The following is a 137554-nucleotide window of genomic DNA, read 5'->3' on the forward strand; positions in this document are numbered from 1 at the left end:
ACAGTCGGTCGGTAGGTATTTTAAGAAATAAACATAACGTAAAATAATTTTAAAAAATTAATTTTACTAATGTTATATTTAATTGAAAATTACTTTAGAAAATATGAAAAAAATAATAATAAAATTAAAAGAGATATTTTGATATTATGAAATATATCGATTTGCTAATACGAAATTTATTTATAAAATTTAATTTAATTATAACTAATTCTATATAAATTTAGATATATATTATTTTAAAGTAATTTCACTTTATTTAAATTTATAAATTAATTCTATGAACTTTAACCAAACATAATATAATTAGTAATAAAGAAGTCTACTTCTCTCATTTTTTTTTAATTCTTCATTCAATTTTTAATTTTTAGCCTTGGTGATCTTAATTGTAATTAAAATAATATCAATATAATTTTTGAGGAATTTTATAGTCCTTTATTATAGGATGATAAGTTCTCTTTCTATAAAAACAATGAAGGATAAGAAGTGGTTAAATTCAATATTTAACCAATCAAACTTATTAAAAAGACATCTAAAAAAATCGATATGTGATTTAGTTCCATCGAATGAAATATTTTTTCCACATAATTGTAATTTACTGTTTCATTAACATAATTTATAATTATTAAAAATAAATTTTTTATATATATTTTTAAATATTTATATTTAATATTTTATATTAAAATATAACTATTTAATTTTTATTAATTAAGTATTTATATTTTAAAATATATATATATATATATATTCTTAAAACCCACTTATTAATATCAAACAACGCACTCAACGCCAAATTCAAATGACAAGAGTATTTACTTTTAAAAGTATAAAGTCTTATGTCGGAATTCTCTTCTCCTCCAAATGAGATTTCACTTTTATAAATAAAGAAAAAAAACAATCTCAACCAATTCTATTTTTATCTGAATGTTATTTAAGAAAATAATTTATTTTAAGAAGGTGAACATTTCATTTCAGTTAAAAGAGTCCAAAGGAATTAATCCAATCCGGTCCAAATATTCCCTATGAGTAACGATTTATATATACAAATATATAATATATTAAACCACATTTAAAATATAATATTTATATTTTCACGTGATAGAAAAAGTAGAGTTGAAAATTAAGAAATTGTTTTTTATGTTGTCAAAAGAATGCAGCACCACAATATAAAATCAAAATAAAAATACTTAGAGAAAAAGTGTGATATCGTAAATCATAGTAATAAAGCAAATTAAAAGTGGGATTAAGGACACTAATATTTCTATTAATGAAAGTTACAAAAGAAGAACAAATCAAAGTCTGACTTAAGAACCAAGTTCAACTACATCTCTATTAAACAATTAATCTTTTCTTCCAATCTTCATCATAAGAAAGATACATTTGCATAATTATTCTTTTTTTTTTTTTAAATTTCTCATAGGCCATGACCCATTTTCTTTCTGTAAGAAATATACACATTTGTATTGGGATAAGAATTAAGAAATAACACTCTATATTAAAAAGAAATTAGCCCTTCAAAGCTTATTTCACACTATATTTTAATTAAAAACATATATGAACACATCATGTGGTTGAGACTTTTCAGGCATTATGATTTATTCAATTGAAAACTTAAAAAGATATTATTCATCAAATGGATTGATTATGCAATAGTTTAATTATTTGACTTGGCTAAGAAAAAAATAAAAAATAAAATGTGGAGCCAAGGTGGATAGGGTTGTGGGGTGTTGAGTATGGTGAGGTTGGTAGGAAGTGTTTTGACCTGGTAGGTTGGTGCTTGGAGTTGGAAGGAAGGCAAGGAGTTTAGGCAGCTATCTAATTTGTGACGTGGGAATCTCTTTTAGTTGTTTAAGTTGGAAGGTTTTTATTATTAATTATATTATGTTATATAAAAAATATTGCAATATTGCTTCCATAAGGTAAAGGGTCAATATAATTGGTGACCTTCTAACTGGAAAAAAAAGAAAAAAGAAAATCATATCATTTTGAATTGAAATTAGAGATGCAAGAATCCGGTGGCTATAAACCAGAGAGCTCAGATCCACTTAGAATTTATTATAAAAATATCCGTAGTTAAATAACGTGAATACGAACACGTAATTAATTCTTATATTTTATATTTTAAAAGTGCGGCTTTTATATAGGAGTATTTTATAAAAGAAATTACAAAATTAGCAATATTAGTTAAAAAGAAATACATTTCTTAATTTAATATATAAAATAAAAATGAATTATCTATTTCGGATGGAGTAGCTAGTCTATTATATGATATAATTAGTTTCCTCTAAAGTCTAAATAATAAACTTAAGTACTAATGTTGTTAAATTAATTAAAAAAAAAAAAGGGGGCAAAAGAAGATGCTTTTATTGATTACATCAGTTGGCAGTTGAAGCTTATTTATCACTTCATTAACTCACTTCCCCTATAATCATTTCACATCTGAATTAACTATGAAAAATAATACTCGTGGCTTTAAAATAATTCTGCTCAAACCATATTCATATACATCTATAAGCAATCATTTTAGACAAGACAGTCGAGTGATTCAGATTTATTTTATTTTTTCTCAAATTCCAAATCCTAATTTACATAAATACTTAAATCTTAGCAAGAAAATTGACTTCCCTTTTTCCTTTCTTGATCTTAATTGAGAAGATAAATCACTTCTCTATCCTAAACCACCATCCTTGCACTTTTGAACTAAAAATTGCTTAACATGCACATATTTTTTCTTTTTGTGGGTTGCTTCCTTTTCTTTTCTAATGCACTAAAGATAGCTACTTGAAAGAAGTTTGCCACCAAAAAAAGCATTAGAATCTTACATGAATGTAGGGCCAAAAAAAGCATTAGAATCTTACGTGAATGTAGGGTCTGTTTAATTCGATGGATCAATGCAGCTGGTAACTAGTAGCTGAAAGTTGATAAATTAAACCGTTTGTTAAAATTCTATTAGCGGTTATTATTAGTATGCGAAATTACCACTGAAAATATAATTTATCGTTAAATATATTTTATTTTATTATATTATATTTAATGATACAAATTAATAAAAATAAATCTTTCCCTCGATATTAATGATCAACTACTCTCTTCAACTAGATATAATTCATTCTTGAATGTTCCCATTCAGGCCTAGTTTGTTTCTCAAGCTCATCTCTTTGTTTGAATTTCTTGTGAAGTTCTTTCACCAAGTGATCAAAAATTGCTTTCTAAGCTTCGAGCCTTGGCATGAGTGCATCCCTTGCAACCTGATTCAGTCTTACTCGTTCCTTATTACAATATTCGTACAGAAAAATATGGTCTGAACATTTTAATCTTTTGAAATGTAATATAATAAGTCAGAGAAATCGATCTTTTTGATGGGCTTAAAATCTTAAAAGGCTTACTGGTAGACGCCTTCATTTCTCTGCCCTTCTCCTGCGCTTTATGAGTGCCAACTCCAAGTCTTGATGAATAGCAAGCTTTTCTCTTCGTCATTTCTCTTCATATTGTTAACTGTTTGGCATTCTCATACTAACCAATTGCAAGAGGATGTGGCCTTATCTGCCTATTGTAATCCAGCTATCTTGGGCTTGCCTGTTGGCTTTGCTTTTGGATTAATAATCGGAAACATTTGTGTACTTCTAGTTTCCTTGCTATCATAATCTGCAAATAAAAAAATATTAGAAGAACCAACTTATGTCATGGCTAAGAAACACATCTTAGAAGAAAGAGTACAAGTTTCATGCAACACCGATAATTTAACTTTAATCTGAAGGCAATAATTAGTATATTTCTTTAAACTCACTTGAGCTAATTTCGCATGACCCGGAATATTAATGTTGCAAATGAAAGTAGCACCTAAATAAATGGATATTATCAGTGTTCTCCAGCATCTATTTACTGTGAGAGGGTTCTGAATGCATTTTGCCCATGTTTACTTCAATATTCTTTATTTCTATGCCATTGTGATCATTCATGGCACAGAATCTTTGATTATTCATTGCTTAAGTAGAAACCATACAGCTCCTTGAACTAATGTTACTAGCTTATAATGGACAAGACTTCTTGGAAAACAAATACTTTTGAAGTATAAAAGTATTATAGTTACACCATCTGTAATGTTTAATATCACATATCAACACAAATCAAGTGATAACTGAATGAACCTAAGGTTAGTCCCCAATGAGTGCTTACGTTCCTCGCATAATCAAATGAAATAATCTGGACCACCTTTCCGTTTGATGTTCATCACTTTAGAACAGTTATTCTGATCAAGAAAATCAGTTGCTTTGTAGTTGATTTCTGCTCCTTATTATCACCTTATAGGACTAAATTCAGATATTTCTGCACCTTCGTAAATATACAATGGTTTTGAAATGATAATAACTAAAGCTACGTTTTTAACCTTTTCTTCACATGACAAGAGCTGCATATAAGAGTTGGTTCTGAGTATCAGGTAATCCGGGAAGACACCAATGGCTGCAGATGTGCCAGAGTCATCACCATAAGTAGAGGGATGAGCATCTTTTCTTAGTTGTGAGAGTGTAATTATGTCTAGTAGATAGACTGGTTTCTTTATTATACTTAAACACGCCGCAGCAGTCGGAGGTGTGCTGCCGGGATATGCTAAATTCTTTTAAGCCAACAATTTAACTCATTTGAGCTAATTTTTCACATGACCCGCATTTTCAAACAACAAAAAATTGAATTTTTCCTTGCTTGTTTTTAATATATCATGTTGTTGCATTGCAGATGGAGTAAAAGTGAAGGGAAGGCCATGGCAGTAAGGACCAGCAACTCCATGATCTCTACCTAAACATTATTAAACGGGAGAAGATGTCATCTCTCCCCATTTGAAAAGAGGCTTAGATAACTGAAAAACATAAATTTGCAAGTTAAATGTCCTAAAATTAATATGAAGGGTTTATTTGTATCCGGATAAAACATTAAGGGCCACTGGCCAATCTTTTATTTTAGTATTCACTTTATCAACTTTTGCGGTTATTGTTTAACACGTGAAACTGAGAATTCATTTGCAAATAGTGATAGTGATAGTTCATAATTTAGCCTTGGCGCGGCAAACCATTACAAGAGAGCAGAGCTGAAAGTTTTAAACTTGCAAGGACTGCAATGGCGACGTTTTAGTAAACCTTTTAAGTTTTAGCTATCAATACAGTTAACATTATTAGCATATAATGGTAACCCTCTCTCGCAATATTTTCTCCTATTTAGCAAAACAACTGTCTCAACACGCTCAATCGTCACACCCGATCCCAAACTTCATTACTTTCTCTCAGATTCAACAACACCTCGAAACCCACATAGTCACCACCCTCGGTTCCTGCACCGATATCTCCCAAATCAAACAAGTACATGCCCACATTCTCTCTAATGGACTTGCCCAATGTTGTTATGTCATCACCAAGCTTGTTCGCACCCTCACTAATCTCAATATCCCCATGGATCCATATCCTCGCTCCATTTTTAACCAGGTTAAGTTTCCTAATCCGTTTCTTTATTCTGCTGTTATTAGGGGTTATTCAATTGAAGGGATTTTGAGCGAGTCTGTTAAAGTTTATAGCTTTATGAGAATGGAACATGTTGGGCCTGTTTCTTTTACGTTTTCTGCTATTTTTAAGGCGTGCGGGGCTGTTGGTGATTTGCATTTAGGGAGGCAGATGCATGCACAGTCGATTTTGATTGGTGGGTTTTGTTCTGATTTGTTTGTTAGTAATACTTTGATTGATATGTATATAAAGTGTGGGGTTCTGGAATGTGGGCGTAAGGTGTTTAATGCAATGCCTGAGAAGGATGTAATTTCTTGGACGGAGATGATTGTTGCTTATGCTAAAAGCGGGGACATGGATTCTGCACATGTTTTGTTTGATGGTTTGCCTGTGAAGGATATGGTGGCTTGGACAGCTATGGTTACTGGTTTTTCACAGAATGCTAAGCCAAGAGAGGCAATTCAATTTTTTGAGAGAATGCAGGATGCTGGTATTGGAACTGATGAAGTTACTTTGGTTGGTGTTATTTCAGCTTGTTCTCAATTGGGTGCGGCTGAGTATGCTGATTGGATTCGTGATATTGCTGAGAAGCAATATGGGTATGATTGGGGTTATAGTGTTGTTTTAGGATCAGCATTAATTGATATGTATTCAAAGTGTGGGAGTGTTGATTGTGCTTATAAAGTTTTTAAGGGACTGAAGGATAGGAATGTGTTTTCTTATAGCTCGATGATTATGGGGTTTGCTATGCATGGTCGTGCTGATGCTGCAATTAAATTGTTTCATGAAATGATTAAAACTGGGACAGCACCAAATAAGGTTACATTTATTGGCGTGCTTACTGCATGTGTTCATGCAGGTATGGTGGAAGAAGGTATGGAGATATTTGAATCAATGGAGAAATGTTATGGCATTAAACCATCAGCTGATCTTTATACTTGCATTGTTGATTTGCTTGGAAGAGCTGGACGTTTGAGTGAAGCACTAGAACTTGTTAAAACAATGCCAGTTGAACCTCATGCAGGAGTATGGGGGGCACTGCTTGGAGCTTGCCGTATCCATGGGAATCCCGAGATTGCTACTATTGCAGCTACCCATTTGTTTAAGCTTGAACCTCATGGTATAGGAAACTATGTCATGCTTTCTAACATATATGCATTGTCTGGAAGGTGGCTTGACGTTTCATGGGTAAGGAAACTGATGAGAAGTAAAGGTCTCAAGAAGAATCCTGGATGTAGCTGGATTGAGGCAAAGAAAGGAGTGATTCATGAGTTCTTTTCAGGGGATATGACCCATCCCTTGTCTAATGAGATTAAGCAAGTGCTGATGGATCTTCTGGCTAGATTGGAAGCTGATGGTTACCAGCCAAAGCTCACTTCTGTGCCATATGATTTAAATGATGAAGAAAAGAGACGTATATTAATGACACACAGTGAGAAGTTAGCTTTGGCCTTTGGATTGATCAGTATGGATCCTGGTTGTGCCATAAGAATTATGAAAAACTTGAGAATATGCGAAGACTGCCACTTAGTTATGTGCGGTGCATCCAAAATTATGGGGAGAGAGATTGTTGTGAGGGATAACATGAGATTCCATCATTTCCATGACGGAACATGCTCTTGTGGTAATTTCTGGTGACTGAAGCTGGGTTTGGTTTGTTGTTGAGATCACAGAGTGGCCATTAGGATCTTTTCTTCACAGAGTGATGACAGATTGGTCATTAGGATCATTTCTCCACATGGATGGTTGGTTACAGTGCGATCACTTGTGCATATTGCACATGTTTCCTGCACCGAGATTCATTGTATGCATGCGCATAACCAGGATTTGATTGCCATATTAGTTTTTTATTTGCACAGGAAAAGCATATCCTTGATACATAATGTGTAAGAGCGTCGATGGTGTATCAGATACACTGTATCCTAGGTGTTTCTTGCAGATTTGGAGGCATCTATTCCTGAGCTTCAGTTCCTGACAGAAAAACACATGGCATGATGCAAGTTTGTGTTTTTCTCTTTAAAGAAGGCATTTGCTTGTTTTGGCATATTTGACCTTGGAATGAGCATATAAATTCTGTTCAGTCTGAATATTGTACATCTTTATAGTAGTCCCTGGAAATGGCAAGTGGTTAGTTGATGCAACCAGATATCAAACATCTTCAAGCAAACTTTCTCATTTATGATGTCTTCACCTGGAAATGGCAATGTGCACATAAACACTTTCTCATTTGTGAGGCATGACGAGCATGTGATGTCTTCACCTTCATGCCAAACTGGTAAAATTTCAGACTGCTTTTTTTTCTCCTTATATATAAAGAAAAAACTGATCTCAGTTGTTATAGAATTTGCTTTATTCCCAGTTCTCCTGCAGGTGTAACGCGATTAAATGAAATTTCTTGAACCATTGCCATCTATATACTGTGGGGTATAGCTACATCAGCTAGGCCAAGTTATATGCATGGAGATATAGCATCGCCACTTCAATGAGATGGAATAACTTGCAGCTCCCAGTGCATGTAACTCATTAAAAAGGTTCTCTTTCCCACTCTTGGCATGTCACAATTGGATGCCTGATTTTTGAATATGTCTTCTACGTTCTAACTACTTAATTTGCTGATAAAAAGTTAGTCTTCTGCCTGTTTATTGTGATTTTTTTTTGTTTTGTTTTTTTCCTTGGGGGTTAGAATTTAGGGTATAGTCATAAGTTGGTAGCTATGGCCTATGGGGGCCATACAGACAAACAGGCATGTGAAGTTGTCTTCATTTTGGAAGCACCAAATTTTATTGGCAGATCTCTCATGCAGCAATAGCCATTTCTGGCTTATCTCATGTATGGACGTTTACATACATCTTTTGATGCTTCCTCCACATAAGTGCAAGGCAAAATGGTTTAAGACAAAAAGATGCGGCGGTCGTTTTGATATTCTAAACAAAACGTGTGTGCATCCTTTAATAGTTATACTAATTCGACACTCTTCCATAACAAACAAACAACATAGAATTAATAGATTCTCGTTTCTTCGTTGCCTATTGGGCCGGAAGAGATGAAGACGACAACTACATGTGGCCATTTTTGATGTTATTCGAAGCCACTCAGTACCAAGAATTAGGACTGATGACGAATATTTATCGCAATATATCAGTAAGTCAATGTTCAAGCATTTGTTTTCTAATGTAGGCTGCTGGATTTCATCTTAGTTTAAAGGAAAAGTTTCTTTATGTGCAGAATATTATTGATTATATATTAACTATTTTTCTGGGATTGTCATGACTATCTATGATTTGGAATGTGGATCATATATAACATAATTTTTAGAACTACAAGAATAATAATTATTATTATTATTATTTTTTTAATTTTCGTATTAAGGTGACTGATATTAGAAAATAAAGACGAGAAAATTTGTTCTGAAAATATCCATCCGAATTCGTTCTGATGGACTATTTTAGATTTAATTTAGAGTTGAATTAAAAGGTACAATTAAAGTAGATAATTACATCCACTAGATGATAAATCCATTTATTTATCAAAAGAATGGGTGGCTGTTGTTTTGACCATTCTATAAAACCATTGCAAAACTGAATCAATAAGTCAATCTCATGAATTCTTATAGTAATTAAGCTTTAATTTGCAGATACAATAAGCCGTATAGATTCCATCATTCAACCATGTCAAACAAACCTTATATGCTTTTGGTAATAATTAAGGCCGCCCAAATTATTGGTCAGGGATGAAGAAAATGATGATGATGAGGAGAAGAGGACATCCATTATGAATTTTCAACATTAAAGAAAAAGAAAAAAAAGAGAATGAAGCTGGACTGACTTAGAATCTGACTTCAATAATAAGACTCATTTAATAAATTTTCAACATTAGTAAGGAACCCCTAATTAAGTTGATGCTCCTGTCCCAAAAATGCAACTCAATATGATTTAGCAGGCAGAAGAATCCTGAGCCACTAAATATTTACATAAAGATTGCCTTGACCCACAGCATGAAGCATTGAAACTGCCAAGTTTCAAGTAATCAGAGCACCTTTTCAAATCAAATCAAGATTTTAATAAAGTTTTTACAAGCTAATCCTACTTTAATCTTATTGATTAAATATGAAAATGTATATAAAATTTATTAATTTACATCTAAAACGACTGCGAGTAAATTAATTTCATTCATTTAATCACTAAATATAAATGGGATTCTTAAAGGTTTAAATGTTGATATGATATGGAGTGGGGAGAATTTATATCAGTTGAGTGTCCAAAGTTTGCAGGGTGGTCCTCCTTCCTAACTCTAATAAATTCTTCTAAAACTGGTTCTTTTATGGTCGGAAATCAGTTTAGAAGTGGTTCTTTCTCTAACTGGAACTCAAACTATAATGAATAAAAAGAAAAGCTAATTAACTTTACACAATCATTTGGAGCTATGATAAAAGAAAAATTACAATCCTAGCCTTTTCTTTTTCTCTTATTATTTTTTATTTATATCTCTTTTTATCATTGTTGATATTTTTTAGATCAGCAGTGATAATTTTTTTTAATAAAATTATTATATATATATATATCTATTTATTTATTCTTTATTATTATTTCTTAATTTTTTTATAAAATTTTTTATTGTAGAAATTTTAATTATAATTTTCATGAAATTTAAATCTTCAATTATGGATGCATTTATATATTTTCATAGAACTTCAACAATAATAGTAAGAATTTATTTGTTGATGTTCTCTCAATCAAACTCATTTAAAGACTAAAGAGTCGAATTATGGTTTAAAATAACTATTATGTAAAGCACACAAATTACCGGATTACAGATTAAAAGAGCTATAAATTATATCAACACAATTAAAGAATATGAACATAAAATTTTATTATTGATTAAATTGTACTTTTTATTTTCAATAAACAGAATTCATAATTTAAATATATATATATATATATATAATGGGTTGGAGCTATAAATTGGAATTTGCAGTTATTGAATCGAAACATGCCTTAATAAACTGTGAACACTCCTATTTCAACTTTTAAAGTGCAAACTTTTTATACAGCGAAGAGAAACCAAAAAAAAGCACCAATACTTGACCCATTTTTATTTGTTTTTATCTCTTAAATTACCATCTTGAATTTTATACATCAATACGAAAAAGCTACTGCTAAGTTTTAACATTTTCACCACTAATTTACATAATAAAATTATTTTATGCAAGTTTGTGCTTTTTATATTAAGGATGTGATTACTTTTATACGACTATAAATAAATGATTATTATTTTTGAATAATTTAAATCGATTTTGTATATATACCTTCAAAAATTCATTCTTTTCTAATGAATTTTAACTATATGTATTTAATAAAAGCAAAAGTATTAGTCACATTAGATAATGCCCTGTTTGGAGTGAATAAATATATAAAAATGAAATTAGGAAAAGAAAACTTAGGTCAAAGTCAACAGTAAAAAGAAAATTAGTTTCAAACCAAAAGGATAAACGAACGGCATAGGATCTCCTCAGTCCCTACTCTAAATATTAAATGATCACAAATGCTATTGAGAAACTCTTGACTTTTATTCTAAAATTACGATTAAATACCTCATACTTATTTTGTTACAATCGAGTCTCATCTTGAATTTTCAAAAGCTATAAGTATTTTAGGACAATATTAAGCTTATAACTATTATTGTTAATGATTTAAGCACTATCTCTAAGTCTAGTCTAACTTATTAGTGCAAAAGCAGAAAATAGATTTAATTTTTATAGTTGAGCGAAGAAGTTCCGATAAAGATAAAAGTCATCCATGGAATCATACTACATCGATCTTTTTGAGGCCTTAAAAGTCTATTAGATTAGGACAGGTTCGTATAGAAAATAAGTTCAAAAATTCGCCTCTTCAATAAAAACCTCTTTCTTAATTTTTAATTCTAATGATTAAAAATAATTAAAAAAAATAAAATCATCGTTAATTGACCAACGACGAGATAAATTGAAGATTACATACCATTTGAGATAAATTTTTATATTTGAATTTGTATTAAATTAATTATAATTTTTTATTTTTTATTTCATCCTGAATTGAGTAACAATTAAACGAAAGGCTAAAATTAGTTTCGATTATAATGTAATTAAATTATTTACAAAAAATATATAAAGCTTAAATAAGATGATATATTAAGTAGTAATTTATGATGTTTTCGTGTCTTAATTTTATTAATATTGGATAATAGAAAAATGAAAAAGAAAAAGAGAAGAAATTGACAGTTTTAGAGGGGGAGAGAAAACACGTAGAGGAATATGGTCCGTGTGTAAAACGAAAGGATACAGAGAAGACACACAGAATGAAGGATGATATGATGATGCTATTGCTCTTCTCTTTATCACTTCCATTCACTTACTTCTTCTTTCTCTTTCTCTTCTTCTACTTCTCTTCTTAATTCTTTTCTCAACCTCTCTCCCTCTCTCTCGTTGATGCAATGTCTGGCGGTGAAACGTCGTCGTCGTCGTCGGTTGTCCCTCTAGAAGGTCTTCACGATGTCGAAGACTACATTTGGGTATGTCTTTTTACTCTTTATTTTCTTTGGAATCGCAATTTCCTTCCTCTGCTAATGCGGCCTTTCAACAAATGCTGTTTTTTTATTGTTTTTATTTTTTATTTTTTTAATTTTTACAATTGAGTGATTCATCGCTGAGGAAATGCAAAGGGCGAAAATACTAGCGTAAAGTTCAGATTTTTTTTCCTAAAGAATTTCAGATAAGAACTTAAAATTAATTAGAGCTGAGGAAACAAGAATTCTTCTACTGGAATTTTAGTTATTACTTTGTGATGAAACTAGCATTTCTTTTGTTTATTTATTTATATTGTGCTTCAGAGTTGCAATCTGAGTCCTTTTTTCTTTTTCCTTTTAAAAAGAAAAGTATTTTCTTGCATTTTCTTGGAAACCAAACAAGGCAAAGTTAAAGTTTGTTTCTTTTGTTTGTTTCTTTGTTTAATGTGTTTTGTAGCCGAGACGAGTTTTTGGTAAGACAGTCATTTACTTTGTTTCTTTTAACTTGTCTTTCTGCTTACTAGTTGTTTACTTGCCGAGAAATCCGAGGTTGTGATTGGAAAACTTTTTTGCATTTTTTATTTTCTTTTTCTGAAAAACAAATTGATAAATTACTAGGATAAATTATTCCGCAACTGCTTCTCTTAATGCTACTAATTATGCTTCGCAAAGGCCATTTTTGGTTTTAGTAGAGTCAAGTTTCTAGTTTTTGCTGGATTCACCAATTTGATAGATAGGATTGGTTATTTTTTCTTCTTGCTCTTTCTAGGAGACTAATCTTTGTGCTTTAGAATTTTTATTGCTCTCTTGGAAAAATGATAATTTGTGTTTGCAAGTCTCAAATTTGTTCTATCAATTGCAGGCAAATGACGGTGAGCAGTCATTGTCATGGGATCGGTTTGGTCATGTTATTGATCTGGTTCAAAATGGAAACCTGGCATTCCGGGAGAATCGTTTCGGGGAGGTAAATTGCTCTGGGCATGTTGCCATGTTTTAATACCTGGATATAAGTTTCTTCTCTTGGGAATTAGAAAAAGAAAGGGAAGATGAACGTTTATGGAATGAGCATAAAAGGTGGCGCGGGCAATTTGATTATTTTGTAATGTGGTTTATAGTGTGAAAAGCATGGTTTATTACTGAAAGTTCCAGTCAGGAAGTGGTTATGTTAATTTAAAGCTTTATTTACGGTGGTTCTTAAATTAGGTGATTTCTTCTTGGGGTAAAAATTTGTTTGGTAATAGTTTATGTATTGTAAAAATTATTTTACTCTTGCCATTAAACTAAAGGATAATCAGTTAGTTTCGTTGATTTAGGCAATCAATTGTTACTCAAGGGCCAACAATGTCAAACCTGGGGATCCTGTTATTCTTGGCAACAGGAGTGCTGCTTATAGCAGGTCAATATTGACTTCATAATACTATTGTCTCCATTGTTTATTCTATCATATTAACTGTTCCTTGTGCTATAACATCATTGAAGGATTTTGATTTTAATTTTTTAAAATTGTGATGGGTTTATCTGCACATTTTCTTTAACCAGGATTAGCCAATTCCTGAAACAGAGACCTGCTTCAGCTTCTGAATATAAACCACTTAGTGGACTTGATCCTACAATACATGCTGAAGTATGTGCCGTTTCTTAATTTATTTAGGGAATTAAATAACTTCATTCTAAGCCTTTTCTGAATATGAAAAGTAATATTTGTTTTGTAAAATTTTAGCTTGCGCTAAAGGATGCTGAGAAGGTGATGACCCTCAGAAGCAATTTCGTGAATCCATACATCTTAAAAGCTAGTGCTCTTATCCTGGTAAGATCAGTTTGAACTTTCTGTTTTTTCTTCTCTCTCTCTCTCTCTCTCTCTCTCTCTATCTCTCATGTGTTTTGATTTAACAACCAACTTGCATTGTGGATTGGCAGTTGGAAAAATATGAGTTAGCACGGGATGTTATTCTTTCAGGCCTTCAGGTCGATCCATTCAGGTAAATGCAGTATCATTCACCTGCTCCCATTGTCTTTTATAAACTCTTAAGAGATAGAGAGTTTAGTTATATGGTCCATGAAGACTCACATGCTGTAGAATGGTTCTAATTACACCTTGTCACTTGTGCTTTTCATGTAATATATGCCCTGTTCCCCCTTCAGCTGAGTATTGTTTGTAATTTGTAGCAATCCTCTTCGGGCTTCTCTTCAGAATTTGGAGACAATGGCAGCCAATACATTGAAGAGAACTCTTGGTAAACCAGAGCGGAGTGATGAATTTGATTGTACACTCTGCCTGAAGTTATTATACGAGCCTGTTACAACTCCTTGCGGGCATTCTTTTTGTCGCTCATGTCTTTTTCAATCCATGGATCGCGGTCAGTCTTTTGCTATTTTTTATCCTACTCTCAGCATTGCCAGTATATCTGTCTATGTTTCTGACCCTATTATTATATGTCAGGTAATAAATGTCCATTGTGTCGAACAGTCCTATTTATCAGTCCTCGAACGTGCTCAGTCAGGTGAGTTCTTATCTAGTAACAATAAGTTAGATCTCTGTGCCTAGAGTACGTTATGAAATAAGTGCATTGCTCACTGTAAATTCTGTCTCGATTTGTAATTTAACTCCCGTATTTGGTCTAGAAGCAGCCATCAATGGCTTTTGTCAAGGAGATATAATGGATATTATGAAGTATGCATTATTAGGAACATTTTTTGTTTGTTTATTAACTGCATAAAAACTAGAATGTTGATGGTATGAAAAATTAGTATATAATCATAAAGCATCTGGCAGTTGAATAATTATGGATGTGGGAAATATTTTGGTCCTGGCATTTAAATTATAGCTCTATTACCATGCATGCTAAACAGAAAGAAGTAGGAGAAAATGCATATTTTGATAAGATTGCTGTTTTTTTGTCATTTTTACATTTTCTAAAATCTCATAGCATTCGTCATAGATATTAGCTAGTGCTTGATCAGAAAATGTATCATGCTCTCATTGTCTTTTGTCTTTTTTGGAATTGCAACATCTTATTCTTGTTCTCATGTCTTGATCCTCTTAATTTTCCTGAGACTTACTCTGTTTTTAACATGAAGTGGAAACAACAGGCTATTAAATATTCAATAACCAAAGAGATGAATATTATGTAGCTTCATGTTCTAAACATATTATGATGTTTATTTGGATTCGTACCAGTGTGACTTTGAACAACATTATACAAAAGAACTTTCCAGAGGAGTATGCTGAGAGAAAGTCAGAGCATAGCAGTTTGACGAACTTTGGTGTTGATTTGATCCCCCTTTTTGTCATGGATGTTGTCATCCCATGTCAGAAGTTTCCATTGCACATATTTGAACCCCGATACAGACTAATGGTAAGTTGATTATTCATTGATATGGTTTAAGACGAATTGTACCTTGCACTCCTGTGAGGCAAATGCTGCTTTAACTGAAACAGGCATTTAACATTGTTAGAAGTTGTATTTATCCCGCATCGCCTAGTTACTGGACTGTTATGGTGTATATATATGGATTAGACACTCTTTGTTTGAGCTAGCTTTTGGGAATGAGTTCTACTCAAACCCATTTTTCATGGTACCAGAACCAGCCTTTCGTCCGCAATGATGGGTTTGGACCCGGCCCGTGTGCATGTCACGTCAAGCGTGAGGGAGGGTGTTAGAAGTTGTATTTATCCCATATCGCCTAGTTACTGGGCTATTATTTTTTATATTTATGGATTGAGCACCCTCTTTCTTTGAGCTATCTTTTAGGAATGACTTCTACCCAAGCCTATTTGTCAAACATGATATTGACTTTTTCTAAGATGCAATCAGTCTGAGTTCTTTTCAAGCAATACAATCACACATTTGTTTTATGTTAGCAATTATGTTAAATGCAAGATATCTGATCTCATAGAGAAATTCCTGGTAAAATGTAATCACTTTTCTTTGAAGATTTTGATAATCATTTCTTTTTATTTACTGGTGATTAAAGTTGTTACAATTTAGATATACTAGTATTAAGCTTATTCCCTAACCCATATAATCCCCATAAAAGTAATCTTTATGTAATGGATGTGCAAAACATACATATTCCAAGAATACAAGAGATATGCTGCTCTGCAAGTTTGAGTTTTCATTCAAGTGTTACTTCTGAAATGAAGGGTCAGCAAGAAATATTAGAATTGCTTTGAGGTTGCTAGCTGGTGCATGTGATATGAGCTGGTGAGTTCTTTTACCTAGCTGTTACTTGACAAGTGACACTACTTTTCCCCGGTGAATTGCCCGATTTCCTGGAGGTCGTGAAACTAGTGGGCCATATGTGCATTTGAATTAAACTATTTGTTAGCCGTGAGAAGTACGCCCTTTTGTTTTTAATATATATTTGTGGAAAAGCTGATTTGGGTTCCTATCTATAGGAGTTTGAGGAACGATAGATATCTTGCTGCATGGAAAATCTGGCCATTAACCGAAAGCATAACTCTATTTTCACCTATAACAGTTCATTGCATGTGTCCATGTGAGAGTTACAGTGAGTGTGCAATGAACTTTGACAGCTAGATGAGCAAGATTGATTGTTTTAAGAATCCTGCATCCTGGATCTTATTGTGTTTGAGTTTTGTCTTCATCTTAGGATCCCCTATGGCTCGGTGTGTGTATATGTGTCACTAACAAGCATATTTAGGAATTGCAGTCTGTCTGGTTCTGTTTTTGGTTGAGGAGCTCCAAATTTTGTATGTAGGTCGAAATATTTATCAACTCTGTGGCCTTTGCTTTTAAATGTGGTTATAGTTAGCCGAAGACTTGGACACAAGATGAATTTAGGAAATCTAAGAAGTCCCAACACTCACGGTTAGTTTTATGTCAAAATTACAAAATTCGCCAGCAGTGTATTAGTAAATGGATCATGATACTTTTATGTTTTTGTACTTTTCTCTTTTCTCTTTTTAAATGATCAATTTCCGTTTTATACCTTTGGTACATTGTTGATGTCAGTCCTTTTACCCCTTTTTATGTTAGGTGAGGAGGATCATGGAGGGAAATCATCGGATGGGAATGGTAGATTATTGACACTGGTCCTTATCTTCGCCTATTTTCTTCTTAAGGACCGTTGCATGGATGAAAAATATCTTACCATTGCTCTGCTTTTTCTGTGATTATTTAGGTTATCCTTGATTCTCATACAGGATTAATAGTTGATTTTGCCTGTGAAGTGGAGATTACAGAGTAGGTTTTTGGTTCATCTGGTTGTAGTTATTTGACCTTTTCCTTTGTTTCTTCACTCCTTTTCTTTTTAAACATGTCTATGTTCTGAATCAACTAGTTCTTGCAGGTGTGAGCCACTTCCAGATGGACGATTCTATTTAGAGGTAGAGTTATCATCTTTCATTTTGAAAGAAATAAATTTTTTGTTGTGCTCTTTCTGTCTTTGCAAACAAAGGAAATTACTTCTGAAATTTAACTTGAAAATTTGAACATCATGCATTTCTATGGTTTCTTAGAAGTCACAGGATTTCATAGTTTGATGAACCACTAACATAAGATGGGTAATATTTCTTATTAGTGACAACTAGACTAGAAGATGATACTTAAATGATAAAAAAATCTTAGTGTGCAGGATCCAAACCTTAGCAGCAGAGTGAAGGGAAGGGGCTACCCAAGTGTCCTGTTTGATCTGAGTGTGTTAGTTAATGCGTATATTCACTTATTGATAAATCTCATTTGCTTGCAGGTCGAAAGTCGTCGTAGATTCCGCATCCTTCGATCTTGGGATCAAGATGGGTGAGCTTGGTCATCTCTTTCAGACTATCATTTTTCTGCCATTTCAGTTGCTATGGATATTGGTACAGGCTATTTGTGATGAGTTAGAAATCGTATCTTTCTTTTTATTCCATTTCTTCTTTTATGCAGGTATCGTGTTGCAGAGGTTGAATGGGTACATGATGATTCTCCAAAAAAGAGAACAGAAGTATGCTTGCTGCTTTTATCTACATTTTCCATTTTTTCTTTTTTCTTTTTTATTCTTTTGGTGCCAAGAGATTTTCAGATATTAAATGGCAGAAAAAGGTAATTGAACTTTTTCTTACTGGGTTTTAGATCTAGTCGGTGGTCTATTTGTTTAGTAATTTATGGTCTTTTGAAATGGAGAAACATATTTTCAGATTGAAAATGGATACCTACATTCTATTAGTTCTTCTATTTCACAGCATTAAACTGGTTTGTAGCTCTATAGGAAGGTATAGGATATTAATTGTGTCTTAAGCTCATTCTCTCAACTAGTTTGAGATTGAGGCTTTATTTGAGTTTAGCTGTTGGTTGGCTTCCTTTAGTCCTTGTTGGGTAACACAAAAAGGGAGGATAGCTCTCTTTCCCTCAAAAACCTTAATCATTATCCCAGGATTTAATATTCAGTTCGCAACCTGAAATTGCTTATTTTGTATCACGGGAGATGTTCACCGTAGTTACCTTTGGACTCATTTATGCATGATATCAGTTGCAGGAGATTACAAATAATGCAGCAGAATATGCTCAGTCATGGCTAAGAAGGGCAAAGGACGCTGCAAGTCAAGGTAAAGACTTGGGTGAAAGTTAGGTTAATGACTTGTGCATGTTTCATAAATGATTTCTTGTTGCTCCTTTTCCTAATTTGGATTCGGCTGCCATGATGGAACATTTATTTTTGGAAGTAGTCTATCTATTCAAATTTATGCCATGAAATAAAAGTGTTAGGGCAAAGGTGATAAACTTAGTTTTTGGGCCAAAAATTTATTTCACCAAGATCTGATTTTTGTGGATATTATTTCTTGGTGTCGTATTTTTCCAGGCAGTCACTGAAAATTTTTCCTGAAGTTTGTGACAGCAGTTAAAATTTATGATTATGATTTTATATGTCAAATATCGTGTTAAGGTTGCATCCCAAGAAATTTTTTAGGATTGTATGGTAAGAGGCCTTCACAGAAATTAAGAGACCTGCCAATTGAACTTTCCATTCCAGAACATCTGCCATTTTGGTTATAACAAAGTGCCATAAGATATTTCAGCCAAATTGACAGAGTTGACCTTCAATCGAAACCTTCAAGTTTTTTCACTGGTGTTTATACACAAAAACAAGTGTGCGCAAACACACGGATTTGAACGCATACATTTTTCACTGGTATTATTCTTTTGCTGTAGGGTTTCGACCAAAATTTTGATTCCTGACAGTTGGACTAAGACCACTTTAGTATTAAGTTCCTTGACAACTGAAGGGCAACTTAGTCATGTTGGTAAGATTTGAATTGGCACTTGCCATGTTAGTGACTGATAAAAAGCAATTGCTCGGGTTTATAGTCAAGGTTATGCACCCTGGACTTCTCTTTTAGATTAGGTGGAGGTCACAGGATTTTTCCTTCTCCATTAGTTCACTTCAAAATTTTACACCAAATCTTAGTTGCTGGAAAATGATGTGCATTTCTGCACCGGAGCATAGGTACTTATAGTTTGCCCATGCACGACAAAAGGATGATGTTTCCTATTCTATTTTTCTGTTTTGCATTTTCAGATAGAAGAAGACTTGAGAGGCTATTAAATGTAGAAGCAATGATGCCCACACCATTGGATCCTGAGCGCTTCAGTTTCTGGGTATTTGCTATTATTCACTATAAATATGGGGTTAAACATGTTTCTGCTGTACTTTCTGATTTCGGTTTATGGTTGGCTTCAGCTTGTTACTTTATCAGAAAGGAGGCCTCATGAAAGATTGGAGCTCCTGCGCATGAGGGATACAGAAGAGGTATACAATTCCTTTTGAACCTTGAACCTTTAAGAAATTATTCGACATATTTCACTTGGTATGCCGGATAGTTACATTTCACTTGGACGATGTTACTTGATGTATGCTCTATGATATAAACTATGAAACCTTAATCTACCTTTTGTGTTAAAAACTTAATAAGGCAATGATGTGCTGTGGAGATGATTGCTGTTAAAAGTTATCCTGGTGGTAGTGTATGAAGTTATTTCCCTTCCAGGGGTTCTTATACAACATTTTACAGCAAAACTTGTTTAAAAGCTTTTCTAGATACCGGAGTTTATGTATATCATTGTGACGGCTGGAAATGCCGGTCAATGTCTCAAATTAGCTTTGTTTTTTTTAATTGCTATTATTTTCTGATATCTTCTGCAGAGAATAAAAAGAGGATTGGTATATCTCAGAGCTGCAGAGCAGGGCTGCAGCGTGCAATGATAATAGTTGTATTTGTACGCATAACTCTATGCTAAAATCAATATTTATAATCAATATTCTTTGATTCACATGATAGTGGATCCTATTCTTTTTGTAACAAATGAGTCATATTTATACTGGCATTCATCAATATAGAAAAATCCAATTTTCAGTTAGCATATCTCCTCTTTCTGTATATATATATATGTGTGTTTCGCTAATAAAAGGTAACATCATAAATCAAATAGAGTACTAATGAGGATCATCATTTTGAGAATTTTAGTTGGTGTATCTGATTATCAATGCATTAATACTACTAAACCTAATTCAGAAATTTGCTACAGCTATTGGGTACTTTCGACTTTGGAAAGAAGGATTACAGGAACTTTGTACCAAAACAGTCCTTTCGCTTTTAGGTCAGTGTCTTATTGTGTAGATCTGTCTCAAGGTATAACTGCTATCGTTAACCCCGTATCCGACTTAAAATAGGCTTTGTGCCACCACCATTTAACCCATGATTCCGAGTATTCAATATTAATTCCCTCCCATCAAGTATTTAAAAACCATATCCACCCACGATATTGAACAAGCATAACCTTTTTTCTGCAAGATTTCAGTCTTATTTTCTTTTATATCCTAATTTTCACACCAAGAATTTAGAAACAAGTAATGATTAACAATGGCGCTGGCCTGGTACAAGTTATTTTATCTTTTTTCTTGGTTAGTTAGTAGTTGGAAAAAAAGAGGAATAAAAGCATGGTGTCTTTCATGGTCCAACGCAGAGCTCGCTATCAGTTAAAAACTTATTTGTGCTGCCAAGTCTTCTCTCATCCGCTTAAAGAAAACAAATTAACAAAATAAACAACCAAACAAACAAGGACATGAAACTTTCCTTCTTCTTCAGACACCCCTGCACGTCCTTCCCTTACTTGCTTCCAACTATCTTTCTCCCCCTTCACACACACCATTTTATCACCTACGATTTCCTCCGAATCGCACGTCCCCTTCCCTCTTCCCAAAACCATCAGTTTCTTTTATTTCCTTTTCTTGTACAAGCCTGCTTTTGGCAAGGCTCACAAATGTCCGCTTCTCCTCTCCCTCCACGACCACCCACTTGTTGGCTTTACCATTTCTGATCACCTTTCCCTCAATATTATGAAAGGAAATACCTGTACCCTTTTCCTTATCTTACTCATTTTCTTTCTTCTAGACTTTACTTCCGCGAAAAATGATCTTGCATATTCCCCTCCTGATGACTTTCTGATTGATTGCGGATCATCGCAGGATACCACTCTTGATGATGGCCGAACCTTCAAATCTGATTCTTCATCTCGGAGTTATCTTGAAACTAATGAAGAGGTACAAGTTTCAGTTGATTCTGTTCTTGTAAATGCAACTTATAGTTCTTCTTCTCCTTCGTCTGCGCTTCCTCTTTATCGAACTGCAAGGATTTTAACTTCTGATTCAAAATATATTCTTCATATTTCTCATCCAGGGTGGCATTGGGTTCGTCTTTACTTCTACCCGCTTCCGCACCCCAAATTTGATCTTACTAATGCTGTTTTCAGCATTGCAGCTGACGAATTTGTTCTTTTACATGAGTTCTCTGTAAGAGATAATACCTCAGTAGTTTTCAAGGAATACCTTTTCAATCTTACAAGTGAAAGATTTTCTCTTATTTTCAAGCCCATCAAGAATTCTTTCGCATTCATCAATGCTATTGAGGTTGTTTCTGCACCTGAAAGCCTTATTTCTGATTCCGTATCCACCGTTCCTCAGGGAGGAACTTTTAGTGGTTTGTGTAATTATGCTTTTGAGGTGTCTTATCGGTTGAATGTTGGCGGCACAATCATAACTCCAAAGAATGATACATTATCAAGAACATGGCTTCCTGATGCACTGTATAATACATTTCCACTAGGAGCTCAGAATGTATCAGTTCCTTCCAGTTCTGTCAAATACCAGAAGGATGGGGCCAGCCCTTATATTGCTCCACCTTGGGTTTATGCTACTGCAGATCAGATGGCAGATTCTGAAACAATGTTGCCGAGTTTCAATCTCACTTGGGAGATGAGGGTCGATACAGGATTTTCCTATTTGATCAGAATGCACTTCTGTGACATCGTGAGCAAGTCTCTTAATGACTTATACTTCAATGTGTATATAAATGGTATGATGGGTGTGTCAGGGCTTGATCTTTCATCCATCACCAATGCCCTTTCAACAGCTTATTTTGCGGATTTTGTGCTCAATGCCTCATCCATCACCAATAGTTCTATCAAGGTTCAGGTTGGCACTGCTTCCGGTATAGAGTCAGGATTGGCAAACGCTATTCTCAATGGATTGGAGATCATAAAGATGAGCAACAAAGTAGGGAGCTTGAATGGCTTTTTTGGTGCTGATGGTTCAAATGGAGTAAGCATAATGAAGATCGCTGCAGGTATTGGACTCGCAATGGGGCTGACAGCAATGTTGCTTCTCGCAATAATTTTTATCCGATGGCAGAAGAGGCCTCAAGATTGGCAGAAACGGAACAGCTTTTCTTCGTGGCTTCTTCCTCTCCAGGGCACCTATAACTCTACATTCTTGTCAAGCAAGAGCAGCTCCAGGAGATCTAGCATGTTTGGTTCACGGAAGAGTAAGAGTGGCTACTCAGGTTATTTCTCTAATCAAGGTTTTGGCAGGTACTTCACTTTCAGTGAATTGCAGAATGCCACACAAAATTTTGATGAGAAGGCAGTCATTGGTGTTGGTGGATTTGGAAAAGTTTATTTTGGAGAGTTGGAAGATGGGACTAAGACTGCTATCAAACGAGGAAATCCAAGCTCACAGCAAGGCATAAATGAGTTCCAGACAGAAATTCAAATGCTCTCCAAACTCAGGCATCGCCATCTTGTATCACTCATCGGCTTCTCTGATGAACAATCAGAGATGATTCTTGTTTATGAGTACATGGCTAATGGCCCTCTTCGCGATCACATTTATGGCTCGAACTTACCTTCTTTGTCATGGAAACAAAGGCTAGAAATTTGCATTGGTGCAGCTCGTGGGTTACATTATCTCCACACTGGTGCATCACAAGGCATTATCCATCGTGATGTCAAAACCACAAACATTCTTCTTGATGAGAATTTGGTGGCAAAAGTATCTGATTTTGGCCTTTCCAAGGCTGCATCAATGGATCAGGGACATGTGAGCACAGCTGTAAAGGGTAGCTTCGGATATCTTGATCCTGAGTACTTCAGGAAGCAACAGCTTACTGAGAAATCTGATGTGTACTCATTTGGAGTTGTTCTTTTCGAGGTGTTATGTGCAAGGCCTGTTATAAACCCTGCCCTGCCAAGGGAGCAGGTCAGTTTGGCAGAGTGGGCAATGCAGTGGCACAGAAAAGGATTGATTGAGAAGATTATTGATCCAAAAATTGCAGGGACTATTAATGCAGAATCCCTGAAAAAGTATGTGGAAGCTGCAGAGAAATGTTTAGCAGAATACGGGGTTGACAGGCCTGGAATGGGAGATGTGTTATGGAACTTGGAGTATGCATTGCAGCTACAGGAGGCTTCCTGTCAGGCTGAAGCACCAGATGATAAGAGTACAAATCTGATAGCTTTGGAAAAGCCAGGTAGTATGAATCCTGAAGGGGATTCTGGCATTACAGCGAGTGATGATTCTGAAGTAACTGTTGGTTCTCCTATGTACTCTCAGATAGGAACTTTTCATGGAAGGTAAAATTAAGATATCCAATCGTAAAGAAACCAGATCATCAATAGCAGTAACACAGTGGCTACTTATAGCTCTTGAGCTGGAAAAGATGTTACAGAATTGTTTGAGCTTCCACTTGTAATCCCTCTATAGCGTCCGAACCAAGACAGCACAGATTGAGGCGAACTCCATCTTATCAAACGTAGAAAATTGGTTCACTCAGGCTTTTATTGTGTGCAGCAAAGCCAGGTTGTATTTTCCAGGATTGACTTTCCTTTTTTCTTTTGGATTCAAGTTTCTTTTTCATTTCTATTGATGTCAAGTAGTTAATCTTCTAAGAAGCGTCCATGAATATTGCAAGCATTCCAGCAATTATTCATTGTGTTGATTTTTCTTTTTCTTTTTTTATCATTCTCGTAAGGTTGAAGGTAGTATGAAAATTGCAGTAATTTTAAACAGAAAATGAGCAGATTCATTCTTAGGAAACTAAAAAAATGGAGGCACATAGGAGTGAATACATACATAAATTCACAACATATTCACTAAACATTCTACCAATTTTTTATCCCATTTCTTGTCAACTTAACATGACATATATTATTTTTATAAAAATATATTATTTTAAAATGTTAGAACAAAAAATAATGAGTTATGTAGCATTACTAATTTTAAAATGATCCGAGAATAATAATTCAATAAAATAATTATTTATATATATATATATATGAAAGTAACAATAATATATTTGTACATGAACAATTACATATGCATACCCTAAGTTGTTATAAAACAACTGCGAGTTTTTATGTGAACCCCATTTTAAGAGGGTAACTTTATATTATTTACATTATATTTTTAATAGCTTCTTATTTTCATAAAATAAAGGGTATTCAAACCAGATTGATACTTTCTTTTAGGAAAGAAGACCTATTCCGAGGGAATATTTTGCACGTAAACCATACTGTTAGATGAATAATTTATATTCATTAGTAAATAATCATAAATACTTTTAAAATGTTGCTGGATTATGCATTTTCAGTTTACATTTTTAAAAATAATAGCACTATTTTTAAATTATGATAGAAGTGTAGACGCGGGAAAGAAAAGTCATCAATTTATTGGGCTTTTGAAAGGCTATTTGCCAGACTTCAGGTGCCCAAACAGAAAATAACAGAAAATTCCAGTTCTTCATATCTTAAACCAACTAACCAAACAAAAGCACACTTTTCCAAACTCTTCTGTTCTTTGCTCACTATTTTCATCAATCTCAGTTTGGATTTCTGCTGACAATGGGACAAGAGATTAATAATAATAATAATATTGATTTATTTTTAGGTAATATAGAAGATTGGCACGACACCCTTCTCCAGCCTTTAAACCCAGTAGATTATCCACAAACCCAACAAACCTTCTCTAAACAATACTCTCTTGTTGTTATCAGAGATCACTCCTCCACCAATCATAACTCCGCCGCCGCTGATTTCTCCGTTTTCCCCCCAAGCAACCACGAGAATCTAACTCCTTCTCATTTCAATCATGACCCCAAACACCACCCACCACCTTCCCCTTCCTCTCCTTTGTCATTTCTACCTTCCGTCTTCGACGACGACTCTCCTTCCCCGCCGCCGCCGCCGCCGCCGCCGGTTACCCTTTTGCCTAAATGGTGGAGCTTTGCTGTTCAGATCTTGCGTTCGAGAATTGGTCCGTATTTTGGATGTAGTACTGTGAAATGTTCGGCTTTTTGGTCATTCAAGAATGTTGCTTTGGTGGTGACGGCGGTATTCTGGTGGCTATGCGTGCGACTACGGCAGCAGCGGAGGAGAAAGAGTGTGGAGCATTTGATGCAGATTATTAATGAGAAAGACAAGGTTTGGGTATTTTTTAGTTTTGTTTGAAGGTGTTTGCTTTCGTGTTTTTGGTAATTATGTTTAAGCTGTTTGTTATAATGTCTATGAGAAACGATGGTGACTGGTATAAATAAAATTTTCTTGGTTGTGATTGTTTGCAGAAAATTATGCAGCTATTGAATCAAATTGCTCAAATGAATGAAGTATTCTTAACTCGTCATAAAGTTCTTGCTTCGAAACTGCCTAATTGATTGAAGAAGTTGATTCAATGGAAATACTCTTAATTGCCTACGTGGTGGGAAGAGCATTTTGAGGCTTTATTTTACTGGTTGAACAGCTTCAAATGCCAATATTTTATGTGGTTGCAAAATTGTTCAAAGCCCAATGAGTGTTATGTGCAACTTGTGTACTTGAATTGTGCCTTGATAATGGACCACATTTTTGCATTGTTTATAGAATCTAGCTGAATAAAGGGACCACAATGTTATGTTTTGAACATAGAAAATTCATCTGTTTTTATTAGTAGATCACTACTATTTAAATTGTATCTAGGTTAATTGGTTTTTCTTGGTTAAATCTTGTTTCACGACTTTGAGGTTTTACATGATCTCAAATGATTTGATCTATGGCTACAGTTTAAAAATAAGTGAAGGAAGTTTTGGCTAGTTTGTAGTTGACGTATTCATCATTAATTAACCAAGTAGCATTTTGTCAAATTATAAATAAAATTATGTATCACTGCATCGAAAAAATTAAAAAATATTTATCAGAAAAATTATAACGTATTAAATAAAATTAATTCTTGTCAATTATTTGACTATTATTATTTTTCTCAAGTATAATTATAATGTTATAAATGACAAATTGATAATCAAATTATTAATATAATGTTTGTATTCTTCTTAATTTGTTATTCATGCTAATGTATTTGCTTTTGGTTTTGATATTTTGGCTAAGAAAGGGTTTTATAAGATAGGAGAAGATGAATATTTAAGCAAATTGGCTGACGAACTTATTGTTCTTATTTATATTATCACAGCCGACGCGGAAGGCTATGGAGCTACAAACATTGGTTCTAACTAAATATTTGATACGTTCCTTGTGTAGGGTTAATTACATATATAAATTACAAAGAACTGGTTCATTGAATCTGGGAATAACAGCAGGAACATTCTGATCTTGATGAAATTCGCCATTTTGCTTTGACTTGGACTGGAATTTTTCTCATGTACGTTAGTGATGGTTGGCTTGAGTTTGCCTTTATTAGAAAGAGGAGTTCAGGTAGACCGTGTGCCGGAGAAGTAGGTAAATGTAGTTACATTCTGGGTCAGATTTATTGTTCTGTAACTTCAAATTATCTGCGACTTAAATCAAACTGGTTTTGGTATTTGCCCATACTAATTTTTGATCGTTTCTTTTAATTGATTTTGAACTCTTGCAAGTTGTTTTTATATACATATGGAGACTTGAAATAACCGATTGCTAAAGTTTCTGGTGAAAGTCTTCTAGCATGAAAAAAGATAGCTGATGATGATGATGATTTATAGATTGAATATGGTTGTGTTTGGGCAATTCCAGGTATAGGCTCCAATACCTTTTGTAGGTCGGCATGTCCTCTTTTGTCCTTCTAACAACAGCAGCTGCAATTGCCATTCATTCACTTGGAACCTTGAGGCCCTCAGGCCATAACAAGGGACGACCATAGGCAAATATATCAGAATCAAGCCGGCTCTTTGTGGTCTCTCATTATAACCGCCATTTTTGCTATGTATTCCAAGCTATGTCAAGACTCAAATCCAATTCAGTTTATGAACTATAGGGAGTAAGTTCTTTGTCAAGAGACGCACACACTAAAGCATCCCAGTCTGAGAAATTCCAAGCTCGCTGGCATCATCAGAGTTGCGTCTCTTTAGGGGTGAAGACTGAAGAGCATTATTGTAGCTCTTCCTTTACACAAATGAGAACCATATAGCTTCAGTTATTTGCTTTCCATTTGAACATGAGAAAATGGCATGTAATTATAGAAGTGACAAAAGAGCATTGCATGAAAATAGAAGTCCCAATAAACTTAAGATCCCCCTCTTGAATCGGATTGGAGAAGCTCATTGTGATAAAGACCATAAGAACACTATTGTTTGGTATTTGACTGTGGAACATAAAGGTTATTTTAAGACTAAACATTTGTCAGTATCTGATAGTCATTGCAGCGAATTTGGTAATTAGGCATCTGATACAGGTGTATTATTCTAATAGAAGCATTTGTGGCATTCTGTACTATCCAAGTTCATATAGTCTAAAGTATGAGACTTCGAGCACCTTCTATTTATTCATCTACTAGACAGATGGAATAAAACCAAGAAAAAGTTTTAGACTACGAGAAGAGGGGGGGAAAATCACTTGAATTGGTTCTGCGCTCCAACTTTGGTTTAGCATTGGCATTGCTACATAAACACCGGATAACATGAAGATTATCTCAGATGTGCATATTTTAATAGATCTGAAATGTTACGTGCTTTCTTGGCAACACTTTAGCAGCACAGCATAACATCTCTCAAATTTTACAATGTTTATATCAATTGAGCTAATAAACGCAATTTAATATGATTGTTTCACCTTACATAAAAGGGTCAATTGAATAATGTCCATCTTCCAAATTCTTGCCTGGCAGTTGATGCCTACAAAAAATATGTAGCTAAAGCACCATACCGAGGTCTCCTAAGCTCCAGTCAAAGGGTTCAGCAACTGGCAGTAAGCACAGCTTGCTGAAGCAAGATAATCTAGCAATCTACCGTTACCACATTTTTTGATAACCCACTCTTGCAATGTGAAAAAACTCTCATAACATATATGTCCACCACACGGCATTGTTAAAATATAGCAAACATTGAAACTCACAAAGAATTGTCTAATTGCAAACATTAACTTTAAAGACAACTTGAGAATCTCAATTGTTTTCTCCATTGATATTTCATATAATAGTGTGTGACATTCTTATCGTTTACTTTCCAGAACAATGAGTGCAAAGGAAAACAAACAGATCATTACCCAAATAAGGGGAGAAATGGAAAAAGACAACCACACTGTAGCTTTGATTATAAATTCTCTTCATTGATTACTCAAACACAAGAAGAAATGTAGATGTCAATCAAAGAATTCTACCATTTGTTCGCAGAAGCAGAACCAAGATAACTTAGCAAGGAAACTCACTTAAAATGTAAACTGTTATCAAATTTAAATCTGCCTTTGACTGAGGAATTACATTACCTACAAATTATGGCACAGTGAAAGTATTTCACTCCCTAGTTCTCTGATCCATTTTCTCCCTCATCTGCTGCTTCCATGCACTGAATGGCGAATATCAAACTGGTCTACATACTCCAAGGGAGTCACTGTCTCATTCCTGATCCTCTTGATCTTGGGGCTCAATAATCCCCTATGCCCAAATCCGTATAACTTAAGCACCTGGTTATCAGCAAAATTGAAGGCCCTTTCCATGCTTTTCAAGCACCGCTCAACAGGATAGTCCCCATAGCTCCCACAAGGCTTGCAACCAACAAAATGAGTAACAAAAGGCCACCTCTCATCACCCAATCCTGGATGGTACTTTTCCATCATCTCCTCATACCGATCTACCAACCCTGCCCAATAACCATGTAAATAGTACTGATTCTCAATATACACCTTATCCATCCATTGATCCTTCTGCGAAAGCAGCAAGTAAATCAAAGCTGACTGATCATCAGCCTCAAACGCAGGCCGCCCTTTCAAATTAGCAGTTAAAATCTTACCAGCCTCCTCCCTTATTGTTCCTTTAGGGCCCATGGGAGCCCAAGCATCAAGCAAATCTAAACTCCACTGACAATTCCTAAACAAGAAACTCCCAGTATTCAAAGCAATCCAAGACTTTTGATCAAACAACAAATCAGGGTACCCATGAATCACTAAATTATGCTTATCGTACTTGGATAATGGGATCTCGAAAACCATGTCAGTAAACATAGCATCACTATCCATCCACCAAATCCACTCGACTTCAGGATGTGAAAGCATCAATCTCCTAATCATTGGCAATTTGGCCCAATACCCAGCTAATTCTTTATCCAAATGAGCCATATTATAAACAATCTCAATCCCATGAATCCTACAATAATCAATCTTGTTCTTGATAGCTTTCAACAAATAATGGTCCCCAATCGGGTTATCACACGGGCTGGGCGGTGACCCGGTTAAAAGCAAAATCCTAGGCTTCCCATTAACAAAACTAGGAAATTCAGGGTTTTGATTACGCCATACCTTACGCTCCTGATCCCAATTTTCAATTTTAGGACCTAAAGTGTAGGTAACATTAGGGTTGATCTCAAGCTCTGGAGGCTCATCCGGGTCGGTCGGATCGTTATCGGATCGGATCTCAGCCAATATCCGATTAGTCTCTTCGATTAAATTCTGATTAATAGCTTCAGCATCAGAGCTAGTGAGACTTCCTATACCGATTGTGCCTCTGAGGACAAGAATGGTAACGAAACCGCATAAAATAGTAATCTTGATGTTGTTGAACGTCTTATGGATCTGTCTGCCACGTGGCATTGCTGAACGGCCACCACCAACAACTCTGCCGTTGGCGGTGGTTGGTAGACCTCCTCCTCCGCCTCCGCCGCTGCCTCTCTTTTGAGTAGTGTTGTCTTGTTTCATAGTATCTCTTTTTCTTCAATTATAGACTGAAGGTTTTAGAGAGAGCATAAAAGAGATTCAGTTTCTCTCTCTTTTTTTTTTTTTTTAATAATTTTTTAGAAGGCGGATCTGAAATCAGACATTTATTTAATGCAATGTAATAAGAAAAAGGCTTTCTCCTGGTTTCTATTTTACCTCTGGAAATGATTTTTTTTTTGTATGAAGGGGTAAGGGGAGAACGAATGGGATAAACCCTAGGTGAATCCGGCGGTGGAGAGGGCGGGTGTTGTGGCGGTGGCGGTGGCGGTGGTTATAATTTGAGAGCAGTTGTGAGTATTGGGAGAGTTCAAAAGAAGTAGTTGGGACGACATATGTCCAACCGTGGATTTGTTAAGAGTGTGTTTTGTTTTGTTTTGTTTTGTTTATTAATTTATATTTTTATTTATTCATATTAATAAAAAAAATGTTTCATTTTGGACAAGGTTATTACATATTACATGCACCTGTCCGGTCTCATTAGTCTATTTTTAAGACAATATGATTTTGAAAGGCTCAATTTATTTAAATTAAATTGCGAGACATATACATGTGTATATTAGTTATGAGTGTACTTTTTTTCATTTTTCAGATGTAAAAATTCACCTTAACATCTATAATCATATATAGTTAAGAGAATCACTAATAATTTTTTTATCTTTAATAACTTAATTAAACTAAGTTATAATCTTGTAATCTATCTTTAACAACGAGAATCACATAGTAAATATTTAGATTAAAAGATTTTCAATTAAGAATTTTATTAAATTTATAGATTCAACTTGAATTTATTATTTGATAGAGAAAAAACAGTTTAAATTATAAATTTTTAAAAATGAGTTTTAAAAACTTTTTATTTCTTAGAATTTTAATTTTTCACTTAGAGGATAAAAGTTTTACTTAAAAACGACAGGTTATTATAATACTTTATCTACTAAATTTATATTATTTTAAAACTATTCTTAATATTAAATAAAAACTCTTTATTTTCATGTTTATTTTAAATTATAAAATTTAAAAATATTATAGATTTAAAAGAAATAAGAGCTCTTAAAATTTAAAAGCAGAACCGGACAGGCTTTTTATTCTTTATAGATAATTTTAATTTAAAATTTATTTTTTTTAATTTAATTTAATATTTTAGGACGATAAATTATACTTCTAGTATTAACAAATAAATTTAATAAAAAGATAATTTTAACATTAAATTTTATAAATAAATAATTAACCATCAATAATAATATAATTTTTTAATAAGTATTAACTATTTTTTATTTTATATTAATTTGTTTTAGAGAGAGCAATTTTTACTTTTCATTTAAGGATGAATTAAATAAAAAAAATTAAAATGGTCCAAAAAATTAAAAAAAGATCTATTTAACCCTGCCATAAAATTTAAAAATTAATTTGAATCTTATTCCATTTTAATCTGTAAATTCTAAATCCCTAAATTGAATGAGAATCTCACAATCTAAATGAATTTAAATATCAAATACCACATACTTAAGCTGACCTCAAAAATCATTAATTATAATAAGAATATCCTTCTGTCAATGGGACCCTCCGGTTTTAGCGGGCCTGACTGTCTGGGTAATGTACAGCTAACTTTAACGCGTTGATCCTGAGATTCTAACATGTAAGAAGAAAGATCCTAGAAACAAAGCTCTCCTCTTTTCTTCTTGTACTTGCATTACTGAGCTTACACCTCCGATCTTCCTCTGTTCCACACTCCATTTGAAGGGCGTGTGTAGTACTCTCCAAGAATATATATATGGGCTCATGCTAAAAAGAAAAGAAAAAAAATAAAAAAGACAATTTCATGTGCATTTTGTAACATGGCTTTGCTTGTGTAGGACCAAGAGACCACACCATCCATCTTCAATTATCTATATGTCAATCTTATTATCATGTGCCATGTGCTCTCCTTCCTAATCATACATGTCTCATTGATTGTTAACTTGCAACTAGTGGGAAGTGGGAATTCTCTCTTCCATTCCTTTCCCACTTTGTTAATGCTCAAATCAAGAGGTGATTACTTTAAGTTTAGATAAAATTATTATTTTATTCAATTTAGGGTTTAAGAATTGTAGACTATATAAGTAATTATTTTTTTACATTTATTAATTAATATTAATAGATATGTGGATAATTAACTCGAATTTGAAATCCCAGATTACTATTTGAATTTATTAATCCTAATATTGAATGCTCATTGAGGTCTGATCTATTGTCTTTAGGTCAAATATATCAGTAATTCATGTTATATGGTATTCTGAGTTACGCTTCTCTTGTGTGTAAATCCATAAGTTAAGGATTTTATTAGATACGTTTAGCTTATTATGTAATTGCAGAAATATTGATATTAGATAGGATCCTTTTGCTTGAGATGGGACGAAGAATAATAAATAAAAGACTACCACTAGTTATTGAATGGTGTCGGTTATTGTTATTGAATAATCATGGCACTAAAGAAGGAACAAATGATATTCAATTGTAGACGTCGACTCAACTTGCAAGAAAAAAGCAAGGCTTTGGACGATGCTTTAATCATTTAGACCTAAAAATAACTAATAAAAATGGCATAACATATATATATATATATATACATATATATTAATTTTTTTTCTTTCTAGAACACAACAGAAATAATTATTTTCTTATCCATGTAAAAATAAAAATTCACTTAGATACATGATTGATATATATTCATTAATTTTAAATAATAAAATATGTATCAATCATTTAATATTAAAGTGTAAAACACTCATACATGTGTCGCTCTCATATTAGTTATAATGTATACATAAAAATCTTCTTGATAAATCAAAGTCAAGAACTTTCCCTCCTAAAATCAAATGCACCTTCGATGAAGAATAGGACTAATATATATTACTATATGTTGCCAGAATATGTTCATACAGGTGTTAGGTTTGAAAGTGAAACAAGAAAAGAATGGACAATCGTGGGGGCAAGGTAATGAACAACTAGTCTTTTACAGCTAATAGAAATGAATTTCATGATCCGTGCATTTTCTTGGAAGTCGCCATCTAGAAGAGAAGAGGGAAGCATGCCAAATTGATGAAAAGGATATGCGGGAATTTGGCAGCGCACAACAGTACTATAGCAGTGGTATGGTAGATGCAGCCTTGCTAACTTCAATTAGCTTGTAGTTGCCAACCCAAATTCTCATGATTTTAGCAATGTTAGGAGCACCAGGCCATCGCGATCAACTTGCAAGTTGCAGACATCAAGCATAAACATATAGCAAAGTCTCATTGAAATTGAAACGTTACGCATTATATCTAGCAAAATGGGTTTCTGATGCTGTAAAGATTTCATAGCCATCTTTTTTGCTTCTGACCTTATGTCCCATGCTACTTCGTCTCCTTTAAATTCCTGTGTTAGCATTGTTTGGCCAACTAAAGTGAATAAGAATTTAAGCGCAGGGGCTCAAAAATTTTGATATGTAAAATCTTAGCAAACATTAAATTAAGACATTGATTTCTCATAACTACAAGGAAAAGTATTGTTCTAGGTCTAGGATAACTGTCCAATAATTCTGAATAACCTGATCTTCTCTAGCAAATTAAAGCGCATAATGGATGACCCAGAAGTAAAAAAATTTCAGCCACCCGTTTGGCATCAAGCAGTGTTCCTTGTGGATAAGAACGTGATATAGTGTTAACAGTTGGAGACAAGACAATCCAAACTCTTGTTGCTGAGAAACACCATCCTTATTACTTAACTTGGTAAAGCAAGAAACAAACCAACTATCCTACTGGATAGGAAAATTGTGCCAGGCCAGGAATTCAGCAGACACCATGACGCATGTACTTATGTTTATGAAGTTAGTCTGAAATTAATATAGGAAATGGTTGACCCCGTTAATCACCCAGCGTGAGAACATGTTGAGACTAATTCTACAAGGAAACAAGACTGCTGTCGCAATTTGCCAGTTATTTTGAAGCAGATTTCTTCTTTCTCTTCTTACTAGCCACTTTCTTTTTAACCTTTCCCTCAGTCTTCCTAACTCGTTCTCGAGTCTTCGGAACGTTGGATTTGATGCAGTCCTGAAGCCTGACCTCCTCCTCCTCCTCCACCTTCCTCGTTGGCTCGAAAACCTTGGTGATTGAGGGGTCTAGTACCTCACTTGAGCAGTGAACAGTGACGCCCATGGCCATGGCCTCATCCCATAGCTCTTTTCCCTTCTCAAAGTTTCCCCCGATACAAAGCTTAGGTATCAGCAAATCGTAGACTGGCCCATAACCGCCCGATGAGCTTCTCTTCATTTGATCAAACAACTTGAGAGCAAAATTCACTCTTTCTACTCCACAGAGGATACCAATCAGGTCATAGTAAAACTTACGATCCGGCACCAGCCTCCTTTCAATCATCTCATCGACTATCTTATTCCCTTTACCAAATCTCCCAGTCAAATACAAAACCTTCGCCACAAGATAATAGCTAACCCAATCAGGAGCACAACTTGACTTCTTCATTAGCTCAAGTATCTTACAAGATTCCTGGACTCTTCTCACCCTCCCAAGACAAGAAAGCAATATATTATAACTAATCGAGTTTGGCTCTATTCTATAAGATCTCATCTCCATCATGACATTCAAAGATTCAGGCACAAGCCCGGAAGGATTGCGTTCAACATTTCTCTCACAAAGACACCTGAGAAATGTATTATAACAAAACAAATCCGGCTTTATCCCATTCCTCTTCATCTCTTGGATAACTTCTCTTGCTCGCTTGACATTCTTCTGCATTGACCATCCATATATAAGACTCCTATAAATGCAAGGCCTTATAACCTCCGATAGCTTATCCTTGTGGTGCAAAACCACCCCATATGCTTTCTTAGCATGGCCTTCAGCACAAAGAGCAGTGATAATAGCAGTGACAGTTTCACAGTCTTGGGGGCACTTGAACTTGTCCAAGTTCTTGAATATACCTAATGCCTCATCTTCTCTCCCTAATTTAACCAGCGCCTCAGCAACAAGACCAAAAGTTTGTGGCTCCATCACGCGTCCCTCCTTCCTTAAATCCGAAATCAGAATTTGCATTGCTGTATGATCCTTCTTCTCCGCCAAGACTCGAATTGCATGATTAAAGTCCTCATCTTTCATACTGAAGTCCAATCTTTTATACGACCACAGAAAAAATCTCAGCAACCTTCTAGTGGGTGCCTCATGTTTGCAACAATCAATGACTTGAGTAACAATTTGCGATGTTAAGTTGCCTCTGAATCCATTTAAACTAGACTCCAAATCATCCAAACCCCCAATCGAGCTAGAAACAGCTTTGCAAATCTCTTGCAACTCGAGCGGTACTCTATTATGCGAAATTGTGGAGTATAAACAAACAAAATGCTTAGATTTGTTAGCATTCATATTTTGCAACGTAAAGCTTAAACAAGAAATACAGTTTTGTTTGAGAAATTTCATCGAACAGGTGGTGATTCTCTCAACTATCAAGCAGAGGGACGTTAGTTACCTGTATTTTGATTGGAAAAGCGCGGGAGAATTAGATTTAGAAAGAGCAATAATGAATCAAATGGCACGTGCCCAAAATAACATCATGTAAATATCAAGGGCATAAAGGGGAAATTTGAAATCCTCATGAAAGTTTATTAAGCAACTACCAACGGCAATAAAGGGGAAATTCGAAATGCTCATGAAAGTTTATTAAGCAACTAACAAGGGCAAAAGGGGGAATCCGAAATTCCCGTTGCAGTTTCTTTCGCGTAAAAAACTGCCAAATCTACGAATCGAAACTAACAAACAAAATCGTCGGCGAGTTGGACTTTACAAATTCTCCGACCATCTTCCGGCAGCATCGATTGGAATATATCATTGTTTTTTTTCCCGGTACGTAGTGCAAACATTACTCAATTTGATTAAGTTTATGTACGTGCACATAGCAATGCATTTTGATTTATTACAGATAATAAAACGCGATTAAGGGTGTTAATGTGAAGGCTGAGAGATGAGTCAGGTTTTCGATGGATATGAGCGTCAATACTGTGAGCTTTCTGCTAATTTGTCGCGGAAATGCACGTCAACTAGTGTCCTTGATGGAGGTAATATAATTACCCCCAAAGAAAAGATTGCACAATTTATTTATTTGCTAGTATGTTTTATGCTCGTGAATTATATATTTTATATTTGCTTTTGGAAGACTAGCTGGGGAACGTTTAGACACATTTATTATTGATTGTAATTTGTAATCTAGGTATTTGATTTATGTAATTCATTTCAATTATGGGAAGAAGTAAATCTCCATCCAAAAATTGCTATGTTCTTCGTTAGAGAATTTAAAGTTACTAATGTTAGCTTAGGTGTTCAAAGCCAGCTTCTTGTAGGCCATGGTGTATGGTTGGCATATGTGTACTTCAGTTTTTTGGTTGGTGATGATGTTATTGTAATGTGTTGTTTATTATGCAGAGCTGAAGAAGCAGAAGCTTTCTGAAATAAAGACTGGATTGGATGAAGCAGAAACTTTGGTAATGTGAAAGCCTTATTATTATTATTATTATTGTTATTATTATTATCCATTTTGATTTTTGTTCTCATGGCCCATGAGACAATACTCCTTTAGATTCAGAAGATGGACCTCGAAGCAAGGAGTTTTCCACCGAATCTGAAGGCAGTGCTTCTTGCTAAGTTGAGAGAGTATAAGACTGATCTCAACAATTTGAAGAATGAATCCAAAAGAATCACATCTTCCCACATCAATCAGGCTACCCGAGATGAATTGTTGGAATCAGGAAAGGCAGATGCAACAATGGTAAGCCTCCTTTGATTGACATTATCTCCTCTGAATTATTGCTTTTATGTTCAAAACTCTCGAGTTACTAGCAAGTAGCTTTTGCTCACAATTGATCTATAGGATGAGGCCTTACATGGAATTTTTAATGCTTCATCTGTCTGCTACTACTTGCTCCTTAAAATGCTGATTGATTTCTCTTTATCGGACTACTATGCCATGGTTCAAATTTCTCTAAGCTGATCTCTGCAATTTGTTTTAAGCCTTAAATTAATGAAAGGGAATGAAGGATCAGCAGCTAGAGCATATAAATTTGTAGGACCAGAAATTGTTTTTAACTTTCACAGTATAATTCCTGTTGGCTTTTCCAAGAACTGATATGTGTTTTTACAGATATTACTTGGGTTTTCTTTCTTGTGAATCAAAAGCTTTTCATTTGTGCGCTTTCATGCTTTGTATGACTGGAGCACCTCTGCTCTGTACCTCTGTTTAATATACTGATAATCCTTCACCATCAATTAGCTTTTTTATTTCCTTGATCTTCTTTTTTTTTTTTTTCATTAAATCATCAATGTGCATTTTTTAGGCTGATATGAGATGGTTCTCTTTAGTTTCAACATCGAGTCAGATTGCAGCTGTATGTTTTTTCCATGCAAGTTAAAGTAGGCTACCAGCAGCGGAACAATATTTCAAATGCCTATATCAGCTGCATGAAGCTTTTGATTCAGGATTAGTAATAACGGACAAGAAGGTTAAATTAAGTATGTTTAAGTGGTCTGGTCTTGTTAAAGAAGTCTTAGGAAAAATCTGATTTATGAGATTTTGATTCATGAAACTTTGTTTTTGTGGTAGCTGCAGTTAAATTGAGTATATATTTTCTTGTAGTTGCAGTTTGATCTTAATTCTTATCAATACTGCCATTTTTTTGTTTTGAGCTTATTGAGGTTTGAACCTTGGTGCAGATTCCTAATGTGGTCTTATCTTACCAGTAGGTTATAGTACTAGTTTATTAGTGCTGCCATTTTAAAAGCTTTTGAATTGTCTCTCTCTTTCTTTCCAACCCCGCCTGACACATGATAGTTAGTATTATTACTTTTATTGTAAACTTGAGTAGTATGTAAGAGTTTACAAGTTAGCAAAAGTCTTCTTGTTTACTGAACCTTAAAAGTCCGGCAAATGTTAATCAATATTCTGTTTTCTACTTGTGGTGCTTTTCTCTGGACGCTTGTGAATGATGGGACAGGTGTCTGCTGATCAAAGAGGGAGGCTATTGATGTCCACAGAGAGATTGAATCAGTCGACTGATAGAATCAAGGAGAGTAGAAGAACAATGTTAGAAACAGAAGAACTCGGTGTGTCAGTCCTTCAAGATTTGCATCAACAACGCCAAGCTCTCCTACATGCTCACAACACGGTACACTCTGCCTCTTCTTTCTTCTATTTCAATTATTGACGAGAATGGTATCATGGTTTATTCTGGTTCAATATAATATTTGACCTTGTGATGAATGTTCCGATATGTATATTATAATATAGACCTTCAAATTGTATCTATTTCTTACTTTATCCTTGCATTTCTTTAGCTTCAAGGGGTGGACGACAATATTGGCAGAAGCAAGAAGGTCTTGACTGCAATGTCAAGAAGGATGAGCAGGAATAAATGGATAATTGGCTCCTTAATTGCATTGCTTGTGTTTGCCATCTTATTGATCCTCTATTTCAAGCTCACTCGTTAACCAGCCATCTTATAAAAAATTCAAGTTGTTTGAGCATTCCCTAGGATTGTTGCATATTCCTTCCCACATGGTTTGTATTTTCTCTCGTTATGTCCAGTTGGACGTCATTTATTTTATGCCGTTCTCTTAATTCTATATATATATATATATTATCTGATTAAAGCCTTCTATTTCTTTTCTTTCTTTCCTTCTTTCAGTCAGAGCTTTCAATACGTTTTTCGTGTTCTTTCCAGTCTTAGCTACAGTAATGCAACCCTCAAGAGTTCTAGAGTTCCATTCATTTATGTAATTATTTATTTTATATGCAACCAAAAGTAAGCTTATATTCTTTTTCATCGTAGATTTTTGTCTTTTCAATCTCAGAAAGGACATATAGTTTACGCTTCACTTGTAGAGGATCCTGAGTATCTATCTCTTAAGAAAATTACAGGAGTACTTTTTTAAAAGATTCTGTGAGTGACTTCATTGCGCAAACTTTATGCAAATTGTAACAGTTTAATTAGTGTTTGTATATACATACATGGGCACACCAAAATTCTTGAAAAATAAAACAATCTCTTATTAGGTAGGATCACCATCACAAAGATACAGAAAACAAGTTTTCCAATTATCAGATCATAATCCAGAAACCCTTCTGTGGATTTCTTCTGAACGGTGGTGATGATGATAGACGAGCCAACATGGAAAAACAAAGTGGAAATTAAGACATGCCAAATAATGGTTGGCTAGTGGTCATTGTCCCTGTTTCTTTGTTTTCATTTTGCTTTTGTTTTGTGTTTTGCCCAATTGGGCATCGACACGTTCCAATGTCCATAATATACTGTATTCTTTAATAATATATCCACTTGATGAATTTTTAGGAAAAAGAAATATATTATATTTAATATGTATTCTTTTCGCTTGGTATAGAGAAGAAAGAGATCCTTTTATAGATGACGTGGCCTTCTCTCTATCGCTACCAAACTATCCAGAAAAAACAACACTCTTCTCTTTTCCTTGCACTTTTTCTCTCTCTCCTGTCCCCCGCGTACTTTTCCACGTCTGCAATTTTTCTAACATACGCCCATATGCGCTCTGTGCCGCACTCCTTTCTTCGCTTCCGACTCAACACCTCCCTGTTTCTCCTGGCGCATGTTAGCCTGGGCAGCATCTGGAAAAAAAATCATTTTTTATTTATTTAAAGGAAAAGCTGAGAGAGCTGAAAGAGAGAAATAGTTGACTTAACAGTTAAAACAGAGTAAAAACTCTTTACTTTTTTTAAAAATATCTTCTTGGTCTGATTAACGAGGGAAGGCTTTGGCGTTAAGCTAACGTGCGCAGGGTCTCCGGCGATCTAAACCTAACTGTTCAATTTCACTACTGGTCCCACTGAAATCCGCGATGCTGCCCATCAGATATTCTGACACTTACATCTCTCTCTCTCTCTCTCTCTCTCTCTTATAGCAGTTTAGTTTTGCTGCTTGTTTATGGATAGAGCTAACATGCGCATATAAATTGTTTTTATATAGAAAATATCTTTAGCCGCTTTTTTTTCTTGAGAAAAAAAAACAGTTCCTGTGTTTTTAATTCAATCTTCTCCTTCTGCTTCCCCTTCCTTCCTCGCTTTTTCTACAAGTTTTAGGTTTGGTGAGATATATAAAAATGAAGAATTCGCTGTACGAACAGCTAGTGATCCAAGCTACAACCCTAATAGTGGAGAAAGAGGAGAGGTTTTCAATGGAAGTTCTCTAGCTTTTCCTTTTTTATTTTTCTGAGGGGTAAATTTGTAATTTTAATTTTATTGTGAGAATGGAGGGAAAGGAGCCGAATAAAAGTGGTGGAGGAGGAGAAGGACTAATTGATAGAAGCAAAGTACGGATTTTGTTATGTGATAATGATTCCAAAAGCTCCGAGGAAGTTTTTACTCTTCTTTTGAAGTGCTCTTATCAGGGTAATCATAATTAATGATTCACTTGGTTTTTTCTTTTTCTTATTTTTATTTTGGTTTAATTTTATGTTTATGTGACATGACACTCTTGATTTTTGGTTTAAGCAGCGAGCTCATACGGTTGTTTATGTGAAGTGAAGTGGACTTGTTTTTTTGGTAGAATTAGATTTAGAATGATTGCTGATGTGCGTAGTTGAAATTGGATTAGCGTGGTTATTTGGGGCAGTTCAACAAGTAATAAGCTTGAAATGGAAATTTATTACGTTCTGGTAGTTTGGAAAAGTTGAAGTTTTACTATGCTTCTTGTATGACACGAAGAAAATGAAACGTATAATGATAAACTCGATTCAGACAGAGTTTAACTGAATGATGAAAGAAGAATAAGTTTTTCTTTTTCCTTCAGATTTTTGTATATCATCTACCAATTGATTATGAATTTCACTCCTGTCAATAGACTTTTATAATGTGTAATTATTTGCTTTTCACTGATTGGTGATTCAATGTAAACTAGATGTTGCTCAGAATTTTTTTCTCCGGGACTGAACTGAAGATAAAAATTGATAGGAAGGATGGAAATCTGCTATAAGGTGGACTTGTGGTATAGTTATCTCTGTAAGGCTTTGGCATTGTTTGTGTATTCATTTTTGAGGAAAGTACCATCTTTAATATTTTTATTTTAGAGGCAATAAAAGAAGAAATTTTTGGTAGGTTTAACAGGTCTTATTCATAAAATCTCCAAATAGCTACACAACGTTTTCAAATTGCCTTTTACAATAATATCTAACAGATTGCTTTGTCAGACAAAGCATTATCAATCTCAATGCCAAACAGACGGTATCTTGAATTCTGTTTCTTTTAGATGACTGCTTTATTCTGTTTAAATCCAAGTATGTCTTGGTCTTGTAGTCTTATTGATGTTTTTCACAGGCTTAGCTTATTGTACATCAATTTAAACTTACTTGCTGCATATATCATTCAACTAAAATTTGCTTTGTGAAGGGAATCTTCATTCAAGAAATGTCCTTTTTAAATCCTGTTAATCATTGCCTCTATTCTGAAGATGTTTCATTTTCCATTCTATTCAGATGTTTGATATGTTTCACAAGTTCATGTGCAATTTTCTCAATTTCACTACCCTGCCTTTGCTTAACAGTTACATCAGTGAGATCAGCTAGGCAGGTGATTGATGCATTAAATGCCGAGGGACCCGATATTGATATCATACTTTCTGAAGTTGACCTTCCAATGAACAAAGGCATGAAGATGTTGAAATATATCACACGGGATAAAGAGTTACGGCGCATTCCTGTTATCAGTAAGGTTCTTTTCTTTTTTGTTCTTCTTCCTTTCACTTCTGTTCTCTTTTATACTAAACTTCTTTTGGGCGTAGGTCGCCATAATTGAAATGCTATCTCTTTGGTTAGTGATGTCGGCACAGGATGAAGTCTCCATTGTTGTCAAGTGCTTGAGGTTAGGAGCCGCAGACTATCTTGTAAAGCCTCTACGTACAAATGAGCTATTGAACCTATGGACACACATGTGGAGAAGGAGGCGCATGGTTAATTCATACTTCTATTGCTTACTGAACTCTCATTTATTTACCTATTTAATTAAGTGCAATTAGAAGGATCGTGCATGCCCAGTGGATGTCAGGTTGTGGTTTTTTCATTTGGATGTTCTTTTATAACTAATGTGTTCATTAAGTGGGAAAAGAACACTGAGGCAGCAAGGATGGACTTTTAACTGGGTGTAATCTTGGTGATGGTTACAGATTTAATATTATTGTTTTTAAACTTTCAATATTCTTGGCGTTTGGTTTGGAGATTATAATAAGTTTTTGAATTTCAAAATTCTATGTATCTAGTTGTCACTCCAAGCGGAATATGATTATGCCTGCACAGTGATGGCTTTGTGTTGTTTAAATGTGGCAATGGCCTCCCAGCATCTATCTCAATGCACATCATTGGCCAAATTTTTTTTTAATTACATATTTTTGCATTTATGACACACTTGATAGCATACATAATATATACACCTGAATCAAAATCAAACTATTTATTTATATTTTTGTCTTTGGCAGCTTGGTTTGGCAGAGAAGAACATCTTGATTTATGACTTTGATTTGGTAGCATCAGATCCTAGTGATGCCAACACAAATAGTACTACTCTTTTCTCAGATGACACAGATGACAAGTCTCGTAAATGCCTAAATCCAGAAATTGGTGTATCAACTCATCAGGAAGATGTGGTGAGTATAATATGTACTTTTGAGCTGTGGTATATTTTAAAATAGTCAACTTTCCAGCCCAGAAACTCTTTGGGCGAATGATGTAGTTCATGCTTATCATGAGCGTCTTATCTGTTATGTCATATAAATTTGCATAATTATTTCAAATTTGAAGTTCAAATATGTTATGTTTCAATTTTTGGAAGTGGTTGGTATTGGCAGTAGCACTTGGTGAACTGCTAGTCTATGGAAGAGTTCCTTGTAAAAGGACAAGTAGCATCCTGGGGGGAAAGGAAAAGAGAGAGCAGACATAAGAATACGATTGAAAATGAACTTACAATTGGACATATGGAAAACTCCTGAAAACATAAATAAAGCAGACCTGCTCTTCTGAAGGTTTGCTGCTATGAGGCATGGAAAGTGTTGGGCTGGCTTATTGGACCTATAGAGCATGACGTTGATAATCATATCCTAATCTGTATACTGTGTAAATCACTCAAATTGGGGAAATAAGCTGTTAGTACAATTAAACTTCAATTTTTATGAAGCTCGAAATTCAGAATTGTGAAATAGTAGTTTTGTATCTATCCATATTCATAGTCTTGAGACATTTCTTTTATTGTTATTCTGTTCAATTACTTTATATTTCTGTTCTAACGAATCTCTTACTGTACTGGAAATGTGAGTTCTGCTCTGATGAAATAGTACAATACAACTAAGTCACAATGCATAATCTGGTGTATTTTGAATCTTTTTTTTACCTCAAAAAGGCCAACCACAAGTCTGGAGTGCTGCATCTACCCTTACTGACTATGTCATAGGACCAAAATCCTAGCTCAACAGATTACTTATGAGTAATCTAAACTCCATAATTCCTTATTCTGATTGAAAATGTTAAACTTAGCATTTGTCTTTTCCTCAGTCTGCTGCTGCCGCTGCTACTGCTTTTGCTGCTGCCGCTGCTACTGCTTTTGCTGCTGCTGCTACTGCAGGTTGTGGTAGTACTACTGTTGTTGCTGCTGCTACTGCAGATCGTGGTAGTGGTACTGCTGCTGATGAACCTCCACCTTGCAATCGACTAGAATATCGACCTGATGTGCCGGGAATAAGTGATCGTAGAACAGGTTAGCTACTCTGCATAGTCTGGCTGCCACTTGTAAATTATCAGGTTTGCTGTTGATCAGGTATCATTGGGATTTAAAGAGTAAAAGCATTACTTATGTGATTGGCCATGCTAGAAAAAATGTGTAAAATGAAGCTTACATAGCGATTGGTTGAGTCAATCTAGGTTTTTGCAAATAAATTAATGAATATAACAGAGAACAAGTTATTTTCATTAAACATTTATGTTTACTTATAGTGTGATAATGAAATGAAATATGTTATTTAATGCTGGAAATTTCATCTGCATTCATAAATTCATATACCCTTGTATTCTTAAAAGCATTATTTCTTCGATTTACACCTGTTAATATTTTTTGTGGTCTCCATTATGATTTTCTCTTTTCATTACTGTTTCAATACCTGTTGAATTAGTTTTATCGCTGCCAATTAGATCTCTTTATTTTTCTACAATAAAAAAAGCTGTAACTGGTTCTCGAGCCAAATCTAACTTGGGACATAATTTTCAGCACAATTATCATCTGGTCCAAAGAAGAGTGAATTGAAGATTGGCGAGTCCTCTGCTTTCTTTACTTATGTCAAGTCTAGCACAATCAAGAATGACTCCCAAGGGTTTCCAACCACTGAGGACTATACTGTTCCAAGTCTGAGGGCAGAAGAGAATCTTCAAGCATGTGCTCAGCAAGTGGTTAATGATGCTCAATTACATGAAAATAGAGAGACGTGGCAGAGCTATCCACAAGATGATTTCCGTAGTAGTTCTAGCATCCCTGATTCTATTTCTCTAGAGAGATCTTGCACCCCACCCATGTCGTCAGAGTTTCCGCAAAGAAATTTCAAGGACGACAAGCTCCCTCAGGTGTTTACAAATCCGATAAATGAACTTCAACTTGACACTTCAGGTTTGTCTACACAAAGTATGTATCCATATTACATGTCTGGAGTTGTCAATCAAGTAATTATGCCACCATCAGCACAACTATATCAAAAGAATCTGCATGAGTTGCAAAATAATGCACCTTCACCTATGCTGCCTCAATACAATCATCTTTCCCAATGTTCCCCTCATGTCGCTAGCATGGCATCATTCCCCTACTATCCTGTTAATTTATGTTTACAACCTGGTCAAATGCCTCCTACTCATCCATGGCCATCATTTGGAGGTTCATCTTCCCCCGATGTGAAAATAAAAAAATTAGATAGAAGGGAGGCTGCATTGATGAAATTTAGACAGAAAAGAAAAGAGCGGTGTTTTGATAAGAAGATTAGGTATGTTAATCGCAAAAAGCTTGCTGAAAGGAGGCCTCGTGTGCGGGGACAGTTTGTGAGGAAGTTAAATGGTGTAAATGTGGATCTTAATGGGCAACCTGCTGCTGATTATGATGAGGATGAAGAAGAGGATGAGGATGAGCTTGCATTAAGGGGTTCTTCTCTCGAAGAGGATGCTTCAGGATCCTAATGTTCAAGTTGACTGTTGATGAGGTTTATTGTATTTCTGAGATGCACCCTGCACTTGTGAAGCTTCCGTTCCAAAGTCCCTTGTACTGAGGATGCCTTATGCCAATGATGATGTGTATGCATCATACCAGGGGATTTATCATATCAAATTCTGAATGTCCGAACTACCCTTCCAGCATTTTTCTCAGTGGATGCTGAAAATGTTATTGTTCAGCATTTTCAGGTTAAGCAGTCGGTGGCTTTAAATGCATTAAGCTTCTTGACAAAGTATCTCACGTCGAGATTGCGTGAGCTGAAGGCCAATGCTCGACTCTATAATTATTTTCCTGGTTCAAACCCCAAATGTGGGAGGAATGTTAAGACATTGAAATTCTCCGGAAAATCAACTGCAGAATTCTATTTCTTTTTACAGATCCAATGGAAAATATTGAAGCAACTGTTGTAAAGCTTGTAGGTCTCTAATACGCACCAGGACTATTAGACCACTTTGAATTTCTTACAATTCAGCACTCTTAATTCACATGCATTGATACGGTTTAATAAAGATATAGCAATCTAAAAGATATAAAAGTTTTGAAATAGACCTTGAGAAGTAGAAACCAGTAAAAATAATGATGAAGCATGGCATCGGAAATGGCCGAAAGAATAAGAATGAAGATGGAGAAAAAAGGTGCATTATTGATATATTTTGATATTCCAGGGACTGGAAATATAGATACTCTTAAACTACTGATAATTCTGAGAAGTGGTCCTGCTGCCCCATTAGTTACATAATAGAGTTCCAGGCTACAAGCTAAGTTCAGAAGTTCCAACAATTCTTTCAGGATGGTGATTCTGATACGTCCTGATTGTAAAGTTGACAAACAAGCATCCCGAAAGCTCCGGCAAATGCCCATGAAAAACCTTGTAAAATTTCTTGTTCAACATCTTTTATTTTAACCGTCGCTTGGAGAGGCTTAACTAATTAACTTATAAACTTGCCTGAACACTGGTACCATTTTAAAGAGAGAACATAAAGACCGATGAGATGAGCTTTTGCCGTGTCAGCTGAAGTAAAATTAATATTACAATTTGGAAAAATTCTAAATAGCCCACCTTAATTTCTACCAATTATGTCATATTAATGCTTTTACAAACTGTAATTGATGTTTTAAGATTGCTTTATTTACTATTTTGTAAAAATATTGTATATCACATTAGTTAGGACAAGAGTTGGTACAAATCAAGATGAGATGTTTAGCACAATTTTTATCAGAAATTGCAGTTACATGTAAACAGTGTTAAATATTAGCATTAATGCCTTTTGCGTTCTACCCTTACAACAGCGACTGTTTTTCATGATTTCATTTGTATGGTAGCTTGTTGGAGACGGAAGAGCATAGAGCACAGACACACGCCCAGAGAAAAACTCTTAAGAGGGTAAGAGCTGAAACTGAGCTCCAAGAAATATTAGAAGAGGAAACACAAGCATTACAGCAAAAGCATAAACTCAGAACAATAGAAAAGCTTTCCTTTTTCTTTTCATTCTCAGAACAGATCTTCCCTGAATTAACTCTATATACCCGTTGCTCACACTCTCGATCATAGTTTTATTGATAGATTTCAGGCTTTTATAGCCTATGTTCTGACAAGTCTCCATTAGCAATTAAAACATATAAACACCATACATTGACCATACTTTACTTTTTCCTACACCGAAACCATACTTGTTTTTCACGTAATCCAACTGTCAAGCTTAGAGTCACACCATATTCTGCAACACGTGACCAAATCATATATTTTATGAATTCTAAATCAGCTACAATTGCACATGACAGCCAAACGTCATGAATAGAGTAGAGAACCTTCCTTCTTCAGTATTGATGCATGATTAATTTCTTTGCAACCAACCGGATTCCAGCTTTTTTTTCCTGCAGATAGTCATATGGATCCAAGGAGAAGTAGGCAGCCACGAAGGTCCCTTGCCTGAACCAGGTGTTAAGCTCCGCAGCGCCCAACCTGCTGAATTCATGCTTTTTCATGGTTTCAGAAGAATCTTTGTGAAATATCTCGGTAGCATATTGAGCAACATCCCCAGTCACTTCAGTGGGTATGCTGTGAAAAGATATAGGGGAAAGGATCACACACTTTTAATTCTCAAAATTTGTATAAAGAAATTAGTGCGGAATGATATTGAATCAAACTGAGAGTTCTCAGCCAGCAGTTTCTGTCGTTCCGTTGATAAACAGTGTTCATATACCAATGTAACCTCAAATTGGTAATTCTGATGAAACAATGAAAAAGAGGAGATTTAATACAGGAGGACATGAAACTTACTGCAGTCTCACTGTAGGGGAGTTGTCAAAGTCATGTTTGGTTACAACATGCTTCCATTTAGAGCTGCTACCTGATTCCGCAGACACTTTCTGTGCAATTTTATCACATGCATCGAGAATGCTGTATAAATTTGGAGGAGCATCGACCACAAAACTCAACCGCGGTCTCCCAGCATAGTCGGCAAACTTTGTACTTAATCCATTATAGCGTACCCTTAAATGAGAACAATGGAGCTGCAGAGGCACATCCTTATACAGCAATACCATCCTTTGAACTCCCCAAGAGTGTGGACAAAAAGATGCCCTGATAAAAGAAACAGAAACTTCATCAGGTTCTAAAAACCCCCCATGTCCACTGCCACCTTCAGGGACAGTCAGTGACGAAGGTATCTCAGAAGACTCTTTTTTAGGCTCTATGGCAGCATCTTGTTGAAGGGAGTCTATATTCATTTCATTGCCTAGAGTTCCCCTGGAAAATGGAGCCGGTTGGAATGTAGTAGATCCAACATTTGTCACTACAAATGCATCTGGGTAGCTCGACTCCTGTAGATAGAGCAGATATTTGGTCAATTCTTACTTAGTGATCAACCTAATAAAAATTGCAAATTCAACAGCCACTTAAGCCAACTCTAGTGCAGAATGATCAGGATAGAGATCTCATGGCCCCCCAAGTAACAAGTAATCGTTAGTTAAATCAATGTTGTGTCCGAACAAGGACTGCAAGCATTTGACACGCATTCAATCAGATAACCGACGTCATAAATATTCGAAAAAATAAAACATATCATAATCAATTATAAAAATGATTTATCACAATATCCATAAACAAAACTAAACTGTAAAGTGATACATGTCATTATTTATTATTGTTATCACTGCGAAATTAACTTTATTCGTAAGGACACCCTGAAGCCAAGCACAAGCTACGAGGTCTTGAAATCCTATTAACAACAACACTTCCAGTATGCAAGGAACTTCCATTCCACATAAGCAAATTATTGTCAGATTCTAAACTAACCAATAAAGCAAAATCGATTTACATATACAGAAGCCTGAGGCATAGGGCCATTTTGGCTTGTATAGGAATTGCATGCGTAGACAACAAGGAAGAAAAGCCTCATTTGGATCGAGTCATTTCAGATGAGAAATACTATTTTATACATTCAAATTTCTCACGAACAACTCCCGCTACTGCAATTAAATATACCTGAAATATTATTTGAATCCAATCAAGATATTTTACTTCTTTTTGTTTTTTCATCAAGGGTAAAACTTGAGATATGTTATTAATCTAATAGTTGAATATCAAAAATAATAAAATATTCCAAAAAATACATGGCAATATAGTTACCAATAATAAAACGGTTGCACAACACTTAAGAACGTCAACATTCATTCGAACATCATCTAAGCTCCTGAAAGATAAAAAGATTAGATTTTTAAGCAAAGACAACAAAAGTAATCAGGAAAGAGCATTAGGATTAGGATTAAGAATAACAAACCTATGTGTCTGCTTTCCAAGCCCAAAGTAAGTAGCAAGACTAGCCATCTGGACATATCAAAATACAAGACAAAAACACAATATAAATGGAGAAACTACACTATCTTTATTATTTATTACGTCATTTCATAAATATTGGATATATAAATTATTGAAACAGAGAGAATATTAATTATTATTCAAAACAAGGACAACGGTCCATAATAGTAAAATTAATGGGATGATTGCTTACAAGTTTGCTTTTATTTTTTTAAAAGGTTAATTAACATTTTGTTTTAATGTTTGGTTTCGTTAAGTGGTAATTAGCAGAAGTTGTGGCCTTCCATGGATTAAAAGAAAAAAAAAAGTATTAGTTGGCTTTTTAATAAAGAAGAATTACATTTATAAATTATACCAAACTCATAGTGTGGTAGCAATTAATAATAATAATAATAATAATAATAATAAATTTAATTTATTACGTCGTTTAAAAATTATTTTTATATTTATATTTTGATAAATTTTTTTTGTTATGAATAATTAATAGTAATAAATATAATTCAAAGTGATAGTAAGATATTGCAGTAATCACGACCTTCATGTCACCCGCTCTCCTTCCAAATTTATGGGTCAACAATTCCCAAGTGTCAATAACACCCTTAGGCACTGGCGGCTGTCTTCCAATCTCAGCAAAAGCTTCCCTTATTTTAACACTGTCAAACTTCTGAACGTTATGTCCTGCCCAAAGTCTCCCTGAACAGGGGACGGGACAGAAAGAAAGGGAAAAAATTGAGAAATTTTGAATAACAAAAATGGATGATTTGGTGGTTATGGTTAACAGACAAACTAAAAAGTAAAAGTTTCATAAAATTGTGACAGAGTAACGGTATGGTAGGCGGAAAACTGACCATTGAGGATTTCGTAAACAGTATCTGCGATGTCAGAGAAAGTAGGGGCAGAAACAATGTTGTCATAAGTGATGCCATTGGAGCGAAGGAAGGAGGAGGAGAAAATTAAAGATGGATCAGCAGCTGGTTGGACAAAGGTGGCGTAAGTATGGAGCTCCACTAGCGTTCTGGGGCACACCAGGATGGCTCCGAATTCGAGAATCGCAAAGCCCTCACACTCACCGGGTAGGGTGGTTTCCAGGTCGAAGAAGGCAATTTCGGATCTTTGGCCGGCTGTTGGAGTCACCGTCGTCATCTCAAACTCTGCGACTGTGTGTGGAGAAAGGTTGCTGCTAGCTGGCTAGAGAAGGAAGGAAAAGCACCAGTGTTTGTTTTGGACGCGCCAAATTGTTTAAAAGCGTGCAAGGCGCTGTTTGGTTTGAAGCAAGGAAATGAAGGGAATAAATATGTTTATACAGAGAAGTGGGTTTCGTGTAAGGATCTGTTAATAAGATTTTAGCAACCTTAACGATGAAGGATAGAATTCTTACTTTTTGTTTTCTGGCCTTTTGTCTTTGTGACTTGGAATTCTTTATATGTCTTTGTCTGTTTCTTGTATTCTAAAACCAGCTTTGAATGAGATACAGTACAATGTTCCAGTTGCAGAAACACAAATCTAAGTCCGCATTATTTATGTATTTCGATAGTCCTGCTGACCTCCTATTTATACTGAGAAATGATCTAGCATTATCTAACTGGAAGTATTAACGAATTTCTTGATTATAATCTATAATTAATGAATTTTTGTTATATATTTAATGATTTTTAAGTTATGCGTTGATAAACCTGTTACTAGTAGATGATGAGCTATTGATTATATATGAATAATGAATCTATAAACTATAAAATCATGTTATATATTTGATGAACCTTAAGTGATATTTTAATAAATTTATTTTTATATTTATTACTTAAAACTTCTATATGCATCTGTTAATAATATAAGGTTTATTGTACTATAAAATAAATATATTTTATTTCAAAATTAAATTTGTTATCAAAATTATGAACAATGTGACGAACACATAATTCATATATATGAATCTCAATGTGCTAAAAAAATGCATCTAATCCATTTTAAAAATAAAATTATTATAAAAATTATGAATAAAATGATGAATATATTGTTCATATATAATGAATCTCAATATGTTATAAAATGAACCTATTCAATTTTAAAAATAAATTTTTTGTCAAAATTATGAAGAAAATGTACCTACGATTTATGCATAATAAATTTTAATATGTTACAAAATATACCTATCTAATTTTAAAAATAAAATTATTACTAAAATTATGAATAAAATGACAAATATATAATTCATGGACGATGAATCTCAAAGTCACCGATGAAACTGTTGAGATGGTTAAAAGAAAAATAATAAAGAATTTCAACTCATCAAAAATAACTTTTCAAAATCTGCAAATATACATCATTTATGTATGAGAATAAAAAAAATAAAAACCAATAATATTATGCAGTAAAGAACAAAAAAAATGAAAAAAAATAAAAAACCCAGCTTGTAGAATCTGATTTGAAGCTCTAAATGGGGAATCGAGAATGGAAAGGATAAAATCAAACTAAACAATTGATAACAACTCTAGATTATGTTTTAAATAGACAATAACAAGTATGATATTATATTTAAACTAAAATGTGTTTTAAAAATTCAGCTCTCTCGTTTAAATAAAACGACCACATTTTAATTTACCCAGAAATGATGCTATGAAGCAGCAGCATTACGTTTATTGCCATGTTAAAGCTTACAACGTTCATGATTAACCATGGACATCGCCCACTTCAACTCCGAGTTTAATCATACATATTAGACTTCCAGGATTCAATCTTTTGGAATGGCAATTTGATAGCTCCTTTTTCAGTATTTGCCCTTTAGTTAATACAATCTTTTATACTATTCTCTTGGTTTCTTGGTAAATCCTGGGATTGTATCAGTCCCATTCCTCGATCTTTTCTTAGTTCGAGCCTTACTTGGTTGGAGAAACGGTCGCATGGCTTACAACTTATAAACTTGCCTGAAAGAAAGATGGGAAGGGCATAATTGAGAACTGAAGAAATAAACTTTGTACTTTGCCCATGTCAGATTAAAGTCTAGAAATTAACATTACAATTTGGACAAATCTTGCAATTACATGTAAACAATAATGTCAAATATTAGCTTCCATGCCTTCTGCAATCTACCCTAACAAACAACAGAAACTGTTTTTTGTCTCACCCTAAATTGCACTTTGCAATGACCGTCATGAATAGATTGGAGGACCTTCTCCCTTCACTCTTTGTCAATGATTAATTTCTTTGCAACTAATCGAATACCAGCACTCTGCTGATAGTCATATGGATGCAAGGAGAAGTAGGCATCCAAAAAGGTCCCGGAAATAAACCAGGTTTCAAGCTCTGCAGCTTCAAACTTGCTGAATACAAGCTTTTCCATGGCTCCAGAAGAATCTCTCTGATATATCTCAGTTGCATATTGAGCAACATCCCCATTCACTGCGGTGGGTATGCTGTGAAAAAGAAAAGGGAGAAAATATTAGGCACACAAGAGGAAGTCTAATAAAATTCAAACATTGGTTCTCCATCTGCTCGGCAAAACATGAAATTAGGAAATGGAACATCGAACCAATCATCTTTCGAAATGCAAAAATTAAAGTAGTTCTTTCCACTTCTTTATTACCATGAGTCAAAGTGTGCAAGTAATATTAGAACATTTAAAAAAAATAAAAGGTGCCCATACTTTTTCAAGTGCTAAAACAAAATCGTACAAAGTGATGATGATGATTCAAACAGAAAATTCTTCGGCCAGCTAACCTGAATCCCTTGGTCAAGAAATTCATTTAGCATTAATTTTAAAATGAGGCATTTTGGTAAAACAACTAAAGAGGGGATATAAAGAGGACAGAGACTTACTGCAGTCTCACTATAGGGTAGTTGACAAAGCCAGGTTTTCTGGACACAACCTGCCTCCAATCAGAGGTGCTACCTGATTCCACAGACAATTTTTGTGCACTTCCATCACATGTATCAAGAATGCTGCATAAATTTGGAGGTGCATCAACCACAAAACTGAGCCGCGGTCTCCCAGCACTATCAACAAATTTTGTACTTAATCCAAACCGTACCCTTAAACGAGGACAACAAAGCTGCAAAATGACATCCTCATGCAACAATACCATTCTTTGAGCCCCGCGAAATAGAGGAACAAAAGATGCCCTAATAGAAGAAATAGAAACTTTTTCAGTTTCTAAAAACCCTGCATATGCACTACCACCGTCACGGACAGTCACTAATGAAGGCATCTCAGAAGATTCTGTCAGAGATTTTTCTTCCATGGTCACATCTTGTTGAAGGGAACTTGTAGTCATCTCATTGCTAAGAGTTCCCATGTCAAATGGATCTGTTTGGGTTGTATTAGACCCAACACTTGTCAGAAGATAAATAATTGGATGACTTCTCTCAGGTTCATGACCTGCAAGAGAAATATTTTCAAACTTTGAACTTGAAGAGGGAGCATCTACATCTGTGCCAGGCCTCTCCAGAGGTGATTTTCCATTTTTACGACTTCTTGTAGTAGCATTAGGTGAAACCCAGCTTTTTTCTGGAAATGCATCTGGGAGGCTTGACTCCTGTAGAAAGAACAGTTTTTTGGTTAAATCTCACATAGTTATCCTAATAAACATGCATTTTCAGTACCACCCGAGCCAACTCTCATGCAAAATGATCTGGATAGACATCAGTCGTGCCCCCTATGCAACAAGGAATTCTTAGTTGAATCAATTGCGCATCCAAACAAGGACAGTAAGCATTTGAAGCAAAATGCAAGAGAAATCAGCCAGCCAAACAAGTAAGAAGCTAGAGCTCCAGTTAATAACAGAAATTTACTATAAATTTCAAATTTTAAATAATTTCCATTACTAGCCAAAGAAGAAAAATTCCTCTAAAAATAATAAAGCTATATTAAATAGATTATAAAACACACGTACACATTGGGGGTTGAGTTGATTCAGGGTCATGAGGCAAAGCAGAGACTATAAGGTACGCATCAAACTTGAAAAGCTTTTAACATACTTCTTGTAAAATAATAAACTTGACAGGCAAGTTATTGTCAGTGAGCTCAAATAAACCCATTAAGTAAAATCTGGATACAAAAGCCCAGAAAGAGTTAAAAGAAGAAACTATGAGAAACAAAGAGCAAGTAAAGAATAAACCAAGGATCATATTCATAATCAAAGTTGATTCAATAATATTTAGCAGAAAATAAGCAATTCTTCTCGTTTCCCAAATCCCTAAAGGAACTGAGGTAAAAAAAACTGTAACTTTACACATCGATTTAAAACTATGGACTTACCAAGAACAAAACGGTTGCACAATACTTAAGGACTTCAAGGTTCATTCGAACATCGTCTAAGCTTCTGAAATTAAAAATAAAAATAAATATAAGAGAACATAAAGACTAAATTTGTAAGCAGAAAAAGATAATTATAATTAAGAATAATGAACCTATGTGTCTGCTTTCCAAGCCCAAAATAAGTAGCAAGACTAGCCATCTGCATATTTAAAAAAAGAATTACATTTCATATCAAACAATTATCTAGACAATAAGAATGTAGAAGATATAAAAGAAATGACCTTCATGTCCCCAGCTCTCCTTCCAAATTTGTGAGTCAACAAAGCCAAAGTGTCAATAATACCCTTGTTCTCAGGTGGTTGCCTTCCAATCTCAGCAAATGCCTCTCTGATTCTTACACAATCAAATCTCTGTATATTATGCCCTGCCCAAATCCTCCCTGAAATAGAAATACAAGCACAGCCAAATATGAGAAATAGGATAATAAAAATCTAAGTAATTCTCTTTCAGAAAAAAAAAAAAGAATAAGTAACGCGCACAAATTCAATTGGATAATAACTGACCGTTGAGGATTTCATAAACGATATCCGCGATTTCAGCGAAAGTTGGGGCTAAAACGACGGCGTCGTGCGTGATGCCATTGCAGCGAACTGATGTAGGGGATATTAAAGATAGATTAGCGGGTCGGACTAAGGTGGAGTAGCTATGGAGCTCCTCGAGTTTCCTGGAGCAGACGAGGATAGCTCCGAATTCAAGAATTGCAAAGCCTTGACCCGGTCGGTTTGGGACTGTGGTTTCTAAATCGAAAAACGCGATTTCCGATCTTTCGTCGGTTGGACCGGGAATCATTGTCGTCTTTATCTCTAGAAGCTTGCTTGAAAGCAGTGTGTTTGTTTTTGTTATAATGAACGCGCCAATTGAATGTAGAGCGAGTAAGGTGGTGTTTGGTTCGAAGGGAGGAGATGAGGGGGATGGGCTTTATGGGTTATTTTATAGAGGAGGAGGCGTGAGAACTGCGGCTTTTTTTCCGGTTTGCTTCTTTAGTTGGTTTTCTAAAGTTTTCATTGAAATTGGCCCAAGTCACTAGCCCAACAGACAGAGAGAGAGTTGTAGTTTTAGAAGGTAACAGTTGCCGGACATAAGAGGCGACACTTCACTATACGCAAAACGGCGGAATATCTTCTTATGTATTCCAGTTTTATACCGTTTGGATTAAATCAAAGGTTAGATTTAGAAGAAATTTCGCTGCCACTATTTTATTTTAACAAAAAAAGTTATTTCGATTAAAAGTAAAATAATAATAATAATAATAATTTTTTTATGGTGTTTTTTCAAAAAAAAAAAATATATGTTTTTTTTATTTTATTTAATTGAATGATATTATTTTTAATTTATATTATTGTAAATTTAATTTTTATTTAATATTTTTTATTTATTTTTAAATTTCGTCAATGAAAATAGTAAAAATATATTTAAGAAATATGAAAAGTTTATTCTTTTAATTTATATTATTCAAATATCAGCAAAATAAAGTAAATTTATTATTTTTATTTTATATCTTTTATGTTTAATATTTGTGTGTGTTTTTATAGTAACAAGTTTGTTACGATGATAGAAAAGTGTGTTTTAGAAAATAGACAGTGTAATATAAAAAAATATATTAAATTACAGTTTAAAATATATATAGATATAATTAAAATAAAATTAAAAAATCAATAGTGACAAAAACATACTAAAAGAATACTAATAAAATATCAAAAGAATATCGTAGTACAGTTTAAAAAAAATCATACAAATAAATATTTTGAAAAAGAATCATAAAATAAAAAATTTTGATTGTAAAATAAAACTTTGCATTTCATTTCTCGTAATTTTGTATAAAACCCTAAATTATAAGACACTCTTTTAACTTTCAAATATTTGTTAAACGGATTGTGGAGTGATGGTGTGGGGGAGGATTCTTTGCCACAGCTTCTAATAATAGATAAGATGGATTCTTGTTCTTTGGTATATATCATTCCTAAGTCTTTACGTTTCCCATGTCATCCAAAGTGATATGCTACAATGGGTTGCTGCTGCTAAGGTGATTAATGTAGGATTCCTACCTTATTAAATTGTTTAATATGGTCTCATGAAGCATTTGAGCTTATAAATTTATGCATGAAAGGTTGATAATGGTTTGAGCACAATGTTCGACGTTGGTGTGCACAATATCCTTTCTCTTGTGTTGTGACCAAATATTACTTACTACTAAAGTAATACTAACAGCGACGAATGATTTTAATCTGGCTTACCACTTCCAGATCATAGCATAGTTTAACTAACAAACAAGTTGATAACTTTATCAGAAAGAACAATGTTAAAAACGATGTTTACAGGAAGAGAGAAATTGCTCAATCAGCTACATCAGGGAAAGAATTAGATTTTATTCTATTAATGTACATGGAAATCTCAAGTTAGTGCGTATGGCAAACTAGAGAAACCTATGCTATGTGTCTACATTTGATTTCCCATCTTTGAGAAACTTAAGTTTGTTGATCCTTCGACTCGTCCATGTAGAGGGGCATGAGCAGGCAGCACAAAGCAAAGTTTCCCCGTATGGATAGACTGAGGAATCGAGAGAAAGGGACAATACTTGCCTAATTCTCTCGATATTGTCCTACTAAACAACAAATGAAAACACTTTCCATGTCTGGCTTGAAGCTAACTCACCGGTTTTGATCTTGTCAAGCATCTCACATATAAGAGAAATATGCGAGGTCTGAGCTGGACTTGGATGAATTATTTTCAAATTGTTGCATGATTCTTTCTAATGCAAAAATATGTCATATTCGAATGCGATGACCATGTGCTGTTGACGGTAAAAGTCCTTCAAAATGAGAAACACATCTTTTAGGTGATCCCAGTTTATGTCAATTGGAATTGTGAAGGTAGGAGGAGGAGGAGGGCAGGGCACCTTCCACTTCGACATCGAACGAACTCGCATATGAATTACCTTCCTCAGAGAGGTCCTACCATCCCGACTTATAATCAATGTTGAAGTTATTCCCGCCAAAACACTCTCTCAAGCTCGTTGAAACCAAGATTAGATTTTTCACATCATTATCTCCTCCCTCTGATCTCACAACCATAATTCTCCATTCCAAAACCCCTGAACAAGCCCTTGATACTTTCACTTCCGTTTTAAAACAAAACCCAAACAACCCTACTAAGAAGCTTCACTTGTATTCTGCAGTCATCCACTACTTAACAGGTGCTAAAGTGTACCCCACGGCCAGGTGTTTGACAAAAGACCTAATCCAAACCTTGCTCCAATCCTGCACACCTCGCCGTGTTAATTCTTTGGTTTTCAATGCTCTTAGTCAGCTACGAGGATCTAAATTTAATCCTAGTGTGTTTGGAGTATTGATTATTGCATTTTCTGAGGTGGGTCTTGTTGATGAAGCCTTGCGAGTGTATCTTAAGGTTGGGGCTTTCCCTGCAGTGCAAGCTTGTAATGCTCTCTTAAATGGACTGTTAAAAAAGAGTAGTTTTGATATCATGTGGGAATTGTATAATAACATGGTTTCACGTAGGTTGTTTCCCACTGTTGTTACTTATAATGTGTTAGTTGATGCTTGCTGTCGCCAAGGTGATGTTTTGAGAGCTAAGAGTTTGATCAGTGAAATGGTGAAGAAAGGGATTGAACCAACGGTTGTGATCTATACGACTCTTATTCATGGTCTCTGCAGCGAGAGTAAATTGATGGAAGCAGAAAGCATGTTCAGACAAATGAAGGATTCTGGAGTTTTTCCCAATTTGTACACTTACAATGTTCTGATGGATGGTTACTGCAAAACAGCAAATGTGAAACAAGCCCTTCACTTGTATCAGGGCATGCTTGATGATGGACTGCAGCCAAATGTTGTCACATTTGGTATACTGATTGATGCGCTCTGCAAAGTTCGTGAATTATTAGCAGCAAGGAGATTTTTTGTTCAGATGGCTAAGTTCGGTGTGGTACCAAATGTAGTTGTGTTTAATAGTCTGATTGATGGATACTCCAAGGCAGGGAATTGCTCCGAAGCCACGGATTTGCTTTTAGAGATGGAAAAGTTCAAAATTTCTCCTGATGTTTTCACTTATAGTATTCTTATCAAGAATGCATGTAGACTAGGAACAGTTGAAGAGGCAGATGATATACTGAAACGAATGGAGAAAGAAGGGGTTCCTGCAAATTCTGTGGTATACAATTCGCTAATTGATGGATACTGCAAGGAAGGGAATATGGAGAAAGCTTTGGAGGTTTGTTCTCAAATGACCAAGAAGGGTGTAGAACCAAATATTATCACTTTCTCTGTGTTAATTGATGGTTATTGCAAGGTGGGAAATATGCAATCTGCCATGGGTTTGTACACAGAAATGGTGATTAAAAATCTGGTGCCAGATGTGGTTGCATTCACAGCTTTGATCAATGGGCATTGTAAAAGTGGCAACATAAAAGAGGCCCTCCGTCTGTATAAGCATATGCTGGAGGCTGGTCTGAGCCCTAATATTTTCACAGTTAGTTGCTTGATTGATGGGCTCTGCAAAGCTGGAAGGACATCCAATGCAATTAAATTTTTCTTAGACGAGGCTAGTAGGAGACTCCCTGACAATCAAGTTAATGAAATGGGCAGTGGTTTTTTTTCTCCTAATCATGTGGTCTATACATCTTTGATTCAAGCGTTATGCAACGTAGGGCAGATTTTTAAAGCTACTAAGTTCTTCTCAGATATGAGACGCAATGGCTTAAGACCTGATGCATTGGCTTATGCTGTCATGTTACAGGGGCATCTAAATGCCAAACATATGGCCGATGTAATGATGTTGCATGCTGATATGATAAAGATGGGTATTGTGCCAAATGAAGTCACATCTCAGGTCGTAAGGAGGGGTTATCAAGACAATGGATACCTGAAGTCAGCTCTCTGGTGTTCTAGAGACTTGACAGAATCATGTCCTCGGACTCTTGAGTCTCAAAGCCCTGTGGAAGCTATCATTTTATGATGACAGAAAGCCAAATTCAAACTGAAAATGGAAAATACGCTCCGGGTGTGAAGATCAGATCATTAGGACTTCTGGGGGTGATGCTCATCTGCTATCTATCAGAGCTACAGAAGAATAGTTATATAGCAAACTCTGAGATTCCATGTTGAATAAAATATTTCACTTCCATCCCAACAATATACAATAATTTTTTTAGAAGTTGCTGTGAGTTATATATAAGTAAATTTTTAGCTCATTACTTGATCATGTTCTTCCGGACATGCTCACTCTGATGACACTACTAAGCAGTACAAAACGAGGAGGAAAACTATTTTGAAACTTATAAAATAGACCAATGCCACGCTTCACTTCATATGCCTTTTGGTTGGACGGATTGATATTAAGATCTTTTGAAAATTTTCGGATATATCCCAGGAACTTCAAGAAAAGCTAGCTATTTTTTTAAAGAAAAAATTTGGAAAACTTTTCTAATTTTTTTTTATTTAATTAGATTTCCTACTTCTAAATTTTTTTAAACTTTTTCTATTTATCTGACTTTCTATATAAATATGATTTTCAATTTTTTTGTTATATAATTTCTTTATTATATTGATGCTCCTAATTTCTAATTAATTTACATTCAAAACCCTCTTTATAAATATAATATATGTAAATATATTACATGTAAACAAATTATATTTTCTGGTGTTTATTTTTTAAATTTCTAAAAAAATACCGAATTTTCATACCCTTTTGTGGGAACACATGGATGGTTATCCTAGCAAATATATAGTTTTCAGTGTCAGCAAAGACGGTTGCATCAACCAACAGTCTCCACCTGGCAGTTATAGAAGAAAGGTGGAAAGTCTTGAGTGTTGAAACAAGAAAAAGAGCAGAGGGAATATTAGGAAAAAATGAACTGTCTGGCTTTGCCTTCTTCCTTCTCTTACCATACAGCCAATCTTTTGTCACTCACTTTTTAGGGCAAATAAGAGTATCTCAAAAATTTCTCTCTACCCTCCATTTTTTGTTCTCCTTATCCAAATTCCAATTCATAGACTTTTACTAAATAGCCTTCCTCTCAAAACTTTCCATGACCTATTTGCCTGACATGTAAGGTCTCTTTTCACCTTTGAATTCGCTTATTAAAGGATTATTGGAAAGAAAAAAAAAATCTTGATCTCTATATGAATGTTGTTTTTGCTCATTGCTCTTGTACCCAATTTCAAACCAGGTCGGATCCATGCCATATGTGCGGCGGTTCGGCCTTTTTGCCTATCATGGAAACTGTAGTTCAATTTGAAGGAAGTCGGTTTCTTGATTATGTTCCTAAATTGGTTGCTGGTGCCATCTCTGGTGCTCTCACAGGATTTTTTGCTCTTGGTAATTTGTTTCCCATTTTGGCTTCCTTTTTATTGCATCATTCTTAATTATCAATATTTCAAGGTTTAATCTTGAAAGGTTGAGTTTCTTTTAATGTATTTCTACATTTGGGTAGTTGTAAAAAGAAAAAAAGAAAGATTTAATCTGTTGAAGTATTTTACTTATATTTGCGTTTGAGTTTTTGAAAGAAAAAAAGAAGAAAGAAGAAAGATTGAATCTTTTTATCAGTATTTAGGTAATTCTTGCATATGCATAGCTGAAAAAAGGCTGGTTTTTGGAGAAGAAACTCAATATCTATAACCCTTTATGGGTTGGAACTGATTGCCTGATATACGATGTTTTGTATGCATGTATGCCTGTTGCAGCTGGAGCTTTTACAGGAGCTATTGCTGGTGCTTTAGCTGGCCGAGCTTCTAATTGTGGTGTTTTTCGAGGGGCTGGACTAGGGGCTATTGCTGGTGCTGTCCTTTCTGTTGAGGTTTTGGAGGCTTCTCGGGCTTACTGGTGTTTGGAACAGTCTGGTTCGCGAGGCCCTTCATCTATGGTTTGTATAATATTGACTTACACGGAAACGTGGGGGATATCTTTTATATATGGATTAATTTTCTGGGTATGTTTTGGGTCCAGGCAGATTTTATGGAAGAGCTTCTGCGGGGGAGGTTTGCAGATGAACAGTTTTCACCAGCAGTGCTAACTACTTATCATTGGCAGGTATTCATTTTATTTTATGTTACCATTGTAATTAGTGGGGATTTTCTTTTTTCTCAATGGCGTCAGCATGTTTTCTTGAATATGTACTGCTTTTTGGTCAAGAGAGTATATATGAATGGAAACCTCACTCCTATTGTCTCAGAGTATTTAAACCTAGTATTGTAAGATCAATGAAAAATTCAAAAATCCCGAGTCATTTAACATACTGTTAAAATGACTTTTAGGTGTACTAATTTTGCTCTTTATTTTCCTCAAGTTCCTTGCACTATTTCATCTAATTTCTGCTTTTGGTATTAGGATAAACTAGGTACAAGAAGCTTTTATGATTTATTCTGTTATAAGCTAAAAGTGCAATCTAGTATCTTTATCAGTGAAAGTATAGTTCTTTGTTGATAGATGAAGACGGTTCGTTTTCATTTACTATCCTTTATTTCTTATTTGGGTTATGGGAGTAGTCATCACACCTTATTGATCTCAGTATACATATTGGCATGAATAGAGTAAGATGTTTAGACATCCCTGATAATCAATTCGTGTAATGTAATTTTCAAGATCTTACTAAAAATTTAAACTTTTATCGTCCTTCTGTATTGTCAAATCTTTGATTCAGAATTATGAACATCTTATTCTCTAAGTTGAAGTAGTTATGCTGCCATGCCCATCTAGGGTTTCTTATTGGTGCAGGACTTAGTTTTCATCTTGTATATTTATCTAACATAATGATGTTTTTTAAAAATATATTCTCTGAAAATTCTTTTGATACTTATTCATCACAAAGCACATAAAGGTTGGGCTGTGCAATTTATCTTGTTCATTTCTTTTTGGAGAACTGAATTGTAACTAATTGAAGCTTAGCCTTTATATCGGAATCACAAGTCAACTTACACTGGATGAGCAGGTAAGCATTGCTAATTTAAGTTATGATGAGATTCATGATGTTAATGGTGAAGCTGCATCCAAAGGGTTGTCAGGAGATTTGCTCAAGAAGTTGCCAAGTCATACCTTGGATGAAATCAAGGCAAAACAGACCATCTGTTGTACAATATGCTTGCAGGTTTTCCCTCCCTAGCTTCCTCTTTTTTCCATTTGGGTTTTCTTCGAGGAAAATATGGACCTTGCATGTATGAGCTTGTTTTTCCTTTTTGAGGGTGTGATGGTGTTCAGGATGATCATATAGTAACAGTGATTTCCTTCTTGTTGACAGGATATCGTTAAAGGGGAGATTGCAAGGAGTTTGCCCCGTTGCTGCCACACATTCCACTTAGCCTGTGTTGACAAGTGGCTAATAAGACATGGCTCATGCCCTGTATGCAGGCAGGATGTGTAGAGGACCACCGGGATCAGACTGCTGTATTTGTATATAATTGCGATGGGCAAGATGCAGTGTTTGCAAGTAGCTGTTAGGCGAAGTATATTCAATCCGTTCATGAAGGAGCTTAGTTGTTTTGTAGCATTAATTTTCACATGTCCATAGGAAAATTAGATGCTAGATCCTTAGTTTCCTTTGTACCCATTTTGTAAAATAATTAGAATCTTTTGCAGTTAATATAAATGTGCTAGCTTATTGTATTTTTATACATGTGGCTTATTGAGAAATGCAACTTACCGACTCTAACACGGTGGCTGTATATATTTTGTTTTTATCATCCTTTTTTCTTTTTTAAAAGAAAAGAAGTTTACTGTGAATCTCTCTTGCCGCCGCAGAATAATACGAATAAAACAGGAAAACTATGCACATCACAGATTTTAGTTGACATTAACAAGAGTGCGTGATGTCCTTTATGAGGTCTGCTGCCTGGTTGATTTGGTCCCAAGTTTACCACCGCCAAGCGGATGGAAGGCGAGGTTATGAAATCTATGAGGCATGAAGCGTTTGGAGAATTTACTTTTGTGGATTTTCAAATTTCAGTGTTCGCTACAAGAAAAAGTTTGATTGGATCCTCTGTAATTCAATCACATTGTTTTAGCTATTTTCACCCCTTCGGTTCAGTATCCTCCTGTCTTTTTTTTTTTTAATAATTTTTATGGCTGACTTCAGTTTGATGACACCTTGGCAATGCAATGAAACCAACGAGTCAATTGGGTATCCATCATTATTTTCCGCTACGTACGTTTTGGTTTTTTATATGATGACATATCCGTGTCGTCCTCTCCTGCATCTCTTACTACAGGTGGCTTTCACGTCTTCAAACTGACCCTGAAATTTCACGGACCACGCTGCAACAGATTTGCCAGAGTACAAGTCTCTTGCAGATGAAACTCTTTGCATTACATAGAAGATATTCTCAGTAAGCTTTTGACTTTTTTAGCTTATGTTTTCTCATTTTCTTTTAAGAAGAGAACAAAAAGTGATTCTACTTGAACTTTAATGGAACTATTGATTGTTATAACGTACTACTTCACATGAGTTTGAATATTGAATCCCTATATAATGGACATATGTTACACATTATATTCTCAGCAGCATCCTCGCTGCAGACCTCGTTCCTTATTGTCTTATCTGCAATCCCAGTGAACTCAACCAAAGAAGCAATTGTACAGCTGACAACATGAAGCTGCTTTTCTATCTACTTTCTGAATAATCTGCAAGAATGAATATCACCAGCCTGGATCAATATAAAAACTGAATTAGCACATAAGCACAGCTATGTTTACAAGAAACAAACTTCCATTTATTCATATTTGTATATGTAAATGTGCATCGTGCAAATTTATACTAGAAATCCAAGATGTCCAAACTGCTCACAAGCTGCAGCTGGAAAATTGTGACAGCGTGACAGCATAACATACATGAGAATGAAGAATATAGATGCCATACCCTTAATCAAATGAGATCTTCTGGCGCTAAATCACGCTGGTACTGCTACTGGCCTTTTGCTGTTTTTGATTCCTTTTATAGCTGTAAGAATTCAATTGTGCCAGAAAATTTGGTTAAAGTGCACTAATTTACATAGAACATATAATAGAAGTGTTTGTGTACATACCTTCTGCATAATCTTTGGCCCCAAATACAGCTGAACCAGCCACTAGAGCATTAGCCCCAGCCTCAATAACCTACCAAATAAGAGATCAATTAGATGCAGTTAATCTTATTATACAGAATTCTCATAGCTTGTCAGAGACGCGAATCTGTACTATAAAATTAATTGCTTTGGAAAAAGAACTTATAAAAAGAAAGAAAAAAAAAAAAGAGAAAATGAAAAGCACTATCCAAACACCATGTGATATCAACTATTAATAGAACTATAGTAGATGCCTGTCCCAAACAGGAACATGGTCTGCAAATTACTACATAGACTTAAATTTCCAGCAAAAGTAAATGAAACATATTAGGTAGTACCTTGTATGCATTCTTGGGACCAACTCCACCATCCACCTCAATCCATGGATTTACTCCCTGCACATGAGATCAAAGAGTACTAGTTTTTAAATCATGCAAGGGATGGCAATCAGCACTATATCTGCCAAGTAAATATGCATATGCACGTGTATGGACACAAGATCATCATACCTTCTCTGCGCACAATCTTCTCAAATCAGAGATTTTCTTTACTTGACTCTCAATAAAGCTTTGCCCACCGAAACCAGGGTTCACCGACATAATCAAGACTAGATCAACCACTGTCAACATGACCCAAAATATTATTTTGATATAGTGCATTTCAACTGGCCATGTGATATACAAATATTAAACATGAGGTGCTGTACCGAATTCTAGGTTGTTGTGAAATTTCTTATACTTCTTATTTGAACTTCATGAAATTTCTTATACTTCTTATTTGAACTTCATGTTTCTAGCCTGAATAAAACTTATTTTGGAAAAGAAATAAAATGTAGCCCTAATCTAAAAAGTGAGGAAAAGAATTGATATAGCAAAACCCAACTGGAATATTGAGGCTGAGTTAAATCATGAAATAAACAGTAGACAAGGTCAATCCTATATTAGCTCCATGATTAATGAACTTTGACCACCATCCAACCTAACCCATGGAAGCCTCCACCTGTTCTAAACTATTCTAAGTTCTAACTGTTTACCAGATACCACTCTTCATTCAGTAAAGAAGAGAAATTGCAGAGGCTTTGGTTTTTCTGAATTTTATTGTTTCATATTTTCATTTTATTCATCCATATAGATAGCTAGAAATGCATACATTCCACAAGGGAGAAGAGCCTTAAGAATTATGTAGCATCTATAACAGTCATCATTTACAAAATTATATTAAGTATCAAGCTCCAAAAAACAGGGATAAAAGGAAATTAGGGAAATGAAGAGGAAATAGAAACTTACCATCAAGGACATAATCTATAGCACTCAGTGGGGTAGCAGGGTTCAAGACAACTCCGGCTTTTGCTCCAAGACTTTTTATCTAAATTGTAAGAAATGTCAAAGTAGTGGACAATTAGAAGCTGTAAATGGGGAAGCAATTTGCAAATACAAAAACACATAAGCAAGCTTAACAAGTGGTTATAGATGTACGTCACTGAGTCAACAAGTTTATTTTTTAAGCCAGAAGTGTAAAATATTAAAGAATATGTAAAATCTCACCTTAAATGTGATGTTGGTTACAGCATTATTACGAATGCCTTGCATTTTAATTTCTGACGATTTAAACATCTTAGTCAGAATGCAACATAAATCTGGAAGAAAGGTTGTTTCTTATTTCCATATCTTTTAATAAAGGTAAAGAAAAAACTCTATCTGCTTGAAAGTCTCTGCAGAAAATGATTGTGAATACTGAATACCCTAACCCACATTAATGTTGGGAAAAATATGTTTTGCTAATTTGGGCCCTCAGAAGACCTTCAAAGATGCAAGAAACATATTGCGTTTTAATTTCTAAGATTCACAAAATTTTAAACTAAATCATGGGTACACAATGATGGGATTATAAGAGAATCTTACCTGATTTACTGTGCGATGCAAATGGATGGTAGAAGATTGCTCACAATGAACACTGACAATGTCAGCTCCAGCCTTAATAAAATCTGGTACTCGTTGTTCAGGCTCCACAATCATCTGTTATGGTTAATCTCATGTTATAAAATGACTAAATCACCTTAGCTGAAAGTAAAATAAAAATTAAAAAGTACCAGATGCACATCCAAAGGAAGATCTGTCACTGGGCGCAAAGCGTCAACCACTAGAGGTCCAATGGTGATGTTTGGAACAAAGCGACCATCCATTACATCAACATGGATCCAGTCACAACCTGCCAACTCCACTGCTTTTACCTAGAAAAATAATGAAGAAAACTTAGCCAATTTTTAAAATAAGAAGATAAGAAAAGAAGACTATAACATGCTATGACTCAGTGAACTGCAAGAGCATGCAATGGGAAAGAAGCATAAATTTCAAAAACAAAAATCATGCTATAATCCAAAAAATAATATACACTAGGAGTTCATACATATGGGCGACCATTTGGCTCTAGAACTGTAGACAACAATATACAACACTAAAAAGACTGCCCTTGCAAAGAGCAGAGCCAAACCTGCTCTCCTAGCTTTGCGAAATTAGCCGACAGAATAGATGGGGAAACGATGATATCACTTTTAGAGAACTTATCAACCCGAGCACTTGCCTTCACTACAGTATGAATTTTTCTCCTGTATCGCAAACAAAAAAGTATAGCAGAAAATAAATGGTCTTAACTTGTCATAAGCATGTGTGTGGTAGCAAAAAATGAACTGAGCAACAGGATAGAACTTTTTCATGAGAAAATACAGGGCTAAGGTTTGGTACAATGTAGGCCGGAGCTTATGAATTAGAAGTACACCCACAAGGACAAAACATATAGCATTCCTTTTAATCATCAACCAGAAGAAACACATGCAAATTGGAGGACAGCTCAAGGTAACTGGAGAGAAAGCAATCTATAACGAATGATAGCACTTTGGCCTTGCACTAATTGCCCAAACTATGCAATGAAGTAGCCAGGTAGTCTATGTTAATAAAAAAAATAATGTAAGTAGAAAATTCCCACTGCTTAAAGCTACATTTTGTATCTATGAGATGCAAAGATAGAAAAAGAAAACATTTAAAGAAGTCAATGTGAGGTAGTAGCTTGTATATGGGAACACCGTCTCATAATTAATTACAATTAAACAGATAGCTGATCCATCTTCAAATCCAAAGAGGAAAATTTCTGACGCAATTTTGACCATTAAAGACAGATGTCAAAATAAAAACCCAATGGTTAATCAAAATTTTAAACATTTAGTAATAAAAGCTAGCATTATCCACCATAGATATCCCCCTGCTCCCTCACAGAAGAAACCAAATGGATCTAAGAATCACATGCATAATATGCATTTAATGACTGGTTTATTCAAATCTCGATAAAAATTAATAGCTATCCAGTGAACAGTAATCAAATTACCAAACTAATGTTCAGCTAACCATAATCACAAACAGGGAAGATCCATAACTCAACAAAGCAAAATGGAACAACATATTTCAATTCAAAAGAATCCGGCCATTCATATCGTGAGAGCATTTAGATTCAAACTAAGTTTATTAACCAGTATAAATCAGCATCACAAACCCAATAAAATAGAACCATAATACATAAAATAAGAAAACAGAATCGCACAATTCAAATAAATTGCTCAACGAAACATTTCTAAACAGAATTTGGTACCAATAAATGTAATCTAAATCCCAAAACACAAGAAACAACACAACCCAATAAAGTAAATTAAAAAAAGAAGTGAAAAATGGTGAAAAGTAAATACCTTGAAAGAGTAACAGAACCGGGTTGACAAAAAAGATGATTCTTTTGAAGTCTAAGACTTGCTCCAAACCCATTGATTTGAGTTGTTGATGAACACAGTGAAGCTGTTGTCATCGCTCTCACACCCTGTGTTTCTCTCTCTAAAAAATGGTATGATATGGTTATTTAACGGTTAGTGAGAGAAAGTTTGGTGTTAGGTGGTGTTAATCTGTGTTTCTTTGCCACCAATATTTCAGCGAGCATTCAGAGGTTAAGACCAAAAATCTTAGGAGAAAATTCGTGTGGAAGACACGTGTCCCTCTTGGATTTTCGAGGTCGTTTTGCTTATCTGCAATGGTTGGCGCTCTACGTTGCTGACGTGTAATTTATTATTTGAGTCAGTTTTCACTTTTTAGCCTTTCGCCCATAATTTCTTTTCTGAATGCCAATGGAAATATACCAAAAAGATTCTTTTCTTTTCTTTTTCCTTTTTTTTTTCTCTGTTTTACCCTTTATAACTTTTTGTAATTACAATTTTTTTAGGAAAATACTTCAGAGGTTGAGATATGTTTAGATTAAGAATGAAATTATCTTAATTCATACATTTGCTTAAATTTATATGGGTAGAATGTGATAAAACTCTGAGCTACAGCCCACAGGCCAGAGGTCCTCCTAGCCTGGCCGAGACTGCTTCCCCATCCTCAATTCGACGGTTAATACCATGTGAATTGCAGTATCGACACGCATCCAGTTGCAGTAACTCGTATTCTTACCGACCTCATGCAATTTATTCTATCATCTCCTTCACTTCTCAACTTGAACTGGCTTTTCACACTGCAATACAACAAAACCCACAGTTCCCGATCGACTCTTTTGAACTAAACGGACCCAACGCTGTGACTGAATGTATACTTCTCAAAAATGAAGCGTATCAAGAAAAACCCGGATAGTGATTCGGGAAACCGCTCGGATCCTGATGGGCAAAATGCCATAATGAGAGAAACAGAAAGGAAATGTGGCGGGTTTAACTTGAACCTGATGAGAGTAATGGGTATACTGGTGGCTATATTGATGGTTATTTCAGTTGTGTTTTCAGTATCTGTTGTTCTTAAAGACCCACCATCTGATACTGCTTTGGAATCTTCACAAGCAGCAAATGTCTTTCAAGTTAAACAAGAAAAAGGTACTTGCTTTCTTTCTTTTTTTAAGGTCTATCTTTTGATCCGTGTGCTGCATGATGCTTTTTGCTATTTTAGTATAAAACTGCATGTGTATAGTATACCGTGCTATTGCTATTTACTAAAGCTGTTATTCTGTGAAAGCTGCTTATGAAATTAATTATTGTACAGACAAGCTAATTACTACTATTGCTGATAAATATATCCTATTGTTATAACTTAAATTCCCAAAGTGATTTCACTGTGAAGAGTAATTTGTTTTATAAATGTCATTTAGATTTCTTAGCTGACAACTTTTTTCTGAATTTTAAAAGCATTTTTTGGTAATGCTGTTTGACATTCTTACAAATTATATGTTATGTTTCTTATTATTCGGGATCGTTACCTGTTTGCGATTCTAGTTTGCTTCATCTATCTCACGACAGCTACTTCTTTGTATTTGTGCTGAATTTGAAGAATAATTGCTATTGCTATTGTTTTTAGCAGTTCAGATGAATCTTCAAGTTCTTGTAGCAGACTAGCATTGGCTGATGTGTATTTTTTCTGTTTCTAGTGTTGAAAATGAACGCCAACAATGATGAGAGGGAATGGGATACACTCGCTGGGCAAACTTAATTGCCATTTTCTTGCAGATTTTAGTGTGTTTCCACCATGATTTCCTAATTGTCTTGCTCATTTTGTCCATGACCTTTTTATTTCTGCCCAGCGTAACATGATTTGTTCCTGAGGTACTTGACTCTTTTTCGTCGAGCTGACATATGTTTGCTTCCTATTTTATCAAGTCCTAGGTTCAGAAGGTTTCTCAAGGCCTGCTGGGGACCCTTATGACAAGCTGCTCGGTGGTCTTCTTGCTGCTGGATTCAGTGAAAGAACCTGTCTCAGCAGGTATCAATCAGCCTTTTATCGCAAAGAACTACCCCATAAACCTTCTTCTTACCTCATTTCTAAGTTAAGAAGTTATGAAATTCTCCACAAAAGATGTGGACCACATACTGAATTCTATAAAAAAGCTCTTGAACAACTGAAGTTCGGTAATCAGCAGGCATCCTCTGATTGTAGTTATGTAGTATGGATCTCTTATAGTGGGTTAGGGAATAGGATACTAACATTAGCTTCTGCATTTCTTTATGCTCTTCTAACAAACCGAGTCCTACTTGTGGACCCTGGAATTGACATAATTGATCTCTTCTGCAAACCATTTCCAGAGGTCTCCTGGTTTCTTCCAACAGATTTCCCCCTTAGAGATCAATTCAATAGCTATAATCAAATGTCTCCTAGCTGTTATGGAAGAATGCTGAAGGATAGCAGTTCTACAAATTTACATGCACTAAAGCCTCCAAGTCATGTGTATCTCCATCTAATTCATGATTATAATGACCAAGATATAAACTTTTCTTCTGTGATGAAAATCAGGCATTTCTTCAGAAAATACCCTGGTTGATAATGAAAACAGATAACTACTTCATCCCATCCCTCTTCTTGATCCCATCTTTTGAGCAAGAACTGAATAGCCTATTCACAAACAAGGAAACAGTTTTCCACTTCTTGGGTCGATATCTTTTCCACCCCACAAATTCAGTATGGGGACTTATTACTAGATACTATCATGCTTATTTGGCTAAAGCAGATGAAAAAATAGGCATCCAGATCAGAATATTTGATTCTGGGACTGGTCCTTTCCAATATGTGTTGGATCAGATACTATCTTGTACTACAAAGGAGAAAATACTGCCTGAAATTAACAGGCAGGATCCCAGCACCAGTCAATCTGGAGACTGCAAGTCTAAAGCTGTGGTGGTGACATCTTTAAGCCCCTGGTACTCTGAGAAGATGAGAAACATGTATTGGGAACATCCATCCATGACATCTGAATCAGTTGGTATTTACCAGCCAAGTTATGAAGAGTATCAGCAAACAGAAAAGCAGATACACAACAGAAAGGCATGGGCAGAAATGTATTTACTGAGCTTAACTGATGTGCTAGTCACAAGCTCATGGTCTACGTTCGGGTATGTGGCTCAAGGTCTCGGAGGGTTGAAGTCTTGGATACTCTACAAACCTGAGAATCAGTCTGCTCCTGATCCACCGTGTGTTGGAGCCATGTCGATGGAGCCTTGTTTCCATGCACCTCCTTTTTATGACTGCAAGGCTTGGAGAGGGATTGACACCGGTGCACTAGTGCCTCATGTGACGCACTGTGAGGACATGAGCTGGGGTCTCAAGCTCGTCGATGTTAAGAATTGGGTGTAACGGATTTTTTCTGCTGTAATTGTTGGTGATGATAGTTATCCGTGTATGTTGTACATTAGAATCACTAGTATTTCTGTACATTGTAGTGTTTTATAAAGACTCTTGATTCTCGGTGAATATTCACATGCAATGATCGCCGTGAAAAGTCGTATCACTTGGTTGTGTACTAGAATGTTTAACATCTTGTGCATATCATTATTAGCTGTTTCCCTTCCAGATCTTGAACTTCACTTAATAGAAGAAAATTACATGATGTTATTGAATTTTTATTGACTAGAATATATAATTCCTGTAATTTCCATACTTGTCATAATCCACCGATTTCTCTCGTAACAATTTTTCACTAAATTCTCATCAAGAATTATAGAAAAATCGCATGTATCATACTGAATTTTAGGGAACAATGGATTAACACTTGTACGCACAACTTAAGAATACAAAATGTAAGTTATAAACTTCGAAACTAGATGTAATCTAGATGATATTCTTAGTCTTATTGTTTTGTTTAGTTCCCATAACAGAATATACATATTTGTTCTGGCCAAGACCCAATATATTTAACCATAGATAATTGCGACTACTTCACTTTATCTTTCGTTTTTACTTCTAACATCACCCATTGCCATTGCTGCCCCTATCCTTCCCCAACTGCTGCCACCTCCGCCAGCAACCCTTACCATCACCACTCCATCACTGCTGTATCTGCAGCTACAGCTGCCACCCACCTGTATAACTTAATATAGGAATATCAATTATCATTATATTATCCTAGTTTTTAACTTTTGTACTGAAAAATTATAGGCATTCCTATATTTGAGAAAGAGTGGACGTTCACCTAATCTCATCAAACCTGATATTCTCCCCTTTTAATTAACATCTTCACGGTTATAAGCGAACATGGGGGAGAAAAGAGAGAACAGTAATTGGCATTCAGAAATTCGTCTCCCATAACTATATTCATTAAACTCATGCTTAGATGGGTATTCAAACATCACAATATAGATGTACCACACTTGGTATTCAATTTACAAAATGTCAATAACCATCTGTAGTGCACTAACTTGAAGCTTCTTGACGTAAATGCCACTTTCCATCAATTCTTCCTCCCTTCACATAAGATTATGTGATATCCATGACTGTACACAAACCTAGACTTGGTCAATCAATTGTAAAAATATGGTAGGTCATCTATAATTGCAAATACTAGCTAGCAGGGATTCTTAAAGAAAACGCATTACGTTGATTTAAATGGTGCGCTGGTAGCTCCAACAACTGTGTTGAAGGCAACTTCCTGAAATGGACCTGCCATCTTGCCCCGTGGGAACCATCCAAGGTCTCCACCCTTCTTTCCAGAAGGACATTCTGAATATTCTGCTGCTAACTGAGGACAAGAAAATGAAGACATCGCATCACGAAAACTCATGAAAAATAAATAACAGTCAACTTGTTACTTTGGCTCACCCTAGTAGAAGAAAAAATATACATATATCATAACACAAATATTTTATCTTCTTGATGATTCCATTGAGACTAATACCCAGAACCAATCTCAAAAAATCATCTAGCACTTGAAAGGGTATAGTGAGCACCAAAGGTTTTGAGCTCAAACTACCAGCATTAACAACAAGAAAGAAAGTGGGGCGGGGAAAGGTCTTGCACCGGGATATAATAGCAGAGTCATCTCAACACTGTGATTCATTCGTTTATGAACCCAACTTAATATCATGCGAGTCCCTTCACCCGGATTTTTACTGGTTTGAGCATTAAATACTTGCCCTTGTTACACAATCCATCAAGCTTGAAATTTATGCCTGCAATAACTTTTTCCTTTCTCAAGAGCATTAAACAAAATAAAACATAAAATTTATATAACCAACCTCAAGAACAAATCAAATTAGAGGCTCCATTGTAAAATTAAGACCTAACCATTAATGGAGAAGCGATGGGAATGACAGAACCTGTAAATACATAAGATTTTATTGAAAACAAATCTTAATGATTTATTGGGGGGATAGAGAAAGGAACCACAAGACAATCCATGTATTTTGAAGGATCGTGGATTAGCTCTACAAAACAAATAAAATAAATATTGAAAGAGCAAATATTCGCCCGCGAAAATTTTTAGATTGTTGGATTTTTAAATTTTAGTGATCTGATATCATAATTATAATAAAATAATATATATATACCAATCTTTATTTCTATTCTAATAATCTAATAAAATAGAAAATGACCTAATAAATAGATTAGAAATAGATTAGATTAAGTAAATAAATTAAGTGAAATCTCAAAGAATCCCATGATTTAGTGTATTATTCATCAAACACGTATATATACATTTCATTCGCGAAGAGCTGGATGAGAAGAAACTCTCATGTCCGGTTCTGTAGTAGAGATGGAATTGAGAAACAACCATCAACTATAACCAAAAAAGACCCGATTCCATAAATAACATAGAGGAAGAATGAAAGGAATAGCTTTTCGAGGTAATCGTATTTGTTTCGGCAAATATGCTCTTCAGGCACTTGAACCCGCTTGGATTACATCTAGACAAATAGAAGCGAGACGACGGGAAATGACATGAAATGCACGCCGCGGTGGAAAAATATGGGTACACAAATTTCCCAACAAACCAGTTACTTTAGGACCTATGGAAACACGTATGGGTTCGGAGAAAAGATCTCCTGAATATTGGATGGCTGTCGTTAAACCAGGTAGAGAACACACGTCTATGAGTATTACAAACTCATTGATAGTCTGTTTTCCTGAGTTCTCATGATAAAAGAAGCATCAATTTTGATAGTGAATCAGCAACAGGAAAAGAATCTTGAGCATTTGCTTGCAAGAAAGAGATTTCTTTCATTATCTTATCCCTAACAAAAATAATAGACTGTCCAACAATCTGGAAGTTGCAATTGAGTAGATTTACCTTTGCAAACTCAGCAGGCGGGACTTTGTCACCATTGCTTAGCCAACCATCTTGCAGTTTCTTGTATGCTTCATTAATCTTACCTTGCTTCTCACATAAGATATGTCTTGCTGAAGCAAATCAAGAAACAGGAGCATGATATTAAAGATTATGTAAAGAATGTTCTCTAAGGAAGAATTATACAGACTAAAAGGAAAGAAAAAAAACTGAAGCTGCAAGGTGGAGAGACAGGGGTAGAATACCTTTGACATATGTGCAGGTGCCAAGTCCATCTGATTTTCCAGCTTTCCCCTTACCCTTCGAAGCATTCTCATCACTTGCACCTCCTGCTTGCTTCCCTTTTCCCTTTCCTCCAGCATCTTTCGATTTTGAGTCCTTTCCCATTGCTGGAATAATCTCAAAAAAAAAGACAATATCATCATCATATAGAAAGCGAGGGGAAAACGGCCAAAAAGAAAAAACACTTAGTTTATACATCTAAAACATTCATAGTAAATAAATTAGCATTTCATAATATTGTAATAAAAGCAAATGATTACATAACAAACTGACCCCTTCATAAAGTTTGCACAATTTTCAAATTTCTATCGCTGTATAATAAAATCTTCAATCTTCTCCTAATTTTCACACTCCACACGCACTTCACTCTAAATTTTTAACCAGTTTGATTCCCAGTGACTTAAGAATTTGATTTTATTAGAGAGAAAAGTAATATAATCTCAGATGTTCTTATAGTAATACTCTACAGCAATAGTTTCATTTATCCAACAAATATCTGCAATATAACAAAGGACCAACCTCATTAAAGCAACTTACACTAAAACAGTAGTCAGTAATACATAAAGAAACGTAACCATTCATCATCTTGTTTTACTATCATCGACAACAATTTTGGAGAATAACATCAAGACCCACATGCAATTATAGCTTAATATAATTCCAATATTCGGGAATCTGACAGAAATCAGTTATAGAAACTACAATATTGAGAACTCAATAAATAAATAAATAATAAGTTACTTCAGAAACATATTGGACTGAACTTATTGTAAGAGAATGGATTATCAATTATATTATGTATTAAAACGATCGAGAGAAATAGATCCAAAAGTCTATATAGTTTACCTCAAAGAGTCGAGAGTAAGAGAAAATAAGAAAAGGTTGCTTGTACAAAAAAAACCAGCAGCTGCTGCAATTGCAAAAGATCGGAGGAGCTTCGATCACATGTTGCCCTTGGACCGAGTCTTTGTGGGCGTATGTTATTTTGGGCCTCCAGTCAGCCTCTCAAGTTCTCTTATGATTTCAGGCTATTGTTTAAGAACTTCATTTTAAATTCTTTTGATTGAAATATTTACTCTTGATAATTTTTGTGAAATACCGACTAATTCTCTATATTATTATAAAATAAATTATGATTATTGTTAATTTTGTTAACTATTTAGTCTCTATTTAAACAAAACATTAAGAATATTTTGTTAGTTAAAAATAATTATTTCGATTCAATGTAATTAATTTTTCCAAAAGTACCTTAAACTAACTAATTTTAGAAACAAAACATAACTAAAGTAATCACATATGAAACTGGACGAGACCCATTTGTTTATTCTTCCTTCTCTGATATTAATTAGGGATTTTTTTTCTCATAACTTCCAATTCAACTTTTTACTCTTAAATCCTTTTGTTCCTATTTTTAATTTTTTTTAAAAAATTATTTGCACGATCTATTTAGTTAATTATTTTTCGGTCAGTATTTGAGTTAAATTTTCTTATTTGTTTAAACCATTTGTATTTACAAAAAAAGCAAAAAGAATATTTTATATCAAGTAGAATTATAACACAATGAATATAAGATATATAAGAATATCCGGTGTGGTTGCGAAAAAAAAAAAAAGTTAAAGAGTTTAAATTGTGGGATTAATTTAAACAAATATAAATTTTGGCTTAGTTGATGCACACTTGCAATTAAAGCCTCATTAGACAGCAGTAGCCAAAACTTTTAAAATTATGGCATAAAATTTGGATAAAAGAAATTTACATGGTGTAATTGAGGAATTGAAGGAGAGGTCAGCGAAATAAGAAAATTTTAAAAAAAAAAGTATGATAATACTATGTTTGGTTGAAATTTATAAAAAAAAATTATTTATTTAAAAAAAGATATAAAAAATATAATAAAATAAAGATAACAAAGTTAAAAAAGATATTTTAATATTATGGAATGTACTGACTTATTAATATAAAATTTATTTAAAAATTCTATTTATTTTGTTATAATTTAATTTAGCTATAATTAATTCCATATAAATTTAATTATGTAACATATTAAATTAATTTTTACTCTATTTAAAGTATATAAATTTTTGATTCATAAATAAATTTTATAAATTTATAAATTTTAATTAAATATTATGTTATTATTTATTTTTGTAGATATTAGAAATTGTGATGAAATATTTGTTTTCAAAATATGTAGATGTTTGTTTGTTTGGTTTTAGTTTTATAGGGAATGATAATAGTTATTTCATTTTGATGGCTTCTTTAAAATCTCACATCTTGGACTGTTGATTATACAGCAGCAGTAGTATTTTATTTGTTTCAGTGGAATTTTTATGCCATATATTTATTCCTTGGTCTAAATAATATCCTGTCATAGCCATAATATATATATATATATATATTAATTTTTAATATTTAAAATTTTTTGAGACGTAAAATTTTTATTTTGATATATATATATTATTTTTTACACATAGAATTTAAGGTTATATTTAATTTTATAAATTTTTCTATTAATTTGTTGATTAAAAAATTATACTCTTAATTAAACACTAACTCTAATTTTAAAAAAATAACATATTTATTATATTTTAATATTTTATTAACTAATACATAGATAATGATACTAACTCTATCATTAAAAAACAGTATATAATTATATTTTAATATTATATTAATAATAAATTTAATTTTTAATTAGATAATAATTCTAATTTTAGAAAATAATAAATTAATATTTTAATTATATAATAAATAATAAATTAATATTTTAGTTATATAATCATTTTTTAATTCTAAAAATAGTAATATCAATCATAGTATTAAATTATATAATATTAAAACTAATTAATAAATATTTTAAAGTAATTTTTATGTTATTACATGAATAGAATTCTAAAAAATATTAAAAATTAAAGATATTGAAAAATAGTTGTTTTTGCTATTATTTTTTTAATATATTATTAGTTAATATTAAGTATTAAATTTTTAATTAAATTATATCTATCAATTTAATTTTATAATCGAAATAATAATAATAGTTGTACAACGCACGAGTAAACGACAAGTTGTATAAAAATTGTGAGTAGACAAGCTAAATATTTAATAATACCACAACTTCTTACATTAGATTATTACCAATATTAGTAAATTTCAATAAATTTTATGTATTGTGTTTAGCTATAAATATTTTTACTTAAATTTTTCATTTTAAAATCACATAAATTTATATTAATAAATTTACAAAATTATATTAATTTTATGTTTGGTTGAAATATATAAGATTTATAAAATCTATTTATAAATATAAAATTTATATATTTTAAATGAAGTGAAAAATAATTTAAAATTTCAAATAACTAAATTTTAATAAAATTTATTATAGTTAAAATAATTTTTAATAAAATATGTACAATTTTTAAATAAATTTAACTTATACGAGTCAATATATTATATAACACTTAAATATATTTTTTAATTTTTTAATTTTTAATAAATTTTTTAATTGATAAAGATTTAAGAGAACGTCTAAATATATATATGTCTGAAATTCTTATACTAATTAAACATTTCGAATCCAAATGCAGGCAACAGTATAATGGCTTTCGATAGATCTTGATTCACTGTTTCAACAATGGCAATGGAGAGTAGTAAAGATGCATGCCTTGTCAACTAGCATGTTATTAGTGAATTTGCAGTGGATTAAACCATTAAATATTAAGAATATATTTTCACATATTATTTTATTATTAATTTCTATAGAAAAAAAATCTACAGGATTTGTGCGTTTCAGTCAATTATTTTTTGTTTGTTTTTTCTATGTTTCGCTGTCTTATAAACAAGATATAAGTAATAATGTCATTTTTTATAAATTTATTATATACAGTAAATCTTTTTACTACGATGTTTTAAATAAAAATAACATTTGTACAGTGATAAAAAATTATAGTTTCAATTAAAGTCAGTTATAAATAAAAATAATTTTTCTATTATAATAAATTATATTATCTTAAAAAAATATTCTTATATATACAGTAATATTTATATATATAATTTTAAAAATATTATGCTATGCTATATTTTATTTAATTTTAATATCATTTTGTTTCATCAATCTTATTTATATAATATGATAAAATATTTACATATAGTTCTATTATTTGGCCAACAATATTAAGTATTAAGTCCAATAAAAAAATATTTAATAATTAAATTTTTACTAAATTATAATCTCTTCGTAATAAGAAAATAAATATATATTATTTTCAAAAAAATTAGATAACAAGTCAAAAAATAATTTTCCTAACAAAATCGGAATATTTCTTTCGAGCCTTTTTTTAAAGGCTTAATCATCACTATAAAATTCATCATAACTTTTATTTTTAAGTTTAAAACTGTAGCAACATACAACTGTAGAATAAAAAAGAATCCCTCACTAACAGAGTCGTTTCCTTTTAGAAAAAGAAACTTTACATATTGGTAAAGATATGATATAATAAAGATTTGACAAAATCATTATTAAGATCTTAAACTCTTAATTTTATTTAAATGAGCATTTATATTTATATTTTATTTTATTAAACATCATTATATTCTTATTTTTATTCAAATTAAAAACTTTTTACATTCGATTTGTAAATTTTTTTCTGGTTTTATTGAATTTTTGATATTTTTATTTTAATTGAATAAAAAATTTAAATTTAAATTAAAATAATAACAAAAATATAAAAATTTAGCGAAATAAAATAAAATTAAAAAAATTAATGGCCTAAAAACATATTTTGCCTAAAGATTTAACTTACTAATTTAGTCATCTTTTTCTAATTTTCTTTTCATTGCCTTTTCAATAAATAAAATTTCATTTTTTAAGCTAACTCATTACTGTAACTTAATACACAGTATGAACTTCCAAAAATTGATGGAGATATCGAGGAAGGAAAAGATATCAACCGACTAACAGAATCAAAATTCCTTCCTTAAACGGCCATATATGTAACATGTGTGGGTATATTTGTCCCACTTCTAACTTTTACTACGTGGCCTCAATCTGACGCTAAGACTCCCGAAAGGTCTTCCCTGAGCTTTGATCGTACGGGACTGGCATGACCTGCACCATCTCTTTTTATGCACCTCGCCTCTCCTAATCCCACTCTCCTCCTAATAGAATCCCTCCCTCACTTGTGCGATTTCTTAGTTCACTCTATTAGAAGCCAGTGATAGTGCCTGGCAACCGAAAACAAAAATAAAAAGAAAAGAAAGAGGCGATGGCTACAATTCCATCGGCCGTCAAAGCCTACGCAGTGCCTTTTTTTCTATTCGCGCTCTCTATTTTCTATCAGCTCGTTGTTCTTCCTCGCTCTTTTCCTCTTTCGCATTACGATGGTCAGTTTTTCATATGATTGTCAATTTACTGCGAATTGTGTTTGATTGTGATTTTTGTGCAGTTTTGAGGATTAAAAGGTATAGTTCTATCGAAGAAGTGGAAAATGCGTACGAGAAGCTTTCTTCCAAGTGGTAATTCCTCTCTCTTCTGTGTGCGTTATTTACTGTTGATCTTTTGTTTTGTTTTGACTGGTCAAACTTGAGAAATACCTGTTTGTTACAGGAATGCAGGAGATAAGGTTCCTACTGCTGTTGATTTTTTAGAGGTTAGTTTAGACTTATCTTTATCAGTGTTTGGGAAGTCTAAAAAATGGGAGAATTCAATGATTTGGTCAATTCTCATGTCTGAGAAGGTCATAGTTTTATTTGAAAGAAATGAAATCATGCAACAAATGACATGAGTTTTGCAAGAAATCGACATGGTTCATTCCAAAGAAGGCCTTATGCTTGTTATTTTTGAGTGCGATTGATATGCTGAATGCAGTGAGATGATTATTTCCATCTTATATATGTACTGAATTATGCTCTTTTGTCTGATAAATTATTTTTGAATATGTTGTATCCTCTCAGATTCAATATGCATATGAATTGTTGAAAAATCCTTTATGGAAAAGGGACTATGACTTATTTAACATTGATGAGCAACTTGTGAGTACCGATCTAGTTTTGCTTCTCTATCATATTTTCTTATTTGGTTCCCTAGCTATATATCGTTTAATTGATGACTGGAATTCTCTTTGTTATAGCATATGCTTGACAAGTTCAAAGAGCTATATGCCGGTGAAAGCTTCTCACAAATAGGCCTTCCCTTACTAGATGCTAAATCTTTTGGTTAGTTAACATTACCTTCCTGAAGTCTTATTGTTTCCATTTGTTTCTTTTCTTTTGGTTAAATAGAAGTTCTTTACATGTAAATTTCAATTTTAAAAGCATTAATGTGGTCTGATGAATAGAGTATCTTATGTATTTATCAGATCCTCCAGATCATACTCTTAATTCCATTACAACTGAGGACTTTTGGTCTATATTCAGTGATTCTAAGCCATGGCTTATTCAGGTAGAAATATTATTTGTCGTGTTTAGATGTACTACTTTAATCAGAATATGCTTACTTCGTCTAGTGCTTTTTCTCCCTTCTTTCACAATAGATTTTATTGGACAAAATACAATCAATTTCTTGAATCATATACTCACTCACTAGAGTTTCTTTTGTTTACTTCACCATAGTCTTATTTCTTAAACATTGAAAATAGTTATACTTCTTTTAATGGTAATTCACATTGACATTATTATAATATGTTGTTAGACAACTTTGAGTTGACATTTGGTCGCAGGTGTACTCACTTGGGAGTAGCCGCTCTGCCCAATTCTCTAATTCTTGGAAAAAAATTGGTATGTCTTCATTTGCTATATATCAAAATTTTGTAATGAAAACTTTTGAAACTTCTTTGTTGCTGCATTCTAGAACATCTTTTCTACTTGCAGTTGAAGCTTTACTCATCTACTTAAAGGTGTTTCCATACAAATATTTTGTTTACAAAAAAAAAATTGAATAAATTTTTTCTTAACTAAGTTTCTTCTGCCCTAAAGTCCGACTCTGATGCTCAAAGTTTACCTGTTAAATGGCTTGATGCTTCATTTCTAATCATCAGCAGCTGGGGTGTTCATCAAACCCAATAGAACGATCCAACAATTTGTAAAACTGGAAGACTACGGTTTTAGAAATGAGAATTTCAGTGACGCTTCAATTTAATGGCTGATGTGTCTGTTTGGCTAGTGGAATAACAATTAAAAACTGAGTGCCGATTGAACTGACAGCTGTATACTGATATTTAGAAGATTAGGTTTTGTAAAATTGGCAGTAATGCTACTATTTATCTATACTACAAAAGAAAATGTTTGAAAAAAAGAAATTTTTTCGATCTTCACGCCTAAGTCCTCCACTCCTCCTCACCTTTTATCTCCAAAATGATGCCCTTTTCTCCTTCATTTATCCTTTTTGGTATTCTATATTCACGATTTAATGATTCAAGTTTACAAAGTGATTTTTAAAGAGATCTTCCATTGCTGATTGCTGATTGCTTGAAGAGAGAAAGTTAGAATTTGAGATATGTCCTTTTAAGCTGTTTTCAGGTTTCAATTTAAAAAGATGGATTTTGAAAATGTTTTGGGTTGAATACAATGATTTTATTGTTTTGTTTTAAAGAAAATTAACATGGAGAGTTCCACAGAATCAATAGTGCCTTTAATGAATCCAAGTTTCGGGATTTTTTTACTTTTAATTTGATTGAAATAATTTATCTCTTTGTGTACTGAAGGTGTTCATTTGATCATCTATCTTTATCCAATGAAATCTCACTACCGGAACTGACTGAGGATTAATGTATATCGGCTTCTCATCTTTCATAGTCGGTGTTGGATTTGATATTTTAGAAGCTGAGTAGTTTGGTTTGGGTAGAAAATTTCCCATAGCCGACCTTACCCAACCAGTTACAGCCCTAATCAGCACATCAGCAGTTAATGCTTCATCCCAATTTGGCCTATAGGGTAGACCCTTCTGGTTCACTTTTGCTGGATATATCTTATTTCTGGGCATTGCTTTGTCTAGTTATTGGTTACTCTAATTCCATTGGCTCATATCTGCTATAGATTTTGCATGATTCTCGCGGACAGAGGGTTAGTACATATGGAACTTTCCATTTTTGCCCATAACTTTCTGTACTGAGAAATTCAGATGATAGTTAATGTTCTAGGTTCTAGTGTTGGTAGCTCCCTGTTTGTGTATGAAACTTCATGTGACTAAGCTCTTGCCACCTTAGTCTAGTCAAGTGGGTAACGCCCTGATATCTTTCATGCATATAATCTGGTTCTAACATTTTCTAATTTATTTGACATCATTATTTGAATGCACTGCTTTAACTTCTATGATGTCTGTCTATGAATAGAGAAAGAAGTTATAGGAGATCACAACATAATTCCCAAATTTATTACAACCTAGATACATTATAAAGTAAGGTTTTAGGTTTTATCTGTTCTATTGATGTTCACACACTGCAGTAACATATTCCTTGAAGATGCTGATAAAAGTGGCTTTTTTTTTTTTCCTTCTCTCTCTCAATGATATCATGTGTTGAATGCCTCTTTACTTTTCTAATGTCTGTTCATTCAGCTTATTCATTGGATGGGGTAGCAAATACTGGTGCGGTTGAACTTGGCGAGGTTCAACTTGCAATATCTCTTGCTGAGAAAAAGCCAACTGGAGGAATCTTCTTTAGAAATGGTTGGTGTTTATTAATAGTCTGCATAAATGCAATATTATATATTGAACTGAAAGATAAACAGTTTTCAATGTGCATATATAAGAATCATGGATTGGAAAAGATGAACTATTGTACTAAAACTTTTTCTAGTGCTTTCCTTTTAAAAATGCATTCGTGTTTCTAGTAGGCTTTTTCAGCCAACTGCTGCATTTTTGTTTCTTGTTTTTGACTTGATAGAAATTATTACAGGGCTTCCTTCACTTGTTGCTTTTCCGCCTGGGTGTAAAATATTGGAATGTCTTATGAGGTGAGTTGTCAGTTAGAGATTGAGTTGAAAAAGACCAATATGAAATTGTTCTAATAAAAAAATAATTTATTTTTTTTATTTTTTGATTGAGTAGTGATGATAGGATGGTGAAAGCAAAGTTTTGAATGTCAATATATTGTGGAAGCTATACACTGCTTTTTGTTGAATACTTTGATGTGTCAAAAATCTTCTTGTGGTTATGACGTGTACTTCCTACTTCTGGTCTTTCCCGATTGATTATTACTGTGGAACAGTACTAAAATTTGTCCTTTGTGTTAGGTATGAGGGAGATCTCTCTGTTGATGCAGTTACCAACTGGTTTGCCACTGCCGTGCTCAGTTTACCTCGCATTTTGTATCATTCAAAAGATTCACTGGTACTTTGAATCCACTTTGTAAAGTTCAAATCTGTATTGAATAGGAAAACTTTGCTCTTTAATCTAAAAAACAACATCAAAAGAACTTTGCGGTTGATTCTTAGAGGGCATTTCTGTTAAAGCATCAGAACTAGTCAGTAACACTAAATACCCTGTGGGAAGAAATTTTTTTGAATGAACCAAAAAAATTCAGTACTTCTTTTTCTTTTCTCCTAATGAAACATGTATGTCACATGAGGAATTAGAACAAGATGGAAGGAGCAAAGTAAAATCAAAATTCTAACTAAATTTGATATTTTTGGCCTGTCCCTATTGAGAAGAGCTGCAAAAGCATGTTATTTCTTTTCCTGTGTGCCTGTTGGTATTTTATGATATATTCTGTACTGCAATCTTTTGCTTCATCTCATCTCAACTTCTGTAAGTTTCCAAAACTTTTTCTCTTAGGCAGAATGGGTGAAACATTTGAGTTTGTCCAACTTAAGTGTTGCAGTTTGAGATTAAGAAAAAGGAGGGATGTGAAGCAAGTTGTGGAACTGCAGTATTCTTTAATTCATAAAACAGGGAAAATGGAGGGGAAAGAGGAGCCCGATATACTGGAATCTTAGTTATTGCAAACCTGAGAGTATATCTTGGAGCCAGACCATTAGTTGGTGAACTAATGTCAGATCCTTGGATACCCTAATCAATTTCATATCTTGAATTGGAAAGTTTTGATGCTTACTAATTTGGTTAGACATGAAGAACTGGGGCCATATTGATGCATCTAACTAATTTATTTTTGGTTAATCCTATAAAAGATACTTTATATGCTAACGAGTATGATAGTATTGCGTTTTCATATCTGTTGTCTTCCTTTTGTGTTATATTGTCTCCCTGCTGCTGGAATGAAATGAAACTGTATTTTGTCACCAGGGAAAGCATTTTCTGGCAAAAAGCGGTCCCCACAAGGTAGTTTTCCTCCTCCTTTTTCTGAGACAACAAATGCCTATGAATTTCAATGGTTTAGCAATGGCAATAGATTGTCTACTTGCATGAGAAGGCACTCATCCTGCTGGTTTGAGTTATGCCCAGAACTGATGTGATAATGAGTTAAAAGGCTTTATGGGCATTGGGTCTGCAATCTAATTTCTTTCTGGGGAAAAAATAAAAGGAAAAATGAAAGAAACTATGCAAGGCCTGTTAGGTCGTTTTGGCATACCTCTGAGATTTGATAGCCATTTCTTTAATGTGAATTTTATTGGTAGTGATAAACCTCCTAAGCATTGCTTTTGAACATATAGGTCAAAGTCATTTTCTTCTCGAAAACGGGAGTGCGTGCTACTCCATTCTTATGTCAGATTGCAAAAGATTATTGGGATTATGCCTCCTTTGCATTAGTGCTTTGGCGAGAAGAGGATTTCTCCTTGTGGTGGAATACGTATGTAGATGTGCTTTTTCTTCACTAGATCATATACCTTTTTTTTTCTTCTCATTTTAGGTAGCCTACTATTTTGCATACAATTTCAGAGCTATGTGTAGTCTTTTCCCAGATGTACAGATACATTGTTGACTGCTTGAAGTAGAAAAGCAGTATAGCATTTTACTTTTCTCTGTTGTAATAACTAACACCTTCACATAAACTTGCATCTTTTGGAGGTCTGGATCCTCTATTTACTTCTTTACATGATCTTTAGTGTGGAATTCGCCTCTTGAGATTTCTTAGTGGACGAGCTGTTCAGTTGTATTGAGCATGTTTGGGTAATGGTTTTTACGTAAATGGTAGTTCAGTAGTGTGGAACCTACAATATTGGAACAGTGAGATGGTCTAGATAGAACTTTGTGATCAAGTATAATAACTCTCTATGACTCTGGAGCTCACATTTGAGACGAGGGCAATGATGTTGATGAAGAGAAGGAGATCTAAGAGTAAAATTATATTTTTATGATCTTATGATCATAGGTTAATGTAATGGTGCAATACAAACAGATCCCTTCCCAACTCATTGGGAAGTCAAGGACTTGGTGGAGCAATTTCTTTTGCAGAAAGAGTTGGTGGACCAAGCTTGATTTCGCATTGTGCAGTAGAAACAGATTCCTTCCCAACTCATGGGGAAGTCAACAATTTGGTGGAGCAATTTCTTTCAGAGAGAGTTGGTGGATCAAGACTTGATTTTGCATTGTGATTGAATGACGGCTCTTTAGTGCTAGGTTAAAGTGGTTTTACATTGAGAATGTTGATAAGGAACTTGATGCATGAGCTACAAAGGGAGTTTTATTGTGGAGCAGAGTTTTGAAAAGTTTGGGACGCAGTTACCTTTGTTGTTTGTGTTGGAGATAGAGTAACCCTGCAGGCTTTTGAAATGGAAAAACCTGCTGGTGAAGTGTCAAGAAAATTAGTCGTCAACCCCTTACTCTTGGGTTAAATGAATTTCTTTTTCCTGATTACGATGATATCATCAAACTTTAAAAATGTCTTTTTCTTTACTTTATTTATATACTCTTGGTGGAGGTTGTTATACTGTGTGCTACTAGCATAAATAGTAGATAGTTCCTTTTGATGTCTTAATTAATAATGTTCTTACTTCTACTTATTTTTTGAAAAATTGAACTGCAGGTTTGAAGTGGAATCTGCCCCTGCTATAGTATTCTTGAAAGATCCAGGAGTTAAACCTGTTGTTTTCCATGGTAATGCCTTCATTTTCATGTTTGCTTTTACTGCCTATAGATTTTGGTGATGCAATTTTTTGCATGAAGCAGGCTTGTTCATGCCTATTATGGTGCAGGATCGTTCAACAATTCATGGTTTTCAGATGTCATGGAAAAGAATAAACTGCAAGGTACTTGTGTCCATCTCCAACTGGTTGTTAATTTATTTAAATGTTATTCAGATTTAGTCAAATGGCACTTCTTTATAATAATTGCTTTTGCTAATAAGTTGATAACTTGCATGCACAATTTATGTTGCTAGATTTTGTACATAACAATTTTTTTGGTCTCATTGATGTTTGCTTCCAGAAATTCTTGTCAGCTCTGCTACTGTATAATTACTATATAATTAATTTATCTTCTAGATTTTTTACTTTACCATTTAAAATTCATGATGAATCAAATCCAGTTGATGTAACAGCTCTTCTGCTACCATTATTAACATGAATTATGCTTAGGACTATATCTAGGTTTAGGCTTGCCAAGATTGTCATTTGGCTCTAAGTCATCAGGTTGTTTGATGTGCAGTCTGAAATCGGCTGAGAGCTACTGCAAACTGATGTATTCTTAGGGATTCTGATTTGGTGAGGTGGGTTGCTTGATTGGTACTTATGGGATTACTATAGTTTTGTCCTCCAAACTTCAGGAGCTCAAAATTATCAGACTATAGGATGGAGTCTAAAACTTACTAGAGAATGCAATTTTTGTTCTTCTGCCAAAAAAACTGGAGTTGCAAACTAACAACTATAGTTATAATATCTATGAATATAAGAGAAGCCTTTGAGTTAATTTTCGTACATTAGAGAAATAAATCATATATTGGATTGTTTTAATTAATTTTCATGCTTTGCATTTTCAGAACTTCCTCAGTTAAGAAGTGTGACATCAATGGAGCTTGGTTGTGATGCCCGAGGCCATTCTCGTGCTGGAAATGATACTGTATCATGGTATTGTGTTATTGTAGCAGGAAGACTGGGTCCAGAACTCAACAAAATGCGTGAAGTAAGCACTTCTATCATGATTATCTTTCATGGTTTAAGCCATACTTCAGTAAAGTTAAGATTAAGTTTGCAGTTTTGAGGTGGCAGAATTTACCAAATGCATATACCTTCATCTGACAGTTTACATTGTATTCCCTGTGGTTTTTCATATTTATGTACTTGTCTCTAAGTTGTCACCGATATTTAAACTTCATATCTATTTGATTTGATTGCAAATCTGATACCTTTTTTCTCTCTGATTTTTCTGAACTATATCGTTTCTTATGGAAAACAAGTCATGTCTATATTTTGGAATAATGCATATGATAGTATATTTATCTAGTTTTACATATTGGGTTGGGAAAATATTGCTATGTTATGTCTTAAATTCATTAATGCCCGCATCTTTATGCTATCCAATGGAGTGGATCACATGAGTTCATAGACCATGCGCAGGGTGGAAGAACTATTATTAAATGATGGGGAGCCAAGTGTTGTTGATAAAGATCAATCATCATTGTTGGCAACTGCACTGAAAAACAAGCGACTGACATTTGCTTGGCTTGATGGAGAAGCCCAACAAGTGAGTCCTCATACATCCCATTATACTAATACTGTTTATTTTCACCAAGTTCTGTTGATCACACGGGGTAGGATCTAGTTAACAAATATCTTGAAGATTATGCCTGTCATGAGACGAGTTATAGTCTATTAGAATTTTGCTTGGAAATTAAATATAGATGGATAAGCAGGACTTCACTATGCTAAATGTTTACCTAACACAGCATTACTCCTGCGTGGCCAATGTGAAGAAATTAATTGCCATTTATGGGAAGGGTGTGCAACTATTTGAAAAAGAACAAACCATCCGAGGAAATTGATTTATCCTGACCCATAATTCACGGTTTTACATCGTATGTTGTTACCTGCTCACCAAATTAGAAACAACCAAAGTTTTGGCTCTGCTAGTGGAGAAGAATGTTAAAGTTTGAATTTAAATCATTCCGATCCATATGTGAAAGTCCACATATTATGAACAGTGCATTCAGGTGTAATATAAGTACTCCATTTACTAACCTATTAAAAAGTTTTCCCTTTTTTCTGAATGTCAAGAGTCCTTACTTTTCACTTCTTTTCTTTCTAGTTCTGAGTCTGTTAGGTGCAATTTATGACTTGTATAATGAATGAATTTAAAATTTATAAATTAACATCTCTCTACTCCAAATAACACTATTCAATTCTTTAAAATGTTCAGCTAATTTTTAGTACTGGAGTTGCTGTTAAAACGGACACGTGAAACTTGCTCTATCTTTACCATGGACCAACAAAAGTTTGATTACTGAACAGACCCATCTTACCTGCTAGAATTCAACTTTCACAATTTAAATATCAGTGTCGGCATGTGAAACATAAAACCCTATTATTTGTGTTTGCTGGGGACCTACATCACAAACCTGCCACACTGACCTGTAAGCACACTTAATGGGAAGAACGTTGGAACTGTGTGTAATTTGTGGTAGATGTATTTTTCATTTCTTGGGCAGTCAGTAAACAAAGGATGAAAATAAAATCAAATCAAATGTTTGGAGTTGATGTAGCCGTGCCCTTTATATCATGTTTCACATACTATTGTTTGAGGATCTGCACAAGTCTTTGTTTAAATGTCACTTTGTACAATGAATGATCATTTCAGCCACTGACGTTATTGATTTTTATCCAGAAATATTGTCTCTTTTACCTTCATTCAGAAACCAGCTATGATACCTGTGGACCACGGAGGGATATGGTTGATGTACCTAGGTTATTTATTGTGCGTTACAAAAGGAATGCTACTCAAGACAATGTCAGAGTTAAGAAAAATATATTAGAATATGAGGATGCAGATTCTGCATCACAGCTTGTGGCAAGGTACAATGGTTCAGATGAAATTCCACAGGTATGAGCACTTGAGAGGAAAATATAGTTCTTTCATTAATCTGCTATAATAATTTAACTACACTGTTCTAGCTTATTGATTTGCCATTTTATCAAGATACATATCAAACAGCAGGAAACTATGTTGCTTGGATGTACTTTTTTCATTGTGTTTCTCTGTTTTCCAATTTTGGCACAGATCATTAGGTGGATCTCAGAAACAATGAGGGATGGCGAAACCAGGGATCTCCCCTTCTTTGTAAGATTCACTGATTTTCCTGATACACAATTCTGAATCTAAATCCTTTTTCCTGATGAATTCTACATCAAAGTGCTGATCTCCCATTTGGGGGTTTGTATTAATTACTTCTACCATCAGACATAGTAATAAGGAACAGAAAGGTGCTGTAAACGTAACTGGTAAAACTATTGGGCTACAAAGAAATAGCAAATTAACCGTCCATTAAGGATATGGGGATGTTTAAGGTAGTGGGTTTACCCCTGCTTGTTGGCCTAAGCCATTGCACTTGCATTTCTACTAATATTGATAAGTTATTGATATCTCAAAGCACTCAACATGTGTCTCGTATTTGAAATTATCCAAGATGTGCTTCGAAGAACTTTTTCAAACTTTGGGTCCACATAAGAAGATATGTACTGTGGAACCGTAAAAAGAATCTGGTAATGGTACCGGAAGTGGTGCCTAGGCTACATGATATGAAGGTTAATAATTAGTTCAACTGTATATTTTGTTGAGTTCTGATGCATTTCTCCTGAAACCTCTGGAAAACATGTATTTGTCTCTAATGCAGAAAGCAAAAACTCCTGATCTTGTACCTGAAGACTCGGATCCTATTTGGTCAAGAGGTGCCCAAAATATTCTGTCCAGAAGTGTTGGAATCAAGCACAGGATCCGTGGAATCATAAGCAGAATTTGTGATTATATAGGAGATCCAAGAATCGGTCCAATATTACTTGTAGGATCTTTGATGTCTTTTGGTACGGTGTGGCTGATGAGGAACCAAGCAACTCATCAGAGTCGATCAAGTCAAGCAAGGGAGTCGAGTTTGAAGGCAAGTGAGATGTCTATGCATGTGTACTGGGGGAACAGTTGGACAGTTCTCCCTGACATATGTTAGCATTATGCAAATGTTGTTCAACTAAAGTAGTTCCTATGTCCTGTATGTGCGCATAAAGTTTACTGTTAATATATGTTGTAAAGCAAAGATTGTTACCAAGGGTAAAACTTTTGCTTTTTCATAGTTGCAACAATCGTCATTATGTGCATAATTTGAATCATCCCTCTGAGCTTTTATATCTGTTTCATAAATGCTGCTGAGATTATTTCAATGTTGCAGAATCTGCAACCTTTTATAAAAAGTACTTCTATAGTAATCCTGTGATGCGTCTTCTTGCAGGATGAGAATACACGAAAACGCAGAGAGAGAAGAAGAAATGCTTCCAAGAAGGATATACCTCCTTCTATAACAGACATGGAACCCAAAGATGCGTACCAGATGCCTTTGTCAGATTCTGATGCCGAGTAGCAGGTGCTGCAATGGTTTTGGGAAATGGAAAGTAACCATTCTAGTTTATTTTCTTAGCCACAGAGCCGAGTGGAATAGTTATACCAGGCAGTAAGCCCTTTAGCGCTTTCTAGCCCTAGATTGGGGAGGATATGCGTCGGTGCTGTATAATTTTATCAAAAGGAACGAATTTAGAGCTGAAAATTTCCATCCAAGCTTTTAACTAAATTGACTCTCTTTGGTATGTTGGCTTGACCCGCACTATAATGGCATGCTTATCTATCTTATTCTCCACTCTTAGCCATTGTTGTGGGAACACAGTGAAGCTTTCTCAAGCTCGTTAATGATTTCTGGACCTAGTGAATTTACAGCTTATTAATGATTTCTGTAATTCCAAGTTGTGCTTTCATGGTTTGGATGTATCTCCAATTGTCTTCAGGACTTGTAGATTCATAGTTCATCAGTAATGCAAGGTCAAAGTTCACTGGACTACTCAATCAGCAAGTGGTATGAGCTAGGAGCAAGGCCAATCTGCCTATGAGTGACAGAATCGATGTTCATATCAAATTATCGATCTTTTATTTCATAATCTGTTGGTATGGATTAGTTGAGTGCCTTGCAATTGCAGACCACCTGAAAATAAAATTGTGTGGTGCAATCTAATTGCTTATTGCAAGTAGGAAAGAAACTAATTCGGACAACTGGTTACATGACATTAAAATAGTAATTTGCCAATTCGGCAGTACTCCGAAGTCCCCAAATGTCACTTTTCACCTCTAAATATGCAATCTCTGCAAATAGATATACCAGAGCTTTCCCTAATAGCAAAATTTTGTTGACCCATCCATCGATCGATCAAGTTGGGCATGGCCATGTCCTGTATCCAAGGCATCAATGGAGGAGATCAAACCTAACTCATCATCATAAGCAGAAATTTCTGGAGAATAGTTATTGGCAGGAGATTCCATGTTATAATCATAGGCGTCACTTGTGCTAGTACCCAAAACACCACCGTCGACGCCAACCTCGTGAAAATATCTAAAGAGTTCAAGATCAAAAGGGTTGATTAGTGGAGCAGTATTATCATCAATAGTTGCCATTTGATCACTTGCTACACCATTAGTAGAAGTGCAAACGGATCTTGACGAAAGGCTTGAAGCTGATGCAGAGGGCTGCAAATAGTTATCATCAGCCTCAAAAACATAATTTTCATGATCCGCTGACATGGACAAGATTGATTTCAACGTTGTGTGAAGGCAAGAATAAGGGGTGGAAAACCTAGTAGCCATTTTGTTTAGAAGACTAGCTGATGCAGAAACAGGCCTTGGCATTGCAGATGATGGACTATCTTTATCAACAAGGCATCGCCATGATGGTGCGAGCTTAGCAACAAGGTTGTTGGGAAGATGGGGCCTTGAGGAACTACTTTGGAAGTGGCTAGAGGGGGGAATTGGGTTGTGAGTGACATCTGATGGCCGTTTCTTGAGATATGTGTTCCAGTAATTCTTGATCTCGTTGTCCGTTCTCTTTGGGAGATGCCTGGCTATCGCCGACCACCTAGCAATAATATAACGTTCATGATTGATAGACAATAATCAGGAGCAATTAAGATCAGTATACCATTTTGCAATTCATGACCATCACAAAGAGAAAGGAGGCATATAATGTACACTGAAAGCAGGTTTTGCAATTTTAATTTTTGACTTTCTGCATAATAAGACAAATACTCAAATTATTAATTAGTCTAATCATTTACAGGGAAACTGCTTGAAGGAAAATTTTTATTCTATATTAAATTTATAAATAATTAATATATATTTATTAGTTTTAAATAATAAAATATTTATATATATATTTATTTTTTATATATTAAAATATATTTTAGGTAAAAATTTTATTTATTTAAAAATAGTTTGCTGCAAACTTAAAAAATGCTTGTTTGACTGTGATGAGTAAAGTTATCAGAGACATTTTCTTTTTCTCCCAGTGGTACACTAGGTTCTTAGAGTTAAACAATCTTGAATCTCTTGTTCATAGATCATTATGATGATAAGGAAAATATGGTTTGATTTTTTAAGTGGCGGTGCATCCATTCATAACTTTTTTTAGCCAATTATTAATGGGATCGGAGTAAGAGAAGGTGGTGATAGGATTTAAAAAAAAAGAAAAGAAAAAAACGAACGTGATATTGAATATCAAAAAGTTCTGTTACTATCACTTCACCTGTTCCCTAAAGTAGAATGGAGTTGAATGATCTTTCGATCCTCCTCTGCACTGAACTGTCCTCTTTTGATATCAGGCCTAAGGTAATTGAACCACCTCAACCGGCAGCTCTTCCCACATCTTTGGAGACCTATTTTGGCAACATCATAACCAACTCATTATCAAGGTACACCTCACATGCATTATGAGTCATCAGATCATCAAGAATTAATCATGGAATCTTGAACCCAAAATGCTTCAAGAATTCTATATAATGGCTGGTTATACTTGGCTATGAAAGTTATTGGAGTGTTGAATCAGAATGCATTGTTAGCTCATCAAGCTACATAGCCATTCCTGAAAGCAAAGAATTGAGTAAAGGGTCTGACCAGCTTTCTGAGGCAAGGTCCGCCACCCTCCTTCGCCGTGTTTTTGAATGTAAGCAATGAGTTTCTGATCCTCATCAGCTGTCCATGCACCTTTCTTTAATCCTGCTTCACTGCAGCATGGAGTTCTTCCCATTTTTGTGCCAAAGATAGAGAAACATATATAGAATCAGCAAACTGCGGGGCTTACCTATATATGTTCTCTCAGGAATACAGTAGATAATGATACGTCTGACATATGCAAGTATGCATTCCGGTATAATAGCATGTGGGCTGGTTTATTTTTAATGTTCAGCTGGAAATGACACTTCACTTTTGTCCATATATTGATTCTTCGACATCTGCTAGAGAATAATTCTATTGCTGTTTACTTTGCTTAGGCGTCTCAGGGTCATTACACACAGATATACTTAAAGGTCTCTAGTTTTAATTTTTCTCAAATCACAAACATTAGTCCATTAATAATTAAGCAGATGTGCTAATTCAAATCTCGACAAATTTAAAAAGAAGTTACAGAATTGATTGAAATGAAAGCATACTGTCTCGAAAAGAAAACCTCATTATTTGATTAGTCATTATAGAAATGGAGATAAGCTTCTCTCTCTGTTTTTTCTTTTTCCTCGTTTGTAAAATATACTTGCTGGAGTTTAGGTCCCACATTACACATTGTGCATTGGCTTGATCTGATTCTCTAAGGTCTCGTGTTACATGATTATTGTTTTTTTCTGACAACAATTATAGACCTATAGAATTAGTGATGCGTAGCAATCAACACACCCAAATGGGAAGCACAGTGCTGAACCCAACAAGCAGAATTGGACCCATATTATATGCATCATCCTTGGCAGCTAAGTGGGAGCAGAAAATAGCAACAGATTGCAATTATGTTATTTTGTACTAATCACCGGGACCCCCAATTATAGACCCTATAAATGACAAAAGGAGCTCTTATCCAACAGGACACAGAATTCTTTTATTATTTTTCCTTCTTTTTTTTTTTTTTACTACACGTTGTTTAATGGACCAAAATCCTGACAGAAAGAAAGGGACAAATTTCTAATATCAATGGTCAGGGATTAGGGATCAGGGCTTTAAAACAAACGATCAACTACCAGAATTAATATGGCATCGTTTACAGTGTAATGATATTTCAAATTCTAATGTCGACAAATGATCGATTGTTAGATTGAATGATGTAATCCATGCCTGCTAAAATATTCACATAATTTGATAAATTAGCCAATCATCTTTAGCTTGTTTACTTTTATTTTAAATGAAATAATGCTATCGTGATTCATAAGTTTGATATATATGTCAGATTTATTTTCATATATTATCTTTTAATTTTAGCCCATCACTATTTCCAGCACCAGTATTTTAATCTCCTGTGTATTTGTCCACAGTATTTTCTGTTTTAAATATATAAGACATCAGCATAACAAGAAATGCGAAACTAACAGTTCTAAGTTTAATTTGGTGATAAATATATATCTTAATTTGTTTTTAATCTTAAAATTGAATCTCTTATTAATACTGTTGTATGGAATTAGTTTTGTTAGATAATAATACACAAAATAGAGACTAAAAAAGAAATTCACATCTGAAATTTGGTCATCCAGAAAGTTAATTGATAGATGTTGTGGATTCTTGCAGCATTTCTACTGGATTTTGAATATTTAAAATGTTTCAGTTAACAAAGATAATCATGAACTTGAGGGACCAATTCTTGATCACTGCATCACCTGGCGAGCTTTCTGGCATATGCATGCATGGTGTCTCCAGTGCGTTGAATGTACATTATCTCCATTGTTGTGCTGTTGCTTTCTATTTATTGATTAATTAATTAATTAATTAACACATCTATCCCTTGCAGGCCTTTTTTTGGAAAAGAATATGATATCTAGGAGTGGATGGGGAAGTACAGGGTCAAGCAAATGCCAGTACCTAAACTAAGTTTTTATTTATTGCCAAAAGGACCCAGTTTCACTTGCCAAGAACTCGAAACTTAAGCCCGATGAGGATGTTCCCAAAACCTAAACCTAAGCCTGCAGCCTTCACAGTAAATTATGAGGACCCAGGCTCAGGCACATACACATAAAACACGTTTAAGTTTACCGTTGGGGCGTGAAAGCCCCTAACGACCAGGCTACTGCCTGGTGGTTACGGTTTAAGGTTTCTTCTAACGTAGGACACCATAAGACCAAAAAGGAAGGAACAATAATCATAAGGGTGAAAGTTGTATCATGAGAAAGACAGATGGGAACCAATATATGTAAAGCTTTAGCTGGCAGAGCAGAAACACAAGATCAGCATTCAGCAGAAAATGTGTGCATGCATATATGATGGTACCCAATCCTCTAAATCAACAAGATTGTCATTCCAAAGTTGTTGTCTTCCATAAATTTCTTCACCATTATTCCAAATCTCATCCATGTCTCCGTAAGCTACGTTCTGTTCTCCTCCTCTTGACCCTAAATGGGGCTGGCCAGTTTGATCATCAATGCTTTCACCATTATATTCACCCAAGTTTGTGTTCTTCAGACTATATGTTATTAGTGATTCAGCATCCGAATTTCCACTGCTAAACTCTATTCCATAACCATAGTTTCTATTGCTATTGCCTACTATGTTTTGCCATGCCGTAAGTACGTCCAAACATCTTGGCAGTACAATGCTAGCAGTAGCCATATTATTGACTAGCTCCGAGCCAGCAGCCAGCTGCTCATTCTGGCGGAGTTTGGAGTCTCTAACTGATCTTGCTTCAGCTTCGAGCCGCGCATTCTCCCATTGAGCCATGTGGCTAAGGTATGAAACGTTCTTGGAGTCGCCATTGATAGAACCAAGGGTCAAGCTTCTTGATTTGTGGGTGACTGGATCTATCCCGCTCCTGGCTAAGCGCTTCTTTAGATGGGTGTTCCAATGATTCTTGATCTCATTGTCGGTTCTCTTGGGCAAGTACATGGCTATAGCTGACCATCTAGAACAAAATAATATGATTTACAAGTTCATGCTTGCAGTGCCCAATACTCATACCATATGTGCATTTACAAGAATATATGTATATCTAAAAAAATCTATCGAAAAAGTAAGAGTTTAACTGATCACATACAATTAAGTTAGTTGGACATTTCTTATGTCTCAAGTTGACCTAGTGAATAATTGCAGCTGTGAACCAATTAATTAAATACAGCTGAGATGACGATGATGATGATAATAAGATATCATTTATTACCTGTTGCCGAGAAGGGCATGGAGTTGAATGATAGTTTGTTCTTCATGTAAACTAAAATTTCCCCTCTTAATATCAGGATTCAGATAATTAGTCCATCTAAGTCTGCAGCTTTTCCCACATCTTTTAAGCCCTACGTATATAAGAGTTTCGTAAGAAACTCAATTGATACAAGCAAAATAACAAATGAAAGGAAGAAAAAAGAAGACGAAGAAGAAGATAGCTATAAGATTTAATTAATCAAGTGATCACCAGCTTTCTGAGGCAACAAATTCCAGTTTCCATGGCCATGTTGTTGAATGTAGGTGAGCAGCTTTTGGTCTTCATCTGAAGTCCATTGACCTCTCCTAACGCCAGTTGCAATATCATAGCGTGAAGATCTTCCCATTTTGTTCTTCTCTTTTTCTTTTTGGATACTCGATCAACACAAACTGAAGCTATGAAAGGAGAAGATGGTTTTAGGACAGTGATTAAGCAATGAAACAGGGCAGCAAGTTGGAGAAGTAGCCAAACAGCGATGCCATTTATAGGTGTACTTCCCATGGCATTGATGTATTTAATTCAATACCTAGCTGTTATAGGTACGGTATTAGAAGCAAGAAAAATCAAAATTTAACTGCTACTGAGATATATAAGTGCAAAATTAACCTACAATATGGTTCATCTCTGATACATTATTATATTTGGCAGTCACAAACTAGGGCAACAAGATGTACTACTCAAACAATGCTATATTTCAGACATAATAAAATGTAAAGAAGAAAGAAAACCAGCTGAAGTTGACTTCATATATATTTTGCTTTCCGATATTCTTCGTAAAGACATATATTCTCTGTCTTTTCTTTTCTTTTCTTTGTCTGTCAAAACTGTGATGATTACAGAATTCTGCATGCTTGCTTCATCACCATTAATGAAGCCGTACATAAATTTTTTAAAGAGATTCTCAATCCATGCCGGTGAGTAAAATCAAAATGAAATTGTTTCCTGTTTAAATGTAAATATTATATAACCCTTCAAATATGAATATGAACTTCTTACTCTTAATTGATTTTAGTTCTTTTTTCTGTTCCTATGCAAATTAATAGAGTTAATCCCTGTCCTTGATGTATACACATGCATGGCGCAGAGCCCTAAGTGCAGGAGTCCGCAAAATGCCAGCAAATTATAAATCTTTAATTTAAAAGACAGTCCCAACCAACAATTTTTATAAATAGTATAAGAGGACATCAAAGAAATCTCTTTATACTAATGGAGTTATTTAATAAAATAAAACTCTAACATATTTTTTTATATTTATTGTATAATTAATATACTAACTAATAATTTCTATAATCAAACATTAGTTTTAATCTTAGAAAGTATTATTCTAATTATCTTTTTAATACTATACTAATTAATAATTATATCTTTAATTATACAATAATCTCAAACAAAAAATAGCATATCAATTATATTTGTAACATTAATTTTATGTATAATTAACAAATCTATAAATAAATATTTTTAAAATAATTTTTATTTATATTTAGTATTAATATTATTTATAATTTTGTTGTTGAAACTAAAATATTGATTGGTAATTATAGCTATTCAGTATCCAAGTTAGAAATGAGATCATTTCTACTAATATAATCGCAAGTTTAGTGGATCTTTCCACTTTTTTTTTTATATTTTACTTATCGATGAAGATATATGTTTATTTTCTTTTCTTTTTTGACAAACAAAAGAATTTTATATTCTTTTAAAAAGAAAAATCAAAATATCCTAAGTTTGTAAATGTTATTACTAGAATTTAAGTGTTTTAATCTTAATTTAGACAAGAATTAACAATAATGAAAATTGATTCATGGTCTATATTATTGAAGAAGTTGAATCATGGGGTATCCCCTTATTCATCTCTACCGCTCCCTATGATTATGAATTGATGATGTATTTTGGGAAATTGCTGTGTAAAATCAATTCTACAGCATCCAATAAATAATTAATCAGAAGCCATTAAATAATACTAAATGTTTTACCTGTGAAAATCTGATCTGAAAATGACCTGGCCTTTATATTCTTTTCATAACCAACATTTCCATACTAATTAATTATACGTCTTTCCTGCTATAAAATATGGAAAGTTATTGTCATCCAACAGCAAGGTCCACACTGTTCATATTAAATTTTTCAAAAGCTTTCCAACTTCTTCCTATTTTATTAATTAAGAATTCATTTAAATTACTCCAATTTGGTTATTTCTTCTTCGCACATTGTTTTTCAGTTTTAATTAAAGATTTATATTTCATGGGGCCTGTGTTTTGATTGTATGGAGCAAAATAACTGGTTAATTTGGATGATCCGTTTGGCTGCCTGACCGAACCAAACTGTAGAGTGTCCAATTTTAGGTGATGGAGATTTTCTGTTTTCTAATCATTTGAGTTCGATCCTTTGTGATTTGTTTTATTTGTAATTACTTTGTAAATAAATTCTATCTGTGAGTAGAGAAGCCATTGAGAATATACAAAGTAAGGAATTTCTATTAAATATATAAGTATATTAGTGGGAAGCAATTGAGACTTAAGTTAGGAGTGTTCATGGATTGGATTAGAAATTATACATCAATGTACAAGATTTAAGTTAAACAAATTAATGATTTCAGGTTGATTGATTTTTGGTTGGGCTCCATTTGAAAAATTATTATTTAGCCACATTAAATTTGAATTAGTTTAGATGCATAAAAATATATTTTACTTTATCCTTTTAACTATTTAATTTAAGCTTTTTAAGGAGAAAACAATGTGCCATTTACGTCAAATATATCACTTCCTTTTTTATATTGTCGGATATTAAAATTTTATATAATCTGATTAAGATTTAAATATTTAAAATTAAAATAAAAATAAGTAAACAAAGATTTAGTAATAAAATCACTAATATAACAAATATTAGACATTATAAAAAATTAGGATAAGTTGTAATATAATATAATATGTACAATGAATAAAAGAATATACAACAGTAAATAACTAAAAGTTATTATACTTATACAATCATTTACATTTACTCGAATTGGGTTGGATTTAAGTGTTTTTCGATTCAAAGCTGAATTCAGTCTAATGTTGATCGATTTTTAATATTTCTAACTGATCTCCAATCTATTATATATTAAAGCCGGTATTTTTTTTCAATATTTATCGAGTTAATCAGGTACCCATTTTGTTGAACAACCCTACTTAAGGTCACTAAATATCTTTAAATTAATTTCTTTAGATTTTCACAGCTAAATTAAAATTTTTACGAGACCATATATAAAATTTAAAACTTTTCATGAGACCATATGTAAATCCATCGTCCATTAATAATTTGGCGATAAATAGTTATCTTTCCAACACATGGGATTATTAGAACAGTAACGATTTTTTCATTATAGATTCTTAATGTAATAAAAACAAGTTGAATCTTATTTAGATCGAGTTAGAGGAACTAAAGAAGTGGATAGATATCCAATTATTTAGCTTGTGTAATAAAAAGAAAAAAGAAAGACGGTTGAGCCATAAAGAAGTTGGTTGGTTTTTCATAAGATTCTTAAAGAAAAAAAGAAGAAGAAAGATAATGAGAATTTTCCAAAAATTAGAAATGTCATTAATAAGGAGAAAAATTCATTAAAACGAATGAATATTATCATTAATTTGGTGCCTATGGGGGAGTACAAATTGAACCAAATGATTAAAATAAAAATGTTAGAAGCTTAGTCAATGAGTTGTAAATGAATGGGATGTAAGAAAATGGAAAGGATCCTTTCGTGGGCATATAGTACGTTGGTCCACTCAAAAGCTGACTTTTTAGAACCTAAAAAAAATGACAGAAATTGTTTGAGATCTACTTCGTAGCAATTTGCTATTTGCAATTAGCAATACTTCTAGGCACTACCTATGTACACTTCTCTTTTCAGTCAAAATTAATTTGAGAAAACTGTTGAATCAGCATTAATTTGTAGGTAAACTTCTTAATCAATAATCAAATCTCTTTGAAAGCTTATTACTCTCTTCTTTTTCTTTTCCCCAAGTAAAGAAATAAACTTTTATAATGAATATAAGTAGATGATTACTCATAATTGTGTAACTTACAGTCCACTTGAAGCCATCAAACCTCTAATTTAATCAACTTTAGTTTTAATTGATGTTGATCATATCATGAAAAGACACACATACTCGTATATATTTCTTCAAAATAAAGAAGAGAATACATATCAGTGACCTAACATCTGGGTTTCAAATAATTTTTTCATACTGTCTTTGCTCTCTACAAAAAAGTACCCATGAAACGATCTGTTGATACATTTCAAAAACAATATAGATTTAGACCAAAACAATGTGCGTGCCAACCAAAAGCAAAATTTGTTCAAAGTCTTTATTTATTACCACTCAGGAATATTATTTGAAGAAAAAAGAGTACAAAAACATCAATTATATAGAGATGGTTTGGTATAATATAAAATTTGATACTGTAACAGGATAGCAATGCATGCCCAATTTACGAGAGTCAAATGGACTAATTTCAATAATATGGAAATATTCGAAGAAAATGAAAAGGATCTGATCACACGTGTGGTTGCATTACGAATTTCCCCTTTGATTATTACCACATTGACATGGACATGTTTTGTGATTATTATTCCTCACAAATCGCAGCAGCACTAACACATACAAGAATTTTACCAAAATCTTTATGATCATAACATTCACCAAAAAGCATGCCCAGAGTTGTTTGTAGCAAGACATTTGTAAAACCAATATTGTTTCTGATTTAGCATGTGTTAGTGGTAACAAGATTTGCTGTGCTTAGGTTTTTAGTCAAAAGCAATGCACAGACATCAATAATACACCAAATCTTAATATTTTTGACATTTGAGAACAGGATAAAAGGAAAGGAAAAGGACTGAGATGAATGAAATTTTCAAACAAATGGAAGATATATATATATATATATATATATATATATATATATATATATATATATATATATATATATATATATATATATATATATATATATTAATATTAGGTACGGCCATACTTAGATTAGGGCCACATATGATAAAGAATATGGTTCATACCCACTAATTAGTTGAGTACATATGTGTTGGATATGAATATGTAGCCAATCAACAGTTCATGCCCATCTTTGCAATTCAAAGCGAACAGTTCTCAAAGCGACATTTTCAAAATAGAAAAAGTAATTAAATAATGTTTGATGTTAAATGTTGCTAATGTTATGTTTGGTTAGAATTTATTAAGGGATTAATTTTCTTTGAGAAAAAGATATGAAAAATAAAATAAAATAAAATAAAAATTATAAAATTAGAAGTAGTGTTTTGATGTGTACAATATATTGACTTACTAATATGAAATTAATTTAAAAATTTTGTTTATTTTGTTAAAATTTAGTTTAGCTATAACCAGTTTTATACAAATTTAATTATTTAAATTATAAATTAATGATCACTCCATTTAAAGTACAAAAATTTTAGATTTGTAAATAAATTCTATAAATTTTAACTAAATACATTTACTCTTAAAAAAAATAAGAAGAATTATTGTTTATGATTTTTCTGAATTGTAAAAGCCTGTGGTTTTTCTATCTCAAAAAGTAAGTCAATAAATAGTGAATATTTTGTTTCGAAAATAAAATAATTAAAATAAACAAAAAAAAAGGATAGGAAACAAGTCAAATTTGTATAATACAGCCAATTTAGGTACTATTCCCAAAGATAAATATAAAAGCAATGTTTCACCCCTTTTTCTTGGTCATTTAATTTGATTGATTATGTTTAAATCTTAGGGAAAAATGTTACTTTTCTTTTACAAAGTATAAATTTCCTAAAAGAAGGTTTGTAAAGCAAACATTTGGATTAACATTATCAATATTTTTAGCTTAGAATACATCTAAAACACAGTCACCTCTTTTCTTTTCTTTTTGGTTAAGGATCCTACCAAAGTTCAAAATAATATTTCTTCATATTATAAGCAACTAACCTTTTGTATTGAGTATTGAGTAGGAAAATGCTTTTTAGATCCAATAAGAGAGAAGGTAGAGACGTTTTATAATTTTATTATCAGCGGACGTATTATATAAAATAAAAGAAAATAAAATATATCATGACAGGAATGTACAAAAAGAGGTCGATGATCAATTTTCTTTCAACAGTGAGAATTGGATACCATTAAATGAATAAATCCAATTCAGATCAGCCAATCCATCAAAACCCAATATGCAATACCCAAATTCTGCAAATCATGACTTGCCATTATCTTTTCTTTTCTTTTCTTCTTTATTTTTGTTGTTCTTTTTCTGTGTGCTAAAAGGAACATTTTCATAAAGAATTTAAAAGTAATTTCAAATTTTCACAAACCAAAAATCTTAAACTACCTTCACGACTCTAATTATTGCATGCACATATTCATGCCCTTAAAAACTTGCGCAAGCAATGAGTTGATTAATATTTTCAATTGCTAGATAATGACATAATAATTTAGAATTTATACAAAAATAGCAAGGATTGTAGGATCACTAAAATACATTCTTGTAAAGGAAATTTGTGATTAATTAAGTAAAGATGTTAATCAATCCAACATCATGCTTTGTATAGGAAAAGATAATGAAGTGAAAACTCTCAATCTCCTCTGTACTCGTTCCTGAAAGGATTGGAGAAGAGCAATGGACTTTATATAAGTAGTAAGTAAAGATAAGCTTCATCTTCATTTTTCACTTTATATACCTTATTTTAAACTTTTTATTCTTTAATGTCATTTTCTAAAATCCCCTCAATTTACTATATTAGAAGTAGAAGATAAGGAATGTTGGTGCTGGTTTTAAGGCTGTGTATCTTATTCTTAATTTAAAAAAATTCCTAACTTATGTCAATATCCTCATACATAAGTATAGTTTTGACGCATAATTAGTGGTAAATTATTTTTTTTAATATGTTTCAATAATTTTGGCACCTATATATAGTGATTGTTGAATTTTAATGTTATTATATCATAATATAATTAATATATTAACTAGCATTAATTAATAATTAATAATTTAATAGAATAATCTTATTTCATACTTATAATATCAATTATGTTATTATTATATTTAATGTCAATTAAATACAAATAAATTAAACTTTTATTGATAAAAAGAAGACTTAATAAGCGAATAATTATACAATAATAGGAGCAAGTAACTAATCAGAATAATTCCCTGTATACTAATATAAGTGGACAAGGTATTGGACTAAAATGTTAGAAATATAAATCGTCTTTTCCTAATCTTAATTAGGGTACGCGTGGCGTCATGTGATTGCGTTGAACTTGACCTGTTAAGCATTTGGTGAGGTGCAATGCAAAACGTTGAATCTGCTAGGAAATGCAATTTGACTATTGAGCTAACTCAATTTCCTTTATTGCCTCCCCATTTCTCCATTTATACACTTTCTCCTACATAAATACTTGCTTCTTTTGCACAACACGATACTCTACTTTTTTTAATTTTATTCTAAATTAAAAAAATATAAACTTTTTTTTATTTAAATATAATTTAAAATACTATTTTAAATTATTAGATTTTTCTATAAATATATTATATAAATTTATAATATTAATAAATTATTTTATTTCCTATACTTCAAGTATTATTATTAGTTCAATAATTTTATCTACTAAATTGTCAGTAAAAAAATTATTTTTCTAAAATAAAATATTCAAGTCAAATATCGGAATTGGAGGAAATTAAAATTTATATTACAACTAATTTTAATATTATATATGTGGACCGAAAAAGATAAATACATGTACAGAGTAGGGACAAAATTAGAAAATTTGAGAGGGTTTTGAAACCTCGAAAGCTTTCGGAAGTAACTGTTTGAAGAGCGTCTACGGTCTTTCCACGTGAGCGTGTTCCAGCTGGAATAGGAGGGCCCCACAAGTGATTTCAGCCACGTGGCGGTCTCTGGATGGCTAAAGTCAAGTTTTTTCCGTTGGTCACTTGTGCTGTGACGCCATCAAAACCTGAACCGCGTGTCTAGTTAGCGCGGGAATCCACTGTAGGGCCCAATTGATTACGTGTCGACCGTTAAAAAAGGCCTAACTCTCTAAGTAACCTTACCTCATCATTTGTGGGGACACAGACACAACACCAAAAAAACTATAAATAAAATCAAAAGAGAAATCGTTGAGTCTTGTGAAGTGGGACCCTTATACGTAGGTTTTTGGATGTAAATATCTTTTTCTTTGGCATTAGTACCCTCGCAAATATCAAGATTTCCTAGTTGTCAATTAATTAAAAAAAAATCTTTATTAAGATTTCTCAATACACATTTAAACACCAAATGACCAAATAAATATTTAAACATGGATGTTTAAATTTTTAAGTGTTTATGTTTAGTTAAATAAACAAACTTAGTTGTTGAAATCAAAGCCATTAATTTTGTTATGTTTCGGTCGGAATATCTTATTTTATTTTAAAAAATAGAGACAAAATATTTTTTTGTTCCGTATCAACCAAAATCTTAACCATTTTGAATAAGATTTATCAAGATTAGATCGAAATGGACATATTCTGGTTGAAATGAGATAACTATGAACAATAAAATTATAGATAATAATTTTATAGTGTTAAATTTTAATGATTTAAAATCAAATTAAATATAATATAATCTGAAACAATTAGAAATGAGACATTTGGAATATCCAGTACCAAAATATTTCATAATAAAAAATTCAGAACGATGATCGGAATAGAATTTATAACTATCATTTAAATATATAATTGGGAATTGATTACGAAATTTTTAATAGATAAGATAATAGATAAATATTATTCCATAAATAAAAATTTATATAGTTTCTTTTCGACTTTATATATGAATAATTATTCAAAATTATCAGCCAAAAGAATTTAAGAGAGGGCCAACAGAGTATTTCAAAAACTAGTTGACACAGGAAATGTTAATGGGAAGACAAAGGCAAAGAAAACTCTTCTAATATTTGCAAGTTTATTGTTAAAGAATAAAGTCGTGTAGGACTCAAATTGAAGGATCGGTTGGCAGATTTAATCATGTGCCAAAAATTGAAACACCACATGGCACAAAAGATATATTATATTTATAACCAAAAAAGAAGAAGAAAACAAAGAATTAAGGATATTCTTATATCATTACAGCTTGAAAACGGAATGCATGCATCATAAAATGAATGAATTGACAAAATGAAAGAAAGAATGAATAAACAGAACACATGCATCTTTCATATTGGCAGTATCAGATCAAACTATCCAAAAATGTATGCATTCTCTTTTTTTATTTAATTAATGTGTTTCATATGTCTTTTCAAGTTTTATTCCATTATTTTGAAATTACATAAGATGATATTCAGGAAAAGAAAAATAATTAATAGACGACCCTTTCTATGATCCAATACATGGTTTTGCTTATGTTCCAAAAAAGAAAAGTGAATGGTTTATTTTGTGCTATTGCAAAATGTGCAATCCCAATCGGTTTTAACTCTCAAATTCATTTCAATAAATTAATACTGCCATTATTGGACAAAATGAATATAAATCGGATACAATATCTAATAAAAGTATATGATTAGGCCCTGATTATTTCATAAAAGGTCAAAATAATCAACAGCTTATATAAAAATGAATTAGTGAAGAAACAACTATCTAATGCCTACTGATTATTTGTCCTAATTTCATATTCCATTGAGAGTTGAATTATCATTGAAATATTCAATGTAGTCCCCATTACAATAACAAAAATATGATAGAATGCCGAGTTGGGTTCCCACAATCTGATTTTCAGAATCCAATATGTAACTATAGAAAAGCTTTTTCAGGATACATATATATATACAACTTAATAAATAAATAATCTCAATGATGTGAGCACTAATTAATCCACAAGCCTTATTGCAACAGTTTCTTTTTAAGATGAAAGTACCCAAAAAATTTAAAATAAAAAAGAAAAGTTAGCCACCAACTAAATCTCATACATCAGAATAACTTGACTATAATCATGCCAATACAGTAATACTCCCTACACAAATTTTTCAGATGAAAAATGGGGAAATAAAAAGTAATTTCTTACAATATATTAATATAATATGCTTTCACTTTCTTTCAACCTCTCCATTAGATTCAACAAATCTATACAGCGAGCCAAACCATTTTTCTTTTTCAAATTAATACTGCTAATTGAAAATCTTCACTTCTTCTTCCTCTTCTTCTTTTACTTGTACCTGAAGTCATTTTCTAATAACTCAGTAGTTCCAAAGACAATCAAGGTCCACTGCTCCACCACAAGTAGAAGGTAATCCTTGATCATCAAATGGCCTTTTGCCCATTTCAAGATTTGAAATGACAGAAGAGATTTCGGTGTTCATTTCAGTAGTTAAACCTGTTTCTTGGGAGGCGCTAATCATTTCCCTCTCTGTTTTGAAGCTTTGCTGCTTCACGTTTGATCCTTGATTTTCAACCAAGACCCTTAAAATTGAATTTTCTGGTATTGAACCAGAACTTGGATACTGAAGATTTGCTGACAATGGTAAACTCTGGGTGGAGTAGAATGAATTTGGAAATGGAAATCTTGGAAAAATATCACAAGAATTTGAAGAAACTGATAACAGTTGATGGTGGTTGAAAGCAGTATCAATGGATTCTTGTTGGTTCCTTTGAATATCAATAGGATTGGAGAAGCAGGGCACGTAGGCTGATTCAGCCACAGGTTTAGTCTTGCCAGTATAAGGTGAAGAGTCCATCAATGGAGGTAAAACAGTAGGAGCCAGTTCATTGCCGAAAGAACCTAACCTCACTAGTCCTGAAATATGGGTTTTCTTTCCTCCAGAGCTCTTCTGGAAAACCCTGCAAATGACCCATTCATTCTACAGAAACAAAGAAAAGAAAATAAGGAAACATTTTAGAACCCCTTATAGCTTATCATAAACAAAAAACAACACGGAAAAAGAAAAAAAAAAGACAAAAACAAAAACAGAGGAAGCGGAGGATCGTGTGCTTGCCTTTGCAGTTTTGGGGAGGTTGTGGATAGAGTATTTACCCTCTAATCTGTATTCATGCATGACCCAATTGGTTTTCTCTCCTTTAGGAGCTCTACCCTTGTAAAAAACAAGAGTTTTTTTCATTCCAACAAGGGATTTTCCTCTGTAGATCTCCTTATCTTTTCCAGTGGCTTTCCAGTAACCAGCTTCAGTAGCCCTATTTGTCCTCAGACCAGTTGGATACTTTCTGTCCCTTACACAGAAAAAGTACCACTCTTTCTCACCCATTTTCGCTTTCCCTGCATCCAAACAAAAACTAATAGAGTTAAAAAGAGGTCACAATTACAACAATTAATTGAAAGTTGAAACCCAATTCTTGAAATTGAAATTCTGTTTTTCATCTAAAGGAAATTACATGGTAATTCCCATGGTTCAGACTTGTTCAAATCCACATCTCCAATAGCTCTAGAAGAGAAGCTGATGTCAAGAACTTTCTTGTACAGGTAGTGAGAAATAAGCTCTTCATCAGTCGGGTGGAATCGAAATCCTGGTGGTAAATCCATCTGATCATCTTCCTTAACAAGACCAGAAATGTTTTCCATTTCTTTAAAGAGAAGAAAACGAGAGAAGCTAAAACCCTACTGTTCTCTTGTTTACTAATGTAAAACCTTAATTGTTCACAAACTGGATTTTGCTTTTCTTAAAGCTATAGATTCCCAAATCCAGAGCTTAGTTTCTAACACTCAGACCTTGAAGACCTCTCTCTATATATCAAATGAGAATTGACCAAATCAAACAGTTCTAATTCTCTAGTTTCAAGAAATCTCTGTGAAAGAAAAACAAAAGTGCAAAGAAAAAGATTTTGAAATGGAAAGTGAACTGATAAGAGATAACAGAAAAGCTCAATATAAAGCTACGGAAAGCTAGAAAGAAAGGTAAAAGATTGAGTGAGAAAAAGAAAGGGAACCCATGAAACTAAAAAAAGAAAAGATTTTTTTTAAAGAAAAAAAAAAAAAAAAAGGAAGAACAAGAAGAACAAGAAGAAGCTGCAAACCTGAAAGTTGGAAAGTATGTTAAGAGAAAAGGCAGTATGGAAAAACAGAAGGCCCTAAATACTGGTGTCTTTGGTGATCAAGAAACGTGGTATGTAAGGCAACTTTTGGGTAGGTTGTTTTAATTTCTCTCTACTTTTTATTTTATTAACTTTTAAGTGGTGCTGTAACAATAATTCTTTCTAGTGCTAAAAAATTGACCAGAAACAAACAACTCATCTCAGTTTCATGTACATGTAAATCTGATATTAATATGTTAAATCCCTAATTAATTCATTCTTTGTTTTCTTTTTCTTTTTGTGTGTGTATATATATATATTAAATGTTGTTAATAAAATAAGTAATATATCATGTGAGAAAAGAATTATGATGGAGATGAGACAAACCAATGAGGTTTAGTTGGTTTGTTTGTTTCATCTGCTTACAGAATTATCCAAATTGCATTTTCAAAGTGGTAACAAGCTGTTTAAATTAATCAAATCTTGACTATTGAATTAAGACCCTTATTAGTAAATATATAAGGTTTTTTTCTTTTTCTTTTTCTTTAATTAGTAAACTCTTATGGAAAGAAAACAAAAGGGGTTTTCTTTTTCTTTGAGACGACCTTCTAAACCAATTTTTTGTATGAATTTCAATAGGTGATATATGGAAACAGCTGGTTTTTTTTTAATGCTAATGTCATTAGCATTAAAAAAAAAAGAAAAATTAAAAATGGCTATAAACAAACTAGAAAATAATATATGATTAATTTTATAATTAATTAAAATATAAGTAATATGTATACATTTATGTGCAAAGATTTTTATTATTTCTTATTTATATATGATTTTTTTATCATAAAATTAAAGAAGTGTTTTGCATGGAAAAGGTTTAAGATGTGGATGTAATCAATTCATTTTACTTTCTTTTTAACTATATATGAAATCAAATTAATTTCATTCTATTATAAGAGTGATATGCAGAAGGAAGAAAGAAATGCATTTAAGTCGGTTAGGTAAAAGGAATATTTAACAATTATTCATAATTTGTATTGTCCAGATAAGAAAGATTTTGCAAGGTCAACTTTGCTTGAAAAAATTTACCAAAAAATTGAAAATAATTATTAATTATCCCAGGATAATTATGTCATCTAAAATTGCTTTTGTGGAATGACTTTTTTGAACTCTAATTGAGAATTGAATGTGTACAAAGTTGCTTCATGTGTATTCATATGAACTTGAGCATTGACACTTGAACAGACTTGGGAAAAACAAAAATCATATGAGATTGACATGTTTACATTTTACATTTTATGGAAACTAGTTATGCTTCAATATCATAATTCTATTTAATTACTAAATCAAGGTCCAAGACAGCTTACAATTTTTGTCTGCTTCAGGATTTTTGAGAGAAAATGAAGCTGTTAAAGAGTTAAAATTATGAGACCAATACTTAAGTATTAACATTATTTGCTCAATGACAAGATAATAGATATTATAATTTATAATCAAAATATATTATTAGTACATTAATCAGAAACTCTCTATCTATATTAAAAATAAGCATTATATATAGTCATAAAAAAATTTATTTATTATCTTGAGATTAATATATTAATTTCAATTGGTTGATTTCGAGTATCAAAGGGAGAAGAGGCCAAATGTTGGAACTCTATTTTTCAAAATTGTCCACCTAAAACAAATCTAACTTACACCATACCCAAAAATTCATTGTGAATGATAAACCAATCAGCACCATTTTACAAGTGTGGAACAAATGAAAACACATGTCTACTACAAATTAGAGAAATAAAAAATAAACCTGCCTTGAAAGCAATATTTTTGGCAATACCTTACAGAACAAAAATGAAATTACCATCAGATATTGGATCTCAAATTCATTAGAGACAAATTGGCAATCGCTTTTTTTTTTTTTAATAAATATTTAAAGGTTCAATATATATTTAATTATATTTATTATTACCCATAATAATTTCTATTAATATTGACCCTAATTAATAAAATTTGCTATCGTAGCAAAACAAGGCTAGAAAAAGGGAGATAATAGAAAAATTATTAATTTTCGTCTATATAATTATATAAATATTATTATGTCTAAAAAAAAAAAAAAAGAGACAAAAGTAGCACTTCCTTTTCGGGTAACAAGTTCCAATTTCGGAGCGACGCGTGTCGGCTTCTGCTTCCCTGAGGAATTTCAATCGTCTCGGTAACCTGACAAAATAGTCAACCTCCAAATCTGCCACGTCAGCTTCATAAATTAAAAGGGAAAAGAGAATTAGAAGAAATTTTATTATAAGAAAGTAACGGAACATCTGCATGCAGAAGCTAAAGTATGTTGCCGATTGGCTGTATTTAGCTTCAGTAAACCCTATTGGATTAAGTTAATTAACCCGGGAGGTGATAGCAAACACAGGATTGGAAGAGACGAGGCTGATTGAATTAGCAATTGTGGGCCCTGTTTCTTTTGTACCAACATATAGGTATGAAGAGGACACGGAGGTGGCAAGCTGTGATTGGCAGAAAAGCCCGGGAACTTTGGCTGTTAGAATATTTATTTAGAATTAGGCAAAGCTTAGGACTTGAAAATCTTTGATTAGCACTTTTCTTTTTTGAAGTTTTAATTATTGACCATTTCCTTGCCTAACTTTGAGATGCAATTAAGGTGAAGCCAACAACATAATTGAAAACTTTGATTTTATTTTTTTGTATTACCATATTGATTTTTCCTTTTTATATGCATATTATTAAAATATAGTGCATAAACACGACACATATTTTAAATATTTTTACGCATAAGTAAAATAAAAAATAAATTTATATAGTTGCTATTTCCTAAATAATAAAAACTAGTTGATGAGCAGCAATAATAATTATATACAGTGGACTTTCTAATAATTAATATATTTGATGAATTAAATATATTATTAATTAAATATTTAAATTAATTGACTAATATACACAAAATATAATTCATTGTATAGATTTAAGATTAATAAGTTATTATTACACAAAAACAAACTTATTTTCTAATTAAGAAAACTACATATATACGCTGAAAGAATTATATTATCAGAATCTATTAATTGTTAATTAATAGGATTATTAATTATTCAATAAGAAATAAAATTGTTTCTTCAAAATTTATTACTTAATAAAATATATTAAAAAAAATTGGATATGTGTCTTATAGTGAATAAGGCATGAGAAACCCAAGTTGAAGATTTTCATTAATATCGAAGATGATGTAGAAAAAATAAAAAAAAAATAAAAATACTGGAAGCAGATAGAGTAAGCAAATCTTTGCATATTGCATGATCTCATGGCCAAATATCACATCTTTTGTCTTTTTATGGTATCAATATGTACGATTAAGCAATAATTATATGATGAAACTTACGAATTGGAATGTAATTTTGTAATTTCAAGATCTTATATGATCTTGACATTGACCATTATTGCAGTTTTAAAATAAAATATTTATTTATTTACATATTAAACTTGGAAGTTGCAGCCAAGTGCCAACTTATAATAGGATCCTTGGCAGCCTCAAGCTTTTGGCCTCTATTTTTATTTTCATGAATAATGGAACTACAAAATGATAAAAGAAAAATAAATGTTTAAATTTGAATGATGAATATTTGTCTAATAGAAAATAAAAAAAAAATTATTTAATCCATTTCATTTCCATATTTATCAATTCATTTTCTAAAAAATAATCATAAGTTTAGACCAACTCAAATCCATTAATATAAGTTTATAATTTTAATTAAATTAGGAAGTTTATCCTCATTAGTTCAAAAGATGATAAATGGTATTTTAAAATCCGTAGAACAGACTCTCTTAGTTGCCGAGTGCCATGGCATTAAATTGTCTGTATTATATTAATATAGTTTAAGTGTATATATAAATTGACTGACCATAGTAAATAATAAAAAATATTAAGCTTACCAGTTATCACTAATCAGCTGCGTTACGCCATTAGAAACTGTATCATTTCTCACAAATACAACAAGATTATATAGATTTCAATGGATTAACAAAGGGTTTTGGTTACCTTAATTACTAATTTCAGAATTCCATGTCTAAAGTTGTAATTTTGGAGAATATGAATTTGTCAATATGTTGCAATTAATTATTATTTTATTTTTCAATCTCCTCTTTGAATTCTATCTATTCATAATCATAAGAGGTGTCACCAGCTCATTAATTGACAATTAGGTTAAAATAATTTGTAAAGGATTTATTTTTGTCGTCTTTTTGATATCGTTATCAATAGATATGTTGGACCAACTTATGTGCGCATCGAAATCAATATAATTCTTTCATGAACAATATTTATATATATATTATAATGTGAGATTATAAGAATTTACAATTAAAATGTAGAAATGTGTAGAATGAGTTTTCCGAATTCTGATATATATATAAAATTACGTGTCTTTGAGTTTAGATTGGTTAATTTTTATTTGGTATAAATTCTAATTTTTGTTTCAACTTTTTCTATGATATAATTATTGTGTGAATTAATCTATTTACTATATTCTCTATAGATATAATCAATCATATAATAACAATGTATTAATGTTTGTTAATTGATATAATTATATCACATACATTAACTATCCAAAATTAAAGTTCAGTCAATATTAATACAACACCTAATTAATAACGATTTACGGCATTATGTAATTGGCTTCATCTACAAATAATGTAATAGAAAGAGTATATTCTTTTTTTTATATATATTATATATAACAATTCATACCATCTATCATGAGTAAACATAAGTGTTAAAATGTGAAATTTTACTAGATATTGTTCTTAATTTTGAGTACAAATTGAATCAATATATTATTGTGCAGCATGAAAACAATTAGTAATTAGGCTAACCCACAACACTTAGTTAAGGGTGAGTTTAAATGTTTAGAATTATCCCATCTTTGCTCCAATACGAGGAAAACAATTATGATTCCAATTAATATAAAAGTACAGGCATTTCAAAACCTATAAAGACAGTAGAGTCTTAAACCAAAATCTAAGCTGGGAATTCAGATCTCCCCCTCAGAAAGGGGGAAAAGAAAAGTAGGGATGTCGAGCCATAGCATTCCTTAATAATTGCTACTGAGAACTACCAAGTTAGGTACTTAGGTTGTTGAAGGTCACCGAATGAAAGGGACAGTGATATAAAGTAATGGTACCATTCATGTATGTAATAACCCTGTGAAAGGGTTTGATCATTACTTTTGGTTTTGAAAACAATAAAATATATTTGTTAGCTCAAAATCAAATGCACCTCCAAGCAGCTATCTGTCCAATATAAAAATATCGTACCCAGCAGAACCATAGAAAATAGAGGTATATGTCATTGAGATTATTGCATGTTCCTACTTCCAGTGAAAAAACTCTTTGTTGCTTTTAAGTATTCTTTTGTTATATTTATAAAGGAGGAAAGAGAGATTGGAATTTGATATTTTATATAAATTGAGAGGTGCATTGCCGCACGATTAAGTCTGTGGGTGCAAAATGTTTTCAAGTATTTAACTGATAATTTTACAAGTTAAATAACAAAATAATGTGCAGGTTACAGCAGATTGATGCTAAAAAAGAAGAACCAATTAGTTCCAGTAAGCCCAGATGTATGAGCTTGGGCTTTAATCAATGGGTTTAGTGGGCAGTGTTTATACGTAAATCTTAGACCTATAAATCATTTGCTCCTGCAGAAATATTTTGAAATATGGATGATAATGACTATTCACTTCTTTACCCGCCTAAAATCAAACTTACAGACACATCTTTCTCTCCAGCTAAAAACTAAATCATCATTTTGGCAATCAAAATGGTCTCAGTTTGCTTTATGTTCCACAAATACAAACCCCAAAGACACCTGTTTATATAAGGAACAATTGCTTAAGTCCCATTTCAAGAAATGCTCCACCGTGAAAGATTTGAAGCAAATCCACGCTTGTATAGTCCAATCAGGCTTCGAACAGAACCTATTTGTCATAGGTAAAGTTATTGTCTTTTGCGCTGTTTCAAAGCATGTAGACATGAATTATGCTGTTTCAGTTTTTGAAAATATTGAATGCCCAGATGAGTTTCTTTGGAATACAATGATTAGAGGTTTTGGTAAGAGCAATGAGCCTCAAAGGGCCTTTGAGTATTATAAAAGAATGCAAGAAGAAGGGTTGATGGCCGACAATTTCACATTCTCTTTCTTGATTAAGGTTTGTGGGCAATTGGGATCAGTCTTGTTAGGGAAACAAATGCATTGCAGTGTATTAAAATATGGGTTTGAATCACATGTCTTTGTTAGGAACACTCTTATTCATATGTATGGCATTTTTAAGGACTTTGAAATATCACGCCAATTGTTTGAAGAAATTCCTAGTCCAGAATTAGTAGCATGGAATACCGTAATTGGTTGTTATGTTGATTGTGGTAGGTTTAAAGAAGCACTTGACATGTTCTCCCGGATGTTGAAATTGCATATAGAGCCTGATGAAGCTACGTTGGTTGTGATTCTCGCAGCGTGTTCTGCTCTGGGAGAATTAGATATTGGGAGATGGATTCATTCTTGTATTAGCAATACTGGTCTTGGGAGATTTGTAGAGATCAATAACTCTATCATTGATATGTATGCCAAGTGTGGAGCTTTGGAAGAGGCATATGAAGCATTCAATAAGATGAGCCAGAGGAATACAGTGACATGGAACACAATGATTTTAGGGCTGGCAACGCATGGCCATACAAATGAGGCCTTGGTGCTATTTTCCAAAATGTTAGAACAAAAGCTTATGGAACCAGACAGCGTTACTTTCTTGGGAGTTTTGTGTGCGTGTAGCCATGGCGGGATGGTAGACGAAGGAAGAAGATTTTTTGATATTATGAACAAAGAATATCATATTCAACCGACAATTAAGCATTATGGTTGCATGGTAGATATTCTGGGTCGAGCTGGGTTTGTGGAGGAGGCTTATGGATTAATTAGTAGCATGCCAATGGAATGCAATCCCATTATATGGAGGACATTATTGGCAGCTTGTAGATTGCACGGAAATGTTGAACTTGGGGAGAAGGTGAGAAGACATCTTTTGGAATTAGAACCAGATCACAGTAGCGATTATGTCCTCCTTGCAAACATGTACGCGAGCATGGGACAGTGGAATGAAGTAATGAGAGTGAGGAACTCAATGCAAAAGAGGGGAGTTCAGAAACCTGAGCCAGGCAATAGCTTTATTGGCATGCATCCTAATATGAGGTGCGAATAAGATCCTCTTGCGTTCTACAAACATACCTTCGCCTAACCCTGATCTTAAAATTTGAAGATGGAAGCTTCAGCTTTATGAGAAACTCAATTCCTGTATTTATTTTGGTTTTCACAAAACAAGCAAAAACTGGATAACTCGTAACTTCAGACATGCCTCTTGGCAACAAGGATCGTAAGCATACAACATATGTTTCAGTACATAAAAGATGCCCTTTTTAGTTTGGTAACAGACCAGCATAAACCAATTCTCTGTTGTGGTTACAGATGTAAAGTTGTACCGAGTTCTCCAATTGGTGACTGCCTAAATTAAGTGGATTTCTTATGTTGTTTCTCTCGCCATTCCTTAATCTCCGCATCTATCTTTGCTTTTACACTTGCGTGAAACCCTGAATACGGTTCATATCCAAAAGCTTTTTGAAGAACCTGCAATGATATCACCGTGATCAATGTTATATCATTCTTGAATCAGCTAAGCTGTTCTAACATTTTAAGTTTAAATCAAAACTGAATATCCTTGAAACGAAAATCAACCGGGAACTTACCTCAAGAAGTACAAAGAAAGGAGCCATCAAAAAAGCTTGTGTAAGGTTGTCAAGAAGAGCAGGAGCCCGTTTCTATGAATGAATATATCAGTCCGTAACAATGATAAAATTTGATGAACATGAAAGCAATCATATTTTCATTATTAAGATATACTCAGTCCCTACCTCAAACACTCCATGGCCAATAAACTGTCCAGTCCAGCAAAACAATTGTGCTGCCAGTACAACCTGATCTCGATAGATGTTACAGGCAAGTAGAGTCAGAAATCAAATCAAAATGTAGAAATGTTACTCAACTACTCATGATTGAAAGCTTTAAGATTTACTATTATTGATTCCTAGATATAAGTTAAAACATATTTAAATTTCCCATTATCTAAATTGGTACCCTTTAAATTTACTATTATTCCGAGCATTCCAGTATTCTAGTGTTCTTCTTTACTTTTAACCCCAGACGCTTTCAGGACAACTTACGCTTTTTAATAGAATGCTATTATCTTTACTGCCAAGCATGCTAGTTTAAATACCAAGATATCTCAAGTAAAGAAGATTTTACTGATCCTATGCTTTCTAAAAATAAGTTCTCTAAAAGTATCAGTAATTGGTCCAGCATCTAAACTTCATGGTTGGCAACATTCTTGTTGATGCTAATTGTTCATGGTGGATAACATGGATCCTTGTAGCTTAATTTAAAAAAAAAAAACCTGTATATTTGACATTAAATACAGGATCTCTATCAAATAAATGAAAATAATTAGGACCTAAACCAATAAATGATTTCGTATAGGACCATATAAAGACTTTAGTGATGATAGATCGACAAATCATAATCTTTTCAGAAATATGCCAACCCAAGGCCTAGTCTTGATTTATTAGCTACAGTCATACCATCCTATTCTTAATTCATTACAAACATGATAGCAAACAATGATAGAGACAACCAAGGAAATCAAGAAAAGCAAGGAAACCAACAATTGAGATCAGAATGGATGAAAAGATAACATATACACATAAGTGATACAAATAATCTAATCTGAAATCTCATCATAATTTAAGATTTTGATAAGGGATAATTTCAAACTTTTCTAGTTAGTTTCAGGTCCAGTCAGCTCCTATCAATCTAATGCTAATGCTGCCCTCTTTAATTAATATCTTGCTACATGAAAAAGTGAAATTAGAGTTCTTCAATTCTACCAGATTTTTAAAATCTCCCTTGGTTATATCTTGCATTCAGGTCTACAAAGCAAATAAGTATTGTGCCTGGATTTCTTAAGCAGATAGAAGCTGCATTGCTATGAGCTGCATCTAGAAGGCAGAGAGAAAAGCCATCCTAATAGTTTGCCTCGACACGTAATTGCAATCAAACAACTATTTTATCTTTGGAATGAATTGCTGATGGTCAAACCCACATAATCAGAGACCAAATTGAACTACTTTTCTTCTCTTCTGCCTATTGTATTTTTGTCAAATGATACTTCGGTGTGAACTAATTTAATGGACATGATTCTTTTTTTTTTTTTTTTTAAAAAAAGAAGAAGAAACACGGAAGCTAAAGACTGATTCAAAGCTAAGAACGACTCTATGGACAAAGCAGAAAAGTCAAAACCACACCAAAAGAATTGTTGATCTGTTTTCTAAAACCATTGCCGCAGAGAGGCCATACAGCACTCGTTTAAGTTCTTTCAGCAACATTAATCATGAGGGATCCACCACTCTACTCCTCTTCTACCTCCGCTCAGCAGCATATAGACATAATAAGAACCCGGAATTTAAAGACTAAAAAATAAAGAAAAAAACAGGATGGTTGTTGCAGCAGGAAATATGCATCAGAAAATAACAACAGAATTCACTTGAATTTAATGCTAAAGAAAAAAAAATTCACAAATTAACATGAATTACAAAGTCAACTCAAATCCTAAAAAAGCATAAAGAACTAATTCATTTTTATTTATTTTTTGCCTCAGAACATCAATTAAACAGTTGCTAGAACTAAAAATCAAACTTACCTTCCAAGCGAGAGAATAGCCAAGACTTGATGAGAGGAAACTAGCACCAACCCAACATGCAAAGCAAAGCAAAGCAGCAACAATCCCCGCTTTGTTATCCAAACACACATAAAACAATGCATAAATCAAGGTAAAAACAAACCCCAGATTCACCATCAACAACCCATGACTACCACCAAACCCAATTTGAGAAATATCAAATATTGATGGTGTAAAGTAGAAGAGCATAAGAGAAGTGAAGAAAATTGGCCACACAAATAAAATGTGTATCATAATGTTAATTGGATTGCTGTGATATGCTCCATAGAAGGCAAAATGGGTCTCTAAATCAAACAACCCAGCCTTTTTAACCATTGGGTACTTGGAATTTTCTCGAGAAAATTGAAAGACTTTCTGGGGAGGCTGTGTAGCAGAAAAGGGGGAAAATGAGAAATTCATATTTAAGAGCACAGAAGAAAAATTTTAAAAGGAAATATGAAAGAGGGTTGTTGAAGAGCAGAAAGCAGAGAGCTATCCTCTCAACAGTTTCGTGAGCTTTGGTATTTTTCTTCTTGGCCGCGAGGATACCAATGTTTTGGCGGTTGATCACGTTACGTACGCTAATGGTTGCGTTTTGTTATTCTGGATATTTTATTAATTTATACTTTCCCTATTTCATATTTTCATTTTCTAAAATAGAAATATATTTAATTATTTATTTATTTTATATATTTAATATAATATTAATTTTTATTTTAATATTATATCAAAACAAAAATAATAAATTTTATAATATCTATAAAATATAATTTTATCTAATTTAACTATTTTTTTATAATTAATTCTATTAAATGTTTCTTAATCTAAATAAATTAATATAAAAGGATAGTTAGTATAGATAAAAGAATAGTTACATTCAACAATTATAATTATTATTTTAAAAGATAAAAATCACAAATTAGTAGTTTAGTAAATTTAAATTAATAACTACTATAAAATTGATTTTTAAATTTAAGTCAAATTGTATTATCCATTTAGTTGAAAAAAGGATTAACCATCAAAAAATATGTAAAATTTTATTTAGTACGGTGTAATGAAATATGTAATAAAATTATATTATATGATAAATATTTTAATAATTTATTTTGTTATTAAATTTTTTTGATGTAATATAGCGACAATTACATTATGTAATCAATTATCTTTATTTTGATGTAATATTTAATATATATAAAATTTATATAATCATGAATTATTTATAATATATTTATATTTATTTATTTACTAATTTTATTAATATAATTTAAACACTTCTATCAACCACCATCTGATTATTGGAAACTAGATTTTGACAACCGACGACTAAATTTCGGTTATTAATTATCTGATTCTAAAAATCGCTAATATTTTTAAGAAATAATAATTTAATATTATTTTTAATATCTTATTTCTATACTAATTATAATTAATAAATTAAATATTAAAATAAAAATTCTAACTAAGTTACTTTTTTATTTTTTATTATAACTAAATACAATAGTAAAATTATAACTATATTATATTTTATTACTTCTTTAATTTCATTAGTTAGATAATTATATTATATTTTATTATATTTTACTAAATATGAAAATCTCTTATAATTTAACTGAAATTTTAAATTTAAATTTTTAATATATAATCACATTAAAAATCTTAAAATAGTAATTTATTATTTATAAGTTCTGCCAGAAATATTTTAAATTAATTTTAATTATATTTATACTAAATAATAAGATTGGGATCAATGGTTTGCATTGCATTGTTAATTAGCCGAAACATGAAAGAGATTTAATATATAAACTTATTCTTAACCTATAAATATAAATATCATACCATTGCAGTTTTATACATTCGTAATTTTGTGATAAATTGATATTTTTTTTAATTAAATAATTATTTTTAACTGTAAAGACATCATATAATTATTATAGTGGCTGATAATTTATATTTTAATTAATTATTGGTTTTTAATCCAAAAATCAGTTAGATAGATTCTTAATATTACTTACATGAATATAATACTTTTTCGTTTTAAATAATTAATTTTTAATTTATATAAAATTAAAATATAAAAATTAATTGCATATGATATTAATATATTAATTTAATGAAGAATATATTTAAAAGTTGCTCAATCCACTAATCATTTAAAGAAAATGAACTGACCAAAAAAGTCCTTTTAAAAAAAAAAAACTATTAGTTCTAATATTATTTCAAAATAAAAAATATAATTTAAATTTATCAATTAGAAATATTTATAACTAATATAATCGTAATAGGAATATTTTAATTAATAAAACATTTAAAAATATTTACAACTCGTCCACACTTATGAAAACGTATTCCATGGCTTCTCTGCTATGCTCTCTCCAATGGAAGCCCTCAAGATTCAGACACTTTCCCATGTTATTACAGTAATCCCTGAAACGTGTTTGTCAACTTCAAACCACACGCTCACCTGAGTTTCTTGGTTTAAAAACCAGAGACAGTGCTGGTTTACTTAAAGAATCAGACTTTGGCTTGGATCTTGTTATCGGGGCATTCGATACCGGAATCTAGCCGGAGCGGCGAAGCTTCAATGACAGAATTCTTACTTAATGTTCAAATCTAAGTCAAACTGAGTTATCCATTTAATCCAATAAAAAGAGTCCGTCAATTAGAAATATATAAATAGTAAAAAAAATTTATAATTTAATTAAAATTTTAAATTCAAAATTTTGACATATAACTGCATTTAAAATTTTAAAATAATAATTTTACCATTTATAATATTATCCAAATACGCCATATTAATTTTAGATATATTTATATTAAGAAAAAGATAAAAGATTAGCCAATATCTAAGATTGGAACTAATAACTAATTAACTCAAACATTAAAAAAATTTAATATATAAATTTATTTTTAATAAATAAATATCATATATATTATTGTGTAGTTTTTATATATTCTTCGATTATTATATTAATAATTTTACAATAAATTAATATTAATTTTTAATTAAATTATTATTTTCATCGTAGTGATATCATATAATATTATGGTGATTGATAATTTATATTTTAATTGATTAGTAGGTTTAATTCAAAGATTAGTCACATATACATTTTTAATATTAGTTATATGAATATTATATCTTCCGTTTTAAATAATTTACTTTTAATTTAAATAAATTAAAATATAAAATTTAATTGCATATGATATTAACATATTAGTTAATGAAAAATATATTTAAAAATGACTCAATCCACTAATCATTTAAAGAAAATGAACTATATTTTAAAATGGACCAAAAAAGTCTTTTTAGAAAAAAAATTATTAGTTCTAATATATTTCAAAATAAAAAATATATTAAAATTTTATAAATTAAAAATATTTACAACTAATATAATAGTAATAACGCAATATATAAGCAAATGAATAGTAGATATTTAATATAAAAAATAAATTATTGAACTTAAATGATTCTCGCATATTGGATATGGTAAGTTAGAACGGATTTATAATTTGTAAATTATCTTTTTGAATAATGAATTTAAGCTCTATTCAAAATTATAGGCATCGAGTAAGTGTGAAAATGGGTATTTGAGATTTTCCACCAATGCTACAAAGATGTGCCTCGAAACGCGAAAACCGTGACGCGCACAGAAAATGAAGGACTCAATTGTCTTACTTTTCCAAGTAATTTCAAACTTCATATTTGCGGGAAAGAATCGTACTTGTTTGATTTTCTTTTCAGTTTTCGGAAGGAACTTGTTTGAATTCATAATATCCTCGTATTCACACACGACAGCCATTAATTCACATCATTCAAATGGGTCGAATATCTCAACAGGACCATGGCCTAATTTCCATGGACAACAGACAGTCTCAGCTCATTGAATGGGCTGGCTGGCTCCACTTTTATTTCAACAGGCCATGCCCAACTCAAAATCCTCTTATTATTTATCCAACGCATAAGAATTCAAGAGGATATGATAGTCATTTTTCTATGAAATTCTGGAGGGAAATTCATCCATATCCAACAAAGTTTCATGTGTGCAATTGAAAGGGTGGATGTAAATGATTTGCTTATCCATTCATTTTAACGTAAAATATTGATTTAGCATTCTGAAACTTCACTACACAAACCCTCTTTCAGAAAACAATGGCTGCAGAAGCTATCATGGGCTTTACCATTACAAAATCACATCTCCATAACTCCTTCTCACCAACCAAATTGGACCTCAACCCTCCTTCAAGATTGGTAATTAATGTCTTGCCTTCTCTACTCTTAACTCACCATTTCTTTTGTCATAGGAATTCTGTTGCAACTTTCAAATGTGGCATAACCTGTATAGTCTTGTTCTTTGCAGCTTAAGCAGTGTTCAAGCTCCAGATTCTTCAATGGGTGGCAGCAGGTAATTTCTTTAGTTGTACATAACTCTCTCTTTTTGTCTTATAGTCAGAATTGTATATGTTATATTATGCTTCTTGTAGCATCAAATTGATGTTCAAATATTCCTATGATCGCAGGCTGAAGGAAGCAAGAGTAAAAGCAGAGGGTCCTTGAGTAAAGTGAATGCTTTCCCAGATTTGACTCTAATGGCAGTGTTAGTTGAGCACATGGAAGGCCAAAGAGACCTTATTACTAACAAAACCATTTGGCATCTCAGTGATCGAGCCATCAAGAATGTTTGTGAGTGCTACGGTTTCTAGTTCCCATAGAAATGACTTTGCTCCTCTTGTTGTCTTTTTCTTTTAATGTTTTTCTTTTTCATTTCTTCTGTTTCAGATGTATTTTACCTTATGTTCACTTGCTGGGGATGCCTATTCTTTGGTTCAATGAAAGTAAGTCAGCACCATTACATGGACACATTATACATATAAAATTTGTTTGAGTCATTTAGCTTTTATCTAACTAATACCAAAAACATGTCGATCAGGATCCATTCTATGACTCAGAAGAATATAGGAAAGATGGGGGAGATGGTACCGGACACTGGATCTATGAGAAGGTACTCTGCTTATCGCAACAGCAGTGGAAGAGAATTTTTGAAATTTAGCTTCCTTTTTAATATTAAAATGAACTGCAATGTTGCTGCTGCACACTGACATAGCACAACCACAACGAATGTGTCATATAATGTCTGCTTGATACATTTGCAAGTCTAAAAGGACTGAAGGAAATGTGGGTTGCACTTGGTAATAGTTGAGTCCATTGTATTAGAAAAAGATAGTGACTAAGATTGAGAGTATGTGGTGATGCAGCAAGAAGACATTGAAGAGTCTGCAAGAGCAGAGCTATGGCGTGAGGAGTTGATTGAGGAGATTGAGCAGAAGGTTGGAGGTCTACGCGAACTGGAAGAAGCTGGCCGAAAGTAGTTGCTTTCTTTTGTTCTTAAAGTCTGAAATTTCCGAGTGTTGTTCCAACTTTGAGACGATGTAAAACAGACATCCCTGTGTATATTGCTAAATGCATTTATCATGCAATTGATTAAAGCACATGATTAATGAAGGCCGTCATTTCAGAGCTCATTTAAGGGCTTAACATTCTGATGACTGATGACTAACTATCATTGCAGCTTTAGAATTTTTCCTGACATAGGAAAGAGTGGACTGGTGAATTCTTTTCTCCGTTTGCAGCTTCCAAGAATTGATAGTTTCATTAGTGAATGGCAGCGAGTCTCTTGTGTAGGCCTGGCCCAACATACTTTTTCTAACGTCTATACTTCTTTGCAGTGTTCTTTGTTGATTAAATAAAGGGAAAAAGAAAAATACTTCGCAGCAACGGAACCGAATGGAACTCATCAGTTTGATTTGGTTTCAGAAAATAAAAATAAATTTCGGTGACTGTTTCTCAAATTTCAGTTTCTGCTTTTTTAATTTCTTGAGAATCTTGATTATTGGGTTTGATTGGCTCTTGTACCAAATTGTGTTTTTGGCTCATCCCTGGTTGCTCTAATTTTCATTTATCACATTAATCATACTGTCTAAGATTATCAGTGATTAGTTAATAATATCAACATCAGTTATATCTCGGATTTATAAAATAATATACTTAAAAATAATTTGAACATTCTCAAAAGACTTCTCTCAAATGCAAAACTAAAAATATAACAAATGAATTAATTCATGTGCAGATCGTATCCTTTTACTGGGTTGATTAACGCCAAAATCCATGGATAATTAACAAGAACACAATTTAGAGACCATTTGATTTTTTATTTTTATTTTTTCAAACAAGAGAAAGAAAACTGAAAATAAGATCAAAACTCGAAAGAGAAAATAATAATTTGCTGTTAATTCTTTGAACCCAATTTTCATTTATCATTAAAAAAGTTTATATTTTGATATATTTGGTGGGATTGTTGTTCTAGATGGCACGATTGCCATAAACTTATGATATATTTGTTAGGATTGTTCTTCTGGACGGCACAGTTCCCATACTTTACTGATTTGGCTGATTGCAGCCATTATCAGATTTCAGCTTTTGACATATCTGTTGTACCATACCATCATCACTATTTTGTTGTAATAATTAATATTTGAAACGATATATCTAAAATGTAAAAACACCTTAATTATATTATTTTAAAAAATTAAAAAAAAAAAAAGGGAAAGAAAGAAAGTTTGATAAGAAAGAAAAAGAAGATAGCTCTCTGTAAATCTATTATTGCCATACTTTCTTAAAACTATACAAGTGGAGTGATAAGGACCTAAATTTGAGGGCCAGTTCTAGAAGATACCTTAGATTGCTGATAAGTGTAAAATTGACAAACCAGAGTTCCAAACCAGTGGGGCCCCCTCTCCCTAAAAACTTCATAACCTTCCACCCAAAATATTGCCCATTGCCAAATGCCCTATTATCATAACATGGAAAAACAAATATTTATTTATTGTCTTTACATAGATGGAATTGCACACTCAATGTTCCTGTTTTTTTACATTGGCTTAATACATGTCTTACCCCTTTTTGTTATTTGTGCTCCTAAACCTATGACCCATCTACCCATTTAAACTTGCTTATAATGAAACTGTTAAACACTTGTATACATTGTTAGCACATGTGTGATTACAAACGCTTTTAAGGAATTAAAAACTTAAAATTTATTTATTTAAATAATATTAACAACTAAATTTATTTTTCTCTATCTATTATAAAACTCGCTCATTTTTTCCTTCTCTTTTTTTTATTTAAGGTCTTCTTTCTTTCATCAATACCTGCAACCTTTTTTTATTTTTTTTTTACCTAATGATTATAAAATTGAATTAATCTATACTTCAAATGATTTATGGATCTAAATTGATTATTTAAATAATTTCATTCTCTCCTTTTTTATTTTTCTAGTCAGAAACAATAAAAAAAACCTAGAAAAATACACCTATGGAAGAACTCCGATAAAATAAATTAGCGGCAAAATGAAGAGGCCGACCAATCTGCAAACACGCGTGACTCATGATAACAACCCCAAACCCTGCGGGAGAAATATTTGATGCTTGAAGCAAGCAGTTTATTGCTATTTATTTATTGCGACATTATCAACACTTTGGCTGTACCATTTTATAAAGCTTATTTATGAACATAATTCCATCGTAGGTTTTTTTTTTTTTTTAAATAATAAAGAATATTAATAACACTAATATAACCATACTCATTTAAAAGATTAAATATTTTATTAGAATAGAACGATTTCATCAATTATCAGTAAATTCTTTATTAATATAGTAAAAGGATATTAAAAATAAATATTGTAAATAAAATTTATTTATTTATTTATTAAACGTAATTATTGTTTTCTATTTTAATTTAAAAAATTATATTTTATATGAAAGGCAAGCTTGTAATCACGAGTCGAAATAAAAAACACTAATTGCTATTATTGACCATAGTATTAAAATTTAATATGTTTTTTGAACCTGATAATTGAGTCAACAAATTTAACTGTCAATAGTGATTTGAATGTCTGACCAGTGTTTTGGTATACCTGCAACCATAGTTAAACATCAAATATGTGGCTACTTATTCCGATAGCTATGTCCATAATGATTTAAAATTTATAAAATATATAGTAATTATATAAAAAAATAAAATATAGTTAAGATCTCCTAGTCCTATAAAAAATAAAACTTTTTGAATTTAAAGTGTTATAATCCTTTTAGAATTAGTTTTCTTTATCACACAATAAATTTTATATTAGATTACTGGATTAGAGTTGGACTATAATTTAATTTTCAAGATATACTTAATCAATTTCATAATGTCAAAATTGAAACTCCATTTTCATGCACGATCATATATAAAGCGAGCTTTACCGAATGGATAAAGGAAAATTAACAGATAGAAATATACAAATTGGAAAAAAAAAGTAAAGAAAACAGAAACGAGAAAGAAAGATACGACTGCGAGACAATGGGATTAGATGCAAAAAACCCTAAGCAACGTGTGCTTGTTGGATTGGTCGGTTTTTGTATTTTGCTTCCATGTTCATGTGGTGTGAGATGCTATGATTCGTTCAAGTTCTGTCAGTAACTAAACCAGGGCATGGATCTTTTGTTCAGCCCATAGTTTCTTATGGTTTTTTGTTTTTTGTTTTTTTTTTTCCTTGGGTAACTAAAAATGATAATGAAAGGGACAAATTGCTGAGGTTTATGTTTTTACATAAAATAAGGCATAAATAAGAAAATATGACACCGTTTTATTTCAGCGGAGAAGGAACGACTGTGTATCATAAGATAATGTATTTTTTAAAATTCTTATTATTTTAATAATACAGAGAATTGATAAATATGGTAATTTGTGTATAAAATAATTTAATTCTCACATATAAAAGTATAAATTAGTAATTTTTTCTCAACTAATTAAAATTATTTATTATAAATAAAAAGGAAAGAATATTATTTTACTTGCAAAGAAAAGGAAAATGTGTCGCTAGTTTTGTATTTGGATAATGATGGAGAAAGAAGATTCCAAAACAGATAAAAGGGCTATAAAATGCGGATAAATCTGATTGGCTCAGATTTAGCTCTAATATTATTAGTAAATTCATCGCCAGAAATGTGACGCGATAGTAATATTTAAAAGGTAAGAGCAGGTGGCAGTGTGCAGTAAAAGCAATTATAAAACATTTTCATGTGATTGATATTTCTATTTTGGAAATAAAACTTTCATGCGATTGGATGTGGAAATACGAAACAGCAACGAGCCTTATCCATTTTTCTTTTGGGAAAAGGCAAAAGCACAGTCAGCAACACGACTTGGGCAACATGGCTATGGGCAACTGCCAAAATCATTTCCACTAAAATATTTTGATAAATCTTTAAATACAAAACGTTATTTATATTTTCTGGTTTTGAAAAGTAATAACAACAATTATCCTTAGAAAAAACCGGTCAATGTAAACACTGGAGTTAGACACACCTCAAATGCTGTGTCGATTCCATAATAAAAATTATTAATCATTTATTTGGAATTAACATTTAAAAAATGGATAATGCTAAATCCGAAATTCAAAGAATTATAAGGTATGCCCCCACCTCCCGCTTTTGATGTTGATTCTACTATTTAACTTTCTTTCTTTCTTCTCCTCTTCCTCCTCCTTCTTCTTGTTCTTCTTCTCTTGGAATTTTTCAAAGTTTAAAATTCTCTCTCTAATAGCAACCGGTATATTTTGGTCAAAAAGAAACGTTTTGTTTCAAACCCTGCACTTTTTTGTTGAAAATTGAAGTGGGTCTTGTTTAGTTTGGCGTTTCAAGGTCTCTCGAAAACTTTTTGAGATTTTCTCTTTTTGTGGTTCAAGACAAGTTTTTTTTTTTCTTTTCTTTTTTCTTTTTTGATCCACAAAAAAATAGTGGAGTGGGTTTTGTTGTGTTTCTATTGTTTTGATGCTTTTATAAGGTTATTGCCGATACTCAAAACTATACATATAAAGCTATGGCTTGTTCATTGAAGAGCACTGTTAATGTTTCTGGATTGAAAGAGACTATATTTAGCTCAAAAACCGAAGGGGTTTTTAGGTTTTGTCAATCTTTTGGTATTATACAAATAGGAGAATCAAAATCAAAATCCAAGGACTTCCCTGTTTTGAGTATTGATTTCAAGGGTAAACCCTTAGTTTTATCAGATCAAAAGGGTGGTTTTGAAGATTGGAGTAGAAAAACCACTGGAAATTCCTCTGTTCAGGTATGTGAAAATTTGGTTTTTTCAATCTTTTATTCATGTATGTGTTTTCCCTTTTTCTTTTTTTTTTTTTTAAAAAAATTGTATCTTTTGGTACAAAATTGACTTGTTCTTCTTCCTCTTATTTACAGGCACAAGCTTCAATATGTGTGAGTAGAGCTATGAGATGGTGGGAGAAAACCCTTAAACCTAACATGGTAGAGATCCACTCAGCTCAAGAACTTGCAGAATCCTTGCTTAATGCTGGCGATAGATTGGTTATTGTCGACTTCTATTCTCCAGGTTGTGGAGGCTGCAAAGCCCTTCATCCAAAGGTATATTATCATTATTATTGTCGATATTATTTTATAGCTACTTAAATCACATGTTCTGTTATTTGATATTAGAAAAGATTACTAGATTTCAAGTTTTGTTTATTTGCTAATTGGACAGATTAATCTGTTGAAGGCGAGCCCTATTTTGAAATCTAAACAAATTTAGTATAATTCTTTAAAGCTGCTGTTTTGTTTCTGTTTTACTGGGTAAATTTCTTACAATTTTATATGTCTTGGTTTTTCCTTTTTTTCTTATTAGATTTGTCAACTGGCAGAATCAAACCCTGATGCAATTTTTCTAAAAGTAAACTATGAGGAGCTTAAAACAATGTGTCAGAGTCTCCATATTCATGTCCTGCCATTCTTTAGATTCTACAGAGGTGCAGACGGTCGTCTCTGTAGCTTTAGCTGCACTAATGCAACTGTAAGTAATGTTTCCCCTTCTCTTGATTGGGGAAAAAAGAAAGCATTATTAGGTAAGCTTAATTAAAATTCTGAATGATTTGATGTGATTTTACAGATCAAGAAATTCAAAGATGCATTAGCAAAGCATGGTAAAGATCGGTGTAGCCTCAGCCCGGCCAGGGGCTTGGAAGAATCTGAGATATTGACATTAGCATCTGTTGGTGAATTACCAATTAACTTGCCATTACAATCCACTAACAGAGAAAGAGTGGAAGATATGATTATGAAAAACATTGATTTGTCCGGTGTTTGGGGCAATAAGACTGATCTTAAAGAAGGAAATGCTATTGGAGTATGAATTATTTGAAGAGTATAGGGTTATTCAAACATTCGTCATTGATGGAATGAAGTAGCTTCTTCCATTTTTATCTGGTTCTTGAATTTTGTACATATTGTTTGGTTTTCCATAAGAAGCAGGCTTCTAGCATTTTTTTTTTTTTTACCTTGAGCCCTGCCTATTTGGTTCTGATTTAGGAATTGAAGATTGGATTCTTGTCAAGGAAATTAATGTAATCCATTTATCAAGAGATTATTGCATTTCTTTTTCCCTTTTTATCTTCTCTGGGATTTTAGAAGTTTTCACGAAAATAGTGGATTTGTGATTAATGTAAAAGTCTTTTATTTTTAATTTTTGTTTAGATTATGATTTTGGATTATGTTGGATAACATGAGATCTTTTTGGATACGAAATTTTCAGTGACTTTGAAATTAATGAGGTGGTTGATGCCAAAATTATTGCCTTTTCCCAATCAGCTAGACTAGAAGTCCTTTTCAGTTTTCAGCTATAATTTTTCCACAAGTTTAACATGACTCCAATAATTGAGGGTTTGATTTTGATTTATATTCTTTTATCTATCTAATATATTATAAAATATTATTTTATTTATCAAAATACTAAAACATCAACTAAATAAAAATTAGTAGAAATAATGGCTCCTACCATTACTAATTTGATATTAGTTGTATTAAAATATTTTGAACTACAAGGTTCAACATTGAACCCTTATTTATTTATTTATTTATTAAGAAATGACCACCTTCTTCTACCATTGATTTTTTTTTTTTTTTGAGATGTTAAAAGACAATTTAAGAGACTCTTTTTTATAAGTTTAAGGATTAAATAGCATTTTGATAATATATAAGAAGAAAAAAAAGTCACATGACACTTTATAAGGGCAGATTCTAATGGATTCCATACAATTAATTAGTGAATAATATGAGTAATAGATAGGTGGGTCCAATTTCCAAAATGGAACAATTAAATGGTGAGACAGGCGTGGCATTGACGAGGATTACCTACTTCCTTACTCAGCATTGGCTCCACAGAACTGACTTAAGAAGAAGAATAATAATAATAATACAATTGCTTACTCACTATGACTTGTCATTTCGACATTTGTGTTTCTCATTTCACTAGGAAAAAACCATAACCATATCATTGCCATTCAGAACCCAAGAAGCTATTGGATAAAGGGATTTCAGTTCAAAATAGATAGAAGGGTTTTTATGCCAATAAATATCCCACAGAGATAAAGAAAATTATTAATTCATTTATTTTAAATATTATTTTATTTAGTTTTTAATATCAGTAGAATAATAACTTTAAGTACAATTTTAGACTATTTAGAAGTTTATTATAATAAGATACTTAATTCTAATATTCTAAAGAAAAAGATGCTTATTTCTAGTAGTCTTATCTTTATCTAATTTATGTTTATTTTACATTTTCTTTCATCTCTTTAGATCACCCTTTTTAATTCTCTTAACTTTATATATGCAAAATTTGATTGATACTTAACAAATAAGTTGAATAAAATTTGCAAAATGAGAAATTTTATGAATTTATTAGTTGATATATTAATTTTGTTAATAATTAGGAATGTATTAATATTTTTTTATATTCAAAATCATTATTTAAATAGAATTAAATTTGCTAATTAACATATCAATTTTGCTATTCCTTTAGAATTATGATAATTAAAAATTAATTAATCTAATAACTAAAAAGACATAAATATCTTATCTGGAAAGGCATATTGAATTCTAAAGAGGAGATTCCGGAAAGATCTTTTGAATTAAGACTTCCTTTTCGCTTTCCTTTTCTGTTTTTCATCCTTGGAATCTTAAAGAGAAAAATAAGTAAAAGCTGATATTTAAATTTGAAATTCTCTGAGTTGTTGACATATCTGTTACAATAAAAAAAGGAGATTTGGGGCCAATAAATCTTTTGTTGAAAAGAGAAAACGATTAATCTTATAGCCGATATATTTATCACAATCTGCATTTCACAAAACATACATCTTTTCTCATTCCTTTCAAAGAAGCCACACCTTTTTCCAATAAATTTTCTTTTCTTTCTTTTTTTTAATCCAATTTCAAGATGTGGTAACCGTTGCCTTTTAAGACTGAAAAAAAAATACAATAGAAGCGATTAAATTTCTTTTAAGTCCTTTTTCTATGAACAAAGAGATTGAATTATACAGAGACCTTAGAGAAACAAAGAAAATTTAGATTATAAGCTTATGAGAGTAGGAAACAATCCGTTTGGGCTTTTATCTACTGCTAAATCTTCATCCTGCATATCAAGAACAAATCAATACAAGGTACACCGTTATGCATGTGTACTGCTACTTGTGACGAATGGACAGCATCTTTATGAGATTGCCGGAAGTTGCTTCCAGCTTCTCTTTTAAAAACCAGATAGCCACGCACCCTCTCTTTTGAATTTTAACTTGATGCAAAACGAACCCATGCTTTCATTAAATGAACTCAAGTTAAAGCAACAATTGCAGTGACAATACAACCAACAAGCTACCCAATTGCAGGGCCCCTTGATTATCAACAACACACTGTCACCATTAATATGAGAACTATTGTACAAATAGTATGAAGATAAGTTACAGTCATTGACATGGCATTCATTTCATTGTTCACAAGAAAAGACGGAGGCCCCAACACAATACCCTTTACAGGATTTTTAGGCGTAAGGAAACATCATTGCTACAGAAAGCAGACAGTTTAAAAGCCTTCATAGCCAATCTGAAGCAACTTCTTTTTTACACGAGATGCTATTGGAGCTCGATTTATTATCAAGCTACTACAATAGCATTGTTCAAATTTCCGTTCTTTTAAAATAATCATCAGGCTTTCTGCTAATCATCAGCACCCGTAAAAATTACTCAACACTTTTCAGAGGATGAAAGATCAGAGATGCAAGAAAGAAACAAAATACACATGACAATACTTGCATATCATTGACAATCGTGGCCAAAAGTCAGGTTCTGCATTGACATTGACAATACTTGCATATCTACTATATTTGAATGCTGGGTTATTATATTATTATCAAGTACCAAAATAATCATCCTAGCTAATTGAGGGATTACAAAATCGTATTTAAGCAGGGCAACAAATAGGCACAGCCAAGAACAGAAAAACAACAATGAGCATTATAAGGGAGTCACATGAAGAACCTTTTCAAAAATACAATTGTTCACATAAAAATCTTCTTTTATAGGAAGAAGAAAATAAGGGAATGAAAACCTCAAAAGCAGTAAGACTTCAATGTTCACCTCAGAGGCAGTGACAATCAGATTCCATCACTTCATATATCTGGTGATAATTAATTCAATTGCATCATTAGTAAACTGCTAGCCTGAGCTATTAGCTTAGTGGGAGGCAAATACATTCTGAGAAGGGGCAAATGGGTATATGATAAAAGGTCGAATGGTATTAATCTGAGCAAGTAATTTTTGTGCATTTTAATTAGCAGCAAATAAGCCATCATAACTTTAGGCTTAATAACTTCATCAGCTGTGATGAACATTTAATTTGAGAAATTAGGCATACTAAATCATACCAGGGAGAGAGTGGGTCAAGCAAACTAATAGTATAAAGTCATCTAAATGTAAAGAAAAGCATCATACCACAACAAAATGAGGTGCCTCAGATTAAAGTATTTTCATCGCAGCTGCTCATTGTATATTTAAAACCATCATCGGCACAGTTATATATGTAAGTCTAAAAATTCAAGGTACAAGCCAACCAACAAATACTACAAAACAAAAAGAAAAACAGGAAAAATAAAAATCCAAGACATGCCAAGTCAAGAAAGACCTAACTCCAAGTGATTACATTGCCTCAGAGGTAGTGACAATTAGGTAATATCATCATAAAAATATCTGATAATACGTGCATTCAAACTCATCATAGGCAACATAAAACAAACTGTATACACTAATGAAGAAATGATAATGAGGGAAATTCAACACCTATAGACAATTGTTAAATGCAGAGAACATATAGAACCATGTATTAAATCCAAATTATATGAACATTGCACAAGAACAGGCGTGGTATGGTTGTCAAATCCAAATATATACTTTGTTTGAGGAGAAATTTTTTTTTCCTTTGTCTACAGGCATCAGAGAGATTCCCAAAGACAATCATCATGCTCCGGTGGAGTACTGATGTCCCTGTCTTCTTATCGTCATTTGCACAAACATTCTTGTTGGAAAACTTAAAAACAGATATTTCTAAGAAATGAAGAGTAAAAGTAATGAAGCAAAGAAGCAATTACACAATGAATGATGTTTAATGAAGCAAAAAAGCCATCACATTCAAGCATAGAAGTAAAGCTACAAACAATGATGTTTAAATGCACATACAAGCATATAATGCACAATTCAAAAGATCTCAAAACCAAAATCACAATATGCAATAACTAGAGAAACAGGTAAGATGATAAAGAAAAAAAAATTCCAAAGAAAATAAATTTTAAAACATGTATTCAAGCATCAGAGAGATTCCCATTTAGACTTAGTCATCATCCTCCGAAGGAGTAACTGATGTCCCTGTCTAGTTTATCATCACTTGCATTTCATACATGAATATCAAAAAATTTAGTTAAAAAAAATACATTACAATTGTTCTTCACTAAATAAAAAATTGAGCAAAATTTGAAGCAACATCTGATACTCTATTAATGAATCATCGAAATTAGAGATAAACTAAACCATTATAGAAAATGAAAACCATAAGTGCCTCAGATGAATTTGTTTTCATAGAAAATTTAAATCTCATAGTATATTTAACACCATCACAGGCATATAGATGATATTTTACACTAGAGACAGAGAAAGCAAACATATTATACAGCTAATCAGAAGCCATAAAAGCTCAAAGAATGGCATGTTTTCAACAGATGAGAAAGCAGCATGTTTTAAAAGAACCAATCTTCTCACCAAAAGAAAATTGCGATTCTGAAGCTAAAAGTACAAATTAAATAACTAATCAGAAGGCAGAAACTAAAAAGAAGAAATCGTTATTATTAAGACTTGTTGTTCTTTACGCTAAAAACACAAATCAAACAACCAATCAGATGTGACAAGCTCAAAGAACGAACAGATCTTTTTACCACAGAATAGAGCTCACAAGTGAGCGAGCAATGAGATTATGGAGAGACTGGACGAGCATTAGGGTTTTGATTTGGGTAGTGAGGCAGCAATGAAGAATTGGCGTTTCCAGTGATTATATAGGGAGAGCGAGTGTGGAAAAAGTGGGCAGCAGCTAGGGTTTCAAAGGGTTTTAGCAGTCTTGTGGTATTTACATTAGTGCCACTGTCGTCAGTATATTCCTCTAGGCCTGGATTTCAAAAACAGAATTAACTTTTTTTCTATTTTTCTTTTTTTGGTAAAATTAATTTTTAACTAGTTCATGTTTCCACCGTTGGGTCCTGGGTTTAGTTGGATCCAATAATAATATGGATAGCTGCTGTTGATGGGCGAGTGAAGGCTTGTCTGTAAATTTCAGAATCCAATAGTTTTCTCGTAGTTGGGGCTTTAGAGAAACCCAATTTAGTATTGTAATAGTTACAAGTAACAAAAGATGTCAAAGCCCAAAGAAAGCAGACCACGCACATAATACATTACAAAAGTTGGCCATTGTCAGCAGCCAGCGGTGGGTGGTATGTGCTACACTACACCTGCTGCCTGCTAGCATTTGCTGCAATTCCCGTGATTCGTTTCATGGCAGTGCGAGTCTCTTTTTGGCTTGATTACGTCCTAATTTTTGCCAACGTGGGTAGCTTCTTAGCGCTTGTCATCTTGATGCTGTATAAGCTGAAATGCTACCCCATCTTTTGATGAGCAAGGGGCTTAATTAAGGATTCGCAAATCACAAGTAAATAGCTACTTGCACCTCAATAGTAATGTGCAAGTGCAAATTGTTCCGCAAGTCACTCCTATTGACATAACTTCCAAACTACTTTTTAATTTCTTTGGTATTTAGGACTTTGTCTAAAAAGAAAAAGTAAATATTATTTTTTCCCTGAAAATCTAATACTTACATCTGTAATTTATTATCCACCAAAATCTTCCTCAATGTGTGCTTTATCTAATACCTAACAATGAACATTGGGTTTTGAGAATTTCCCGTAGAGTACTTGAGGCGAAGGAGAATTCAAAAAAAAAAAACCTCTAGCCGCAAAAGTTTTTTCTTTTCTTATTATTTTTTTGCCGTGGATCATAGCTAGTTTCAACTCTTCACTTTTTACTTTTTTTCTCTTATAATTTTTTTGATTTATGATAAAATATTCAAATCATATTTTCATTTTATTTGTATGGATTGGTCTAAGAGTTTATAGATTTTGATTGCAAAATCTATTTGTTTCTTTAGTAGTGTATTTGGATAAACATATAATAAATAAAAAAATATATAGAAGAAGATCCAATGACTGCTAAAATTTCAATATTCGGAGATAAATTAAAGCTTTTCAACAATGAAGATGAATTTATTTAGTTAAAAGTTCATTTAAGGTCTTATTTTTTTAATTATTTATTAATCTTGTTGATTAAATATTATGAGTATTTTATTTTGTCTTCCTGTTATGAAAGTTTATGTATCTTTATGTTATAAGAGTTTATTTATCTTTTGTCACGAGAGTTAGGATGAGTTTGATTATGGTATTTAAAAGATCGGACTTTTTTAAAGACTCGTCAAATGATAATGAAGTCAATTTATGGCTTAATATAGTTTATGAGTAAAATATATTTCTTGCCAATGCGCTAAACGTAGCTAAGGTGCTGTATCCAATAAATTCTATCAACACGATTAATAAAATTTAAAAGAAAAACTTATTTTTATAATAAGATTAATATACATTTCTTGAACATTTAAAAATTGTACTTATTGATTTTAAATA

The 137554-nt window shown here is 32.9% G+C and overlaps 23 protein-coding genes, 1 long non-coding RNA gene and 5 other non-coding genes across 41 annotated transcripts; 13 read left to right on the forward strand and 16 right to left on the reverse strand.

Annotated features, from left to right (window-relative positions):
- The first annotated feature begins 4984 nt into the window (after window positions 1-4984).
- On the forward strand, window positions 4985-8842 carry LOC8263391 (pentatricopeptide repeat-containing protein At5g44230). Of its 2 annotated transcripts, none has more exons than XM_015716457.2 (2): window positions 4985-7761; window positions 7846-8842. In XM_015716457.2, exon 1 carries the CDS (start codon window positions 5175-5177, stop codon window positions 7122-7124), a length of 1950 nt encoding a protein of 649 aa, XP_015571943.1. In that variant the 5' UTR covers window positions 4985-5174; the 3' UTR covers window positions 7125-7761; window positions 7846-8842. The 2 variants fall into 2 exon arrangements, with proteins under 2 accessions (XP_015571943.1, XP_025012315.1); XM_025156547.2 differs by having other exon boundaries at window positions 7857-8842.
- A 2899-nt stretch (window positions 8843-11741) lies between these two features.
- Window positions 11742-20389, forward strand: LOC8263392 (LON peptidase N-terminal domain and RING finger protein 1). Its single transcript, XM_048373403.1, has 18 exons — window positions 11742-12032; window positions 12889-12990; window positions 13340-13422; window positions 13566-13650; window positions 13747-13833; window positions 13944-14005; window positions 14193-14383; window positions 14467-14527; window positions 15205-15382; window positions 17027-17065; window positions 17172-17233; window positions 17340-17376; window positions 17739-17788; window positions 17918-17975; window positions 18501-18576; window positions 19548-19627; window positions 19710-19778; window positions 20172-20389. The coding sequence occupies exons 1-18, from the start codon at window positions 11955-11957 to the stop codon at window positions 20229-20231; spliced, it is 1458 nt and encodes a 485-aa protein (XP_048229360.1). The 5' UTR covers window positions 11742-11954; the 3' UTR covers window positions 20232-20389.
- Window positions 20390-20500: 111 nt separating this feature from the next.
- LOC107260904 (probable receptor-like protein kinase At5g61350) lies at window positions 20501-24298 on the forward strand. Its single transcript, XM_015716437.2, has one exon. It carries the CDS (start codon window positions 21366-21368, stop codon window positions 23937-23939), a length of 2574 nt encoding a protein of 857 aa, XP_015571923.1. The 5' UTR covers window positions 20501-21365; the 3' UTR covers window positions 23940-24298.
- A 678-nt stretch (window positions 24299-24976) lies between these two features.
- Window positions 24977-27949, forward strand: LOC107260914. 2 transcript variants are annotated; one of them, XR_007215639.1, is made up of 3 exons: window positions 24977-25780; window positions 25921-27064; window positions 27338-27949. XR_007215639.1 is itself a non-coding variant. In XM_015716500.3 (2 exons), the coding sequence occupies exons 1-2, from the start codon at window positions 25202-25204 to the stop codon at window positions 26008-26010; spliced, it is 669 nt and encodes a 222-aa protein (XP_015571986.1). In that variant the 5' UTR covers window positions 24977-25201; the 3' UTR covers window positions 26011-27949. The 2 variants fall into 2 exon arrangements, 1 of the variants encoding a protein (XP_015571986.1); XM_015716500.3 differs by having other exon boundaries at window positions 25921-27949.
- An 897-nt stretch (window positions 27950-28846) lies between these two features.
- LOC8263393 (probable xyloglucan 6-xylosyltransferase 5) lies at window positions 28847-30840 on the reverse strand. The gene has a single exon (XM_002514674.4). The coding sequence runs from the start codon at window positions 30446-30448 to the stop codon at window positions 29084-29086; it is 1365 nt and encodes a 454-aa protein (XP_002514720.1). The 5' UTR covers window positions 30449-30840; the 3' UTR covers window positions 28847-29083.
- A 2529-nt stretch (window positions 30841-33369) lies between these two features.
- LOC8263395 (pentatricopeptide repeat-containing protein At5g61370, mitochondrial) lies at window positions 33370-35913 on the reverse strand. Its single transcript, XM_002514676.4, has one exon. It carries the CDS (start codon window positions 35911-35913, stop codon window positions 34420-34422), a length of 1494 nt encoding a protein of 497 aa, XP_002514722.2. The 3' UTR covers window positions 33370-34419.
- A 288-nt stretch (window positions 35914-36201) lies between these two features.
- Window positions 36202-39416, forward strand: LOC8263396 (vesicle transport v-SNARE 11). Of its 2 annotated transcripts, none has more exons than XM_002514677.4 (6): window positions 36202-36336; window positions 36447-36548; window positions 36913-36971; window positions 37067-37255; window positions 38478-38648; window positions 38818-39132. In XM_002514677.4, exons 2-6 carry the CDS (start codon window positions 36455-36457, stop codon window positions 38968-38970), a joined length of 666 nt encoding a protein of 221 aa, XP_002514723.1. In that variant the 5' UTR covers window positions 36202-36336; window positions 36447-36454; the 3' UTR covers window positions 38971-39132. The 2 variants fall into 2 exon arrangements, 1 of the variants encoding a protein (XP_002514723.1); XR_001534920.3 differs by lacking the exon at window positions 36202-36336 and adding an exon at window positions 39168-39416 and having other exon boundaries at window positions 36432-36548; window positions 38818-39040.
- Window positions 39417-40036: 620 nt separating this feature from the next.
- LOC8263398 (two-component response regulator-like APRR1) lies at window positions 40037-46150 on the forward strand. 7 transcript variants are annotated; one of them, XM_048373398.1, is made up of 7 exons: window positions 40770-40900; window positions 41409-41509; window positions 42051-42212; window positions 42322-42455; window positions 42978-43145; window positions 44047-44248; window positions 44756-46150. In XM_048373398.1, exons 2-7 carry the CDS (start codon window positions 41467-41469, stop codon window positions 45703-45705), a joined length of 1659 nt encoding a protein of 552 aa, XP_048229355.1. In that variant the 5' UTR covers window positions 40770-40900; window positions 41409-41466; the 3' UTR covers window positions 45706-46150. The 7 variants fall into 7 exon arrangements, with proteins under 7 accessions (XP_015572032.1, XP_015572033.1, XP_048229355.1 ...); XM_015716546.3 differs by lacking the exon at window positions 41409-41509 and having other exon boundaries at window positions 40037-40900; XM_015716547.3 differs by lacking the exon at window positions 41409-41509 and having other exon boundaries at window positions 40039-40900; window positions 44071-44248.
- A 1043-nt stretch (window positions 46151-47193) lies between these two features.
- On the reverse strand, window positions 47194-50992 carry LOC8263399 (protein NEN1). Its single transcript, XM_015716531.3, has 6 exons — window positions 50408-50992; window positions 50095-50252; window positions 49522-49568; window positions 49371-49434; window positions 48021-48562; window positions 47194-47798 (listed from the first exon to the last, which is right to left on the reverse strand). The coding sequence occupies exons 1-6, from the start codon at window positions 50700-50702 to the stop codon at window positions 47558-47560; spliced, it is 1347 nt and encodes a 448-aa protein (XP_015572017.1). The 5' UTR covers window positions 50703-50992; the 3' UTR covers window positions 47194-47557.
- A 1514-nt stretch (window positions 50993-52506) lies between these two features.
- On the reverse strand, window positions 52507-55950 carry LOC8263400 (protein NEN1). Its single transcript, XM_002514681.4, has 6 exons — window positions 55374-55950; window positions 55092-55249; window positions 54963-55009; window positions 54811-54874; window positions 53373-54088; window positions 52507-52969 (listed from the first exon to the last, which is right to left on the reverse strand). Exons 1-6 carry the CDS (start codon window positions 55657-55659, stop codon window positions 52735-52737), a joined length of 1506 nt encoding a protein of 501 aa, XP_002514727.1. The 5' UTR covers window positions 55660-55950; the 3' UTR covers window positions 52507-52734.
- A 1037-nt stretch (window positions 55951-56987) lies between these two features.
- On the forward strand, window positions 56988-60036 carry LOC8263401 (pentatricopeptide repeat-containing protein At5g61400). Its single transcript, XM_015716458.3, has one exon. It carries the CDS (start codon window positions 57844-57846, stop codon window positions 59836-59838), a length of 1995 nt encoding a protein of 664 aa, XP_015571944.1. The 5' UTR covers window positions 56988-57843; the 3' UTR covers window positions 59839-60036.
- Window positions 60037-60661: 625 nt separating this feature from the next.
- Window positions 60662-63488, forward strand: LOC8263402 (NEP1-interacting protein-like 2). Of its 3 annotated transcripts, none has more exons than XM_015716448.3 (6): window positions 60662-60930; window positions 61052-61200; window positions 61566-61744; window positions 61828-61911; window positions 62810-62965; window positions 63116-63488. In XM_015716448.3, the coding sequence occupies exons 1-6, from the start codon at window positions 60911-60913 to the stop codon at window positions 63236-63238; spliced, it is 711 nt and encodes a 236-aa protein (XP_015571934.1). In that variant the 5' UTR covers window positions 60662-60910; the 3' UTR covers window positions 63239-63488. The 3 variants fall into 3 exon arrangements, with proteins under 3 accessions (XP_015571934.1, XP_015571935.1, XP_002514729.2); XM_015716449.3 differs by having other exon boundaries at window positions 60664-60935; XM_002514683.4 differs by having other exon boundaries at window positions 60664-61200.
- A 775-nt stretch (window positions 63489-64263) lies between these two features.
- On the reverse strand, window positions 64264-68883 carry LOC8263403 (ribulose-5-phosphate-3-epimerase, chloroplastic). 2 transcript variants are annotated; one of them, XM_048373405.1, is made up of 10 exons: window positions 68647-68883; window positions 67404-67518; window positions 67003-67143; window positions 66815-66928; window positions 66200-66278; window positions 65423-65532; window positions 65252-65308; window positions 64896-64965; window positions 64730-64810; window positions 64264-64494 (listed from the first exon to the last, which is right to left on the reverse strand). In XM_048373405.1, exons 1-9 carry the CDS (start codon window positions 68757-68759, stop codon window positions 64761-64763), a joined length of 849 nt encoding a protein of 282 aa, XP_048229362.1. In that variant the 5' UTR covers window positions 68760-68883; the 3' UTR covers window positions 64264-64494; window positions 64730-64760. The 2 variants fall into 2 exon arrangements, with proteins under 2 accessions (XP_048229362.1, XP_048229361.1); XM_048373404.1 differs by having other exon boundaries at window positions 64264-64517.
- Window positions 68884-69152: 269 nt separating this feature from the next.
- LOC8263404 (galactoside 2-alpha-L-fucosyltransferase-like) lies at window positions 69153-72315 on the forward strand. Its single transcript, XM_015716610.3, is given in 3 exon segments — window positions 69153-69807; window positions 70585-71186; window positions 71189-72315. Coding segments are annotated over 3 exon segments (1728 nt in total). The 5' UTR covers window positions 69153-69545; the 3' UTR covers window positions 72053-72315.
- Window positions 72316-72975: 660 nt separating this feature from the next.
- Window positions 72976-76264, reverse strand: LOC8263405 (peptidyl-prolyl cis-trans isomerase NIMA-interacting 4). Its single transcript, XM_048373407.1, has 5 exons — window positions 76107-76264; window positions 75224-75367; window positions 74982-75091; window positions 73291-73433; window positions 72976-73188 (listed from the first exon to the last, which is right to left on the reverse strand). The coding sequence occupies exons 2-5, from the start codon at window positions 75363-75365 to the stop codon at window positions 73146-73148; spliced, it is 438 nt and encodes a 145-aa protein (XP_048229364.1). The 5' UTR covers window positions 75366-75367; window positions 76107-76264; the 3' UTR covers window positions 72976-73145.
- Window positions 76265-80284: 4020 nt separating this feature from the next.
- On the forward strand, window positions 80285-92093 carry LOC8263406. The gene is made up of 20 exons (XM_002514687.4): window positions 80285-80636; window positions 80699-80768; window positions 80860-80902; window positions 81207-81284; window positions 81383-81467; window positions 81611-81693; window positions 81971-82028; window positions 83806-83916; window positions 84146-84203; window positions 84483-84579; window positions 85492-85527; window positions 85860-85996; window positions 87173-87243; window positions 87342-87395; window positions 88124-88266; window positions 88690-88827; window positions 89965-90180; window positions 90358-90417; window positions 90971-91231; window positions 91577-92093. The coding sequence occupies exons 1-20, from the start codon at window positions 80519-80521 to the stop codon at window positions 91703-91705; spliced, it is 2046 nt and encodes a 681-aa protein (XP_002514733.2). The 5' UTR covers window positions 80285-80518; the 3' UTR covers window positions 91706-92093.
- Window positions 92094-92240: 147 nt separating this feature from the next.
- Window positions 92241-94653, reverse strand: LOC8263407 (transcription factor MYB3). Its single transcript, XM_015716532.3, has 3 exons — window positions 94276-94653; window positions 93908-94037; window positions 92241-93241 (listed from the first exon to the last, which is right to left on the reverse strand). The coding sequence occupies exons 1-3, from the start codon at window positions 94406-94408 to the stop codon at window positions 92503-92505; spliced, it is 1002 nt and encodes a 333-aa protein (XP_015572018.1). The 5' UTR covers window positions 94409-94653; the 3' UTR covers window positions 92241-92502.
- A 1932-nt stretch (window positions 94654-96585) lies between these two features.
- LOC8263408 (transcription factor MYB106) lies at window positions 96586-97889 on the reverse strand. The gene is made up of 3 exons (XM_015716487.1): window positions 97754-97889; window positions 97505-97634; window positions 96586-97249 (listed from the first exon to the last, which is right to left on the reverse strand). The coding sequence occupies exons 1-3, from the start codon at window positions 97887-97889 to the stop codon at window positions 96586-96588; spliced, it is 930 nt and encodes a 309-aa protein (XP_015571973.1).
- A 9593-nt stretch (window positions 97890-107482) lies between these two features.
- On the reverse strand, window positions 107483-109577 carry LOC8263409 (NAC domain-containing protein 100). Its single transcript, XM_002514690.3, has 3 exons — window positions 108944-109577; window positions 108550-108827; window positions 107483-108414 (listed from the first exon to the last, which is right to left on the reverse strand). The coding sequence occupies exons 1-3, from the start codon at window positions 109128-109130 to the stop codon at window positions 107794-107796; spliced, it is 1086 nt and encodes a 361-aa protein (XP_002514736.1). The 5' UTR covers window positions 109131-109577; the 3' UTR covers window positions 107483-107793.
- Window positions 109578-115196: 5619 nt separating this feature from the next.
- On the forward strand, window positions 115197-117177 carry LOC8263410 (pentatricopeptide repeat-containing protein At4g21065). The gene has a single exon (XM_025156573.2). It carries the CDS (start codon window positions 115318-115320, stop codon window positions 116845-116847), a length of 1530 nt encoding a protein of 509 aa, XP_025012341.2. The 5' UTR covers window positions 115197-115317; the 3' UTR covers window positions 116848-117177.
- On the reverse strand, window positions 116919-120003 carry LOC107260919 (2-hydroxy-palmitic acid dioxygenase mpo1). The gene is made up of 4 exons (XM_015716593.3): window positions 119395-120003; window positions 117554-117616; window positions 117389-117460; window positions 116919-117269 (listed from the first exon to the last, which is right to left on the reverse strand). The coding sequence occupies exons 1-4, from the start codon at window positions 119830-119832 to the stop codon at window positions 117153-117155; spliced, it is 690 nt and encodes a 229-aa protein (XP_015572079.2). The 5' UTR covers window positions 119833-120003; the 3' UTR covers window positions 116919-117152.
- Window positions 120004-123464: 3461 nt separating this feature from the next.
- Window positions 123465-124947, forward strand: LOC8263411 (photosynthetic NDH subunit of subcomplex B 4, chloroplastic). The gene is made up of 6 exons (XM_025156569.2): window positions 123465-123661; window positions 123771-123815; window positions 123931-124093; window positions 124190-124245; window positions 124341-124412; window positions 124666-124947. The coding sequence occupies exons 1-6, from the start codon at window positions 123563-123565 to the stop codon at window positions 124777-124779; spliced, it is 549 nt and encodes a 182-aa protein (XP_025012337.2). The 5' UTR covers window positions 123465-123562; the 3' UTR covers window positions 124780-124947.
- Window positions 124948-128872: 3925 nt separating this feature from the next.
- On the forward strand, window positions 128873-130908 carry LOC8263412 (thioredoxin-like 1-2, chloroplastic). The gene is made up of 4 exons (XM_002514693.4): window positions 128873-129577; window positions 129706-129888; window positions 130148-130312; window positions 130409-130908. Exons 1-4 carry the CDS (start codon window positions 129329-129331, stop codon window positions 130649-130651), a joined length of 840 nt encoding a protein of 279 aa, XP_002514739.2. The 5' UTR covers window positions 128873-129328; the 3' UTR covers window positions 130652-130908.
- A 1851-nt stretch (window positions 130909-132759) lies between these two features.
- Window positions 132760-136372, reverse strand: LOC125369933. Its single transcript, XR_007215635.1, has 2 exons — window positions 135770-136372; window positions 132760-133183 (listed from the first exon to the last, which is right to left on the reverse strand). It is a non-coding gene; the product is annotated as an uncharacterized LOC125369933 (long non-coding RNA).
- Window positions 134291-134360, reverse strand: LOC112534057. The gene has a single exon (XR_003078378.1). It is a non-coding gene; the product is annotated as a small nucleolar RNA Z267 (small nucleolar RNA).
- LOC112534054 lies at window positions 134490-134568 on the reverse strand. The gene has a single exon (XR_003078375.1). It is a non-coding gene; the product is annotated as a small nucleolar RNA snoR122 (small nucleolar RNA).
- LOC112534053 lies at window positions 134771-134853 on the reverse strand. Its single transcript, XR_003078374.1, has one exon. It is a non-coding gene; the product is annotated as a small nucleolar RNA R44/J54/Z268 family (small nucleolar RNA).
- Window positions 135144-135232, reverse strand: LOC112534058. The gene has a single exon (XR_003078379.1). It is a non-coding gene; the product is annotated as a small nucleolar RNA R44/J54/Z268 family (small nucleolar RNA).
- On the reverse strand, window positions 135390-135464 carry LOC112534056. Its single transcript, XR_003078377.1, has one exon. It is a non-coding gene; the product is annotated as a small nucleolar RNA Z267 (small nucleolar RNA).
- Window positions 136373-137554: the final 1182 nt, after the last annotated feature.

This window comes from Ricinus communis, chromosome 4 (genome assembly GCF_019578655.1).
Source record: "Ricinus communis isolate WT05 ecotype wild-type chromosome 4, ASM1957865v1, whole genome shotgun sequence".
Classification (NCBI taxonomy): Eukaryota; Viridiplantae; Streptophyta; class Magnoliopsida; order Malpighiales; family Euphorbiaceae; genus Ricinus; species Ricinus communis.

Bases quoted from the DNA above. Each gene is read 5' to 3' on its own strand.
- LOC8263403 (XM_048373405.1), bottom strand. From the start codon at position 68,759: ATGACAACAGCTTCACTGTGTTCATCAACAACTCAAATCAATGGGTTT. The intron at 66,279-66,814 runs GTAAGATTCTCT...CTTACAATTTAG, and splicing joins TGCATCGCACAGTAAATCAG to ATAAAAAGTCTTGGAGCAAA. The intron at 64,811-64,895 runs GTATGTACACAA...GAATTCTTACAG, and splicing joins GGCCAAAGATTATGCAGAAG to CTATAAAAGGAATCAAAAAC.
- LOC8263393 (XM_002514674.4), bottom strand. From the start codon at position 30,448: ATGAAACAAGACAACACTACTCAAAAGAGAGGCAGCGGCGGAGGCGGA.
- LOC8263401 (XM_015716458.3), top strand. From the start codon at position 57,844: ATGTTGAAGTTATTCCCGCCAAAACACTCTCTCAAGCTCGTTGAAACC.
- LOC8263400 (XM_002514681.4), bottom strand. From the start codon at position 55,659: ATGATTCCCGGTCCAACCGACGAAAGATCGGAAATCGCGTTTTTCGAT. The intron at 55,250-55,373 runs GTCAGTTATTAT...TTTCTATTTCAG, and splicing joins CGTTTATGAAATCCTCAACG to GGAGGATTTGGGCAGGGCAT. The intron at 52,970-53,372 runs GTAAGTCTCTGT...TCTTTTTCACAG, and splicing joins TACCCTATAGTGAGACTGCA to CATACCCACCGCAGTGAATG.
- LOC8263409 (XM_002514690.3), bottom strand. From the start codon at position 109,130: ATGGAAAACATTTCTGGTCTTGTTAAGGAAGATGATCAGATGGATTTA. The intron at 108,828-108,943 runs GTAATTTCCTTT...GTTTGGATGCAG, and splicing joins TGAACCATGGGAATTACCAT to GGAAAGCGAAAATGGGTGAG. The intron at 108,415-108,549 runs GCAAGCACACGA...TTGTTTCTGTAG, and splicing joins ACCTCCCCAAAACTGCAAAG to AATGAATGGGTCATTTGCAG.
- LOC8263398 (XM_015716546.3), top strand. From the start codon at position 40,759: ATGGAGGGAAAGGAGCCGAATAAAAGTGGTGGAGGAGGAGAAGGACTA. The intron at 43,146-44,046 runs GTGAGTATAATA...TCTTTTCCTCAG, and splicing joins CAACTCATCAGGAAGATGTG to TCTGCTGCTGCCGCTGCTAC. The intron at 44,249-44,755 runs GTTAGCTACTCT...CATAATTTTCAG, and splicing joins AATAAGTGATCGTAGAACAG to CACAATTATCATCTGGTCCA.
- LOC8263399 (XM_015716531.3), bottom strand. From the start codon at position 50,702: ATGACGACGGTGACTCCAACAGCCGGCCAAAGATCCGAAATTGCCTTC. The intron at 49,569-50,094 runs GTCGTGATTACT...TGATATGTCCAG, and splicing joins GGAGAGCGGGTGACATGAAG to ATGGCTAGTCTTGCTACTTA. The intron at 47,799-48,020 runs GTAAGTTTCATG...ATCTTTTCACAG, and splicing joins TCCCCTACAGTGAGACTGCA to CATACCCACTGAAGTGACTG.
- LOC8263408 (XM_015716487.1), bottom strand. From the start codon at position 97,889: ATGGGAAGATCTTCACGCTATGATATTGCAACTGGCGTTAGGAGAGGT. The intron at 97,635-97,753 runs GTGATCACTTGA...TTATATACGTAG, and splicing joins TTTGTTGCCTCAGAAAGCTG to GGCTTAAAAGATGTGGGAAA. The intron at 97,250-97,504 runs GTAATAAATGAT...ATTTTGTTCTAG, and splicing joins CATGCCCTTCTCGGCAACAG to ATGGTCAGCTATAGCCATGT.
- LOC8263402 (XM_002514683.4), top strand. From the start codon at position 61,005: ATGAATGTTGTTTTTGCTCATTGCTCTTGTACCCAATTTCAAACCAGG. The intron at 61,201-61,565 runs GTAATTTGTTTC...TGCCTGTTGCAG, and splicing joins CACAGGATTTTTTGCTCTTG to CTGGAGCTTTTACAGGAGCT. The intron at 62,966-63,115 runs GTTTTCCCTCCC...TCTTGTTGACAG, and splicing joins GTTGTACAATATGCTTGCAG to GATATCGTTAAAGGGGAGAT.
- LOC107260904 (XM_015716437.2), top strand. From the start codon at position 21,366: ATGAAAGGAAATACCTGTACCCTTTTCCTTATCTTACTCATTTTCTTT.
- LOC107260919 (XM_015716593.3), bottom strand. From the start codon at position 119,832: ATGAATTTCTCATTTTCCCCCTTTTCTGCTACACAGCCTCCCCAGAAA. The intron at 117,617-119,394 runs GTAAGTTTGATT...TATCGAGATCAG, and splicing joins GCTATTCTCTCGCTTGGAAG to GTTGTACTGGCAGCACAATT. The intron at 117,270-117,388 runs GTAAGTTCCCGG...ATATCATTGCAG, and splicing joins CTTTCTTTGTACTTCTTGAG to GTTCTTCAAAAAGCTTTTGG.
- LOC8263392 (XM_048373403.1), top strand. From the start codon at position 11,955: ATGTCTGGCGGTGAAACGTCGTCGTCGTCGTCGGTTGTCCCTCTAGAA. The intron at 13,834-13,943 runs GTAAGATCAGTT...GTGGATTGGCAG, and splicing joins AAGCTAGTGCTCTTATCCTG to TTGGAAAAATATGAGTTAGC. The intron at 14,384-14,466 runs GTCAGTCTTTTG...ATTATATGTCAG, and splicing joins TTTTCAATCCATGGATCGCG to GTAATAAATGTCCATTGTGT.
- LOC8263391 (XM_015716457.2), top strand. From the start codon at position 5,175: ATGGTAACCCTCTCTCGCAATATTTTCTCCTATTTAGCAAAACAACTG.
- LOC8263395 (XM_002514676.4), bottom strand. From the start codon at position 35,913: ATGAAATTTCTCAAACAAAACTGTATTTCTTGTTTAAGCTTTACGTTG.
- LOC8263411 (XM_025156569.2), top strand. From the start codon at position 123,563: ATGGCTGCAGAAGCTATCATGGGCTTTACCATTACAAAATCACATCTC. The intron at 123,816-123,930 runs GTAATTTCTTTA...CTATGATCGCAG, and splicing joins TCTTCAATGGGTGGCAGCAG to GCTGAAGGAAGCAAGAGTAA. The intron at 124,246-124,340 runs GTAAGTCAGCAC...CATGTCGATCAG, and splicing joins TATTCTTTGGTTCAATGAAA to GATCCATTCTATGACTCAGA.
- LOC8263407 (XM_015716532.3), bottom strand. From the start codon at position 94,408: ATGGGAAGAACTCCATGCTGCAGTGAAGCAGGATTAAAGAAAGGTGCA. The intron at 94,038-94,275 runs GTCAGACCCTTT...TTGCCAAAATAG, and splicing joins GACCTTGCCTCAGAAAGCTG to GTCTCCAAAGATGTGGGAAG. The intron at 93,242-93,907 runs GTGAAGTGATAG...TATTATTGCTAG, and splicing joins CATTCTACTTTAGGGAACAG to GTGGTCGGCGATAGCCAGGC.
- LOC8263406 (XM_002514687.4), top strand. From the start codon at position 80,519: ATGGCTACAATTCCATCGGCCGTCAAAGCCTACGCAGTGCCTTTTTTT. The intron at 88,828-89,964 runs GTGAGTCCTCAT...ATTTTTATCCAG, and splicing joins TTGATGGAGAAGCCCAACAA to AAATATTGTCTCTTTTACCT. The intron at 91,232-91,576 runs GCAAGTGAGATG...GTCTTCTTGCAG, and splicing joins CAAGGGAGTCGAGTTTGAAG to GATGAGAATACACGAAAACG.
- LOC8263410 (XM_025156573.2), top strand. From the start codon at position 115,318: ATGATAATGACTATTCACTTCTTTACCCGCCTAAAATCAAACTTACAG.
- LOC8263405 (XM_048373407.1), bottom strand. From the start codon at position 75,365: ATGGGAAAGGACTCAAAATCGAAAGATGCTGGAGGAAAGGGAAAAGGG. The intron at 73,434-74,981 runs GTAAATCTACTC...TCTTGTCCTCAG, and splicing joins CGCCTGCTGAGTTTGCAAAG to TTAGCAGCAGAATATTCAGA. The intron at 73,189-73,290 runs GTAATGCGTTTT...GTTTGTGTACAG, and splicing joins AGCGCACCATTTAAATCAAC to TCATGGATATCACATAATCT.
- LOC8263412 (XM_002514693.4), top strand. From the start codon at position 129,329: ATGGCTTGTTCATTGAAGAGCACTGTTAATGTTTCTGGATTGAAAGAG. The intron at 129,578-129,705 runs GTATGTGAAAAT...TCTTATTTACAG, and splicing joins CTGGAAATTCCTCTGTTCAG to GCACAAGCTTCAATATGTGT. The intron at 130,313-130,408 runs GTAAGTAATGTT...GTGATTTTACAG, and splicing joins TTAGCTGCACTAATGCAACT to ATCAAGAAATTCAAAGATGC.
- LOC8263396 (XM_002514677.4), top strand. From the start codon at position 36,455: ATGAGTCAGGTTTTCGATGGATATGAGCGTCAATACTGTGAGCTTTCT. The intron at 37,256-38,477 runs GTAAGCCTCCTT...ATGATGGGACAG, and splicing joins GAAAGGCAGATGCAACAATG to GTGTCTGCTGATCAAAGAGG. The intron at 38,649-38,817 runs GTACACTCTGCC...GCATTTCTTTAG, and splicing joins TCCTACATGCTCACAACACG to CTTCAAGGGGTGGACGACAA.
- LOC107260914 (XM_015716500.3), top strand. From the start codon at position 25,202: ATGGGACAAGAGATTAATAATAATAATAATATTGATTTATTTTTAGGT. The intron at 25,781-25,920 runs GTTTGGGTATTT...GATTGTTTGCAG, and splicing joins TTATTAATGAGAAAGACAAG to AAAATTATGCAGCTATTGAA.